This window comes from Juglans regia, chromosome 8 (genome assembly GCF_001411555.2).
Source record: "Juglans regia cultivar Chandler chromosome 8, Walnut 2.0, whole genome shotgun sequence".
NCBI lineage: Eukaryota > Viridiplantae > Streptophyta > Magnoliopsida > Fagales > Juglandaceae > Juglans > Juglans regia.
The window spans coordinates 10689502-10809421 of record NC_049908.1 but is presented as its reverse complement, the minus strand read 5'-3'; the positions used below and the strand labels follow the sequence as shown (position 1 = coordinate 10809421).

Here is a 119920-nt window from a genome sequence, read left to right as displayed (position 1 = left end):
ATTTGTCGGTAGGATTTTATGAGCAATTTTATAGCAATTTTTAAAATTTTTTTTTGAAATTGAATGAATTTATAAAATTAAATTTATTTTTAATTAAATTATATAATTATATTGATTGATTGAATTAATTTAATTTCATATTTTGCAATAAGAATAAATTTTGAAGTTTTTAATTCAAATATAAATAGTAAAAGGAAAACAAATTGTTTAGTAGTAAAATAATAGCAGAAGAGGTATGATTAAAAAATTATAATTTGAAAATATTTCAATTTTATAATAATTTTTATTCAACCGTTATATTTCATTTTTTAAAATCTAATAATTATTTAATCGGAAAGTACATCTCTATTATTTACAAACTTTATTATTAATATTCATAAAATTTTAATTTCATTTTGTTCTTGAAGCATATTTTAAAATACAAGTTTATGCACAATATTAATTTTATTGAATGTATACTCTATTTTATCAAATTATTTAATTAAATTTTTTATTTTTAAAAATTTTAATATTTTACTAATTGATTATGTATAATTATATGGGTAAAACTGTAAATATTGATGTAAGTATTTACATATAGAACTAAATTTGTCGGTAGAATTTTATGAGTAATTTTATAACATTTTTAAAATTTTTTTTTTCTATAAACATGCATATGTAACTAATAAGATATAACATTTAAATATGTTGGAATAACATTTAATTTGAAATTATAATTTAATACAGCTCAAAGTTCAAACAGAATAAATATTGAATAAATGATATTAAATAATTAATTTAAAAGATTCTAAAATCAGAGAAGCAAAATAAACTATTTCAGTTATTAGTTCACAGTATGAAACTAAAAAGTTAAAAGATCCATACTTTTGATATTTTTATAAGCAGCTAGTTGTTGAAATATTTTGTTTCCACTTTCAATTTCACGGAGCTCAACCTATATAAAAAATTCAACAATATAAAATTCTAGTAAGAATAAAAGTAGAGTTGTAAAGAAAAAAAAAATTTACTATTATTTAATATTTTCAGATGGAAAATTGTAAATAATACAACATATAAATAGTTAATATTTCATTTTATTCGGAAAACATTTTATTTCTAAACACTTTCTCTCTCTCCTACGCGATTTCGGAACTCAGCTCCTCTCCTCCAGCGCAGCCCGTTGCCGCCGAGCGCCGGCCATCATCACCGCCAACACCGGCTTGTTCCCCTCACGCCGATGAGCATCTCTGGCACTACCAATGTTCCCCACGCGCAGCCATGGATCTCCTCCGTGGAAAGAGAACCGAAATGGGTTTCTCCCATTTATGTGGTTTTCCGCCGCCGTACGCGGCCACCGAAGGGCACGACCACCACCGAGGAGTCCCCCTCAAGGTGGCGATCATCCCACCCACCTTCGAAGGCCGCCACGCGCAGCCCTCCGTCTCCCCCATGGAAACCGAACGAAAATGGGTTTCACCCATTTGTTTCATGTCGCGCCGCCGTACGTCGCCACCGAAGCTCACGGCCACCACCGAGGAGTCCCCCTCAAGGCGGCGACCATCGCACCCACCTTCGGAGTCCCCCACGCGCAGCCCTCCGTCTCCCTCCGTCTCCCCCACTCAAAGACACACGGACAAACAGAAACATATATGCGAGAACCAGAAAAGAGAAAAACAAAGTTAGAGGTAAAATTAGAAGTGAACGGCGTACCAACGGCGAGAAGAAATCTCAGGAGCACGGGAAATTTTTTTCTTCCTCGAGTTGAGTTTGAGAATTGTTCTGTAAATGTGAATTGTGTGTAGATAAGATATTTCATCTCTTATATGTGAAGATCAGATATTTTATATGTATGTAAGGATTATATATTTTTAATGTGTAAATGATGCTAACCGAACGAAGAGGAAGACTGAAATTCGAACTGAATTTCAGAAGGTAACGAGAAAAGCCAACGGGAAAAAGAAAACGATGTCACTGTTCACTACTGTTCATCTTTATACGTGCTTTTAAGTATTAGGAAGATATAGCAGCGCGCATTAATATCGTAGACATCGAAGATCTTCCATTGTACTTTTTGTGTATAATTAATATTGTTTTAACTTCCCACTTGATTTTATTTTTCCTTGAGAGGCTAGCGCGCGCTAGGCGTGGCATGCGCACGTGCTTGGCCTATTCATTGTTCGTGAGATAAATACGGAATTAAAATACGACAACAAGCGATAAAGTCAAATATATATATATATATATATATATATATATATATATAAACCAAAATAAAAAGAAAGGCGGAAAATTAATAAAATTCAAACGTGAAAACCCAATCCAACCCAGATTTTAACTTGCTTGGAGCCACGTTTGGCATTTGGAAAATAGCCAAATCAACTGAGCTGGAAGCCAAAGTTGACAAATTTATAACACTCTATATATATTATAAGGCCACCTTTTAACTTGCTGCATGCATAGATCCCATATATTTTAAAGTAATTTCGTATAGTACTTTAAATCAATCTGCATGCAGTAGCAGGCCGCTGGCCAATAGGTTATGGCAACACATGATCACCACGCTTCTTATTTCTTTGCTTGGTTAAAACAATATTTTAATAACAAAAAACGAACGTACGTCGATCATATTAAGCCATCGGTGTAAGGCACTCCTGTTTGAGGCAGCCAAACATCAGCCTGTAAGAAGGTAGACACAGTAAAGCTAGCAGCATCATTGGCGTCGATGACATGGTAACCATCCCATGTCACTCTATTCGTAGTGTCTGATCCAGGTCCCGTATTATTATACTCCGCATAATACAACGTGCTCAGTGCAAAAGTTCCACTCCATTCATGCCAGCCAGCAGGATTTATCAAACTGTCCATGAAAGATTGCATGAAAACCGTCGTAGAGTACTGCTTCCATGGCCTCCCTAGGTAAGTTTGAGTAGAAGTACCACCACTTGCAGCCAAATCATCGGCTGCTTTAATTGTAGCATTCTGGATTGAAGTGCCTGTGTTTTGATTTGGGTCTGTTCTACCTTGAGCAGTGATGGAATTAAATTGTCCTGACAATGGAAGGCGAGGATATATGTTGCAGTTTTGGAGAACAACTGCAGCGTTTCCAAATATGAAGTCAACCGTCCCGTAGATATCACATTCCCTGTAGAATTGTCTAAAAGAATGCGTGTACAATGTGTCCTGGTACCCTTCAAAGCTGCAGCTATAAAATGTTGACATATCTGCTCCACTTCGTAGTGCAACCGCCTGGTGCTTGATTGCCCCAGCAGTGTTGCGGAAAGTTATATTCACGGCCACGAACCCTGGTGCAACCACAGCTGCAATATTGATGTGAAACTGGGTCAGTTCATGCTCAAAATAGTTAATATATATGTTAAATATTTAAACTCGTTACAGAGTGGCATGCGATCGAATTATGTAATTTAGCATGCATTTCCCTAAAGTGTGGGAGATGTTATTCCTTACCAAATGTTGCGGAATTGAATGTCGTGTACCCATCGTCAACGCTTCGGCTTCCTGTGATAATAGTCTGGTTGATGCCATCTCCAATCATCAACAAATACCTCTTGCCCTTCGGAATGGACACATTCTCTTCGTAAACATCGGCCGTGACATAGATCAAAAAGTATCCATCAGAGGCGTTAAGGTTGTTTGGAGCAGCAGTAATGGCAGAGGTAATGTCGGTGAAATGTCCGCTTCCATCCTTGCTCACCACCACAATGTCATAAACCGTAACAGCTTCCTCATCACTTGTCTGAAGAAGCTTTCTCCGTCTCGCTGATTCATAAATTGCTCGTTTCTGGCTGGACATCTTTAAGGGTAAGCGCCCATTTCTGAACTTAGGATGTTTCCTCTTCGGCTGCGAGCTTATCTTCTTGATAGGAACCCAACCCTTGCTGAACAAGGCCAGACAGACGCCATGGAGCTTAGTGTCATTCAGGAGTTGCCCTGGAAGACCATTCTTTATGCTTGAATCTGAAGCCGTGGTTTCTACGCCATCCAAACAAGTTTGCTGGTTTGTTAAAACTGCACTAAGCATGGTTTGAACATCATCCACTTCGGAGCTAGGGAGGGCAACACTGGTTTTATTGACAGTTTCATAGGAAGCTTGAAGGCAATCCACGTTTAATCCAGCGAGCAGCTGGCAATCTTCAAGGGCACGTACTGTGGTTACGGACAAAGAGGATCTACGTTGAAGATACGTATCCACAGTATTTGAAAATTTACGTGCTTGCAATAATGATTTTAAAATCACAGATCGACCATAGTCGAAGACACTAGCATTGCGGTTAGGGAGCACGGATTTGCAATAAGAAGGATCCTGGGTGGACTTGCAAATGGTTTCAGGTGAGGCGGTAACAGTCGGATCAGAGCTATCTGCAAAAGATAGCTGCAGGGTGGAAATTAACAAGGGAAGGAGAATTAAAAGTATTGAAAATCTTTTGGGAGAGAAAAGCTTGGAAGCCATAGTTGTATTGGGGACAGTTCGAAGAATGTGTATTGGTGAAGAAGTTCATTAATGGACTTTAATTTATAGGAGTGGAGGGAGACTATAAAACAAGCAGCTTGATGATATGGTCGTCGGATGGGGAATGTCTTAATTAGGGGATTGTTTTTGTGAAAGTCAACTTGTTGGGTGGCAGATCAGGAATTTGTTTTCGTTTTTTTTTTTTCCGGGCTCTATGCTGAGTACTTTATATATATATATATATATATATATATATATATCCATTATGTTGCTTAATGTTGATGTAATGGCGGCATGGGAAACGATTAGCTAGGTACATCCTTCTCAAGTAGGAATAAAATCGTCCCAAACAAAACGTCTCTGTATTATATATATATATATATATATATATATATATCTTAATTAGTTTGGGATATAATTCATGATTGTCTTAAAATCAACAGTAATTAATTCCTCTTTCGTTAAGTTTTGGTGGAAATTCTTGATTCACCATTTTGATCATGTGCTAAATTAGTTCCATCCATCCTCGCAATGCTTTTCTTTTCTTTTTTTGATGAGTGACCAAGATCGATACTTGATGATCATGTCTTGTTGCAGTAATGCATGCATGCATGCAGTGCGTTCTAATGCATGTCCATTCATATATATATATATATATATATATATATATATATATACACACATTTTAACCAAGCTATCCTCAAAAAGTCCTTGTGCAATCACTATAAGAAAATTACTTATTTGCAACTAGTTAATTCCAACGAAATGATTATTTACAATTAAAATGACTATGTTTTGATCACATATAATTTTTTTGTCGCAAATAAATGGTCACAATTATCTATTTGTCTTGTAGTGCATAAACTTTCTGCAAACAAATTCATACAATTAACTTTATAAGAACGACCCGGCCTGAATGGATAAAAAAAAACATGGCTGATATTACAATTAATAGATGGATCAGATGGTTTAATACTAGGGCACTCAAGTTGAAGCCAAAGGTTTAATGAAAGATCAATTAATTAATGATCATGTCCGCTGCTTAAGACAAAATGCTTTGAGTTGATGTTTTTAATTTGTGCCAAAATAGAAGAAATGGTTAGAACTGATCTCATGGTTGTGAATACTACGTCAGATGTTTGAGAATTAGAGACCATTAAAATAAATAATTACTAAAACATTGGAGGACAAATATAAAACTTTGCCAGTAGTGTTGATTGGCAGTATTGCATCAGCAACGAAATTTCAGACACCGCTGGGCTCGTTAGAATAGTAAAATGAGATGAGATGATTTTATATAAGTTGAATAAAATATTATTAGAATATTATTTTTTAATATTATTATTATTTTGAGATTTAAAAAAGTTAAATTATTTATTATATTTTATATAGAAATTTAAGAAAATTGTAATGATAATATGAGATGGGTCGAGAGTGTTTCTGTATCTAAACGGGGCAAATAAGATCACAAGGGCATATGTTTAATTGCTAATCTAAAACAATATTGGACTTAGCAAGTATTATATGTTTTTTAATTTTCATGATCTACATGATCTAGCTCTTGTTTATTCACTACCATGCATCTTTCTTCCAATCAGGAGAGATAGCATTGACCTGTTTATCAAGTTGGGTAATTACTTTAATTTCTTTTGAGGCTTTACCTAAATATTAAACTTTTTTTCATATACATCACTTGCCACTTTGGTAAGTACAAAAAACAAACAAATTCTTCTTAAAACATCGGAGTTTTGACTTTAGAAAAATATATTACTGCAAATTAAAGGAATGAAGCTTCCGCAAGCTATTCCTTTGACTCTTTATATATAATATACGTCGTAGTACGTGTTTCCACTAGTTTTGAAAATCTTAAATAAACAGTCACGGCAAGAAAAATATTTATATGTAATTACTAGTAATTATTTGTGATGAAAATTAATTTTTTTTATTAAAATGAATCTATTTTCATCACAAATAACTAATAATAAATAATCATTTAATTTCTTGTAGTGAGTTATCGGGTGACAAGATTATACATGTGTGTGTATAATTATATATATTTATGGATATTGTAAAAGAAATGGTACTGCTTATTTATTATTAATAGATATCAATTAAATGGGGTTAATTGGTTGTTACGAGTAATTAAAATTTGCACTACGACTAAGTCAAAAACTTATACTTTGAATTGAGTCCTTTAATTAACAGGCTGGTGGATGTGTTTGATTAATTTCTCAGTACTTATCTATGGACATGATGATCATCAGTACGCATTTTAGATATATATATATATATTATTAATTAATTAAGAGGATTGAGAATTTGGGATATATAATATATATGAAGCTCAATCCTATAAATATATAAATATATATATATATATATATATATATATATATCATGCATGCACGATGGCACAAAACCATTGACGGTACTATATATATATATATATATATATATATATATATATGCATGCATCATAATCGGTCAAACTAAGGAGCAAAATAAATAAAATGTTACTTTTCATTTTTTTTTTAAAGGGAAAATTATATCCCTGTCTAGACAGGTACGTAATAAATAATTAATATAAATAATGAAAACGTTAGTCCATCCACGTACGCCCGGCCTGAATTTTAAGAGTTTGGAGCATCAACGTCCCCTTTCCTACAAATGTTTTTAAGTTTCGGCTTAAAAACATCATTTTTCAAATTTTTTCTTAAATTTTACTATTTTTTAAAAATTTTATATATTTCATTCTCTATTCGTTCTCTATTCTATTAAAATATTCTTTTACTATTATTTCTTAATCTCACTTCCATTTACAATCTTAATTAATTGCTCACTCTGTTCTCGATCTTTTTCCTTATATTTTGAACTATCACCTTCTAGCTAATATTTTAAACATAGAGCCGATTTTGTTTGTGGGTACGATAATAATTTTCAAATTATTGTGGTTTTAAAAATATTAATTCTTTTTCTAAAAAATTCAAATTTTCCAACGGTTTTTTATTTGTAATGGATAAACAAAAATAAAGATTATGGTTTTATCCGAGATCTAATGGAAATATTTTTTATCATTTGTCTAACGTTAACATTTTTTGTTTATTATCTATCGGTAATATTTTTATTTGTCCAGTGGCAACACATATTTTCCGAGTTGTAACGGTAATGTTTTTGTCATTTTCCTACCGGACGTATTTTCAAGCAATAACATTATTGTGTATAAATAAGAGCACTTCTGAGTCCATTCACATCTAGAACAGCGCCCTAAGTTTCATTTCATCTTAAACTCATTCTGGCCTCATTTTCCACTCGCATCTTAATAGCTCGTTATTTCTTTTGCAAATTGCTGCTTCACTTAGACTTTGAAGATGAGTTCGAACTTGTTTTTAACGATGGAGGATTACCATCTACTCATCGTGGTCCTCGCCACATTGTAAGTACATAAGCCGTGATCATATTGAAGGGCACGAATGGCTATTTCGTAACTATTTTGCAGAAACAGCAATATATCCTTATAATCTATTTCAAAAGAGATTTTGTATGGGTCATTCTCTATTTCTTTCATATTCAATATGAGATAGAGGCTTACGAGCCCTATTTCATCCAAAGAAGAGATAATGCTGGAAGACTCGGTCTATTTATCCTGAAAAAGAAAACCGCTGCACTTAGAATGCTTGTATATGGAGTAACTTGATTTTATGGATGAATACATACAGATTGGAGAAAGCACCACAATGGAGAGTTTGAAAAAATTTATAACCGCAGTCGTAAATATTTTTTTATTAGAAGTCCAAATGCTAATGATATTGCTCAATTGCTCGCTGTTGATGAACAACATGGATCCCTAAGGATGCAATAAAACATTGATTGCATGCATTGGAAGTGAAAAAATTATGTGTCTGCATGGAAGATATGTACTCCGGGCATAATCATGAACCTATTATATTAGAAGTAGTTTTTTTATATGATCTTTGGATATGATACGCCTTTTTTGGATTATGCGGTTCTCATAAAGATATCAATGTACTAAAGAGATCTTTTATTCTCATTGAACTTGCCCAAAGGCGTGCTCTTCCAGTGAATTACTAAATTAATGGTAATGACCATATTTTGGTGTACTACATTGCTGATGGTACCTATCCAAAGTGGTCAAAATTTATAAAAACGATCTCAACTCCACAAGGGATCAAGAAAAAATATTTTGTTACAGCACATGAATCAGCAAAAAATGATGTAGAGCATGCATTTGGGGTCCTTTAACAACGCTTTGCAATTGTTCGTGAGTTTGCTCAAATGTTCAAAATCAGTGATCTAACAAATATAATGAAAGCATGTGTAATTCTATATAACATGGTCATCGAAAACAAGCGTGATGATTCCTGAGTTCAAGTATCAACAACTTGATAAGGGTCTGCCTGAATTATCTCTCAATCCTACAACAGAACTTATGAAGTTCATTCAGCGTCATCATGAAATTAGAGACACCTCGGCTCATCATCGCCTCCAATCAGACATAATTGAGCATCAATGAAAATTATATTCTCAAAATTAAAAAAGCTGCAATCCACTATAATTTATGTTGTCATAGTGATTAAATATTCCTAATTGTATGATTTCCTTTCCGTTGGCAAAACAACATTGGCCAAAATACCTGACCATCCGAGTTATCTGTAATATTTGAAATATTTGTTTACCATCTTTCCATCCATGCACAAGTCTGCCATATATCCATTCCCAAATTTCCTCCATAACCACATACATGTGAAAAATAATAATGTGTTACAAATTAACCAATTGACATCCCTTATAAAAAAAACAATGTAGCATAGATGGGCCCTCGGGCAGTTTTTTTAGGGCGTTGGGATCACTAATTTAACATTGGAAAATGTAGTTAGAAATATACAAAAGGAAAGCAAACAAATATTACAACTGTCACTGCTTTTTTGCATTACGTTTCACCACAATTTCCCTTTGACGTTGCTCAAAATATGTGCGTTATATTTCAGGTAAGTCACTGACATCCATCAACATGATTCACTCCTCTCTCTCTAAATGCTCAATCTATGCTTTCTCTTTAGCTTTAAACTGGACAAGTTCAAGCCTCTCGGCTTCCAATTTGAACCTCTCGTCCTCCTATCCTATTTTATGCCCCTCCATTTCTCGATCATATTGCTTCTTCTCCTCCTTAAAATGAAGTGTTAAACATTTTCCTAGGCCCCCCCCCGCCCTCTCTCTCTCTCTCTCTCTCTCTCTCTCTCTCTCTCTCTCTCTCTCTCTCTCTCTCTCTCTCTCTCTCTCTCTCTCTCTCTCTCTCTCCAGTTCATCTCCCGTTGCTCTCTGTTACACTGCCACTATCCTCCTCATCGTCCAACCCTAAGGCCAGACCAGCAAGCCTACCTTTTGCACTCTCATCTCAGCTTCGCTCTCCTCTATTTTTTTTCTATCTTGTCGCTCCGTTCTGCCGTAGCACACCCCTCAACTTCTCTCTCATATTCTTGTTTATTTGCAGTCGTTGCGCACTAGCATACGTTACCAAGCTGGCAAGTATTCCTCTCCGATTAATCCCTTTGTTTACCCTCACTCTCCCTCAATGCCTCTCTCACTCTCTGTGTTGGAATATAGAAAACCATATCAAGGAATTGGAAAGGAAATCCCGAGAAGCCAAACAAGAGACTTTATTAATTCCTAATCCAGTTTGACAGTTAAGTTAGTTAGTCTCAGAATAACCTACTTGATTGTATCTCAAGTTGTATAAATAGGTTACTTTGTATAGTTTAATATCATCAAGTCATTTTTCATTCATCTAATGAGAAGAAGCAAAGTTCTCTCTTCCATATCTTCTAGTTTCCAATTCTTTTTTCGTCTTTCAATTCACAATTCTTAGCAATTTTACATGGTATCATCATGTAAAAAGTTTTCGCTACAACTTTGATTCCTCTGTCTGCTTTTGTGGCAGAACCTAATTCTAATTCTGATCCTCCTATCCAAAATTCTTCACGTTCTTCTACTCCAAGAATGAATCCTTCTGATGATTCTTCAAGCTTTTATTTCTTGCATCCATCTAATAATCCAGCTGCTTTGTTGGTCTCTGAAATCTTCACTGGAGAGAATTATGTAGCATGGAGTCGCTCTGTTTCCATCGCACTTACAGTGAAGAACAAGATTGCATTTATTGATGGCAGCTTATCTCAACCATCTTCTGAGAATCAAACAATTCGAGTTGCCTGGCTTAGGGCAAACAACTTGGTTTTGTCCTAGCTAATGAATTCGATCTCCAAAGAAATTCGTGGAAGCCTTCTTTACTTCACAAGTACCTACGAGATTTGAGAGGAACTCAAGATTCAATATCTTCGTAGTGATGGTCCTAGAGTTTTCACATTGGAAAAATCACTTAGCTCTATTTCTCAAGCATCAAAGTCTGTCACTGAATATTTCAGTGAGTTCAAAACCAAATGGGATGAATACATTAGCTACCGCCCAATTCCAGTTTGCCGTTGTGGAAATCTTGAAAGATGTTCTTGTGAAATTTTGAAGAATCTATCTGAGCGCCAACAAGCTGATTATGTAATGAAATTCTTAGTTAGTCTGCATGATTCTTATTCAACATAGCGCAGTCAACTACTGCTTCAATCTCCATTACCTTCAATGAGCAAGATCTTTTCTCTGTTACTGTAAGAAGAAAGCCAAAGGTCACTATCAAATACTGTTGGTATTTCTCTTGACTCACATGCCATGTTTGCTACACAACCTCAAAGACAAAATTCAACAAATGTTACCAAGTTTCAGAAACTAAGAGGCAAAACAGATGCAATATGTTCCCACTGTGGATATTCTGGTCACTTAGTAGATAAGTGCTTCCAACTCATTGGCTATCCCCCTGGCTGGAAGGGTCCTCGAGGCAAAAGATCCATTTATGCTCAATCTGGAAATGAAACTTCACAATTACCTAATGCAAACAATGTTTCATATTTGGAGCAAGATGCAAGTAATCCTAATACTATTTTCTCTCAAGAGCAAATTCAAAATTTAATTACTCTTGTCAATAGCTTGTCCAATTCAAACATCAACTCCACTCCGGTTGCTAATATTAGAGTGTTACAAATGGTATCAGAATCTATCCCAATAAGAAATCAATAAAGCAACATCTTATATTACCTTATATGCTTTTTATCCTTTTTCAAGAGATCAAATAGATCATAGAATAACAGGAGGTGCTTTTCTTGGAGAATTTTATTTGTTTGATGTTAAAATAATATTTCTTATATAGAAATATGAGAAATACTATATCAATCGAAGTAATTTAAAGATCAAATCAATATATTTATACACTGACTTATATACAACATTGAAGAAAGAGTAGGTAGCTACTCTTTTTGGATATTAGTTTATTAGAATGAAAATAAAAAGTACTGAATTTTAATTATTTTAGTTTATTAGTTTACTATTCTACAATTTATATTACTAACTTGTTCTGTTGGGTCATGTGGTTTTGATTTTTGAAGCTGTTCATTTCTTACACATTTTATCAAACACATTGCACGCATACTGGTTTGCACAATCCAATGCATCAACCATATTTAATTCTATCACATTTCCTTACTACAACACAACTTCACAACAATTAGACCCAAAACAACTAATTCTAGGCAGCCCAACAACATGGAAAAAAAGAAAACATAAAATTAAATTTCTTTGATTTAGGGCTCGGAGTCAAACAACTTACCAGAGGCTAAACGGAGGCTGGCCTAAGAAGTGAAGAGGGAACGGAGTCAATGGACTACGGAGGTGCAAAGAGGCAATGACAGCAACAGAGAGGGAACAGAGGTGGCGATTGGCGGAGGAGATCTGAGAGGTTTAGAGAAGAAGGAAGAAGGAAGAAGGGAATGGGGGTCCTACGTTTTGGACCCTTCGTGTGATGAAACGATGTCGTTTTACATGCGAGAGGTTCCAAATGTAAAACGATGTCATTTTTCATCTGGATTTAAAAAATAAATAAAAAAATCAAAGTTCGGAGTTCGGAGCTCCTTAAAGCTCCGAACTCTGACTTTGACTCTGACTCCGTCTACTTATTCGGAGCCACTCCGATTTCTGACCACTTCGACTTCTGACCACTCCGACTCCGTCAGAGCGAAAGTCGGGTGGAGTCATAATTTTTGGAGGTTTGCACAGCCTTATTGAGAAGTCTAAAGTTGTACACTTAGAATATAATTAATGTATATATTTGCTTTTATAGATTGTAATATAATACAATTGTTTAGAATATAAAGTAAGTACTTTGTGTGATTGTTTTATAGATTGTAATATAATATAAGATGTGTTCTGTTTTTATGTATTTTTCTCAACACTATTTTTTTATTTGGTAACGTACTATTTTTGGTGATATATGTCGATTGGAAATAAGTTTTTTTGCCACAAATACTTATTTACATCAATCTTAATTGATGCAAATAAGTATTTGCAACCAAAAAAAATTTGTGCGACCTTCGTGACAAAACATATTTTTTGTGGTGATATAATCGTCACATAAAATTATTTGTGACCAGAATTCATATTATAAATGATGTTTTCTGATGAGAAAAATCGTCGGAAAAAATTTTACCCGCTATAATTAAGCATGGTTAGTGTTTTTTGCAACGATATTTGAGACTATAGATCACCGTAAATAGGATTTTTCTTACCGTTTGGAATGTCTTTTGCGTTGCTCATATCCTCCATTAGCGGCAACCAATTTCGCTACAAATGTGCACATTTTTGTGATGATATTTTATTTTGATGCGAAAAGCTTTTTGAGATGTAGTATTACTAACCATCTAGTGTCGATTCTCAGCACTGCTAAAAAGTAATTGTGACGTTGATAATGTTTTTTGCGACGGTTTTAAGCGACGCAAAAAGTTATTTTTCTTGTAGTTAAATAACATCTGCTGCGAAGCAGTCATTATAATACTGCATATGGCTAGATAATGCCCACTACACCAGCAATAAAATGCATGGTATGATTTGATTTGTAGAAAAAATTTAAAGTGACATGCCAAAACTTGAAATTCCACTAAATATAAAACATGAGATAACAGAGTTACGAAGAATGTCGAGCTCGAAGCGGGAGGACAAAAATTTAGGGGGGAGGGAAACCAAATGTGGGATCAAAGTGGCTTGAACATTTTGACTCTTTAGTCTTTAAAAAGAATCAAACTTCTTTGCTTTTGTACGCCTGTATGCCTAACATTTTCAAAACAGTAACGAGGAAGGCTTATAATCACAAAGGAGGGTATTATTTGCACTAAAAGAAAGCTAAAGTGTCGGAGTAGCCACCTCCAGAAAGCTTTGGTGCTAAGTCTGTTCACTTTTGCAGCTCTTGCGTGGCAGAAAAAAATTGGTGCCAACATCTTCAATGATTTCCTCCACCGTTAATGCATTTAATCCCAACCCGATTCATGGATGTATCCCTATCAAACTTGCGAACAATAGATCTAGCAAAAATAAAAAGAAAAAGAAAAAAGAAGAAGATAATTAAAAAATCATTTGCCATAGCAAGTTTAATTAATTAGCACAAATATATCATGTACTTCCTACTATAATTATAAGCACAAATGTACCGCAAGTGTGCCTTGAGCAATACAGCAGTCCGTTTCCAATTTTCTAAGCTCTAATGCCAATTCATCCTTTTCCCATGGGGGTGAGGTTAGGTTTCTTCCAAAAGAAGATCTTTATGAGAAATTGTGTTCTCTTACCTAGTGAGGTAAATAAAACAAAGTAGGCCAGAAGACTTGGCTACCAAGAAAGATACAACATTTTTCCATAAAAAGTTTTCAATTTAATTTTAACAAGCATTAAATTTAAAAGAAAATTATTATCCCAAGAAACAGTTCATCTAATCATTTACATAGGTTTTAGTGAAGAATACAAAAAGAAAAAAAAAATACACAAATCTAAAAGAGAACCCTAAAATAAAATGTATATTCAAATCATTTTTTAAATCTGTCTATCTATTTTCACAAATATCATTACAATTTTTATTGAAGTTTCTCAAAAGGTTCACAAAACTCAATTGAATTTGCAACTAAAAACTTTTCTAAAGAATGATAATCATTAGGGGTGTAATCGGTCCGGTTTGGTCCGGTTTTGGACAAAATCTAGGATCGAACCGGTATGTACCGGTTTTGTATTTTTCAAAACCAATTACGCACCAGTTATCCTCCTAAACTGGTACTTTCGGTTTTACCGGTTTTCGGTCCGATCCGGTCCGGTTTTTCGATTTTTTTAAATGTAAGTTTCACAATTTGTCATTAAAAATTTATTTATAAAAAAAAAATTGATTTAAAAAAAACTGTTTTATACTTTTATTAATATATTAGACTATATAATAGTATTAATATTAGACTATTGGTATAGTTATAAGTTATATATTAGTATTAGTTATAAACTATATATTTAATATTAGTATTAGTTATAAACTTTTAGTAAAAACTTGTAGTATTAATTATAAGTATAACTATAGTCATTAGTCTATATTAGACTATTAATATTAGTTATAAACTTTTAGTGATTTAGCATTGACATTTTATGTAATAATTTATAAATTATAATAAGAAATTATTTCATTTATGAATATATATAATTATATATATTATATTTAAAAAATTTCACATAAAAATTTATAATTATACATAATATATAAAACTTATATATACAATAATACAAATATTATTTTTTATATATATTTTTTATCAACCGGTCCGGTTCGGTCCGGTCCGGTCCGGTCCGAAAAAACCTAAAACCGGAACATGACCGAAACCGGCCGGTTTTCACATTCTAAGAACCGGTTCCGGACCAAACCGATTCAAAATTGATAAAACCGGTCCGGTCCGGTCCGATCCAGACCGGTTTTTCAGTTTGAATTTACACTCCTAATAATCATTCATAACATTTTCTTTATCATAAAATTGCACTCTAAGTGTTGATGTTAATTTCATGACGCCCACCACCTTCGCGCTACCTTCAGATAAAATGAGCGTCGATGGCTTGGTTTGGGGGCGCCTCCAATGTATAAGTAAGTTGATATCTATATTGGTAGATGCTTGTGTGTGTTTTTTTTTTCAAAGAAATGATATCTCTTTGCCCTTTCCCCCCCGTCCTATATACAGACCGAGGGTAGCCTAATAGCAGCACTTCCTCTAAGGAGGGACATCAAGACATTGAATGCAGTAACCTCTCTTGGGTGTCTGACCATCATGTCTTGACATAGGTATGTCCTTTGAGAGGGCACTTCAATGCATTTAATGTTGTAACCTTTCCTAGGTCTGGGGTCTGGGAGACCGTTCCAACTTGAAGAATCTCTAACCAAGTTATCAGGGATGCAACAACCCATCTTGATGGTGCTGGTTCTCATGAACTATATCCCGCTGGGGCATAGCCGGATGGCCATGTCGGCCCATAGGGTTCTCCTTTAGGGGCCATTATTAACTTTGGGAGGAATGGATCATTTCTTCTTTCTCGCATTCCCTTTATGCCTCTTTCCCAAAGTTGTCTTAGCCTTTTTGTACTTGTAGGCAGACGTTTTTGTTCCCATGGCTCCCAATAACTCTATTAGGCCTTTTCAAGCAAGCGAACCTTCCACTGAAGCCTTTGGTAGTAGTTCTTTGTGGCTGGAGCTTTTCGAAGGCTGCAGTGGCTTCGCGACCTTTACTCTAGTGGAGTAGGATTTTGTAAGGGATCTTTACGGGGTCCCTAAATCTATGGAGTTGGTGCTACTGCTGCCCGACCCATTTGATCGGATTCTTGACCTTCAAGGGGCCACCAAGCTGGTCAGATTGTACGTCAGTATGTTCTGGCTCCCATTCCATTGACTAGTTTGCGACATCCTGCATTTCTTGAAGGACGGTCTGGCTCAATTTTTGCCCAACGCCTGGAGATTCATGTTGTCTTGCCGCAACATTTGGTGGGGGTCTTAGAAGCCGTGAGGGAATAGGATCCAGATCTTACCCCCTGTGACTTCTTTTAAACCCACGGTATTAGGCGGCACGATGGGAGTCAATGCCGCTTCTGCTAGCGGAAGGGCTTTAGAGTTGCCCAGTTGGAGCCGAGCTTCTGCCATGTTAAGAACTTGGATTTAAAGTTCTTCTTATTCTCTAAAATCAAGTGGGAGTTGCCATTGGAGAGCTTAACGATCGGGAGTTTCTCGTAAGGTCTTCTTGGAGCCATGTTCCCAATGGTCGTGCCTTCACCGTGTCTCCTACCTCAAGGGAGATAAAGTGTGTGGATTTGGTCTGGGCTCATGATAATCAGGTTGTTTTGAGCTCCAAGGTAATCCTTACCAGGGAGAATACTGACTCAAAGGGTTCAACTTCCATTTGGGGCCAAAAAAGGCCTACCCACATCACGTCGAGCACAAAGGGGAAGAGGCCGCTTATGGAGGGTGCCAGTCTCTGAGGCTCCTCCATGATCCAGGGCTGAGCAAGGATTTTTTTGTGACCCTTCCAGCCTTAGGGGGAGCCCCATGCACTCACCGTTTTGCTCTGATCCCCCATACCATATCCATCAATCTGTCTTGCCGTCGCACCCTACGCATCTGGTGGACATTCTAAACCAGATGATGGAGGAGATGGACATGGAACTCAATGCCTTTCTCTTTGGTGATGCCCAAGCATTCGTTCCAGCCTCTCCTAAGGTCTCCTTTGAGAGATTCGAAGCTTCACTCTTTTCATCGTCAACAGGTGAGTCTGAATGTTATGTCTAGGGGGTTGTGGCCAAGGTTGGATTGTCGTCGCCAGTTTGGCGTAGTATCTCAGAGCTTACTGCAAGAGCCCAACTTTTCCTTGCTAGTGAGACTTCATGTGGAGCCACTTACGAGGAATGAGGAAGAGGTTTTTGCTACACCTATGCATGTTGATGTTCCTTCAACAATGATTCATTCTGATAAGGCGCCCTTGTCCCCACCTTTGAGGGCGGATGTTCACCATCTTTGTCCAAGGACGTGCTCCCATCGAGGACTTTCCATGCAAGGGGAAATATCGCGCTCCCCACTTGAAAGCGGTCCCAGTTGTTTACTTGCCACTGGGAGGCGCCACCTAAAAGTACTGCTCATGTTGGCAGAGGTTTGGCATTCTATGCCTTGGTTGTGTCCATCGGGATGTTGGCCTCCCCCTACTCACCTGGGCGTCCCTCTATTGCAGAGGAGGCTACAGAGGCTACTTTTCTAATCCGAGTTCGTTTGCTCCTTCTCCTGTAGGCCCTCCCACTGAGTCACTTGTTCGAGACCTTGAGCACTTTCTTGCTTCAATATGTAATCTCCTTCCTTCCTATGGGGCTCCCTTTCCCTTCATGCTTTTCTTTAACTAGGTGTTTACCATTGCAAGGGCTTTATTCTTGGGTCAGTTGGATTACACACCATCACTCTTCCTTGGAGGAGTAAGCACAATCCTCTCATTTGTTCATGGCGAAGGTTTGTCGGGCCATCTTGGAAGAGAGGAGAAAGTGGGAGGATGCATATTCTCAGCTAAGCTCTCATTGCCAGGCTTAGAAGGCCGATGTTGCTGCCTTGAAGGCGGAGGTTTTCACCCTCCGGCATGACTTAGACGAGGAAAGTCCCTCGCTCAGGGAGGTCCTGGACGAATTGGCTCTATCTTAGCTATGCGATGAAGAAGATATAAATGTTCTCACTCTATCGGAGGAAGAGATCTCTATAGGGAGTGACCGTGCTGACCAACTAGAATGAACTGGAAGGGGTGGGGCAAAGTAGCCTTGAGTATGCGAGAAGGTTTGCAGAGAACGAGTGGTCCAGGCCCACCTCAGAGATACCTCGACGCCACTCGCGAGGAGCAAGCACGGGCGATAGTCGATTACAAGACTATTCAAGATGCCTTGGGCGCGCATGATAGGGAGTTCCTCCAACTCAACCAAGTAGCCGACAGGGTGATGGAAAGGTTGGCCAAGTCCCAGCAGCAGGTTGCCGAACAAGAGTCCAAAGTTAAGTCCTTGTGGGAAGAGATCGTTAGACTTTCTCTTGGACTCTTTCCACTTCCCATTTCGCCCCAATCCTGGTCTTTGCTTTTGGTTTATTTTCTAGATGAAGGACCCATTTTCCTGCTACTTGCTCAAGAAGACGCCCTCAACCGACTTTAGGGGAGCGTTCTCGACTGTTGGCTTGGCTCGGAGGCCAGATTGGGCAAGTGTCTACAACGAGCACTCAACCAGCTTCAGTGGGAGCGTTCTCGACCGCTGGCTTGGCCCAAAGGCTGTATCGGGTTAGTGTTAGTAACGAGCACTCCGCCAACTTCAGCGGGGACATTTTTTATCGTTGGTTTGGCCTAGGTCATATCAAGCGATGGTTAGCAATGAGCAGTCGCCCAACTTCATCAAGAGCATCCTCAACTGTTAACTTGGACCGTAAGTAAAGCTGCATGAAATATAGGGGTGCTACCCTCACCCTTTCACCCCATGGGTGGTGTGCCCTGTCCGCATGCTAGCGGAGAATAAGCCCCCTGGTTCGTCCATCCCTCGCCGTCCACCCTCCACCCATAGCAGAAAACAAACGGGAAAAACTAAAAAATATCCAAAAGAAATCTAAAACAACTGAAAAACAACAACAAATCTATAGATCCGTCCCTAAAAACTGCAAATCTATCATCCAACAAATTACAAAGTACAAATAGTGACACATGGAAAAAAGAATTAAAATCACCACCACGACAAGACCACAGTCTGAGCAAAGGAACTATAGCCACGAATGGTTATGGGTTTGCAAAAAAACTCATGGCCATTATGGTCGTGGTTCCATGGCCACACTTCAAGAACGGTAAAAATAGGGCATGAATCATTGATGTTTTGGGGTGGAGAGGAAAATGAGGAGGAGAGAACGGCGGACTTGCGGAGGGAAAGAAAGAAGATAGGAGAGGAGAGAGAGAGAGAGAGAGAGAGAGAGGAGAAATGGGCTGGGAGCTAGGGTTTTTTTTTATATATACTAATTCTTAAGTATAAAATAATTTCTTTTAGGGATTTGCTTCAAAACAACGTCGTTTTATACAAACAGTATGGGAGAGGATCGGGATCCAATCCTTACAATAGAAATTCTACATAAAAGACTTACACCACACACATTCATCTAATCAATATGTGATTTGTCATTTTACCTTAATACTTAAATATGAGTTAAAATAATAAATCGTATATTAATTAGATATAAGTGTATAGTGTAAGACTTATTTCTAGTATTTCTCATCCTTACAAATACCCCTAAACAATTGCAGTATTGCAATACAATAAAAAATAAAATAAAATAAAATGTAATTAAACGAAGTACGGGCCTCTCTTCCCACGTTGCTGGTAGATGAGTTATGGAGCACCAATAAATACTACAGTAGAAATGCTTTTATTGGATTAGATCTCCAATCAAGACATTTATTGGCCCACCCATCTATGATTGCATATATGGGCTGAAATCAGGGATCGGCAGGCGTTGAAGACATCCATGGAATGTATGTGTGTTTTTGGACGACCGGACGTGGTATATTTTGGAGTGGAACTCCTCACTCTGATGTTGGAGGATTTTTGAAACCGAGTCGGTATATCTCAGTTTTGAAAATTTAAAAATCGATCCATGTCAATTTATCATAAAAATTGAATCTTTCGATTTTTTCAATTTTGATTTGGTCCGATCCGATTTTTTAGTTTACCTATTTATACATGTGATACTATATATATTTAATATTATAATTTTTTAATACTAAACTTAATTGTGAGAATTTAATATTTATTATTAACAATTACTAATTCTTTAATGTTCAATTATAATAGTATAATATAAATAATGTCTAACTTATTAGTAAGATTAATAAACTTGAATAATAAGATTTGAGTTTTATGTTATATAATAATAATATAAAAATTATATATAATATAAAAAAATTAAAAATATATATGTACCAGTCAAGTTTGGTTTAAACTAATTTTTAAAATATGAAAACTGGTACCATACCGATTTTCGTTTTTAAAGCCGTTAAAGAACCAGACTGGTTACAAACTGAATCAAATTCACCGATTCAGTCTAATCCGATTCGATTCAACCGTTTCCAGTTTTTTCTTACGCTCCTAATCAAAATAGACAATGAAATGAAGAATAAAAAGAGAGGAGAGCATCCGCGACTAGATCGATTAGCACAGCGAGCGAGAAGTGAGGCGGCTCCCTCCGATGAGTCTCTGATTCCAAACTAAACTAGTTTTTTACCTCTCAATATGTGCTTCTAGATATGCAATTTTCATTTCGAAGTCATGTTATAGTCACAAAACGATATTACAAAAATAAACATAAAAACTTAGATAACTTTATATGATATGTTATATATATTTTAAAATTAAAGTAATTTTATAATATAACATACTACATGCAGTATATCAAGTCACTTAAGTTTATAAAAAATCATGTTTTAAATTAAACACATTTGTAAAAGACTGTTTTTACAAATTTAACGTCAAAACTAATTATCATTTATTACTTATTATCCAATTATTTCATGTCACATAATGATATGATAAGATGATGATGATTTAGAGGATGCTGAATACAATTTCTCTACAAATGTATAAAATATAAACTATTGCATAAGTGCTTTTGGGTTTAAAAAGCATTTTTTATCCTTTGAATGTGAAAAAATTGTTCGATGTTGAAAAAAAAAAATCTAGTTAGAAATTTTATAAAGAATGTTATATATATTAGGTCTTGATGATTTACAATTTATAAAAATATATTTATTATCATTTTTATTATTATTTTTTTAATATTTTTTAATGTGATATTAAATTATTAATATATAAATAAAATATAATAAATAATTTTTAATTATTTAATATCACGTCACGAAATGAAATAATGATAATAAAAAAGATTATGAATATATTACTCTTTATAAAATAATATTAATTACACAAAAACAGGTACTTTTGGATGTGAAAAGCGCTTTTCAGCCTGATCTCAATTAATACAAAGGAAACATTCGATCGGTTTTAAAAGATTTACATAACATTGTTGTGACCGTAGAGTTTTCTGTACAAACAAAAAGTTATTAACCATTACAGCATGTAACCAAACAGATAGAGAACTCTATCTCTCTGTTCTTCCTCTGCCCATGGCGATCTGAAGAACAGGGGAGATAGAGATTGAAAAAAATAATAATAATAAATATAACTAAAGAAAAATATTTTAATTATAAAGAGATTTCATAAAGTAAATCTATAAATTAATATAATTTGATGTGGTCCATTATACCGTAAAATTACTCTTATTATAAAGTAGATCTAACGTATCATATAAAATTATGTCTGTTTATAGATTTACTTTTATGAAATTTATTTGTGGTTGTAACACTTTTATTCTCCAATGCATGCTCCATCACTTCCTTTACAACCATATGCATTAAAAGATCATTTCCATGGTGCCCTCGTGAGATATTGACAATCTTATTATCCTTACGCTTTAGATTATATTTCTTCCAATTTCTTGACGTTAGTGTTTCCTTCACGTTCTTATTTAAATTTAAATATTAACAAAAAACACATCATCTCATCTCATATAATCATTATAACTTTTCCACATTTTTACAAATAAACAATTCAATTTTTTAAATTTTAAAATAATAATAATATTAAAAAAATAATATTCTAACAATATTTTATTTAACTTTCAACTTTCATCTCAACCTATCTTATATCAACTAACTATCCAAACATCCACTCTGTAAATATTAAATACTTGATAAACAAAAACTCATTGATGTTGAACCTATTACCACATTTAAGGAGCATTGACACCTATATATTTAGTAGGTACTATATCCTTCCCCCGGGCCTCACTTCTGTCCCTCGATCATCTGTGTCTCTCAACACACCCACCATGAATAATCTCAGAAAACGAACTAGATTCTTGGCCACTTTCTTGCCCATTTCAGCCATTGTCTTGGTGTTACTCTCCCAAATAACCCATTTGAAAAAGAGCCCCAAAACCATAGACAATCAACACATACTCATCCACAAACACTTCCAAGTAGCCCACTCAACATGCCAAGGCACACTCTACCCTGACCTCTGCGTCTCAACCCTCTCTTCTTTCCCAGATCTCATCGCCAAAACACCCCGACAGATAATCTCGGCCACCGTAAACTACACCATATCCGAGGTACGAACCTCCTCCTCAAACTGCACCGGCATTCGACAGAAGCTCAAGAATCTCGACCCTCTTGGAAAGAGAGCTCTCGACGATTGCCTTGAGCTCTTTGACGACACCCTTGCCGAGCTTCATGCAACCATCTGCGATCTCTTCCCTAAGAAATCAGCCCCCCAGAATAATTTCCATAACTTGCAAACATTTTTAAGCGCGGCAATGACTAACCAGTACACGTGCCTTGATGGATTTGCTTATAGCAACGGAAGTCATGTGAGAAAAGTGATCAAGAACAGCTTGTATAGTATCTCTCACCATCTAAGTAATGCTCTCGCCATACTCAAGAAAATCCCCAGCGTTAACAAATCCGAGTCCGAGGTATACCCTGAGTATGGAGAAATGAAAGATGGGTTTCCTTCGTGGGTTTCGGGGAAGGGCAGAAAACTGTTACAATCTTCATCAGTGAATGGGACAAAATATGACTTGGTGGTGGCCAAGGATGGAACTGGGAATTTCACCACTATCGGTGAGGCTGTAGCTGCTGCTCCAAACTCCAGCACAACCAGGTTTGTTATACAATACGTTATCTCCTCTTTATATATATATATATATACACACACACACACAGTCTCAGATGCTACTGAATTTGTGCTCTATACGAAAGAACTATGTAAGTAATATATTTTCCTTTCCAATTTAAGGACATAGAGTACAATTATTGTAAGATTAAGGGTTAATTACAAAACTAGTACTTGGCTTATTAAGTTTTTTGTATTTTGTGACCTTAGTTTTTAACTTTTACAAAATTAATACTCCAAACTTTAAGAATTTGTAATTAGGTATCCCGAAAATCTATCGTTAGAAAACTAATGAAGATTGTCACGTAACATTAATATGTCACTTTCAACCTTTAATTAGTTAACGTGGATATTAATGTCACGAGTCAGACAATTAAAGACTGACATGTGATATCCCGTTAACTAATTTTTTATTGGAATACTAGTACTGGAGTTATCTAATTGTTAGTTACTAATTGTATTAATTTTGCAAAATTTGAAAATGAGGTGTCGAACATAAAAATGTCAAAATAATATACTAATTTTGCAATTAGTCCTAAAATAAATAAATAAAAAAAACTTTTCCTTCTTATTCTTAATTTAGAACGTTACAAGTTAACTTTATATTATATTAATTGCCAGTATTATTATTACAAGTAGTACTGATAGAACATTAATTTGTGGCCGTGTAGGTTTGTGATATACATAAAGGCCGGTGCATATTTTGAGAATGTAGAGGTTGAGAGGAACAAGACCAATTTGATGTTCATTGGAGATGGAATTGGAAAGACGATTGTGAAAGCAAGTAGAAATGTGGTGGATGGGTGGACTACATTCCGTTCAGCCACCGTAGGTGAGTGAGTTCCGAAACTTCAAGTACTTTCTCCCTCTTTTCTTTCTGTCATGACATGTTTAGTTTTATTATTGAGCATGCTTGGCTAAGACCATGCCAGACACAGCTAGCATATGAACCTCACTGTCTGTTTTAATGTCGAAGTCTTTAATTAATGTAAGTCAATTCGATTATAACGTGGAATACTCACATTAATCCAGATGATCAGTTAAAAAAATATATCATTAATTTCGAACAACTCCATTGAATGGGTGATTGATTTATATATGGGATTCTACATGACCATATAATTACACGATGAATCTAATTAAACTCCCACAAAAATGTTCTTATAATGTTGATATTTCAAGTGGGCAATAGGGACCTATATATAATAAGAGAAGTGTTACAGACACAAACGAATCTTATAAAAATAAATTTACAAACTGACATGATTAATTCATATGGTATGTTAGATCTATTTTATAATAAAAATAATTTTATAATCTAATGTGACATATTGAATCATATTAATTTATAAATTTAATCTTGTGAAATTTCTTTATAGCTAAATCATTTATCATATATAGTTCTTATATATGTATTTAATTTGACTTGAAGATAACCCGACACTAGATGGGGACCCAACACGTGAAGACTTTTAAGGTCACGTAGAACCACCGCAATATATAAAGCTGCATGCACATGCATGCGCACCCAAAAATAACTTGGTAGGTGGGGATATGGACCATGCAATATTGTGAATTAATCTCCCACACATTGAGTTAACCAGTTTGATACAATCTTTAGTTGGAAACGATTCATACAGACTCTCATATAATTATATTTAAAAAAATTTAAAATTATAATAATATTTTTTATAAAATAATATTTTTTATAAAATAATATTTTTTTATTCTTATTTATCAATAAAACTATATACATAATCCCCTGCTCAAAACTACGAATAAAAGTAAAACCCCTCTTATATTAATGTGCACGGATGTCGGTGGCTTAGGAAGGCTCGCTTCGGATGACTGTGTCCCGCGCGTGCATCCTTTAACAGCGCGAGTTGCTCATGTTGTCGGTAAAGTAGTTGTTCTTTTGTCAGTCAACCATCTACCATGGATTTTGTCAGAGAATAATATCTTTACGTCTCGTTTACGTTTAAAACTTATTTCAATTGTTATAAAAAAAAAACTTATTTCAATTAATCTTAATTAATTTTATCTTATTATTATAATTTTTTAAAATTTTTATACAAAATATAATAAACAATTCAATTTTTTTAAATCTTAAAATAAATTTTTTAAATTTTCACACAAAATATAATAAATAATTCAACTTTTATTCTATTATTTAAAAACTATCTCAACTCATCTCTAAATCTAAACGATTACATTTATAAATGAGTAGTGATATCCCAACAATATATTTTACAATATATTTCATTAAAATAAAAATATTTTTGTAAAATAATGTTAATTTTATAAGATATTTGATAAAAATATCTATTTTTTTAAAATATTGTTGTGTAAAGTATTGTGTATTTGTAAATTATTATTGTTTCCGTAAAATATAAACAAAAATGCTGATCCAATGTTGGGTTCCGATTGGGTCTAACAATTCCGATTAGGTTAGAAAAGTATTTTTTGGTAATGTTATGAATTTTTTTTTTATTTAGTAATTAAGAATATAAAAAAATGAATCAAAAAATAAAATTAAAAATTAAAAAATATTTTTATTCTTATCGTCTCATAATAAATCTTAGGACATTTATTATTGTTTTTGTATGTTTTTAAGAATTTAAATCTGATATTTTTTATAATTTTAAAAAGAAGCATATTAATCTCATTATATTTAAACTTAGAATCTATATATATATATATATATATATTATCTAAAGACAACGTTTAACATATAGTTGGACATTATGAAAATTCTCAAAATTTTCAAAAAATATATTTTCATATTGTAAAATTTGTAAATTGTGTCCACTTCATTAAACAAATATAAAAAAACAACCGAGTCTAAGAAAAGTATAAAGAATATTGGGGGTGGGTACACTCTTGACTCTTTAAAGGCCAATGAATTCGAAGTTCATGCCCAAGTAGGAATTTGTACTTAATTAATTAGTGGCTTGTTTTGTCTGTTATAGGTCCTTATCTTAACCTTCGATTTAAGACTTGAACAGACTTTTGTACTATGTCTATGAGACAAATCTGGTTGGCTGCATCCTTTATATTGGATAAATTTAATACCTCGATGCAATAATCTCTTTGAAATTTGAACAAAAATCTCGTGCTCTCAATTCCTTCACCAATAATTCCAAATCAGTTATTCTAATTATCAAACACGACGTTAAGTGTAACACTTTATATTAAATGATAAATTATGAGAATATATATAGTATGAAATCTTAAATTATTTTAGAATGATAAGTTCATACTCTTTATAAAGATTTTAACGAATTTTAATTGTATCATTAACTAGTCATTTTATAGTACAGATTCACATGTGTCTTAAGTCTCCTTTAGACATTATAAATTGTATCAAAACTTCGGATATAAAAGAAGTGAGACCATTGATAACATGTTTCGAAAGTAAATCAGTTTGTTATGTGTTTTTTTTTTTTTTTTTAATACTTTCTTTTCATTTTTTTTTTTTTTTTTTGGTTTTATGCTTTCTTTTGTCAAAGACATCTGAGTTGTTTTTTTTTTTTTTTCTAAGAAAAGAGATTTAATTATCGGATTAAGTGAATTTTTTGAGGAATAAAAAAAAGGCATGTTTGCAAAGTTTGTTTAGTCTATTTTCTGCAATCAGACGGAAAATAATGTAATCATATTTTGTCACCGTCTAATCCTTGTATCTATTGCTGTGGTTTCTTTCAGCTGTGGTGGGCAACGGATTCATAGCCAAAGGTATCACCTTTGAGAACTCTGCAGGGCCTAGTAAACACCAAGCCGTGGCCTTAAGGAGCGGCGCAGATTTATCTGCCTTCTACAAATGCAGCTTTGTAGCCTACCAAGACACTCTCTATGTCCATTCCCTCAGACAATTCTACCGCGACTGTGACATCTATGGCACAATCGACTTCATCTTCGGAAACGCTGCAGTTGTTCTCCAAAACTGCAACTTGTACGCCCGGAAACCTAATGAAAACCAGAGAAACATTTTCACTGCCCAAGGGAGAGAGGATCCCAACCAAAACACTGGCATCTCAATCTTGAACTGCAAAGTTACTGCTGCTTCTGATTTGATTCCAGTGAAGGCATCCTTTAAAACTTACCTAGGTCGTCCTTGGAAGGAGTATTCTAGAACTGTTTTTCTCACGTCAAGCATTGATGATTTGGTTGACCCAGCTGGGTGGTTGGAATGGAATGGAACGTTTGCATTGAGCACCCTTTATTATGGGGAGTATATGAACAGAGGTCCGGGTTCAAACACAAGTGCAAGAGTCACATGGCCTGGTTACAGGGTCATCAACAGCTCGGCCGAGGCAAGCCAGTTCACAGTAGGGGCATTGATACAAGGAAATGAGTGGCTGAATTCTACTAGTGTTCCTTACTATCTCAATTTGAGTTAAATCCAGAAAATTATAATATAGCCTCCTGATCATTTGCTTTATTTGTAATGTTAAGAAGCTATATGATTGAATTACAACAATCATTTATATGGGTTTGTGTGAAAGTACTGAAACTTCTCTGAGACAGATTCCGATGTTGAGCAGTGATCAAGGAAGGAGTAAAGTTTCGATTATTCAGTAGTTGCAATTTTGAACACTGCATTATGTATGTCTCTATTGTTTACTTTCACTGCAGTTTGTTGATTGAACTGGACCAAGGGGCAGTGGGGCTTGCCAATGCATGATGGCAGAAACTTGTACAAATATTTGGACCATATGAAGCGCTGCATATATAGGAGTGGAAGATGAAACTGGAGGCCATGCTTCTGGGACTTTTTAGCTTTCTACAAATTGTACCAGGCCAACCCAGTATAGTAGTTTATCTGTGCTTGGTTTGGAGGACCATGTTAAAACCTTGAAGAATAGTCAACTGCTTATGTTCGTTTTTGGTGGGTCTTGGATTAACGTGAAATCACCACTTATTCTAAAAGTTTAAATTGATGAAAAAATATAGATTTTATTATTTATTTTATATTTTAACACTCTCACTCACGTGCGGGTCAAACTCTTCCTTAATGGGTGGCCCAACACGTGAAATATTTAATTAAATAGAATAGAATTTAGAGTCAGGATTCAAATTCAGGATCTCTACTCTGATATCATGTGAAATCATCACTTGTTCTAAAAATTTAAGCGATTGGAAAGAGATAAATTTTATTATTTATTTTATATCTTAATAAAGACCGAATTCTCCCCTGCTTTCAAATCCCCACAGGGCCTAGAATTAAAGCAACAAGCTGTGGCCTTAAGGCCTCCATATTTTGCATTCAACCAGTGCAGCTTCGGCCTTGCGAACCCAATAGAACATCTAAAAAATTTAGGCCCCACTAGGTCATCTTTGGACCTCGTTGCTTTCTTGCCCTTTCAGATCGTGCTAAAACAGAATGGCTAGAGATAACACCCAGGCCCTCTCGATCTTACAAAGTGATGAATGTGGAAGCCGAGCTTATAGGGTAGGTAACTCCGGCCGGATCAGGTTGTGATGATTAGATGATTCCCACATACAAAAACTGGAGCTACTTTCAGATCTAAATGGAAAGTCTAGAATCTATACATGAAATATCATTTAATCATAATAACAATAAGAAGCAGAAAATATGTCATGCAACTATAATATCTCATACTGAGTACTCATAATAAGTGGTGTATGATCAGTTCCACATTGATTGGAAAGAAAAGTTCGAGAGTATCGGTAATGTGCCATAAGCCAATGCAGGGAGTTTCCTTTGCCCGAATGAGGGGTCGCCTATTTTGGTACCTGAGGCGATTTCGTGCTTACCTAAGAAGACCAGAATGGGTCTTTTACGCATTAGTGTATTCTTTCTTCGATAACTTTCTGGTTAATATATGCCTAGCTTTTTAGCAAGTTTTACTCTTTATAATGGTTATAATGAAATTTTAATTGAATCATTGATTAGTTCTTTTAGAATATAGCTTAGATGTGCCTAGAGACATCCGTGCATATTTGATGCCGGATAGGATAGAGATTAATTTTGACGGTTAGTTCCAACAGATAATCAACACAAAGAAGAAAAGAGATTCGTCGAAAAAACAGAGAAAACAATTCTGAATAATATTGATTAATAGTAAAATTCAAAACTATTTTAGGAAGCTCACAAGCCAGACTTAAATAGCTGCAAAATTCGAAATTATGATATTTTTTCCAAAAATAGAAAAATCTAAATTATTGTATAAGAAATAAACGCAGAAATAAACTAGAATCCTACCAAAGATTTAGCCAAAATAGAAATCAGAATCACTTCCAAAACTTGAAACCAAATATTTATTACTAAGACAAAAATGAGCATAAAAATATGATTTGATGGAAAATAACTAATATTGCCATTAGTCTAAGGAATATATTAACTTTTTCCTTCCATATTTATACAGATTCATATTCTTAAGGATGGTACTTCAATGCAATCAATGTAGAATCTAGATCTAGATAGCCCATATCAATTTGGGTATGCATTAGGGGTGTAACCGGTCCGGTCTGGTCCAGTTTTAGACAAAATCTAAGACCGAACCGGTATGTACCGGTTTTGTATTTTCCAAAACCGATTACGCACCGGTTACCTTCCTAAACCGGTACTTCCGGTTTTACTGATTTTCGGTCCGATCCGGTCCAGTTTTCCGATTTTTTTAAGACTATTGGTATAGTTATAAGTTATATATTAGTATTAGTTATAAATTATATATTTAATATTAGTATTAGTTATAAACTTTTAGTATTAATTATAAGTATAACTATAGTCTAGTCTATATTAGACTATTAGTATTATTTATAAACTTATATATTGTATTAACATTTAATGTAATAATTTATAAATTATAATATGAAACTATTTCATATATGAATATATATATATATATATGAAATTATAAATTAACATTTAATGTATAAATTTATAATTATACATTATATATAAAACTTATATATATTAATATTTAATATATATATATATAATATTTTGTATAAAACTTATATATAAAAATATTTTTTTTATCAACCGGTCCGGTCCAAAAAATCTCAAAACGGGAACCAGACCAGAATTGGCCGGTTTTCACATTCTAAGAACCGGTCCCGGACCGGACCGGTTCAAAACCTGTAAAACCGGTCTGAACCGTTTTACCGGTTTGAATTTACACCCTTAGTATGCATCAATATCCCAACTAAAATTGTATTGAAGCAAAATTATTATCTAGGCTAAGATGGCGATGCATTTTTTATAAAGAGGTGGAAACTGATGGCATTTCATAATTGGAAATGAAGAAAGAGGTCAAATTCTAGCAAAAGTTTGCTCAAACATGTTAGTCCAAAACCCAACAATATGCAGAGGAATTCATGGGCCGGGGATGCTCCCAGTGATGAAAAGTACAACCAGAAAACATCACGAAATAGAAACTCTACAATAGAGACATATATGATCTCCTCTGCCCATAATTAACACCTTGGCGCAGTAAAAATGTGTGCACGTTCCGACAGAGAAGAGAAGAGAGATGAAGAGAAGAGAACATAGAACTTGGCGTTCCATGTGTTATAAAATAAAAACGATAATAAAGTAAAGGCAAACACAATAAAATAAGCAATCACACACGTCATAGTATTTACGTGATTCAGCAAATTGCCAACGTCCATGGGAGCTGTAGAGGATTTTTCTTTCTTGAGGAATCACACTACAATGTATTGGGGCGGCTACTGTTCACTCCGATACATCACAAGTAAAAAACAAAATCAACTTAAATACTTCATGTGGCGGAAGCCTTAAAAATTCAAAAATAGTCAAGTTCGCTCGAGCGGCATGTCGAGTCTGCATTGAACCTGTTTCCCGCAATCGCTCGAGCCAAGTGTCGAGCTGCTCTTCAAGCGAACTCTCTGACTTGCATTTGCTCGAGCGGTCTGTCAAGCTGTCTTGAGAGAACTCTCTGATTTGTCTTCGCTCGAGCGGTGTGGACCAGACTCCACAATACTCAACAATTCTCCCACTTGGAGACTGGTACACCCACAGTATCGCCCTCTATTTCAAACATGATCTCCTCCACCTCTGCAACTCACTGCCCTTGTCTTCATGTTAGAAGACCAACTAAAGTTGCGCACAACTTCAATTTCTCAAGTGTAACACCATTTGTCAACATATCAGCAGGGTTCTTACTTCCACAAATTTTCTCAAGCAACAATTGTCCATCATCTAACAATGATTGTATAAAGTGATACCTGATCTGAATGTGTTTAGTCCTGGAATGAAATGCTGGGTTCTTGGCAAGGAATATAGCACTCTGACTATCACTATAGAGAGTGCCCTTCTAATTCTTTTTACCCAATTCCTCCAAGAAGCCCTGTATCCAAACCATCTCATTTGCAGCTTCTGAAACTGCAATATACTTAGCTTCTATAGTAGACAAAGAAATTCTCTTCTGTAGATTGGAAACCCATGAAATTGCAGTACCACCCAGAGTGTAAACAAACCCTGTAGTACTCTTTCTGCTATCAGTATCTCTAGTTAAATCAGCATCAACATAACCTTGCACCTCTAAACCTTCTCCTGAGAAACACAAGCACATTTCTGAGGAGCCTTTTAGGTACCTCAAAATCCACTTCACTGCTTCCCAATGTTATTTTCCAGGATTATTCATGTAACTACTCATAACTCACACTGCATGGGTAATATCTGGTCTAGTGCAGACCATAGCATACATAAGTGAACCAATAGCTGAGGCATAAGGAACCATACTCATGTAGTCTTGTTCCTCTTCTGACTTTGGTATCTGATCCTTGTTGAGTCTGAAGTGATTACCCAAGGGTGTGCCAACTGACTTGGCCTTGTCCATATTGAACCTGTTGAGTACCTTTTTCACATATTCGGCCTGTGAGAGTCTCAACGTGCCTCTAACTCTGTCTCTGACAATTCTCATGCCAAGGATTTGCTTTGCAGTTCCCAAATCCTTCATTACAAAATGCTCTGACATCTGCTTCTTTAGATTATTGATCTCATCAATACTAGCCCCTGCAATAAGCATGTCATCCACATATAGCAACAGAATGATGTAAGAATTGTCAAACTGCCTGATATAGCAACAATGATCTACCTGACATCTGACGTACCCTGCACTGCACATGAAGCTGTACCACTGTCTATGAGCTTGTTTCAGGCCATACAAGCTCTTCTTCAGTTTGCAAACTGAACCTTATTTTCCTTGTACCACAAACCTCTCAGGTTTGTGCATGTAGATGTCTTCTTCAAGATCTCCATGAAGAAAAGCTGTCTCCACATCTAACTACTCAAGAAATAGATCTTCAGTAGCAACCATAGCCAAAACTAACCTGATGGTTGTGATCTTTACCACAGGCGAAAAGATCTCAGAGTAGTCAATACTCTGTTTCTGCTGAAAGCCTTTTACAATAAGTCTAACCTTGTATCTCTTAATGCCATCATGCTCAGCTTTCACTCGGTACACCCACTTGTTGTGTAATGCCTTCTTCCATGATGGAAGTTTTGTCAACTCTTATGTCTGATTCCCTAGCAAGGAATCCATCTCATCTTTCATGGCCAGCTCCCACTTACTAGAATTTTCATCTTACAATGTTTCTTGGTAACTTTGCAGTTCTTCACCATCTGTCAACATAATGAAATTCAAAGTAGGTGAGAAACGTTGTGGAGGGCGAATAGTCCTAACTGACCTGCGAACTGCAACTGTAGGAGTGGACGACTCTGGATCTGACTGCGGAATAATAGGAATGGGTGTACTGGACCCACTCTCCCCGTCACTCATTTCATTACATTGCATTGTGACCTCTGATAAGTCATCCAAACTCACAAAGTCAGACTCCTGAGGAGCTGCTTAAGCAATTGTACTAGACTTGTCCTTGTACACAATCTTCTCATTGAATATCACATTCCTGCTTCTTATAATCTTCCGACCCTGATCATCCCAGAAACGATAGCCAAATGCCTCGTCTCCATAGCCAATGAAATAACATTTCCTTAACTTAGCTTCAAGTTTACTACGAGCATCTGAATCAATAAGAACATAAGTAAGACGGCCAAAGATTTTAAGATGAGAAAATTTGACTTATTTCCCGCTCCAAACCTCTTCAGGCAATCCACAATCCATTAGAACTGATGGCCCTCTATTTATCAAGTATACTGTAGTGCTAACTACATCTGCCCAGAAAGTAGGCAGTATCCCAGTGTGCAGTCTCATGCTTCTAGCACGCTCATTTATGATTCTGTTCATGCGTTCAACAAGTCCATTTTGTTGTGGTGTCCCAGGAATGGTCTTCTCCATTCTGATACCCTGAGTTGCACAATACTCCTTGAACCCACAATCAATATACCTACCACCATTGTCAGACCTCAAGCATTTCAGCTTCAAGTTTGTCTCTGTCTCAACTATGGCCTTCCAGATTTTGAACACATTAAATACATCATATTTGTGCTTCAAAAAATAGACTCATACATTCCTGCTGTAGTCATCAATGAATGTGACATAGTAACGAGAACCTCCAAGAGATGCAACTGGGGAAGGTCCAATGTGCACAAGATCCAGTCTCCTTGACTTCAGTGTTCTACCACTATTCAAGAAACTGACCTTCTTCTGTTTTCCGTAATGCAACTCTCACACATAGTGAGATCAGCTAACTTTAGTTCTGGTAGCTTGCCTCTAGACAGAAGTTCTTTCATGCCCTTCTGACTCATATGGCCAAGCCTACAATGCCATAAATTATCTGTTGTGCTCTTTGCAATGGTAGTAGCAATAGTGTTATTCAAACCAGTAGTCATATAAAGTATACAAGTTTTCTTACCCCGAGATAGTACCAATGCCCATTTGGTGATCTTCTAGGTATTATCTGAAAACACAACTGAATGGCCACAATCATCTAGTTGCCCAACAAAAATGAAATTCTTCTTTAACTCAGGAATGTTTCTAACTTTCTGCAATGTCCATTTGTTCTTCTTAGGGAGTGCAATGTCAATGTCTCTCATCCCTATTACATTCAAAGCCTCTCCATCAGCTAAATACATCTTCCCAAAATCACCTGCAGCGTAGTTCTACATTATCTCCCGATGGGAAGATGTGTGGAAGGAAGCCCCTGAATCAAGTATCCAGTCATCAACTAGACTATGAACTACAAGCAATAGTGCATCATGTACTTCTTCAGTTACCACATTAGCATTATCATTCTCGGTCTTCTTGGGATTTCTACAATTCTTCTTTATGTGGCCAGTTTTGCCACAATTCCAGCAAGTTGCCTTTTTCCCCCAGAGTCAACATTCAGTGCCGAACTCGAACATGAGGTTTCACCTGAATCTTTCATGTGCACCTCCTCAACCAAAATCAAATCACGGTTATCATCATATTTCAACTTTGACTTACCGGCAGAATTACTAACAGCCATTCTCATGGCTTCCCAACAATTTGGCAGTGATGCCAATAGTATCAATGCACGTATCTCATCATCAAGTTCAATTTCAACAGAAGACAATTGATTTGTGATAGTATTAAAATTATTCAGATGTTGTGCAACAGACGTACCATCTACCATCTTTAAGTTAAATAACTTTTCATCAAATGTACCTTGTTATTTGCTTACGGCTTTTCATACATACCTGACAAAGCCGTTATGAGATCCGCAGTCTTCTCCTTGATGACATTGTGTGCAACGGATCTCGACAGGGTTAATCGAATAACCCCTAGGACCTGTCAGTCCAATAGGGTCCAATCAGCAATTGACATGCTGTCCGGTTAAATCCCCAACAATGGAAGATGAAGTCTCTTCCCATAGAAATAATCATCAATCTGCATCCTCCAGTATCCATAATCCGTGCCATCAAACTTCTCGATTCCCGATACCTTCACTTCCTCTCCAGCCATCATTTTTTCTCAGAACCGAACCTTGGCTCTTGATACCAATTGTTGTAAAATAAAAATGATAATAAAGAAAATGCAAACACAAGAAAACAAGCAATCACACACCACAGTATTTACGTGGTTCGGCAAATTGCCTACGTCCACGAAAGCTGCATAGGATTTTTATTTCTTGAGGATTCACACTACAATGTATTGGGTGGCTACTGTTCACTTAAATACATCACAAGTCAAAAACAAAATCATCTTAAATACTTCATGCGGCGGAAGCCCTAAAACTTCATAAATAGTCAAGTTCACTCGAGCAGTGTGTCGAGCCCGCATCGAGCGAACCTGTTTCCCGCAATCGCTCAAGCCAAGTGTCGAGCGGCTCTTCAAGCGAACTCTCTAACTTCCCTCAGCTCGAGCGGTGTGTCGACTAGTGTCGAGTGAACTCTCTAACTTGCATTTGCTCGAGCAGTCTGTCAAGCTATCTTGAGCGAACTCCCTGACTTGTTTTCGCTCGAGCGGCTATATTTTTCGCTCGAGCGGTGTGGACCAGACTCCACAATACTCAACACCATGCAACATGCCAATCTCTACATATATCTGATCATTTGAAATCAAGTACTCCAGCACATAATCATCAATCAACCCCTATAACTATCCAAAGTTCTTAAACCAAAAACAGCAAAATAATACCAAATATATAAGATTAAACTCACAGTACTATGAGTAATTCTACATACAACCGTGAAGTGCGTAACCGCCGCGTAATCGCTTTGAAAAAGAGTGGGATCCACTATTAAAAAATTAATTTTTTTCATGTGGGTCCCATATTTTATTTATTTTTTTCAAAGCGATTACGCGGCGATTACGCAATTCACGGTTGTAAGTATATTTTCTCCAGTAGTATATATGCAGCTGTTAAAGTAGCTCCAAATAATATATATAGGTTCAGTCCACTGTCTTGACTTGATCAAGAAAGCCTTTTGATAGTATTTTTTGTGAGAAACTTTCGGGGTAGACTTCTGGTTCTCAATTTGGTGGCTAAAATGACGTACGTTTGCATATTAATTAGGTCGTGGAAGGTTCTTTAATTTCGGTTAAAGATCAGAATTAAATACTAATAATGGGAAAGCTACGCACTGTCATGCATGCATTAAGAAACAAATATTTCTTGTGAAGGATATCCACATTCAGATTTCTGTTTGGAAACTGCTAAAGATAGCTGAGGAGTAACGGACAGATAGTCATTAATACTAAAACAAGGCATATATTTGTTTAAATTAAAAAGCCGTAAGCCTGGAGCTTTTGCAATTAAACGTATTGATCAAACCGAGTACGTAAGACCAGCCCTTAAGGCTACCATGGCCATTGCAGAAAGATTTGAAGCAAAAATAGCCATTGTTGTCCTAGGGACGGCCTTAGCACTGCTCTCTTGCGTGGCCGCCGAATCTACGGATCACCGTCGTGGCCTTAGTGGCGCTGGTTCCAACGTTTTCGATGTTACTTCTTATGGTGCTAAGGCAGATGGCCATAAAGATAATGTACAGGTGAGTTCCAAAGACGATAACATTTATTTTCCTTCGCATTCGAACGACAGTACTACTCCTTCCTGATATGATATAAAAATCTCACGGCCTAGCTAGCCCATATATATATATATATATACACACACATTAATCTCCACCTCCTTTGTCTTTCCAACCACACTTGAATTAATTCAAATATATTGAAAGTTGCAGTACTCAATCTTAGAAAACTCTTATTTTGTTTTTTTAACGTTATTAGTGTCTATTGCATTAACTAACTAACCAATATTTACGGCCAGTGGCCATGACTTTTTTTATTTAAGAAATATCTACGAAGTGATCATCTTGAATGTTGAGAGGACAAAAATCCCCAAAGTGTGAAAAATATTTGAATTTCATAACCCTATAAGGAACATGAAAAACAACCCAAAAATGTGCTTGTGTATGGAAATGTGGTCAATATGATCTCACGTTTCTTGGGAGAGAGAAGTTAGCCCTTTTTTAAAGGGCACAATTATATATAATCTTGCATGGATTAGCCTTTTTGGATTATAAATCCATAAGTGATTTAGACCTTTCTAGCATTGTTACAAATAAGTAGTACTAACTGTGTGATTGTGTATGTGGGAAGATGGTGATCATTGGAATCTCACGGCACAAATAATTAGAATACCCCAATAATTAAAATAACCCCAAATTGTGTTAAGTGAGTGGGAAGGTGGTGAATAAGATTCCATATTTTTTGCAAGGAAGAAGCTCAAATCCTTTATCATGACAGCTCCAAAAGGGTTACATTAGAACATTGACTAGTCCTTTAATTGAAGTGTAGCTCTAGACATATATAGTTTGGACTTTCCTTGGATTATCATAAATGGTATTAGAACCAATTACAATCACAAATGTATCATTTGAGTTTTCATTGGGTCGTTACAATGGTATTAGAGTCAATTCTAACTAGAAATGTACGATTTGAGCCAATATAATCTTATATTGGTTTGCGCCTTCTTTGGGTCGTCACAAACGGTATTAGAGTCTATTCAAATAAAATAAAAAAAAAATGTATAATTTGAGTTACGTCATCTACACATCTACGATGGATTTGATCTGGTGAGGACTTTGGAATTTAAGATCAAGTTGATTGTAATCTGAAGCTTTCTTAGGACGTTACATAAGAACTCGCTAAAAGCTATATATATATAGGACCTTGGCCTTGAAAGTAACATCAGTACTTTCAATTGAAGATTTATGTTATTCCATTACGATCCATAAATTAAGAGACATACTTAAAAGGTACAATATATTAAAGGATTTAGCGTAATTATCCTTTAAAAAAAAACCATGCATATATCTAATTAAACAAGTAACCTATATTATAATGTTGAATATTTCATTCAGGCATTCATGAAGGCATGGGTTGCAGCTTGTAAATCTGGTGGTCCTGCTAAGCTTCTTATTCCCAAAGGAACATTTGTGACAGGGCCAGTCGTGTTTGCAGGGCCATGCAAGGGCTCTATGACTGTTGAAGTTCAAGGAACTATTCAAGCAACCTCAGATGTTTCTGAATATAGTTCTCCCGAATGGTTTTCCTTCGAAAACCTCAATGGTTTGCTGCTTAATGGCGGAGGAACTTTCGATGGCCAAGGTGCCACTGTCTGGAAGTACAATGACTGCAAACAAAACTCCAACTGCCAAATTCTCCCCGCTGTAAGCCCTTGCAGTACACTTTATACTTAAACAAATTATCCGCTCACGAATATATATATATATATGATTGCAGTAGTACTGGAATGATGTGGCATATGTTTTATGCAGTCAATCAAATTCTACATTGTGAACAACGCCGAGATTCGTGGCATCACTTCCCTCAATAGCAAAGCGTTCCACACGCACGTCGTTAACTGCCAAAACTTCACCGCCCATGACCTCAATATAATTGCTCCATTTAATAGCCCCAATACCGACGGTATGCATATCAGCAGGTCTAGTCTTGTCACTGTATCCAACACCAAAATTGGAACAGGTGATGATTGCATTTCCATTGGACAAGGGGCAACCCATGTCACCATCTCTAATGTCACTTGTGGCCCCGGACATGGCATAAGGTAATTTATTTAGAAGGAATAATATTGCTAAACGCATGTCCAAAGCGTGTAAACCGATGTGATTTAATGTGGTACTGCATCATATTATAGAAGTACTCTTTGTTATAACGAATATTTAACATATCATGTCTAATCTAGCTAGCCATATCAATTTGTGAACATTACTTTTGTTGGGATCTCCCGTGAACCTAACACTACTCATACCATCCACACATAAATTTAAATGCCAATTCCCTATAGATATTCAGGCTGGTGTTGACATTGCAACTTTGGGTTCTACGTATAATCTTGCAGTGTTGGCAGCCTTGGCAAGTACAATAACGAGAAGGATGTGAGCGGGATTCGTGTGACTCATTGCACATTAAAAAGCACAACGAACGGTGTTAGGATCAAAACCTGGCCTGGCTCACCTCCAAGCCAAGCTTCCGACATCTCTTTCGAAGATATAACTATGGATTCAGTTAAAAATCCTATTGTTATAGATCAGAAATATGGTTCGCATACGAGTGCGGTAATACATCTTAGTTTCTATCTCTACAGCTATGATCTCCATCGATTGATCCCTTACCATAATATATAGAAATATTATTCTTTATACTGATCAATTATGTCCCCCTCAGGCATACTTGTTATCAGACATGTTTTAAATGGCTATCATTTAATTGGTTGACATCGTGTGAAGCCACTGAAAACGCACTATAATCAAGGGTGGTTGAGAATAACAAGATTTACGATGAAGAGTAGCATTAATCTGATTATATATATACTCGCTTAAAAACAACATTAATTTCTTTGAATCTGTTTCATGATCATGATGTTGCAGCCATCCAAAGTAAAGATTAGCAACGTTCGTTTCAAGAACATCAGGGGCACCTCAACTTCACCTGTCGCAGTGTCTTTAGGCTGCAGCTCACTGGTGCCTTGCACGGGTGTTCAGTTGACAGACATCGATTTGCAATACAAGGACATTGATGGGAAAGGCAAATCCATTTCATCCTCATGCTTGAACGCAAAGATTACTTGTGGGGGCAAACAGAATCCAGCAGCTTGTGATACTAATTAGGTTCGTCAACATCTCTAGCACCATGCATATATTTTTCCCCTTAATTCTCTTCATATTTTTTTTTTTCCCTTTCTTTCTTTCTTTCGTTGTTTTTCTAAATGTTGTAGCTTACTGAATGTGTTGTACAAGTGCCTTTCATGTCAACGCAGGGGCACTCCGATCCGGGAGACACATTCCTTCCAAGTTCCTTCAAAGTGCATGCATTAATGATCGATTAAGTTTCTCGAAGGAAAAATATTCTATGTAACTGCGGTAACATACCCTGACACATTATACAATAAATTATAGAACCTTTAACAGATCAGTCGATACTAGTATTTTGGTCGAGCAACTTGATCATCTTCTATCGCTTGCTTTTCTTTGTTTCCATGTTGGTGATGATCATGATGAGTCTTGAGGAATAATCATACATTGTGTGTACAAGGTCTTGAGCATGTTTATAAGGAATAAACAATCCTCTCTTGTAGAACTGGTTTTAATGAGATGAGTTAGATCTATGAATTTCTCATGGTATCAGAGTCTGCCATAGGACGAATGTAGGCTCACACTACTTATCTCATAACAAGGACTAGAAAAAAATCATACATTGTGTGTACAAGGTCTTGAGCATGTTTATAAAGAATAAACAATCATCTCTTGTAGAACTGGTTTTAATAAGATGAGTTAGGTCTATGAATTTCTCATGGTATCAGAGTCTGTCATAGGACGAATGTAGGCTCACACTACTTATCTCATAACAAGGACTAAAAAAAAAAATATTAGCCTACATATGAGGGAGGGTGTTGAGGAATAATCATACATTATCTATGGACAAAGTCTTGAGCATGTTTATAAGGAATGAGCAATCATCTCTTATAAAAGTGGTTTTAATGAGATGAGTTAAGCTCTTAAATTTATTCAATGAGAAAATTCTCTAACTTCAATTCAAATCTTGTTCAGGGCTGTTTATATTTACTTTCCAATTTATTTTTCTTCTCAAAATATCAAATATTATTACCACTTTGTCCCTTAATTTCTTCCCCCTCCTATGCAAGATAGTACGCTATTTTCTTTATTTTTAATCCTCTTTTATTTTATTTTCAATTTATTTCCTTTTTAAAATTAATTATATAGTGAAACGATTGAATTCCAACCAAGTAATGTTATATATATTCGTGGAGTACGCAAACGTCGTGCAATCACTTTAAAAAAATATAAAGTCTACTATTAAATTTTTTTTTTTTTATGTGGATCATGTATTTATTTACTTTTTTCTAAATTATTGCGAGACATTTGTACACTCACAACTATAACTATCATTTCTCATTCCTTCCATCGTAAGGGTTACTATTTTGTCAATCTCTCTATTGTTATTTAGGAGTTTGCTTAATGTATATCCCACTTTACAAAAATTCACCATGGTTAATCTGCATTTTCAGATAAACTTAATAATAGACGTAATATAATGAACATTAATACAAAAATATTTTTGTCACAATTTGTTTTTTAAAGATATTATTAGTTACAGAAAGTGTTTCAAATTTTCTTAAGTTTTAAGTAATCCATTAATTATTAAACATTTTTTAATGCAGAATTAATGACATGGCTCAATACTTTATAATGTGCATCTCATCATCTATATCAAATGGAAGATAAGGAAACTGATCAGCATGCTTAAGTAATCCCTTAACTTATTAATTCAAAAAATCTCATTACAAACCTCTCAAATGGCAGAGGCATTATCCTCTGATCACCAAAAATAAAAGCAATAATACACAAGAGTTCAATAGAATGATCACATTCCCAGACCACAAACCAAATCAATACAGAAACAAAAGCAAAACAAAAAACGAATCAAGAATGTCGTGCTCTAATAACCATTAGGGAGTGACTGAGTTTCAGAGGTGTAGAAGAAAGGACCCACAGAGTATAACTTCATATGATTGTCGTTGAGAATGCGGTAAGACGAAAGGAGAGCACCAGTGATTCCATGGTTAACATCAATAGGAACATTACATGTTTTCAGGGGAGAATGTTCTAGGAATGCCTTGCATTCTTTTATCTTCCAGTTTTCCTTAAGAAAGGAAGAAGATAATGTTGCCAGGAAGTAACCCTTTGCATCGCATTCATTGCTCAATATGGATAAGGGAACTTTCTCGTACCCTCTCTCATCAACAGCTTTGCATGTTATCCTTGCCACGGCTCCTGCATTTATAAAACAATAATGGGAAAATGAATAACTAAAACGAATGCAATCTTCCGTACAATTTATGACACTGAAATCTCACCAAAAGAAAACAGAGAGAGAGAGAGAGAGAGAGAGATGTTTACCTTCGAGTGGAACATACTTGGAGCCTAATTTACATAACACAAGCCCTTGAATACCAATGAGCGATGAAAGTAGCTCATCCTTTCCATCAAGATCTGGTTTCTCATATTCTGGTTTTGTGGGGAGGGGTTTATCATTTCCTTCCGGTTTTGGTTTCTCGAAGTACTCTCGTTTTGTAGGAAGAGGCTTATAATCATTCTCTTCGGGTTTTGGTTTCTCAAAGTCTGGCTTTGTGGGAAGTGGCTTGTAATCCTTTCCTTCGGGTTCTGGTTTCTCAAAGTCAGGTTTTGAGGGGAGGGGCTTATTATCTTCGGGTTTGGGATTCCCGTAGTCTGGTTTTGGGACATATCCATAATCGGTAGCAGAGGCAATAACTAGTAGGGACAAGAGAATGATAGAGGTAGAACACAAGAAGCGTGCGGAAGCCATTTCTAGAGTTGCGTATAGACGAAGAGAACAGAGGATGTGGGTGCGATGAATCGGAGACAAATGCATGGCCTTTTTATAAACAGGTGAAATTCAAGTCTATTTTTTAGTATTTACTTGTTTGCACGACACCAAGAGGGGATCGTCAACAACGTGCATTAGATTCCAGAATTAGCAGTCCTGGCATACAGCTAGCTCTATTTTCTAATTTCTTTTCGAACTACTATTCAATATATAGTTAGCCAAAGTTCAAAATATCAAGCATTTTTTTTTAACTATTAATTAATTCTTGGATGCTCAGATGAAGAAAAAGGAAAATTTTATACATCATACTACCATCCCACTAAGTATGATGTGGCACATTTATCACCATTAAATGATCATTTATTACGTGCTTCTTGATCATTTAATGGTTACGAATGTACCACATAACACTTAGTATGATTAAAATAAGATGAGAGTGTGGTGTATAACATTACTCAAAGAAAAATATAGACCCATTGATCCATATAATTTGTTTGAAGTGTTTTGCTATGCATTAACTACTATTCACCTACACATCTCACAATTTTTTCTTTATTTTTGTATAAGATGTGGGATATATATAGTGAATAATAACTAATAAAAAAATTTTTTATTGTTTGAAACCCCCTCACCCCAAGCTTATAAAAGCAGCCAGGAAAAGTTTCGCTGAAGATTTTGTATAGCTTGAACTCATACTGAGGATATTGGAAGTAGGAAATTATGTGCTCTTGCCAAAAAGAAATTATAAACTTGTGTTACTCTGACACGTCCATGTTCGGAGGACAACATTTTTGCAAGACGAATGTGACAAATTGATGGGAGATTCTTTGTGGTACTGACGTGGACATGGACAATCCACGTTTGTGTCGAGCGCTATGCCAACTTTTAAAAATAGGATCGTGGGCTATGTGCATAGATTGACGTGGCATGCATGTGTAAAACCCAGGCCCAATCTTGACTCAGGCCGTAGAGAAGCCCAATAGTTGAGAAAAAGGGCGCCGTTTCTAATAAGTGGGTTTTTTTTTTCCTATCTTTTCTCCCCCTCTCCTAAGAGTTTCCTCTCCCTCTTCTTTTCTCCAATGCTTTCTCCCCTTCTCACAAGATTTCAGATCTGCATTCCAAGAGTTCCTCAACAATTTTTCCCTTTCATTACCCACTTCCTCATTTCTCTCAACAAATGCTTTCCCTCATTTTTATCTCTCTGTGTTCTCAAATTAGTCTTGTTGTCCCTCAAGTTTCCATAACCAACCGCCACCCACAAAGGTAGCAAGCCTTATCGGCTCCAGCAACAAACTGACCGCCATTACCCACTACTCCTTTAGCCACGACCAGATAGACATCTCCAGCCACATCATAGTGAAGCTCATGAGCAACGTCTCCAGCCATGGCAACAAGGCTAGCAACCTTTCCTGTTGTGACCCAAGTTACCCATAGCCGCAATACAGGCCACCATTCCTACACCACACACGACGTCAACCACCAGAATGGACCTTGTGAGACACTGTTAAGGGTGTAACCGGTTCGGTCTGGTTTTGGACATATATTATAACCAAACCAATATATATCAGTTTTGAGATTTGAAGAACCGATACTGCACCGATTATACCCCTAAACCAATACTTCCGATTTTATCGGTTTCAATCCGATATTTTCGGTATATTATATAGTATATGATAATATAGTGATAGTATATATTATAAATGTATTATAGATTACAGTGATATATTATAATATCAATATTAACTATTAATAGTATATATAATATACTATTAATACAATAGACTATAGTGATATATGATTTTAAAATTTAATATTATATTAATTAGTAATTTATCATATAATACAAAATTATTTTTTAGATATTATATATAAAAATTATATATAATATAAAAAATCATATAAAAAATATATTATACAATATAAAAAATAAAAATATATAAATATAAACCAGTCCGGTCCGATGTTAGAAAAATAAAATCGAAACCGGACTCATTTATCCGATTTTGAAAAAAATGAAACCAGTACCGGACTGAACCAAACCCATCATCAGTGCAGTCCGGTTTACCAATTCAACGATTTCTTCTTTACACTAAACATTGTCCTGTTTGGTCTCTATTGCACCGTACATGAACCACCATGAAAACAGCCCAGGCGCACGACAACCTCCACAGCTAATACCACAACCCAGACCCATGGAAGAATACCACAATGCCGTAAGACATTCTCCACCACGTCCTCTGTTTTAGGAAGTGAAAACAGACCAACCTGTTTTCTTGCTCCTCAGCCCAACTCCACTCTTGCACCACCCACCATGGTTGCACCGCTGCTAAGCTATACTCAGCCGTAAGCCACCCACTGTCCAACACTGGTCTGCAAGCCTCCCCACAAACAAAGCAACCACGACTCCTCCATGCACATCGGAAACAGCCCTTGCCAACCTCAAGCAACCACCCAGCCACCGTGAGCCCCACCTCGAACCACCAATCGTTGTTCCAGGAGTCCCCACACACGGCGTTGTTCCTTTCTCAGTATACCACTATAGCCAACATCTTTTTTCTTTTCCCTCTTGTTATGTATTGCTCTCAAATTAAAAGGGAACATATATATATATATATATATATAATAGCAGTGGAGTTACGTGCGAGGCACGTTTGCCCTGTACTACTATAAAATAAATTGTTCAAAAATATAAACATCTAGTGTACAAGAAAAAAAAAACTCAGGTAAATGAGGATAATATAGCTCATTCAAGTTGCAACCTACAATTACATGGTGTACTACATGTATTTTTAATGAAAAATGTTAGTATGCCGCCTATGTTTGCCCCCTCATTTTGACTGCTAATGTATTTAAATTTATTTTACTATGATTGAGAAAGTGGCTTTTAATAATGTATTGATGTATTTTTTTCTATTTTTTAAAAGTATTTAAATATATATATTAAAAAATATGAAAAGAAAAGGAAGAAAAAAATACAAATACAAATTTGTATTAGGTGGCACGCTCAACAATCATTGTTGGGCAGCAACCTAATATGACTCATTTTTAATATGCCAAAGACACATTTTCATTGCAAAACCAACATGCTTATTGTTGTTTCATTCACATTTCTTCACTCCCACAGTCTCCCAGTACTTGAATTAAATGAAAATTTTTTCTCCATTTTTATGTTGTGTAATAAAATAATTCATTCTCATTTGCATAGTCAAGCACTAATTTGCTTTCTTTGGTTGTTTGTGTATATGATATGCTAATTGAAAGCAATAACACACTCTTCTTTCTATCTAAAACCCAATTATGCAAAAATATTTATTTATTCAAAGTCCATCTAAAATGTCATATTGAACTCAAACCAGGGTCAACAATTATGTGTCTGATTTAGGCTTCATAATATGTATGATTAAATATTTTTGTTTTTGTTTTAATTAATTTTGGATTTCAATGATTCACATTTGTCTGGTTAGCCCAATCCATTTTCCTTTCAGCCCTTAGCCGTGCGCAGCCCAGCCCCCATTTCCCTTTCCCTCTCCCTCTCTCTCTCTCTCTCTTTCCATTTCCCTATCTCTCTCTTTTCCCCTTCTTAGTCGTGCGCAACCCCCCCTTTAGCCAATTATTCCTTTCCAAGCAACCCAGACCGTCGGCCACCGGTAGCTCCCTCTCACACCAGTGACTACTCCCATGGACTCAAGTCACCGTCAAAGCCCCCACGGCCCCGCAACCCCCTTTGTCGAATGGGTCTCACACGTTTTCTCCACCATAGCGCCATCGTACGCCATCCCCACACCACCGCACCACCACCATCAAGCTCCTCTTCCTCCAGCGGCCACCCCCATGGACCCAAGCCACCGTTGAAACCCCCACAACAACCCTCGTCTCCCCGCAGCTTCCTCTCCCGAATGGGTCTCATATAGTTTCTCCATCATACGGCATTCGTACGTTGTCCCACGCCACCGCACCACCACCATCGAATTCCCCTTCCTCCAAGGACTACCCCATGCTCTATTACGGTGATTTTGTGATATTTTGTGTGGTGATTTGTGATCTGTTATGGTATTTTATGGTGATTTTGTGATCTGTTGAGGTGATTTTGTGGTGATTTTATAAAGAGTATTGCTGTGAAGATGTAGAGAGGGACGAAGAAGGAAAGCGTAAAATAATAATACTATTCATTACTGTTCATTGGGGGATAGACGCCTTTAAGTATAAGGAGATATATTGCATTCCATAACCTTATTTTATTTACAAATGGTAAGCTTTAATGTTTTAATTACCTTACTCACCTTAATGTGTTAGCGAATTTTTCTTTTTTTTCACTAGGTTGTTCACATGGATTTTTGGTTTTGGGTTAGATATATATTGGACTTGTGTTTGAGTTGAGTTTTATGTTAAGAGATTATTAAGTTAGGCATGTATTTTTAAATTGGCCTTGGTTTTGTATTATTTTAATATATATATATATATATATATATTTTAAGTGGGCCGATTATCTAATGGGTTAGATTTTAAGTTAGATTGATTTTAATTTTGGTAGAACACCACTATAATATTTGGTAGTGGGTCAGGCTGAAAAGAGAATTTAAGTGAGAATGCCTTAAATAGGAGACGTTCGGAAGGTCACTTTGTGGTTTAGTAGTAACTGGGTTAGAAGAATTGGAAATATGGAAATTATTGACGAAGAATAGTTTAGTTGTGATTTTTATTTTAGATGCTTCAACTTATTTTGTGTTAATTTATAGTATGTATGAATTATGTTTAGGTGACAAACAAATTTTATTGACACCATTTGAGGATATTCAGAAAAGCTGAAAAGTCAGGTAAGCAGCGTTCATATACTAGACTTTGTATAAAACTATTGCTCTGAGGTTGATTTTAAGAAAAACATGCATATTTTGTTTTGGAAAGAAATTTGAAAATAACCTCAATTGTATTTTGTATTACTCATGAAATTTATATAAAAGAGAAAGTGTTTTCTATCATGACTGGTGTAGACATGAGCCTTTTGGCATTATGTTTCTGAACTGTGTAAAAAGAGCGATTACTAAATTTGATATTTGTGCATATTTATATAAAAATGCTCTGAGATCGTTTTATTTTGGATATGTGAAAATGATTTTAAACTGCCTTGCATTTTTCTTTTGATATGATAAATCATCTGAAAACCTTTGACATGACATTCTAATACTATATATGATTCTGTTTATGCTATGCTCTGCTCCGACCTCACGACAGATGTAAAATTGTGGCCTTTGTTTGAGTCGGTACCAACTTCTATGTCTCTGAGTGCACCAACTTTGAAAAAAATTAGTTTTTGTGTGGTCTTTTTATGTGTATACTCAGAGTTCCGAGAATGGTAAGGGAAAGATTTACTTCTGTCTCTACCCTTTTTGGCCACCGGGGATGGCACAACTCTACCACAGGGATTAAACATGCCTCTATTCTGATATGATGCTCGGATATGATCTGATGATGATGCTTGGTTTATGCTATGACAAAAGACTTTGGAATATAAATATTTTGAACCATCGCTCTATTAATTTTGATAACTTGTTTTGTTAGGCATGCTGGCACTAAAAATATCGTGTTCTGCATCTTATACTCTGTAAATGTTAATGTTTACATATTGGTATATGTTATCTACTTACTGAATTGTTGATAACTCACATCGTTATCTTCATAATATTTTCAGATGATTTTGATAACATAGCTAAGAACAAAGATTAAGAAGCATAGGCGAGGCTAGCTGTGGATTATTTATTGAGTGCCTAAGTGTACTTTGGTTATGAGGGAAATTTATTTAGTGTAGATGTTGTTATTATTATGTTGATCTAATTTGCTAGGATATTTATTATTATTATGGAGAATTTGTGGAATTGTTAATTTATCTTGTTGGATTATTTCATTGAAAATTTTGTGAGGATTGTATATATGTTTGGTGGGAATAGGTGACTTCATATTTATGGAATATGTGGGAATGTTATTCATATTTTGAAGAGATGATTTTAGGTGTCAAATAGTAACTCTCTGACCCTTTCCAAGTACGGGGCGTTACAGTTATCGTAGGTGGCACAATTCAAGTCTAACATTTCTGGTTAGAATAGGCTCTGATATCATTTATAATGTTCCAATGGAAGGCCCAAACCACATGGTCTATTCTCTAAATGGACTAGTCAATAATATAATTAGAGCTCCATTAGAACCTTATAAAGAGCAAGGATTTCTCATTCCCAAACAATATGAGATCTCATACACCATTTACCCTTATCTTTATCATATAAGATATCACAACACATCCATACGCTAGTTCAAGATTAATGTTTGATTGTTGACCCTTTCATTATAGCAATGATGCGTCAATCCATGCATATATAGACTTTCGTGTAAATGGTATTTATGTTAGAAATAACTAAAAAAAATTAAGCATGCATGTGAAATCCTTGTGTAATGTTTATAAACTTCATACGAAAAATACTTTAGTCTTCTACGTTGGAGCATGTAACGTACATCACCTTTCTCTAAAGAGAAATGATATTTATAATCTTAGACTACGTTTAGATATTGAGGTGGTCTCAGATGATCAGTGAATATGGGCCCACCGTAGATTCACCGAGAGATAGGTCTAGCAACCGAAAGATTAGACCCACATGTTCTCAATGTGAAGTTAGTGCGGTTGGGCAGTTGAGAGACTGGACCAACAGTGACTTCGCTATGAGGGAGTTAAATTAGTTAATAATTCTCCAATTAGTTAAATTCACATAGATTTATTGAGTTATTAGTTGGAGATATTTTTGGTATTGTTCGAAATAAAATATTGAATGGTTAAGGGATTTTTATCATCAACTTGGGATAATTGGAATTCTATAACAAGGAAGAATAAGTTATATGAGATTTGTTAGGTGAAGTCAAATGCTCTAGATCTATTCTTATTATTTTTAAAATCTTAATTTTAATGTTCTTTTTTTTCAGTTTAATAAATAAACCATTATTCAAATTTCTGTTTTCCCAATAGTAATTAATTTAGTCAATTTCAGTACTCAATAACATAATTATTAATTGTGGGTTCCATATCCGTTTTCTTTAAAACACTTTACTACTTATTACGATTTTGTGCACTTGCAGATACATTTTTATGCGAACAGGGGTAAAGGATTCCCTCCTCATCTTCATCTCCGCAAGAGATGAAGGTGCGTCGGTGTTCCTTCTTTGCTTGGGCGGGCAGTGATCGGACAGGTACACTTCCTTGTACCACACCCTTCTAGCATGTGCTTTCATGTCGAAAGAAGTCAAGCAGTCGTCGATGAACCCCCCCAGTGATGGTTCTGATCTCGTCCTGAGGCTGTTTACATGGACTGGTGTCCAAGGGTGATTCTAGGGAGGCTCTAGCTCCACCTGCCGTCTTCTAAGGCTTTCTCTTCTTCTCGGCCTATCGAACCTTCCTCAACTACATTCTCGTTCCCTTCTCCCGTTGGTAAGGCTCTGGGCGGCAACAGGGTGCCCCACCTCTTCCCTTCTCATATTGTGGGAGATGAAGTCCTCAATATTGTGAGTATTGGTTTGGTGATAGGTGCATTAAAGGCAAACTTTGTATTGGTTGTTTGCTTCCTGGGTACTCGGTTTGTCTTCTTCCTATATGGACAATGTGACTCGGTCATATCAGGATCTCAGGCCTTTAGGGGGGTTCTTCGTTCTGCCTTCTGTCTTGTTGTCCCCCCTTAGTCTTCTCAAGAGCCTTAGGTTTACCTGACGCCTTGGTCTTTCTGTCACCCTGTTCCAGTTCGATTTTCCTGGGCGTCATCAAGGCCAGGAGCACGTCTTCAGCATTGATGAAACCATCTCCTGGTCCATGAACTCCTGCATTGTGTTGCTTTTTGACTTTCGTCTTCCTTTTGTTTGACGGTCAAGAATTTGATGGGCGTCTCCACCTTTTGTTCGCCATTAACAGCATGAGGAATAGGCAGGCCAATTCCCCAAAGCTGTCGATCGACTCGGGCAGCCATGACCCAAACCATCCCCTTGCAGCCCCCTTCAAGATTAGTGAGAAGGCTCTGCAAACAATCTTCCCAGAAAACCGTACAGTATCATATGAGCCTTAAAGGTTTTTAAGTGCTTAAAGGGGTCCCTAAACCTATCATACATGTCTATCTGGGAGACCCTGGGTTTCAGTAGCAGCGACGCAACCATCACCTATGCATTGTAAGCTAGGTCTGTGCCAATAAGTAACTAGTCCACCGACGATGAGGCGCCCAACTTCTTCTCCATTTCCTCATACTTGTCCATAAGGCTATGCAACTCATGTTGCATATTTTTTCTTTATTCTTTCGATTCTTTGCAACTCAGCTTGCTCATTGTGGCTCAGTTCAATGTCTTTGACTCATCTGCTGGCATCCATCCTCACGATATCATTTTCCTTTAGAAGTGTCTCCACCTTCGTGGTCAACTTCCTCATAGCCTACTCCATTTCTACGAACCTTGCTTCCATATTCTTTTATGATGCTTCTTGTCCTCGAATTGTCTGAGAACATGTTGTCACCAGCATATGAAAGACACATTGCATTTATAGAATTTTCATAGATGATGTCATTGTTGATGATGTGTTTTGTATACCTAGGCTAAGTTCTAGCAACCCGAGTCGGGATCCAGCTACCTGCAACACAAAGACAAAGGAGGACTCGATGATAGTAAAGAGAGCCTCCGATGCCAATTTACAAGTCTATATATTGTCACACTTAACATACGTTGATCTAATTATACAATTCTTTTGTTTTAAAAAAATATATAGAAAAGGCAAATGTTCCAAAGAATTAATTAATAAGAGAACCATAAAATTGAAAATTCCACCGAATTTAGTATTTACAGTACTTTATGCCTGGGAAATTAAAAAAGAAAAATAAGAAGGATCGATCCCAATGGACGCCATTACAGAGCCTAAGTTCTCGTCATCGAAGCTCCGGAAAGAACTTCATGAAGTTCTCTTACTCCATTAACCCATCATACGTCTTCTGCACTTCTCTCTCTTCCTCCTCGACTTTGTTACCACTTTGTCCTCCTCTTTTCGGACTTCAGCTCTCTTCGATGGCTCCTCTGGCTCTGCTTCTCCATGCACATCACCTGTATATAAAGAGTTCAGGCTCAGAACCTCATTTCTCTTGTTTGGAAAAATTATGGAAAAAAAATATGATAATCCCACTGTACAGTAAAGGCTTTGTAATTGAAGGGAGCTGGGTTGCTGTGAGTGGGGCTGAGTCATCGTGGACTCGGAATTGACTCGAAGGAGTTGAGTCAAATCGCGGATATCTCCACGATTAGGGATGAAATCTGCGATGATAGCATTGCTTCTCATTCTTAAAGTGTAACAATTAGTTTGATTCGTGTAAGGGAGTGAGATTTTTGAACGGCTTTAGAGAAGATAACTGAGGGAATTCTCTAGCAAAGAAAGGATCGTTGCAAGGAGGATGATGTCTGGACTCTTGTTAAAGAAAAGATGAAGGCAGTGGGGGGCCGGGGGCTTTTGTAGGGGCGTTGAAGTGCTGTGACGTAAAAATGCTGTTTGCACCCTCACTTTACCTCATTGTTTATATATTTAATTTGTTTTTAAATTATTTTTATTTAATAATTAAAAGTAATAATTTTTAATATATTAATATATTTTTTATTTTTTTAAAAATATTAAAAAATATTAAAAAAATATAAAAAAAAACATACATTCGACCTATTGATAAAATTGAGTGGATTATTCTGGCCAGTATAGTGATCCGACTCAAAAGGAATATGTTTGGTTATTGGATACACTTAACTCATCTCAAATTAATTATTAGTATATTATTTTTGTAATTTTTTATAAAAAAATTAAACTCATCTCAATCTAGTTTATATATTTGAACTTAAAAAGTTAAATTCATCACAATTTAAAAAAGTTAAATCCATCTTAATAGGATCTATAAAATATTATTATTCACGACTTAACTTAATTCAATTGATATTAACATCAATCGCAGCCATATAAAGTAAAATAAATTTATTTTCACAACTCATCTAATTTAATTATTATAATTTTTATAAATTCTCATATAAAATATAATACATAATTTAACTTTTTCAAATTTTAAAATAAAAATAATATTAAAAAAATATATTTTAAAATAAAATATTAAAATAAAAAAAATATATTCAACTTTCAACTTTAATCTCAACTTATCTCACATTATACTCAAAAACAATCTAAGAATGGCTGGTTGGGACGACTGAATTTCATAATTTCGTGATCGACAATGTCAGGGTAGAACATTGTACCGATAATAAGGAAAGGTTTGGATTCAAAATCCATATCAACTCATCTCATCTCATCATTACAACTTTCTCAAATTTCTACACAAAATATAATAAACAATTCAACTTTTTCAAATCTCAAAATAACTTTTCTAAATTTCCACACTAAATATAATAAATAATTCAACTTTTATTCTACTATTTACAAATCATGTCAATCCATCTCAACTTATCTCTAATCCAAACTTCTTCTAAATAAAAAAAATTCGATAGATGATTTCGGTACGTAGAAATCTCTGTGGATCTATTTTCCTTTCAAAAAGTTACCTTTTTCGATAGTCCAAACTGACGAATGCGTGTTTTTATGGTCAAAAGTACAATTATACCGACAAACAAATATATTAAAAAGAAAAAGAAAAAGAAAAAGAAAAAGATAGGGACAAACCGGTTGGGAATTCCACGAGCGCTATGCGGCGCTGCTGTTTTCTTTCACATGGTTTCTTTGGGTACACTTGCACCTGATTCTATTTTTCAAATTTTTAACGACTACATCAAATTTAAAATAAATATGAGAATAACTATATTTTCCAAAATAATAATATAATAGGATAGTCACCACGATGCCGGCAACACGAAATGAGGAGCGGCTGTTGTACCGTTGCAAGTGTTGGTTGGACTTTGGATATGGTTGTACGTATTTTAAATATAAGAAATTATATTTATAAAAAGAATTAATTTTTATTTTATAATAAACTCACTCATTTTCAAAAAAAAATAGGGCGACAGTTGCATTTTGGACCATTGTATCTAACATTACTATGAGACCACAAAATCCGTCAATGTCGTACGTATAGTGGTTGAAGTACGGGAGCAACGATGGTGTATGGGGGCCCACGCGTTGGCAAGACGATGACGTTTCTTGATCTATCTTATAGATCGGTACCTATGGAGTATAGTAGTACGGCGAGTATACGAAATTGAGGTTCAGAAGGCGAGAGATCAAACATGATTTCCCCGACTTAATAGAGAAAAAGTTCAGAGTGAAGGTCTCTTGATCTCTAAAGAGAAGAAGAGATCAACAAGTTTTTTTAGAGGAAGTTTATTTATTCATTCTATTACTTCTATTTCCTATTACATATGTCTTGCATGCTTGGTACTAACGCTGCACTTACAATTATAGGTAGTAAAGTTGTATTTTGATGTTAAGCTGTTGAGTTTAAGTTCAATTAAACTTAATTTTTTATGAATAATAATGAGTTGAGTAATAGAAGTAGTTATGTGAGATTCATCTAAATTAAATTTAAAATGTATTTAGATGTTAAGACGGGTTTAATATTTTTTTATGAAAAGTTAAAAAAAGTTATAGATTTCACGTATAAAGATGCGTTAAGTTGAAAAAAATTATGAGTTTCACGTGTAAGAAGATTTTGAATTTAGAAAATTTTAATAATTTAAAAAATATTTAAACGGTAGATTCAACTAAAAATTTGATCAAATTGAACTAAATCTTACAATCAAACGCATCTTAAATGAATTCAAGTTTAGTGATGCAAACACAGGAATCATTTGCCACATGTGAGGACTTTTTAATAAACTTGGGACGGATTGTTACGTGGGTAGCTACCGGCTCTTCATAAAAAAAAATTAAAAGAAAAAAAAAAAACAGGGATCATCTACACAAATACTGAAAAATGGAGGACAGGAGTAGTAAATTTATTGCACTGTTTACATCTCCATTTTGTATGTTATTGTGCATTCGTACGTGTATTTAGCATTTTTCATTATAAAATCAGTATATGTTTTTTTAGGATTTTACGAATCAGGCCACAGTTCTCAACTTTTACAACGTTGATACTAAATTTCAAAAAGGAAAATTCTTTTGACAATAATGTATGATCATGATCAAGATTCCTTAGGCTTAAATAAAAATATATATATCTAAAAAGGGAAGTGTTATAAATATAAAAATATTTTATAAAAATAAATTTATAAAATAATATGATTTAATATAATTCGTTAGATATATTTTATAATAAAAATAATTTAGAATTCAATCAATTATATCTTTTTTGTATTATTTTTTATGTAATTTTTTGTGGATAATGTATAGATGAGAAAAATGATAAACTGTTTTAATAGTTATCCGTAATAAATAAATAAATAAATAAATAAAAAAGGTGATCAGAAGTTTCCATCACATCCACACAGTACTGTAACGCACTTCTAACCCCTACAAAAGCCCCCATCCTCCTGCTTCGCTCTTTCTTCAATCCTTTTTGAGTATTGACATCACCTTTCTTCCTAATAGAAATCCTTTAATTATCGTCTGAAAGAGAACCCCCTTGTATTATCTTCCCTAAAACCCTTCATAAATCTCACGATTCAAACTTATTTTTACGATTTAAGAATGTGTGGCGGGGCTATGCTATCCAATCTCATCCCCGCCTCTGATCTCTTGCCCAACGCCGAGCTCAACCCCTTCGAGTCAAATATGAGTCCAGTCGTCCAGGATGTCTCATCCCCACTCAAACGAGCGCAGCTTCCTTCAGGTACATACCCTTCATTTACTGTACAGAGGGATTAGCAAATGTAATTTATCCCTAATTTTTTCAAAACAAGAGAAGTGAAGCGAGGTTCTGAGCTTGAGCTTTATATAAACAGGTGATGTTCGTGGAGAAGCTGAGAAGCCGTCGAAGAGGCAGAGGAAGAACCTCTACAGAGGGATTCGGCAACGCCCATGGGGTAAATGGGCCGCCGAGATACGCGATCCGGGGAAAGGAGTTCGCGTCTGGCTCGGCACCTTCAACACCGCCGAGGAAGCGGCCCGAGCCTACGATCGAGAGGCCCGGAAGATCCGTGGAAAAAAAGCTAAAGTTAATTTCCCCAACGAAGACGAGAACGAGGTCTCCTACTTCACTACCACCTCCCAAATCCAAAACCAAAATCACTATAACCCGCCCTTTGTTCGAAGCGTCCCCAGTTTCCCTGATCATCATCTCCGGGACAATGCTGACTTGAACAATAAATATTCAAGAGGTTCGGATTTTGGGTTCGGTCATGATCTGAACCAAATTGGAGGATTCAGTTACAGTGGGTTTGAGTCTGTTGGGGAATCGAACACTGAGCCAACCATTGTTTCTGGAAATTACAATACTTATCCATCGACAGCGTTGGTTTGCGCTAATGACCAGGAAGCGAAAGCTGAAGAGGAGGAGAAAGAGGTTAACAAAACCGAGGAGGAAGAGAGAGAGGTACAGAAGCTGTCTGAAGAGCTAACAGAGTACGAGAATTTCATGAAATTCTATCAGACTCCGTACTACGATGGCCAATCGGCACCACCAGCCCCCCAGTACTGCTCAGGAAAGCGTTGCGGCTGATCTCTGGAGAGCTTCAATGAAGAGGAGGTCGTTCCTGAACCTGCCTCTAGGACCTCTTCGACTCTGTAATGGCGTCCATTGGGATCGATCCTTACTTCTGTTCATTATATTCTAGAAGTTGATCTTCTTGTGAAATTGTCTTGTATTTGTCTACTTTCCCCCAATGAAATCCCATCGTTGCATGTGCGAGGTTGAGATGGCAGGCACACCCGGTTAAGCATCATTAAACCACGTGATTTAAGAAGAAAGAAGAGCCAAAATAAACAAAATAATATTGAGTTTCTCATTTTCCAATTGATAAACAAAAACTCGTACACGCCAGGGAATCCCGCAAACCCGTCTATCCATGTGTACAAATGAAACGGTGTGTTTCATATACACTAAATGATTGCGTATTTGCTTTCTCACTCTCTTCCCTTCGTCTATCCACAGAGTAATACAATGCCTTCGAAGCCTTCCTCCCAAATAGAGTCCTTTGTTTCCGTAGTTTCGAGTTCGCAGCTTCTTCTTTGCATCTTCCAAACAGAGTCATTCGTCTTCACAGTGTCGTATACCATGTATACCATGTGAGCAAGCTCTGGTTTTCTACTTCGTATTCTTCCTCGTGTTCTACATCTGCGATTTCATCTCCCTTCGTGATCTCCTTCTCAACCTTCCCTTCCTCACCTTCCTATCTCAGACACCTCCACGAACTCACAAACGCCTCCTACCCCCTTCGTCTTTTCCATGAACCCACAACCACTCTTCCCTTCCTTGTTCTATAGTGAACCCACAACCACTCCCCCCTTTCTTGTTCTATAGTGAAGTCAGACGTCGGTCTTCTACTTTCTAATATTGTCTTTCTCATTGTCTAAAAAGTACACACTAACCACTAAGACACATCTCTTAACATCTCATAAGTAGCATATTGATATGTAAACATATATCAAGAAAGAAATGGAAGTCTAGTTCACATAAATTTGAGGTCAAGCTCTTGTCTGTAAATTTATTTTAAAAAATTATTAATAGCTTCTTAGACTACATTTTCCTTTCTAAAAATCTTTCTTGGTACAAAATGATGGTTAATTCACAAACTATAAATTGATGTACTATGAATTCTATCACTTGTTCAGTACTCACAATTCGCTCCCCTGTGAAAAATGAAAGAACATTTACTCATTTAGTGGAAAAAAAAAAAAACTAAGCTCAAAGAATGATATTTTACTGGTAAAACCACCACTGCAGATTCATACTAATTGAATTAATAATAATTTATTTGGAGACTCCCAAATCAAATCCCAGAAAATCCCAAGTTGAATCCAACTAATATAAGACATTTCCTCGAGTGACGACACTCTCTCTCAAAAAGTTTTTCTTCGGCTGGATTTCTTGAGAGATGCTAGATGTTTTTCTTCTTGGACGCAGATTCGGTTGGATTTTCGTCTGATTTTGTTCTTGTTTTTGTTCTTTTTAATATATTTGTTACGTGGCAGCCGATTCCCCGAAAGTTCCCAACCCCAAGTACCTGTAGCAGTTTTGTATGTTAAGCACCATTTCGTATGAACAGGCTGAAAATAAATATTCGAGTATACAGCACCATTTATACTGAATTTAAGCACCATTTCGTATGCAATTTAAGCACCCTTCTGTTGCACCATGTATACTGAATTTTAAAAAAAAAAAAAAAATCACATTTTTATCGTGGGTTCTAATTTTTTGAAGATTTGTACGTTTGTATCCAGCATTAGTCAAAAAGAAAATTGACTATTTAGATCCCTGGAATTTAAGAATTTTTCAAACTGACTAGTGGTTTAAAAGTTCTAAATTGATCCATGGTTTAGGTGCCTATTAATTAAGATCTCGATGGCAGAAATCATGTGGAAAATATTGCAATTAAGGAAGGATACATGTCCTCTACAAACATTGTAATCTCTTTAATAAATATGCACAGTCAACAAGTTATCTTAGCAAAAACTATTAAAAACTAAAAATACAATAAAATAAAATAAAAACTATAAGATTTAAAATCGCATAAAATTTCATAAAAAAGAAAAAGAAAAATAGTTTATAAAATAATGTGTTTTAAAAATAGAATATATTTAATTGTTAGAAAAAAAATATGAAATAAACAAAAAATTAAAGTTAGATACAATAAAAAATAACAGAAGTTGAAAAACAAACTTACATATATATATATATATATATATATAAGTAGAAGTTGAAAAACAAAATAAGTAATGGAATGATGCCGGGTAGGTCAAATCCATTTGAGGAAAAAAAAAAAATTATTGACACCGGGTGTCTCGAAACAGTATACCAATTAATTTTGGAAATGCATAAGCCCTCGACAATAAATTTTCACAAGTACAACTTAAATAATTTAAGAGAAAAATCATCCAATCCAATACTCCTAAAGATTATTTACACACACTAGATATTCAAACCCTAGATCTTACTGGAAATGGAGCATAGCACCAAGATGGAGACTTTTACAACCAATATTTGAGGAAAGAATGCGAAAATGATATCATCCCATTTTAGTTTTTTGCTTTTAAATAAAAAAAGTAGAAAGAGCCATTGCTCGTTACCATCCATCATCCACTTTGTTTTTTGTTTTTTCGAAAAGATAGATGGTTGCTCACCGTCGGCTACCTTTCTTTATATTAGGGTTGAAAACCGAGATATTCGGTGCAGTTTCGGTCCAAAACCAATGCAGTATCGATGGCATCTAGACTGCTTCAGAACTAGCCGATTGGGGGGGGGGGGGGAACTACCGTTTAAGCCAAACGGCGCCGTCACCTTTTTCTTCTTCTTTTTTCTTTTTTCTTCTTTTTTTTTTTAATTTTTTTATAAAACTCATAACTAAAACAATGCATTCTCGTCGATTTCTATACAGCCCTACTACATATGATTCGAATTAACATATATTTTTAATTATTTTTATATAGTATTTTATATAATAGTTATATAACTTAACTATATAATTTTCACATAACATATGATCATTGACCATATAAAATATTAAATATACTATTAAATATTAACTAATATATTATATGAAATTATGAATACATGATAAATCATAACATTATATATTTATATGCAATAGTACATAGTCTAGTATCTACTCTTAAATAAAATAGTTAGGTACATTTTTTGTAAGATACCTAAGTTACATTGATGAAATATCCATTATACAATTATTTGTTAGCCATATATGAAATATTAAAATTTTAATATAGGTCATTACGTATAAACTATCATAATTTCATACACATACTATTAAGTATTGACTATGGAGTACTAAGTTAGTAACATCATCAATATAATTGTAATTAATGATTTTATTAATATTAGATAATCCACGTTAAAAATGTCACTTAATTTTAATTTATTCTTTTATATAATTTTTATCATTTAATTAATTTGTTAAGAAAAGAAAATAGAATAAAAAAGAAAATATGGACTGGATGGACCAACCAAACCGATAGCTAACAGTCTGGTCCTTGGAATAATCGGTCCAGCCCAATCTGGAAAAAGGGTTTACTAAAACTTTCAATCCGGTAAAAATATCCCCTACAGACGAATCGGACTGATTATACTCCTACTCGTGCTGTGGATTTACAACATGTATCCTTAACTCGTGCGAGAAAATTCTTATAGCCTTAATAGTCTTGAGGTTGCGAGTGAACTCTGATCTTTAAATGACGTTTGTAGCAAAGTTTTAAATACTGTACCAGATACCATACCGGTCAAGGTACTAGAACGAAATATTTCGATATAAGTACCGTTTCGAGATAATCGATATATGAATAAATTATATATATAAATATATATAAATTATATTCCAAAATAACAGTCTATATATGAATAAATTATATATAAATACATATATATAAATTATAAATAGCCTAGTCTAAATTAGGGGGTCAAACAATGAGCTTGTAGTTTGAAAAAGTAAAACAAATTTAAAAATTAAAAATTAAAGGCCGAAATATCGACCAGTACAGATAGAAATACAGGCCGGTACAGGCCAAAATATAGGCCGGTACGAAATATATGTAATACCTGTACCAGACCAGTGGTCGGTATGGCATATACCAGTCGTACCAGCTGGTACGATACAATATTTAAAACAATGACTCCCCTGCATTGAAGTTGATTAGCTTTATGCTTAGCTACATTTTATCTTCTCGATAGCCAGATAGTGAAGAAAGAAGGGCGGTCTCCATCCTTTTCCTCATAAGTAAGTAAGTGCCGAGAGCTTGCTTGCTATTAAGCAACGAAGATTCGTGTAGGCCTCTCCTTCAAAAGGGTTTCTTGACAAATCCTAAATAAGTAGATACTCATATTTTTGTAATAAGGTAAAGCTAGGCACCCCACTTGGGTAACTTGGATGGGTGCCCAAATTGCATTATGAACCTAAATGTGGATCCAATTTAGAGATTCTACACATAAGTCTCGCCGCCCCCACCCCACATTGGGTTGGGGGGTTGTGGCCCTAGGCCTCAACCTCACCCCACGTGGTCAGGTGCCCTCGTCCGGATGTGGGGGGTTGGGAGACGAGTGAAAATTTGAGGACGTCATCCTCGATTGTTGTGCAAATGGGTGTAGTGCCCACTCCCCGAACCAAACCCACGTATAGCCGAGTACCCAAATTTGCATCCAGGTTTATACCTCTAGTTTGCTTTGGGCTAGACTTACCTCAATATGTATATATTATCTTTGAAGTTGAGGACATTTCTTGATAGGGTTGGTGACAATGTATATGTACCCAACCCATTCGTCAACCTTGCCAAGAAGCTTTGGACGGGTGGGTGTAGAGTTGGGCATTGCACCGAATTATATATATACTCAAAACTATATATTAGATATATTCTAAAGAGATTTAGCAAAATGATGCCGTTCTGGAACCACATTTAGGTTCAAGAGCCCCTTTTTCCCCACATGACTCTCTCTCCCCGTCTCTAGTCTCGACTCTCAATTTCTATCTCTCTTCTCTTACAACTCAATCGTCATTGCCATCTTAGTCACTGTCACCGTCTATCTGAAGTGTCGTCCTCTCCATATAAAAAAAAACATCGGTGAACCAGTAAATTGGACCGGACCGAACCAATGGGTAGGGTTGTAAGTCCGCTAGTCCGGACCGAAAAAACTGATCGGACCGACCGGTTCGGTCCGGATAGGATAGGACCAAAAATAGACACTCTCGATTTCGGTCCTCACAAAATAGGGTTTTCGGCCTTCGGTTCGGTCCCAGGTTAAGGGGTTTTCAGATCGGACCATACCGACCGAAAAAAATAAAATAAAAATAATTTTCATCTAACCTACGGTCTACCCCATGTACAATGTAAAAGTTTAAACATGTAATTACAAATTTAAAAATTAATATTCTATTAATTATATATTACCAATGGTCCAATTAACCTATCATCAATTCACCACTAACTAATTACTAAACATCTACAAGACTACATCTATCTAAGTTATTAGATAACATTTTTTAATATATCTAAGTTGTAAGTAAATATAAAACAATTAAAAGTAACTAATGTAAATTGTAATTATCTAATGTATCATGATTCATGTATGACATGAATATCAATTAACTCACTTATCACTAATTCACCATTAACTAATTACTTCTATGACCTAAGTTGCAAGTAAATATAAAGCATGTATGGATGTATCATGTATGGATAATTAAATTATCTATGATTATTGCTTCATATCCAAAATGTAAAAAGTTGTATATAACTCATTATGCATTTTAACTTATAAGTTAGAACTATCATAAATTATAATACATTGACATGCTCTAAATTAGTAATAAAGTAACAATTAACATCATCAATATAATTATAACTAAACTAAATTTATAACTAAATCAATTTAAGTCTATAAGTTATTATAACTACAACTCTACAAGCAGTGGGTTTGGTCCTGTACCAGGTTCAGTCCGATCTAGTACCAGTTCCATTTTATTCAAAACCGATCGAAATTGGTTTAGTTTCAATTTTCCTTTCTCTAACATCGGACCAGATCGGATTAGGCAAAATGATGCTGTTCTAGAACCACATTTAGCTTCAAGAGCCTCCTTTTCCCCACATGACTCTCTCTCCCTGTCTCTCGTCTCGATCTCTCAATTTCTATCTCTCTTATCTTACAACTCAATCATCGTTGCCATCTTAGTTACTGTCGTCGTCTATCTAAAGTGTTGTCCTCTCCATGTAAATAGCTTGAAACTGTAATAACAAGGGGTAAAAAAAAAAAATACTGGTGAACTAATAAACTGGTGGGTTTGGTCTTATACCGGGTTCGGTCCGTTCCAGTACCAGTTCCATTTTTTTCAAAATCGATCGAAATCGGTCTAGTTTTTATTTTCCTTTCTCTAACACCAGACCGAACCGGTTCATATATATATATATTAATTTTTTTTTATGTTTTATATTGTATAAAATATTATTTATATGATTTTTTTATTTTATGTAATTTTTATTATAATATATATAATTATATATAAAATAATTTTGTACTATATGATAAATTATTAATTAATATAATATTAAACTTTAAAATCCTATATAAATAAGTATATATTATCACTATAGTCTATTGTATTTTTTTTTTTTTAAGAGAAACTGATCTCATTAATCATAATCACCAATTACATCAAAACCTGAATGAATTAAGCTAGATAGTTACATCATTTCCTTGGCAACAATAGAAAAAATACAGGGTGGACATATTTCAATGTCATATAAGTCTTCTAAGTATCCAAGAGCATCTTTTGCTAGGCTGTGAACTGCCAAGTTTGCCTCTCAATATGCATGTGAAACTGTCTAGAAAGCATAAGAATCCAGCACTTGTCTTGCATCTCCTATAAGGCATCCACCTAGACTTTAGGTCGTAGTGTGGTTTTTTAGCAAGTTCACTACTTGTTTTGAGTCACCCTCAAGACAGAGCTACTGCAGGCCAAGCTCTCTGCAGAAGACAGCTGTTATGAGTAGTCTATAGGCTTCAGCATCAAAAGGGATTCCTTTCAGAGGCCTGTTGGCATGAATGGCTCCAATGACTAGGCCATGGTGATCTCTGATGAGCACTCACATTCCTATTCTCCCCTCCCTAGAGTCTACAGCCGCATCCCAATTAACCTTAAAACACTCTTCCTCAAGTTTTGACCAATTGTGAGCCTCTATTGGAGCCTTGACACTTACTTCTTGTGATACTTTGAGTGCCTCCCTGTGAGATAAAATTTATGTTTTAGCCTGTTGATATAAGTGTAGGATGCTTGAAACATTTGCCATGAATGACATCATTCCTCCTAGACCATATTCTCTTTATGGTGATTGCCACCTCATTAAGTTCAGTTGGATCAAGAGTGTCTACAAGGATTGACCAAATATTTTAATTTTTATATTGTATTATATATTTTTTATATGATTTTTTATATTATATATAATTTATATATATAATATATAATTATATATAAAATAATTTTGTATTATATGATAAATTACTAATTAATATATTATTAAATTTTAAAATCCTATATCACTATAGTCTATTGTATTAGTAGTTATACTAATACTATATCACTATATTATATATTATTACTATATTATTATATACTATAATATATATGCTATAATATATATTATATTATATATACTATATAATATACCAAAAAAACAGATCGGAACCAGTACCGTTTTAGGGGTATAATCGATGCAATACCAATTCTTCAAATCTCAAACTTGATATATACCAATTCGGTTCTAAAATATGTTCAAAAGAAGACCGAACTGAACCAGTTACACCCCTAATAATAATCTATCTTAAAATTTGTCAATCCGTTTAGATGTGCTAGAATCGAAGGAGGTTGGGATGATGTTCAATGGAGGATGAGATTATTCTAAATGGATTATTGATGTTGTGAAGTTAATTGTGATTTTTCCCCTTAGATGTTTATGTTATGTACACATTTTAGGGTTTTGGATTGAAATCTTAATCGAATTTTTGGAATGAAATCTGAAATGCTATTGAGGATTCCTTCCATAAATAGATTAGGAAACAATTGAAACCGTAATCTCATTTAAAGTTTCAAATTCCATCTTGTTAGGAATGATAAAAGAAAATGTGAAAAAAAATGGAATCAATCACATACAACACAAAGTTTACGAGGTTCAAAAACATGCTTATGTCCGTAGAGTTGTAGAGAATTTTATTTCAAATGATAATCAAATGCAGAGAGATGACAATACAAGAGAATAATACAATATACAGTAAACCATAGACGGCGGATCGATTGAAAATCCATTAAAAACCACAATGGATCCTTGTCGGGTTGGGTCATCAAATTGAGTTGCTAGAAACACAATCAAGCTCCACACATAGAAAACCAACTGAGTTCCCACCACAACATCCACAAATATCAATCACCTAACTCCAAAACTAAAATCTCCATCCCTGCAGCTCATAGCTCATGTCCTCAGGCAAAAAGACCAACTGAAGTTGCACCCAACTTTTGTTTCTCAAGTGTACACCCTTAGTCAACATATCTGCAGGGTTCTTGCTTCGACTAATTTTCTCAAGTATCAATCAGTCATCATTAAGAAAAAATCAAATAAAATGAAATTTAATCTGAATATTTGTGGTCCTATAATGAAATGTTAAATTCTTGGTAAGGAATATGGCACACTCTGATTGTCACTATAGAGTATTATATCCTTCTTACTCTTCTTACCCAACTCCTCCAAGAAACTGTAACTAAACCATCTCCTTCGAGGCTTCAGATACAGCAACATACTTGACTTCTATGGTAGACATATCTTTTGCAAGTTTGAATCCCAAGACATAGCAGTACCACCCAGAGTGTATACAAAACCCTATAGTACTCTTCCTGCTATCAGTATCACTAGCTAAATCAGCATCAACATAACACTACAGTTTCATACCAACTTCAGTAAAGCAAGAAACCTCTAAAAAACCCCTCAAGCACCTTAGAATCCACTTTACTATGTTCCAATAATTCTTTCTTGGATTACTCATGTAACCACTCACAACTCCCGCTTTATGGACAATGTTTGGTCTCATATAGACCATAGCACATAGAGGGCCAATAGTTGAGGCATAGGATACCTTAATTATATGATCATACTACTCTTCTTTCTTCGGTGACTTATTATTGTTAAGTTTGAAATGATGTTCATATTGAACCTGCTGAGGATTGTTTTAACATAATGTGCATGTGAAAGTCTCAATTTTCTTTTCAACTCTGTCTCTGATAACTCTCATGCCAATGATATGCATTTCAACTCTCAAATGCATCATTGCAATTTTTTTTAACAACTATTTATTTAAATTATTGATCTCCTCAATACTGGATTTTGCAATAAGCATATCATTCGCATAGAACGATAAAATAATATAGTGGTTGTCAAAATGCCTAACCTAACAACAATGATCTGCCTCACAATTGATGTAATAGGAATTGCACATTAATTTGTAAAACTTTCAATACCACACTACCTTAGAGCTTGTTTTAGGGCATATAAGTTTTTCTTCAGTTTGCAAATGAGACTCTCGTTCCTTTTACTGTGAACCCATCTAGCTAAGTCATCTTCTAAATCACCATGAAGAAATGGTATTTTCACATCTGACTGATCAAGATGTAAATTCTCTGTAGCCACCATTCATAGTACTAACCTGATTGTTTTAATTTTCACAAGTGGAGAGAAAAATTCATGCCTCTCTTCTATTGAGACCCATTTACAACAAGTCTAGTTTTATATATCTTGCTACCATCATGCTCACTCTTTAACTGACATACCCACTTGTTGCTCACTCTTTAGCCTAACTACTGACTTCCACTTGCTCAAATTTTCATATCGCAAGGTTTTATCATAACTTTGTGGCACACAACTTTGCGTCTAACTATGGACCAAGTCTCACTCTCCATGTTACTCAGACATTTACTCTACACTGTGATTTATGAAACACTTTCTAGATTTGGTATCAAATTTGCTGCGAGCATCATAATCAATATGAACATATGAAACATGACCAAAACTCTTAAGTGAGAAAGTTTCACCTCTTTTCTGCTCCAAACCTCCACAAGTAATATGCACTCTAAAGGAAATTATGACACATGGTTAATCATATAAACATCAGTGTTAACTCTATATGGCCAAAATGTTGGTGATAACCCAGCATGCAACCTCATGCTCCTAGCTTGCTCTTTGATGGTCCTATTTATACACTCAGCTACACCATTATGTTGTGGGGTGTTGTGAATAGTCATTTCCATTCTAATACTATAAGCTGCAAAGTCCTCCTCAAACCCTCCAAGAATGTCCTTTCAACCATAATCAAATCTCAAGCATTTCAATTTCAAGTTTGCTTCAGTCTCAACCATTGATTTCCATTTCTTGAATGTCTCAAACACATTAGATTTATTTTTCATGAAATGGACCCATACATATATGCTATAGTCATCAATGAAGGTGACGTAGTGTCGAGAGCCTTCAAGACCTCAGTGCTCTCCCAGAACTCTCAGACATATCCAGATCAATTGATTTCAATTCTAGTAGCTTCTGCTTTGACAGAAGTACCTTCATCCCTTTTTGACTCATTTGACTTTCTAACTCATATGAGAATAACTCTACATTATTCTTAGCTTTAATGATAGCAGTGTTGATCATAATATCATATACAGAGTATCAATTTTCTAATGACAAACCAACACTTTTGTAACCTTCCTTATACCACAAAGAAAACTATTGAATGATAGCCATCGTTAAACTGTTTCATAGAGATAAGGTTTTCTCCAACTCAAAAACAAGTATGCTTTTTCTACAAAGTCCACACATTTCTCTATGGGAATATAATGCATACATCTCTCATTCTCACAACATCTAATGCTTCTCCATCAGGCAAACACATCTTACCAAAGTCACCAGCAACATAATTATACATGATTTCTTGATGTGAAATGAAGCTCTTGAGTCCAATGCTCAACCATCAATCGAACTGTGAACCACAAGAAGTAGAGCATCCTATACTTCCTCAGTCATCTCATTCTCGGTATTTTTTGGTATTTGTAATTTCTTTTGAAGTCACCCCATCTTGCCGCAATTCTAGCAAGTATTTTGTTGCCCAACCTTGATATTTTGGACGTGTTTCACCGCCAACTAATCTTGACCGCTAACCTGTGACAAGAAAAGATGGTCTTGGATGTTTTTGGTGCACCTCTGATGCCTAAGTTAGAAATATATGAATACTGCCTTGTAGTAAGGGATAGAAAAGAAGCTACCTTGGACTGCTAATACTAGCTCATTGCTGATAATGATAGTTCATCCTTTTTCCAAATCTTGAGAATTCGATTATCGCATTCCCAGGATAATGGAAGAAGGAAGGGATTACCATATCGTGAGCGAATATCTCGTTTGTTTCCTTAGGAGGGAATATCTTTAATTGAAGATGATATCGTATTGATCCCTTTAGATGATGCAATTTCATGGTGGCATGCGTACGGTATGCCCATGGTCTATCAATCCATTAGGCTTCCCGAATGGGCCTTATTCGATATCGTTGGGCTTAAAGAGCCTCTCCAGTTACCTAGAAAATTTCTGTCACTTTGGCATGGAAGGAATTTAATAATTATGAACAGTTTTTGTCCAATGCATCATTTGTTTTGATTGGCTGTTCGTGCTTTCGTGGTCGAGGGGTTGTAATAGTTCTGCATCTACACCTAGTCATGTCACCAGATCGTGGGATCTATCCATAGCGATCACACTTTTAGACCGCTCGTATTCTCCCTGGGGTACTTCAACCGTCGCGTCTCCTTTTATAAATAACTTTCTCCTCCCTCATGTTGCCTCTTTCACTTCCACTATCTCATCTTCTTCATTGTTTGTGGTTTCTATTGAAACCCTAGCTTTTCCTCCTTCATATCACTTGTTTTGTGTCAATGGCTTACTTGAACGTTTCTCGACTTCCTTCTCAAGGATCTCCTCCTCCCCCTCCAACAGGATCCTCCACGACACCAGAGTCCTCCTCTGCCCGCGACGTGCCTTATTATGAAGGTTACGATTGGTCGTTTGTCTTCACCACAACCAACCTCAGGAAGTTTAGGGATTCATATGGAATCCCGATTCAATGGTTCTTGAGGTTCCTCCCCACAGGATCGTTGACTCCGAGGGTTTTGCTGAAAAGGTGGCCCTCACTACCTGTGCCCTTTCTCATGTGTTAAAGCTCCCTTTTTGTCAGCAGGTGCATGACGTTCTCAACTATTTGAACTTAGCACCGGCTTAGCTTCACTTAAATGCTTGGAGAATTTTGATGTGTTGTTGTGTTGCCTGGAGAATTATTTTGGAACCCGCTTAAAAGGAGTATCCCCGATTTGATTGCTTGAAGGTGTTGGAAGGCACCATTTGTAGCTTTCATTTTCATCCCCGATATCGTCTAGCGTGATTTGAAGGCTGTCATTCTAATGCCAAATAATGATAGAAAAAATTTAAGGGGAAGAGGGAGCGTGTGGGAGAATTAAATTCCCTCCACGCCCACATGATAGAAATTTGCAAGGTAATTGGAAAGGGAGATTATCATACTCATCCGGGCTAGGTCCAGATCTCTCACGCCAAGGCCCACGACCCTTGACAGGGAAACCAGGGAATGGCAAGGGGAGGCCCAAGTGAACCAAGGGCCCAAGAAAGAGGAAAGGCAGTTGGCATTCCTCCAATCACAAAAAATCAATGGGGAGCAGATAGGCCATGATCCTTTCCCCTGCAAGATCGACCAAACTGAATGAAGCTTGGAGTGGGCAGCCTTAAGGTCGGGCTCCTGTAGATGACAAGAGTGGCTGCATTAAATGTGATGTCATATCATCTGGGATAAATGCGATCATTACAGCGATAGAAGGATCACACAAGAAATCGGGTATAAATAGAGGAAGGCTGACAATTGGAAAAGGGTTACACACGTTTGGTATCTCTCTCTAATTTTCCATAGCTTCTTGCTTTCCTAGTTCTTGGAGCAAATATTTGACTTTGGCGTACTTATATTTTATTTATTTTCTATTTTTAATAGTTTTTCCTAACATATTCACCGTGAATATTTATTAAAAAATCTAGTATGTTTGTATAGGACATGTATGCTTCCTTAATTAATTATGATGTTTGGCATGTCATTATTGAGAAAACCTAGGGACCGGTTGGGCTTATAACCTACAAATAACAGCCCTCTAATAGTTGGTTGCCACGTAGGCTTCACAACTTAGTGATGGTGTGACTGCGCTTCACCCGATTCCTTGCCATCCTCTTCGCCCCTCTTGCACGAAAACAAAAGCTCTTTGTCACTTACAATCCCGCTTAGAATTTATAAACTTGTTGGTCTGTGTAAAATTGAAGACTTGTATAATCATTTGTCTTGAGAAATATTTTGAATAGATAGAACTATTTAAAGAACAAAAGAGCACTGCACAAGTTGGGCACACCAACAAACAAGTGGTGTGCATTAGTGCTTCTAGACCCAACGTAAGATCGTCACAACAGAAAATACTCCTTTATACAATTCACAACAAAATGAAAATAGAATTAAAGAGAATATATTCTAGAGGATTCTGTTGACAATGATAATTGGAGATCTTGTTGTGATGCTGAGTTGGAGTCTTGCGCAGAGGAGGCCTTGCATGGAGCTGACTTGGAGGCAATGGTAATTGTAGTGCTTTCACTCTGGATTGACGGTGTCGATCGAATATTGCCATGCTAACATATAAGATGAAGTTGTGCTGTAGAGGGAGTTCAATATTTGGAAGAAAAAGTAAACAAAAAGGCACAAAGAAAATGTAGTGAGTAATATATTGCCCAAAAAAAGAGAGAAAGGAGTCATTGTATGCACGATTGTTTTAGTCAATTTTGAAGAAACATTGGATTTGAGATCTCTCGATGTGTTTGTATGTAAGATGTAAATTGGAGAGCCAGTTCAATATTTGAAAGAAGTCATAAGAAATCCCATAGCACTCGATGGATTGTTCCTGGAACGAAAAAAAACTTGAGAGAATCGCACGATTTTCCGACGAAAGAGTTCCAAGTCTTGCACCGAGCAGTGATTGTGAAAGGTGGATTTCGGTTGAAACCTATTGACGTTGGATTGGGAGGTGGCGGTGAAACGAGAACAACTATTGGGTAGCGAAGCAAAAAGATGGAAGAGATGAGCTTCGAATTGCAATGGTGAGGGCTGCTTCGATGAAAGCGATGGTGAGTTTGATATTGAATCAAGACAGAAGGGAGGGGCTCTGGTGACCTAGGTTTGTGAATAGCTGTGGGTGCATCTATTCTCTATTTGGCGTGATATCTGATGTGGCAACTCATAATAGGAGGGCTGCTTCTCTAATAAAACCAGCCGGACCGCTCCAAAGCGGCCCTCGTCATTATTTTCCATCTAAAATGACATTCTCACATAAATATCGTTTTTTATAGGTATCGAAAAACATGCATCAGTTAAAACTTTTTGAACCGGAAATATCACTTTGAAAAGGGACTCCTCTACTCGGTTTTTATCATTTAGATTGACCGCTTGACTTGGCAGTGCCACGGTATATTAAAAAACAAAAACTGGATATAAAATTCTTTCTTTTATTATTATTACCAATATTAATTTGTTATCATAATTACAAGTATCTACAGATTGACTCACCGACTACAAAAGATTATCAAATCTTTTAATAAATATCTAAAATGTATCATTCAGTTCATTATCAAACAATAATGTTGCATGTAGGGATGTGATCAATCCGGTCCGTTTGGTCTTGGAGGGAAAATCCAGACCAGACCAATTTTTTTCAATCCACCAAAAGTCCAACCGAATCGCTTTGGTTTAGTCTGGTCAGTCTTATTGAGGTTAGGGGTGTAAAAGAAATCAGTAAAACGATAAAATCGACCAAACGAGATCGAACTGGTCTGGTCGGTCTGGTTCATAACAGGTCCAGTTCTAGTTCCAATTCGTAACCTATCTGGTCTAGTTCTAGTTCATAATAATCAAAACCGGATAGAAACCGATCCGGTTCCAACTTTGATATTTACAAAACCGGATTGGACCGGTAGATTTATATATAAATTATTTTTTATATGCTTTTTATATTATATATAATTTTTTGTTATATTATATATATTATATGTTAAATTACTAATTAATATAACATGAAATTTTAATCTTATCATTTATGTCTATTAGTGTTATAACATAAAATTTATATAACATTTATTCAACATAAAATTAATCTTATAAGTTTTAATATAATATCTGATTATGCTATAACATAAAGTAATTTTATAATTTTTAATATAACATTTAAATTATAATATAACATATAAATTTTAATTTTATAACATAAAATTAATATAATATAAAATTTTAATTTTAAACATAAACATAAATATTAAGTTATTAATTTGAGAACCAGAAAAATATAACCGAATCTTTTTTATAATGAATCATGCGATATCGATTTTTAATTTTTTAAAATCAATATATACCGATTTGATTTTAAAATTTATCCAAAATCGTTTTGAACGGGACTAGGTACACCAAATCATTACTTGACATAGTTCTTGTTGCATAGACGCATCGCCATACGTACCGTAACATCCTAAATATTATACCATAACATGATTCAGTACCAACCACACTTGAATCAACCTAAACCTACAAGTAGCTTCCGCTAAATCTATGACGAGCCCGAAACGACCGTTAAAGCCCTAAAACCTTCTACTTTCTCGAATAGTACACATAGGAGGATCAGATTTGACCATTTAAGAACCAACCTTGCTACTTTCTCGAATAATTTTTTCATTTTTTATTAGCACTTTCGAATAATCTAAGGAAAATCCTAGTAGAAAACCCAACTCCAAGATATCTGCACCGGTTATTTATGTACAGCCCCTCTAGCCAGTTGATGATCTCGACTTCAACAACTAAATTCGATCGATGCACACGTCAAACTACATCCCTGACAAAACTATTTCCCCATTACGGAAATTCAAATTTGTTGAACATTTGTACCGTGTACTTGGAGAAGAGAAATGGCTTAACCGTGAATGATTTAAGATTTGAACATGCATGAAGAAGTCAGATTTGGTGTTCTGCTCCGTGCATGTAGCAGGGCTCATTCGGTAGACCCCAAAAAAAAAAAAAAAAATATATATATATATATATATATAAAGACACTTCAAACTAAGTCAGATTCAAACTGGAAGAATCAATAATATAACAAAAGAAAACATTAATTGAACAAAGCACCAAAACATTAGGACTCCTTTTATCCAGGATATAAACTAATAACAAGTTCCAAAACCATCGAATAACACATAATCGTCAAAATTACTCTAGCACGACAACCGAGGATGCATGGACTATCAAAAGTCATGCATCCTTCAGTGCTCTTCAATGAGGTCTCACTTCTTGGATTTTTTAGCTGCCCTGTCAGTGATAGAAATTTACTTATTTAGATGACAATGACAGACATGCTGAATTCAAATAGGTGCAGAACATAACTATGTTACTTACTGAGTAGGTTGAGAAGCAGCAACGGGTGGAGCTGCCACTGGTTTTTCTCCCGGTCCCTACAATTTTTGCCAAAAAGAAGTCGCAATAAATTCACAATCTAAACACAGTAACCAATTCTATAATCATCCGTTAACACAATCTAATATCTACGTATCCCTACAAGCACTTGCAGGATAACATACAAAAGAATACAGAAACTTACCTGGGCCAATCGCTCCTCCCTTCTTGCAAATTTCCTCTCCCTGCTGGCCTTGTTCTTCGCCCGCTTCGCCTCAAATTGATCAGACAAAGTCTTCTCTCTTGCCTTCTCAGCCTTGGACTTGTGGATGCTCTCCATCAGGACTCGCTTGTTCTTGAAAACGTTACCCTTCACCTTCATGTACATGTCGTGATACATGTGCTTGTCAATCTTCTTTGATTCCCTATACTTTCGGAGCAAACGCCTGAGTACGCGCATTCTCCTCATCCATAACACTTTGGTGGGCAACCTTGCTTCCCTTGTACCCCTACGCTTACCTGAAAGCAATTCATAAATCAGTTTTACAAAATGTCCCCTAACTTCAGCTCTTACATCAGCAACCAAACCCCAAATATATATTGCGTGTTTCATTTAAATGAAAGCCTGCTTGGCAAGTTGTAATAAATCATAGTGTTCTACCCAAGATGCATCACTTCTAGTTCTTCAGTTTTCTAAATATGGTATAAAGATTTTTTACAGATGCATCTCAATAAATGATTAGAAACTAGACAACTCCTTGACTAACTAGCAGTACAAATAGGCCTGTTCAGCAAGGGCATGCAAATTTTCTGGTGTCAATGTCTTCATCAAATAACAAGAGGACATTTTAGTCATCATGGGTGATGATTGATCTAAGTTCTGAACTCAAAATTCATTTAATTTGAAACAAAATTTAAACATTTCTCAGGGGTGAAAGAATACCATATCCAGAATGGCGTCCCTTTCTCTTGGCCTCCTTCATGCGGCGTGCACGAGAACGCGAGTGAATCTTGGTTGGCTTCCTGATGATGAAACCATCCTTAACCAGCTTTCTTATGTTTTGGCCTGCACTTAGCAATCAACAATCATCATCTACCAAATAAAAAGTCCATACAGCAAAACAAGCTAAAAAATATAAATTAAACAGTCCCAAATCACCCTAACAGCACAGAACCAAAAGCCCAGCTCATACCAGTTTAACGACAGCAGAAAACCTAACACACAAATTCAGATTTTAATGCCTCGTTTCGCAGCTGAGAAAGACGATACGACAATAAAGAGAAAAAAAAATTTAGAATTTTCATTAGCTACTACTGCAGCTGTAGGCCACAGTACTCTACAACGCTTTCCATTTCTTTTCTTTTGCGTACGACTTATCAGCGAACAAATAACCTACCAGAAAAATTGGCAAACAAACAAAGTTCGAAGATTTAAACCTAATCACATCGATCCAACAGCAAACGTATCTCAACCATCAAGAACTAAATTATAAAAGTAAAAAGGGACTTTTCTTCTTGATTGATTTTCCGGTATGAGAAATTAAAGAAAGAGAGAGAGCCTACGAGAGTTGGCCATGGAGATTTCGTTGACTTCATTTGGGTCAATCCAGACCTTTCCTCGACCGCACTTGAGAACGCTGGCAGCAAGCCGCTTCTGGAGTTTTAGCGAAACCATCTCTCTCTTTCTGTGGTAGCTGCTATGGCAGAGAGGATGAGGGTTTGTGAAAGGTGAGGTTTATATATGGCCACAGAAATGCGATTACCCTAGGGTTTGGGACAGGGTTCGGCATTATTGGGCCTCTTAGGTCTGGATGTAAATGGTGCAGATGCTTACACGTGTCATACTTTCTTAGACATGTGCCTCTGATAATCGACTTGGGCTTTTTTAATATTGAACCCAAAAAATATAGAAATAGAAACTGGGCTAATCTTTCAAACTAAAAGCTTGTAATAATTATGTTTTTAGACTTCTATATTACAGATTATTTATGAATCGTAATTTAATTTAAAAAATAAATTTTAAAATTTTAATTTTATAAATTATGTCACGTGAATGATATGTTATGTAAAGTCTTTAGAATAACACTTCTCTTGCCAATAATTTTTTTTTTTGTCAAGTTTATAACTTTCAATTCATATGCTTTTAAACTCCAAAATAATTTCTCAATTTTTCTAACATAATTTTCAAATGCTATGATAAGTTCCAAATGCACAAGTTTTATACAAGTTTTTTATAAAAAAATTAGACCTCATAAAAAAAAGTGAGTTTTCACACTTTTTCATATTGTGATCCAATTTTTTATAAAAGAGTGCGCGATACTTATATATTTGGAGATTGTATATATCATTATTCTTTCATCAAACCATCAGAGGATTTCACTACTTTTATTGAAACTAAAAGAACACTATAACAATTTTTTTTAAATGAATTTCACTACTTTTACAAACACAAAAATACAAAAATTTCCAAAGTTTTTCTTTCTAAACATTTTTTAATACTCTCACTTCAATAACAAATACAATATATCTTACGAGTAATGATAAACGCATTAATTTCTACAACTCTTTATACAGTCATATTTTAAAATAAAGTAACATTACTTTATAAAAATATTACTAATTTAAAATATAGTTGTATAAAAGATTGTAAAACAGGTAGTATATTTATCATTTTCTATAACTCAAAGCCTTTTCTCAATATTTTCAAAACTTTTGTTACCCAAAGATGCTTACTATGCGTGGTTCAAGTTGACCGTTGAACCAATAAATCATCTTTATTAAAATATTTAGAATGATACAAACACGATTATTTTATAAAAAAATTAGGAAAATGTTATTCTTTTTAAAATCAAACCTAGCAAAACGAAATAAAATTAAAAAAAATTACTAATATTTGTTGAAGAGTTGTGTAAAAATTTATAAAATGGTTGTCTATAGGCTCTCTACCAATTATTTAAAAGTTTCCTTAAAATGATATTGTTCGTCTCGAATAGATTCTTCACAACTTATGTTCCTATTTTAACTTTTTATTTTTTGAAAAACTGCGTTAGTTATATTTTTTAAGATTGTTATTGTTAGGATCACTTGGCACTTTGGACAAGTCGTCTGACTATAGTGGCGTTGTAGCTTACTAGTAAATGTCATATATAATGGCAGATTAGTTTCAATAAAAAGTGCAATAAAGTTTGAAATACATTTAGCTTTTCTTTATCAAATGCCACATATAATGGTAGATTATGATTTGAATCTTGCATTAAAATTCTAGGGCTTCAAGTAAAAGATACTGATAAATTCATAAAGTAGACATCACAATATTTATTGAAAATTCACTCCAACGTCTATAAATATTGTAAAATCCACTTTAGATATATATCTCGCAATATTTTTTTTTATAAGTAAGAAGTTATATTAATCCACGTAAAAAGGCAATACCCAAGTACACGGAAAGTGTACAAGAAAAAACCTAATTACAAACTACGCGCTACGAAAAGTAGCGTAAAAGTCATTAAAATTCCTCTCATTCAATACAATAGAAGAAGCCCAAAGCAACCAAGTGTGATAGAAAAAGACCCTAAAACTATCCGGAGAGCGTTCCCTATTTTCAAAACATCGGTCATTTCTTTCATTCCATGTGCACCACATTAAACATAGAGGTACCATCTTCCAAACAGCTGCAATGTGATAGTTGCCCCTAATCTCTCTCCAACATGACAATAAATCTAACACACTCCTGGGCATCACCCATGCAATACCAAGCCTAGTGAAAATGTTGTCCCATAAAGCCTTGACTACTTCGTATTGAAGAAGTAGATAGTCTGCTGATTTGCTGCTGTGTTTGCACATAAAGCACCAATCAGTCAAATAAAGGTCTCGTTTTTTCAGTTTATCTATAGTCAATATCTTCCCATGGGATGCCAACCAGCCAAAAAAGGTAATTCTTATTGCAAAATTCACTTTATATGCTTATTTCACTCATTCTAAACCGTAAATTTCAATTATCTCATTGACTCTAAGCCGTAACTTAAGAGAAAGTCTCACTTCTCTCTAGAAGAAAAAGTCCCTCATCATCCCCGTTCTATTATTCCACTGGAGTGGCTCTCATCCTTCTCTTCGTTCCATTTTCGACAATACTCTGTTTATAGGCTTTTTTCCTAGTTTTGTTTTTATTTTGGCTCAATATACTACATTCCGGCAACTAATTGTCTACACGTGCTCCACACAACTCCCTAGCTGCCGATCTACTGGTATAGTGCAAAACCACAGCGAAAATATCGGCGTGTGACCTCAAGCAAGCATGACCACCATGCATCGTCGCGTCGAAACACATCCAACAGCTGCACGCTCTATGCTAGTAGTTTCGTTACCCCAAGATCTATTAAATCTTACCCACCCCATCTCATTATCACCAGTGTGTGGACTCCACATGTTGTCACAGGCGGGTGTGAAGAAATTTGGCCACCAGTAGTTCGGGCTAATCAATGATGGTCATCCTACTATGTTTTCGTTGCCCCTAACCGATAATCTTGAGGCTGGGGATATTAGTCTCTTTTGTGAACATCTTAGACCAAATTGCAATGCACCACCAACAACCACCACCTCCAATAGTGGTTTCACATAGCGAACTATAAAAAACCATCATCTAAGACGACACCCTCTTACCCTCTTTAAGGGGAATGGGTGGAAATCAAATTTTTTGACTCAAAATCCGATTTATTTTTCACTTTTGCACTGTATTTGAGGTGTTTGTTAGGTAATCCTATCCCTCTTTATGTATCTTGATTTATTAATGTTAATGAAACGCTTGCTTGATTAGGAGAAAAAAGAAAAGCAAGCGACACGTGACTCAACTGAATCTATACTTCAATCCTTCCAATACTCTAACGTACAAGACAGTATAAATGCATTTCCAAAAAGCGAACATTTGTTTTACTTATGGTGCTTAGATTTCTCTATGCCAACCACTACAAAATGGGAGAGGCTTCCCCCTTGTTTACCAAATCAACCGGCATCATCAATACCCTAATGAGTCAATGACCAAGACCAGCCACGGAGACAACCTCAAGAATATTGCTTCAGAGTAATTCTTACTAATAAAATCACTGGCGAAATATCCACATAACACAACTAATGTCACAGGCATGTATTGAATAAGCCTGGTTTGATTTTTGAGTTCTAATTTTGCAAATGCATACCTGCTATATCAGTAGTGTTAATTGGGTGTTAAAGTTCGTGGTATTACAAGAAGCAATACTCTTGTGTTTGTAACTCAGAACTGTATCTGTTGCATATTAGATTCCTAATACATATGTTTGAAAGATATAATGTGAAAATGAAACATCGGGCACTTACTGCCGAAATCAATTATCAGAAGCTTCAAAATCTTGATATGCTTGTCAGTCAGATGGGCCAATCATTTTTTCAGGCACGACAAGATTATCAAATTCATCGCCACTTAGCACTCCCAGTTTCAATGCAGCTTCCTGCAGAGTTAAATATTGGTTAGATATCGTATTTCACCCTTCCAAAGGGCACCAAAAACACCATTACTAGATACCAACATAAAACACTCCACAGTAGACATTATATTGCACCCAAAGACAAACCCATCCTTCCCTTCCTAAGAGTTAAATAAAACACTACGGTTACTAGCATGTTGCACCGATCGACCAAACAAGAAGCACTGGAAGAAAATAATGCCAAAGAAGAATGGGATATTTTTACAAGCGAAATACAATATCACAAGCAATTGATTTTTGCATACTAGGCTAACTACTCAAGAACGAGCATTGCGTCATTCAAAAATTCAAATGTGTCACAAGAGAGCATACTGAATATTGCATGGACAAGAGAAGGAATTATACCTTCAGAGTAGTTCCCTCCTTGTGTGCTTTCTTGGCAACGGCGGCAGCATTGTCATAACCAACATTCTGTAACTGAATCAGCGACAAAAGTTGAAACACCAAGCAGTGGGATGCAGAAGCATAGACATGAACACTAGATGACTATAGGTGGAAACTTACAGGGTTCAAGGATGTCACAAGCATTAATGACTGCAATGCCGAGCAGCAGCAACAACAAATGTCCATTAGCACTGAAATCTAGAGCATAGAATAGTATTTACAGGTTTTATATTCCGTACCCAGCATCAACTGACCTCATGCAGCAATTTTGAAATCCTTTCCCTATTAGCTTGAATTCCTCTGACAGTTCTTTTCAAAGGAGGCAGATGCATCTGCAAGCAATCTCAGCAACTGTCGGTAGGGAGACAAAAACACTAGCTAAGTAAGAGAACATAATCACTGGTTGGGTAAGCTCGTAACAGTGCATGCATTAGGAATATAGCAAGGCACGAGATTTTGCTTGAAGACATCAAGAGATTAAGAACATAGATTCAAATGGCGTTCCGTAAAGCTATTCTACGCAGGTCCACCAACTAACACTTTAATATACATAAGAGCAATCGAATCAGTTTTTGGCACGACGTGTGGTGTGGAGATCATGCATTGGAAAGGGTTTTTTCCGGCCCTATATCGTATTGCAGTTAATAGGGAGGCTTCAGTGGCGGATGTGCGGTTATTTTCTCATGGCTCACATCAATGGAATATTATTTTTAATAGGGATTTTCATGACTGGGAATTATCTATTGTTTCAGACTTTTTCAGCTTACTATATTCCAAGGGGACTACTATAGCACAATGAGATAGATTGAAGTGGAGGTCTAATAATCACAAGATATGCACAGTTAAGGCGTATTATAACATCTTGACAACACAAGTTCATACCCCGTTCCCTTGGAAGAAGATTTGGAGGTCTCGCGTGCCTTCCAAAGTAGCTTTTTTTGTTTGGAATGCTGCTCTTGGGAAGATCTTGACCATGGACAACTTGAGGAAGAGAGGATGTGTAGTGATGGATTGGTGTTACTTGTGTAAAAAGAATGGAGAATCTGTGGACCATCTCTTACTTCACTGTGAGGTAACAAGGGTGTTGTGGGATGAGATCTTCCAAAGGGTTGATGTTGCTTGAGTTATGCCCATGAGGGTGGTGGATTTGTTGTGTTGTTGGAAAAAGATACATGGAAGTTATCAAGTGGCAGCGGTATGGAAGATGTTTCCATTGTACATCATGTGGTGTATTTGGACGGAAATGAATGCGCATTGCTTTGAAGATAAGGAACGCAGTTGGCCGAGTTGAAGACTTTTGTGTTACACACCTTAATGTGTTGGTTTTCTGCTATTGTATTGCATGGGGATAATATTCATGATTTATTGTCTTTAATTTATCGCACTTAGAATGTATTTAGGTGTCTTTCTATATATTTCATGTGTATATGGGCTAAGCCAATTTCATTCATATATATAATATTTATCTCTTACTTATAAAAAAAAATATATATATACACATAACTTTCAAAATTCCCAACTTTTTTGACCTAAGCTTGAAAATTTTTAAAGAACTGCCAGGCTGACTGACTTCTACACCAAAGCACTGATGATACAAAATGATTTTTCCTATACCATCGTGGTCAGTTGACGTTGAGCAATGGATGCACTTAGCACCTCCAATAAGGAACTAATTCTGAGATTACATCCAGCAGAACACATTAATAAGTAAAACCATAATAATACAGGGATAAAACATACATGTAGAAGACCATTTGCAATCATTGGCTTGAATACATTTAGTTCAAAATGACCATTCGATCCACCAACTGTAACAGCTACATGGTTACCCATAACCTGAAAGATATTTAGGGGAAAAAACAAATTAAGAAAAGGTTATAAAATGACAATTAAATTAATTGAAAACTAATTATTATACAAATAGCACTGTATGACTGAACCCTATAGAAAAATTTCTATATAGGACTGTAAATGAACCAGTCTGTTCGATATCTTGCTCAGTACATGCCTGGTTAAACTTGAATCGAACTTGACTCGTGAAAAAAAAAACTCGTCCGTGAAAGCAAATACCCGCTTGATTAGTAAATGACACATACCTGACAAAACTCGACTCGGCTCGACTTGGTTAAGGCTCGTTAAGGCCGACTCGTTTATGCTCGAGTCAACTCGTTAGCTCGACTCGATTAAAACTCATTCATATATTGATAAGTATATACATACACCTATGTATATATACACATATATATATTAGCTAATAATATAAGCATAGCACTTTTATAATTAAATATATAATAAGTAACCTAATTACTCAAGTCTATCTATTGAATATACTTCATAGCTATATTTTATAATTTGTACAATAATTAGTCGATAAGATTTAATAATTTCATGTGGGAACCACGTGAAATAGATATATGCTATCATATATGTGTATGTATTAATAATATATGGAGCAATATTACACATCCTCCCCAACCTCCACACACTACATTTTTTAAAATTTTAATATTTTTTAATATTTTTTTAAAATTTTTTTTGAGTTTATTCTTTTTAAAATAATTTAATTTTTTTTATTCATTATTCATATATTAAATATTTAATAAAAGAAAAAAATAATAAAAATTAAAAAATATGTGGTGTGTGGAGGTTGTGTGAATAGTAGGAGGTTGTGTAGATTTTTTCTAATATATGTAGACATATAATATATTGTTATTATGGATAAATATCAACTAGTTAGATATTAATTATTTATAAATTTTTAAAATCTTATAATTCAATAGAGGTTCTACTTGTTAGTTGTACATATTCAATATTAGATTTTTTATTTTTTTATTTATCTAATTTATTAATTATTAAATCTTATTCAAAAAATTAAAAAAAATAAACAATTCAAGCTCGAGCTCATTTGTGAGACGAGCTCGGGTCGATAGTTTAACTTACCAAGTCGAGCTCCAACAAAGAATAAATAAAAATCTTGAGCTCAAGCCCGAGCTCGAGTATTTTGAGTCGAGCTGAGCTCGGCCAGCCAAAGACAAGCTCGGCTCGGCTCGATTCGATTACAGTCCTATTTCTATACGTCTTACTACTTGCTTGCTGATGAGTCCCCCAGTGCTAATTTTTTTCCTCATTGCTCAATTAATTTAATTAACCAAAATACGGCACACATAAACTTACCTGAGCACAGACAATAGTGAGAGCTTCACACTGAGTAGGATTGACTTTTCCCTGAAAGAAAATAGGCTTAGTCAACTGAAAGGAATTTGAGGTTTTTAGTAAAAAATGAAAATAAGGAACAAGGAGATTTTACAGGCATAATACTGCTGCCTGGCTCGTTTTCAGGAAGAATGAGTTCACCAAGGCCACATCGTGGACCACTGTACAGACAAAACACTGAAAATCTTTCAAAATATATGATAACACAAATATGCCAGGGTGAAACTAGGCATACAGACCTTCCTAATAATCGTATGTCATTCCAATCTTCATCAAAGAAACAGCAACTGTGTTAAGGGCTCCGCTGGTTTCAACAAAAGCATCATGTGCAGCCTGCCAAAAAGTAAATATATGAGCACACAACATTATTCTATCCTATGTGGGACTATATGAGAAGAACCAATTGCTCAAAAAAGTGAAATAACCAATTCTTACACCATAAAAATAACAAAAATGAAAGATGAAAAACAGAATGAGGGAACTAGAAGCTAACCAAAGCTTCAAACTTGTTTTCTGCAGTAACAAATGGTAAGTTTGTTTCTTCAGCTACAGCTGCAACTATCTTTACATCAAACCTAAAATACACTCAATGGAAACTATTGTCAAGCAAAACATTAAAAAAAAAAAAAAAAAAACTTGCAAGCATCTTTCAAAACAATGTTTAAAGGAAACAATACAGGAAACAATAAAGCAGTTATATGGAAATACTTTTTAGATGAGAAGTGCTACAGCTACAAAGAGATCCCACAAAAATAAATCCACAAGCTGATATGGCTTCATATGATACGTTAAATCTACTTTACAATAAAAATAACTTTATAATCTAACGTATCATATTAAGACACACCAGTTTGTAAATTTATTTTTGTTCGATAGATTAATTGCAAAATCGGTACTTGAGTTTTCACATTTTTGAAATTCGAGGCCTCAGTTTTCAATTTGTGCAAAATTGATACCTGAACTTTAGGAAATTCGCAATTAGATACCTCCGTCAATTTTCCGCTAGAAAACTAATGGGAGGCCATGTGTCATTTTTTTATTGGTTGACACGTGGCATCAATATCCACGCCAGCCAATCAAATCCGCATGAATGTCTCAAATTTATAAGGGATTTCCAAAGATGAAACATCCGACATGACACATAAAACCTAGAACAGCTATATTAAGTATAATTTGACCATCATGTTTCACTCTGCTTGAGAACGACAAAATAACTTTCAAACCTTTGAATTAAGTGAAATATGCAACTGTTTCAAATTCGGAAGTAATCTTGAATTGATTTCCATTGCAGCTGCAATATGCATTGCCTGGAAAACAAGAAAACCACATTACTTAACAAAAAGACAGCAAGAAACAAGGTTGATCAGAACAGACATGGATTAAAAGCCATGGGGAGGATTTGCTAGTGATTGATCTCAAGCAATAAAAATGAATCAGTTAAAACTAAAATCAACTACACATCAGCTTAAATATAAGCCAGTCCATAAAAAATTTTCAAAAAGCTTACAGTAGGGAAAGTGTCATTAGAAGATTGTGATCTGTTCACGTGATCATTAGGGTGCACAAACTTTTCACCATGCTTATGACCAAGGATCTCAACTGCTCTGTTTGCAATGACCTAGAAATAGTACATAACTAAACTAGAAGTTAGAAACAAAAATTATATTCATGATCAATCACAAAAAGTCAGAATTATGACTCAATACCAAGGAAAAGACAAATAACCATACGCTACATCAGCAGAAGACACCACATCTCGTCACCTCCCTGAGCTTATGAGCACTTGGTTGGATGCTTTAAACTCAGACACATAATTTTCTTCATTGTTGTGACGTGTCTCTTAAACAGAATATCTAATGGACTATCAAAAGCACTATCACAATGATTGTTGACTTAGGCCATCCATCTGAAATTTTGTTACCAGTACTCAGTTCCCGATGAACCCTTAGACAATCAAACTCAACCACACTTTTTTTTCACTCAATGAAAGTACTTAAACAAATTAAACAAGCCATGTAAATAGGGTGCGTACGGCAACCATAGAGAACCAATAACAGATCAAAAAGCCCATAAGCACACACATAAACCAGCACTAACCTCATTAGCATTCATGTTAGTCTGAATACCGCTGCCAGTTTGCCACACAACAAGGGGAAAATGATCGTTTAGCTTTCCTTCTGCTACTTCTTGGGCTGCTTGCATTATCGCCTTCTCTATTGATGGGTCAAGTCCGTACTCCATGTTCACCTGCAACGCAACACGGTAACTACATCTCAAAAAGCATGCTAGAGACCAATGACTGTAGCACTGCAACTATAAGTATATTTAACATACTTGTTCGATATAATTTTTTATTTTTTCGAAAGAAGAACACGATGTACTATAATTGCTGTAATGGTAAAGGGAAAATTATATATATCCAGACATAAGTTTAATTTCAAATAATTTAGGAAGAAATGGCCCTAAGTCCGAAGGATCAAAACAGTAAAGCTGAAAATAACCAACCTTAGCTGCGCATTTCTTTAGGATGCCAAACGCACGAATGATTGGTTCAGGCATTCGTTCACGCTCGCCGCCAATCTCAAAGTTCTGCAACGATCTTTGAGTCTGTGCCCCCCACAACCTTTCATAAATATATATATATATATATATATCTATATATAAAGAAAACGGAATAAGCGTTGCTTTCAAAAAATAGTTTAAAGTGCTTCCGGAAAGCAAAGAATTTTGAAGAATCGAAAGGGGATGAAAAAGAGAGACGAAATTGTCTGCGGGGGCGAGTATTGGCCCGAAAGTGTCTCTCTCCTCTCTGAAAGACGTCGAATAGGGTCTCCATAGCGTAGCATAACGCCACGCCCCGACCGCAGACCCGCCGAGTAATCGCCGCGACACAATATACACCGCCATTTCTCGGTCTACCTGACCTACCAAATCATCAACAACACATACGTGCATATATGTATATATAATAGAGAGAGAGAGAGAAGAAGAGAGAGAGAAAAGGGAACCTAAGGAGCGTAGGAGCTGAGACAAAGATGGGGAAGGTGGTGATGGTGTCGAAGATTACAGAGAACTGAAAGGAAGTTAGACCGACATTGAAAAAAGATATTGCGGCGAAAGGTGGGGTACACGGGACGCCTGCGTAGCGTCGCGACTCGTGAGACTCCGCTAAATAACTTTCGAACAAAACTGGCGAGAAAAGATATTCGCCTTAATAAATCTCAACACAATTTTGAAAAATAGTAAAGTTTATCATAAAAAAAAATTTAATTTTTTTATATAAATCTCATATTTACTCATTTTTTTAAAAAGAATGTGCGATATTTATACACTCTATAATTATAAATATCATTTCTCATCTTCTAATAGTATCCTAATCTTAAGAGTTTCTTTAGAAAATGGCCTATAACACTTGAATATAATTTAGAAAAATGCTATTAAGAAGTCGAGAAATACTACAAGGAAGTTTTATATCACACATATCCACCTAACCAAAATGTGATTTTTCAATTTTTTCCTTCTATTTAAGCACACACATATTTAAGTATTAAGATAGAAGAGTAAAAATGACAAATTATATATTGATTAGATGAAAGTGTGTAGTGTAAGATTTTTATATAGAATTTGTCTAAGGCTCCATTTAGATGCTAACTCAGATAATTTGATTTTATCTGTAAATAGTAGGGGTGGGCAGCGGGGTCCCGACCCGCTTCCGCCCCGCACCCGTGTGGCGGGGCGGACCACCCCATCCGCCAAATGACACTCGCCCCGCCCCGCATCTGTATATTATAATATATATATATAACTACGCATGAAACGACGTCGTTTCATGCGTAGGTTTTTTTTTTTAACCCAGGCATGAAACGACGTCATTTCATGCCTAGGTTTATAACGAAATGAAATCCCCCCCCCTCCCCGATTCCCTCCCTCGCTCACTCTCAGACTCTCACTTCTCTCTGTCGCTGCCTCCCAGTGACCCAGACCGCAGCTTTGCTCGTCTCTCCCTCTCTCTGAGTTCCCGGCGCCGCATCCAGCTACCAGCGTCTCCTTCAACGTCGTCGTGCGCATCCGGTCCCTCTCTCTACATCTCCGTCATCGAAGATCCGAATGTAAGAAACCCTATCCCATTTTATTTTTTTGTGATTTATATTTTTAATGGAGATTGGAGGAAGGATAGGATTTATCAGAGATGGAGGATGAGATTTTTTTGAATTGTGTGCTGTGAAGCTTAGATTGTGCATGTGTTTTGGTTTGAAATTTGAATGAGTCCGTGACATAATGCATGTGAATTGTGTTTGTTTTCTCATTTCTGTAATTATTTTAGATTGGATTGGATTTGATTGTGTCTAAGACTCTAATTAATTCGGATTGGAACCCCTAAATTAATTTAGGGCTCAAATCCGAAACCATAAATTAATTTAGGGGTTTCAATCTTTGAAACCCCTAAATTAATTTAGGATTTCGAAATACCCTAAATTAATTTTGGGGATTCAAAGATTGAAACCCCTAAATTAATTTAGGGCTTAAATCCGAAACCCTAAATTAATTTAGGGGTTTCAAAGAAATTAATCTAAAATATATATCATACAACTTAGTGGTGACACGATAACTCATAACCCCACTAGTAATTTGCAAACAAAATATTTTAGATTTTGTAATATATACATATATAAAATTTATAGTAATGTCACAACTACTACTTTCTTACTTAAGTTATAGGTTATAAAATTTATTTTAACTAGCCAGAATCTTTAGGACAAGTGTTTTAGATATTGAATTATGTGAGATGATTCCTATATATCTTTCTTTATTTATTCCCTAGCCATATATGATGCATAAAAATAAAATATTAAAAATAAAGGTAATATTTGATTTTAGATGTTATTTTATGAAAGTTTCTGAACAAGGAAATTAAAAAGCTTATTTTTGCTCTACATGATTTAACTAATTTATACTTTAGGTCGGATAAAGAATATTGGGGACTTTCTAGCTTGTTTCAAAAGATATGTTTATAAAAAGCATACATATAGATATTGCCTATATATAATTAAGCATACATCTCAATATCCCAAAAGATATGTTTATAAAAAGAAAAAGAAGAAAAGAAGAAGATAAGAGTCCAAAAATTCAATATTATTTTTTTATTTCTCATTTCTTTGTTAATATTTTTTAATTTGTTGGATGTGGACTTTTTCACCTTACTTAAATAAAGGAAACATCTATATTTTCTTGTCTCATGTAGTGTATTTGTTAATATACTTTATTAACAACATATAGTGTATTTGTTGTTAATATACTTTATTACATTTTATAACCAAAGTACACAATATATATATATATGAATGTAAAGTGATAGTGTGATACTTTTTGTTATTCTACTTTTCTTTTATGTTCATTATATAGTTGTTATGTTTTCTATTATTTCAGATTTCTTGTTTGCTTGACTTTATGGATATGCGAACGGATTCTAGTGCAAGCTCTCATTTCCAGGCCGAGGGCACCCCTACCCCTACCCCTACTCCTACACCTACCCCTCATACTCATACCCCTACCCATAGCCCTACGGCACCTTGCCCCGCCCCCAAACCCAGCAAGAAACCTGCTTCAATAGTTTGGAGTCATTTCACCAAACTAGAGGGTGGTGACTCAAGTAACCCCCAAGCCAAGTGTAACCATTGTGGAAAAATTTATGGATGTCACTATAGGAAACATGGCACCTCACAATTAAAGGTGCCCTTAGAAAAGTAATGCAAAACAAGTCCAATATTAAGATCATTACAAGAGAAAAGCCAATCTAGGCTAGAAGTTGGACTTCAAAAAATGGCGAATGGGACCAGTGGGGGTGCAACTTTGAGGGGGTATACTAAGTATGATCCCGATGAGTGTAGAAGACATCTAGCTCGTATGGTCATAATGGACGAGCTACCTTTTCAAATTGTTGACGGGAAAGGGTTCCAAGCGTATTCTCACTACTTGAAACCAAGGTTTAATATTCTCTCTCGCCACACGGTGGCAAAGGATGTAAAAAAGTATTTTTACATTGAAAATAAGAAGTTGAGGGCTCAATTGGCGAATCAATTTGTTTGTCTCACCACTGACACTTGGACATCGATCCAAAATTTTAATTATATGTCTTTGACTGTGCATTTTATTGATTACCATTGGACATTACAAAAGAAAATTATAAAATTTTGTAAAATCACTGATCATAAGGGTGAGACAGTTGGGAAGGCCTTGGAGGCTTCAATAAAATAATGGGGTTTGACTCGAGTTTTTATAGTCACAGTCGATAATGCCTCGTCTAACGATGTTGCATTAGAACATTTGAAAACTTATCTTAGAGAGGTAAATAAGACACTTATGGGTGGTGAGTGTCTGCATGTGAGATGTGTGGCACATATTCTGAATCTGATTGTCAGTGATGGTTTGAGAGATCTTCATGACTCGATTGCTTGGATTAGGACTGTTGTGAGATGGGTGAAATCTTCTCCTTCAAGGTTGGAGAAATTCAAGATTGCTACGAGATTTGCGGGTCTAACATCTAAGAAGGGCCTTTGTATTGATATGCCTACACGTTGGAACTCAACATTTCTGATGTTGGAGGTGGCCCAAGAATATAGGCTGGCATTTGCATTATTGGGTGACGAAGACATCCACCCCAAAATCAATTTTGTTAATTTACAATTAATGTAATGTTGCTACAATAGTTAATTATACAATTTGTAATATTTCTTTTTTTTAGAGGAGTTTGTAATAGTGTAATAGTTTATTAGTTCTCTTAATTTGTATAATTGTAAACTATTTATTTTAGTATAGTGTCTTACTGCCTTAGTGATGAATATTACTTAATTATTTAATAGTTGAAACTTAATATCTACTTATCAAAAAAAAAATTAGTTATTTTATGTTTTTAAATTTATTTATTTTTTCTAAATAATGGGTTCAAAGTGGCCCAAAAACCGATTCTGGGCCATTTAGGGCCCAGAAAAATGTACTGGACCGAAGGTACAGTAAGGGATGCAGGGGTGCGGAAGGGTGGGGGTCCACCCCCGCACTCCGGGCAGCGGACGGGGGACCTCGCTCCCGCCCATACGGGGGCGGGGTCTGGGGAAAATAATCCCACCCCCGCATATGCGGGAGCGGGGGGCGGGAGAGGGGTGACCCCGTCCCGTAGGGGGCAGGTATCACCCCTAGTAAATAGTAGTGATTGTGAATTAAGATGTTTGAGTGAGTTTTGTGTAAGAATGTGTGTCACATTGAGATATGTTTGAATGTAGAAATTAAGTTGAAATATGCTTAACCTTTTATGTGAAATTGAAAAAGTAATGTGTCTATCAATTATTGATTTATTGTTATGGTGATGAAATAATTATTTTAATTATATGTTTTAGTAATAAAACACAAATATTATGAGGAAATTCCTCCGATGTATTAAAATTTAATTTCACACATTCTTTGCTCCCAAATATATTTAAGTTGATTTTTACAAAAATATCAAATTGCCTAAGTTTATTTTTTTTTCAAAATTATTTAATTGAAAATTTTATTATCAATATTTTTAAATTATTGATAATTTGGCAGTTTGGATACAAGAACCGTTTCATCTCATCATATCTCATTACATCATTACAATTTTTTTAAATTCTCACATAAAATATAATAAATAATATAATTTTTTAAATTTAAAAATAATAATAATATTAAAAAATATTTTAATAAAATTTTATTTTAATTCATTACCCAAATCGCACCAAGTGTTTTGGGCGTTTTGGATGCCGAGCAGAGCCTAAAAATATTTGGAGATAGGCTCAGATCACTTCGACATCTCAGTGCACCTCTATGAAGCCTTGTTCAGCAGTACCAAACACACACCCTCCACGTCAGCAGTCTGAAATGTTGATTTTACCCTCGTATAAAACAAAACTTTTCGTTTTCTAGAGACCCACCCACGGGAGGAAGGAAAGGACAAATAAAAAAATTTTAATTTTTTTAAATTTTAAAATAAAAATAATATTTTAATATTATTATTTAATTTTTTTCTCTTATTTTTTAAAACTTAATAAATATTTAATTAAATCATTTCAATACTATTTATAAATTATTTTATTATTATTTATAAAATTTTCATCTCATTTCCAAACATTTTCTATTATCCAAATACAACGTGACCCTGAAACGATCATGAAAGTAACTGGTATTTTATCATTCCAAGTCATCTGAAATCCGATCATCTTGCTATTTTTTGAATGAACAATAAATAATAGTGTAGTATATAGCATTATTAAATCTTAATAAGTAATATTCAAAGGAAGTATTTTCTTTAAGCTCGATGTCACAGCTTTGTGTGATAATGGCTAGTCATCTTGTTGAAGCTTCGAACTTAACTTGTAAGAAATTGACTCAAGCTTGTCACCCAACGCATCTCCTTCAGTTGTGAAAATTAGGAAGAACGTACAAGCTTGCTATATATTTATAGAAAAATGGGTTTTGGGAGAGTAATATATCTGCTAGTATGATTATAATTGATAGATTTGACCCATTACAATTAGAGGGGGCAGACCAGTACTTTTTTGGAGGCGTTTCAACTTTAATGAGAAAAAAATAACACTTCACATTCTGTTTGGATATTAAAAATATCTCATGTAAATATTAATGAAATAGTTTATAAATAATAAACATTTATATTGCCAAGTCATTATACTAGTAGGATTGGAGTTAAGACGAGAGTGGATATGACATTTTTTGATTTTGTGAGTCGAGAATCAAGGCCTTGAACAACTTGGCTGGGGCGATTGAAGTGGTGAACCCCTGGGTAAATGTGGTGACACCCATGTTGTCCTAGAAATAGGGTTTACACAAGAAGAAGATATTAATTGGGTTTAGAATTGAAAGCTGTGGATATGTGTTACAATCTCACATCGATTAAGTATGAGATTAGTTGATGGTTTATAAACTCCTAATTACCATTTTCTTGTAAGCTAGTTTTTAAGGGTGAGTTCTACCTAGTGGGTTCATAACAAATAGTATCAGAGCCACCTCATGTCTAAGGTCATTGTACAACGGTTGCAATCGTGCGGCATATGGGTGATGCCAGCATGATATTGTTCTCCCGGAGCTAGGAAAAGACCTAGCACACAGCCAGCCCATATAAGGGCTGAGACCACCGTAGACGTTGGCTGTGGAGCATGGTGGTTGTTACGATCCCACATTGACTAAGTATGTAATCGGTTGATAGTTTATAAACTCTAGGCATCCTTCCCTTATAAGCTAATTTTCAAGAGTGAATTCTACTTAGTGGGTTCATAACAATATGTGAAAACAAATAAGAGTGGTGAGCACTTCTACTCACTTGCCTCCTTCCCTTGTACACTACATAAAAAACGTGATGACTTTTATTTTATTTTTTTATTTTTGAGTTAAACGTGCGTTTAGATAAAATATCTAAATCATCTGTGGGCTTCGATTTTTTTTCTTATGCCTTGTAATCTCACAGCTCACAGCCATTTCCGTTCAACCTCATGGCTCGCAGCCATTTTCGTTTTTTTTTATGACAAGTGTGTTGATCTGAGTTGGCTTCTCGTAACAAAGCATATTGTTTTCGTGCTTTCAACGGTTGCAATTCCCTTGGGATCAAGATGGGACAATTTGTGCTTCATCTGGGGTGTCTGCTTTTGTGTTTGCTTTTGATTTTCATTGATCTGGTTAAGCTTCTCTTTGATTTTTACTTGGTTTGGCCATGAGAGAGGGATTTCTGGTGATAGGTTTCGGGGGGAGGGATTTCTTCAGGGAGGGAGAGGCTTCACGAGAGAGGGACTTGGAGGTTTCAAATTTTCAGATTCAGGGAGCTAGTTGGACCGGACTTCAAGTAGCTCCGACTTGCCATGTAAGATTTGTGTGGCGTGTGATGAGTTAAACCGGACTATGAATATATTTTCTCAAAAAGGAAATTCCAACTTGTATGAACGGGTCTCATTTTCTTTAAAAACTTCTATGTCCAACACCCTTATGTTTTTTTCATTAATTTAAAATTAAGAAATGCTTTAGCTAAAAAAAAATCACAAAAAAAAAAAAAAATCTACAAACTTACGTAGCTTAATGTGATACATCAGATTGTAAAATTATTTGTATTATAAAATAGATTTGACATGTCATATGAAGTCATATAAATTTATTAGTTTATTTTTACGAAATCATTTTAATTTACCGTGGCAATCTCGTTAAAATTTATGGTAAATAATGTATTACATTGGCAGATCATTCGTGGGGTTAGATTCCAGAATAGTTTTTGTAGTTGTTTGATGTGCAGATTAATTCCGGATCCAGAGCGTTTTAATTGAAATCTTTTGCTCCATAAATAGAAGTCAGTGCAGAAAGATCACCTTGATGAACCTCAAAACTTGACTAGCAGAAAATTGGAGCCATATTTTTGTGTTGTTTCAATTAGCCAATGGTTTTTGGGTTTATGTTCAATTAATTACAAATAATATTCTAGGAAGTATATACAAAAACATCAGTGATTAATAAACTCGTCTGTGAAGAATTACAAACATCTGGAATTATTGCTGCATTTAACTATTTACGATTATAACAAAATAAAAATTAAAAATTAAGACTATATAGTAAGACCTCTCTCTCTCTCTCTCTCTCTCTCCACACAACAAATTCAAAGAAATGGAAAAAAATGAAGGAAGAAAGAAAGAAAGAAAGAAAAGCATCGGAAATAACCAGTGTCAAGTTTCTATTTTCTGTTCCCAGCTTTGCGTTTCGTCTCCATTGAAGATTGCAGCCTCCCACTCCACTGCAGATGAGCCCCCGCCCCATTTGATAGTTTCCCTAAAGGTGAAGGGCCTAGAGAAGCCTTGGTATTCTTGCTGCAGAAGTTGACAACTTGTCAGAAAAATGTTAATTTTACCTGGCGGACAGTATTAAAAAAGGACTATATAGTATATGCTAACGAAAGATCAATCGTGGTTACCTTAGTTCTGGGCTATTTTCTGGCTTTGGGTTGGATTTCTTGGGTTTTGCCCCAATTCCATGCGTCATGCTGGTAAGTTTTGTATGATTGAATTGCCAAAGCAAGTCTGGGTCTGAAGAATCACTGGTGGTGGCATCATGTTCATCCATTTCATCATTACTAGTGACATTGAACTGGTTGCCTCCCATAAACATATTATTGGATTGATGTGGGTAACTTTGGGAAGAATCTGGGAGATATTTCTGGTAAAATACATCAGTCAAGTCCCCATTATCTTCTGCCCAACTTCCAAAAGGGTTTTCAACTTTGCCTACATCATGCTTATTTACCATGACTTTATCAACCCACTCACCCGATCCCATTTCTCTGTCATCTTCTCCATAGTTCCGGCCATTACTACCCACCGGAAGCCAGGGAGGAGAATTCACTAATAGCTCATCAAGATCAAAACTTTGCGTCTTTTGCCTCGAGGCAGATTTCCTAAGGACCTGCAGAGTCATTTCGTGTGGTTTCAAGTTTAGGTTCGCGATACTAACTGGACAACTTTATATAGGTAAAAGGAAAAGATGCAAATCAGCCAGTCTATATAAATGGTGATAAATCCTTCTATCCTAATCTATTGGGATCACTTCAATCGTTAATATAATTTACATAACTTTGAAAAAGTCAATTAAAAAATTCAGTGTGCATACTAGAAATTACTTTCATGGAAATGACAAGAGACAAGAATCTATCAAGTCATGATCAGAGAAAATTACTCACCTCAATATTGTTGCCAACATCACCCATTGGTTGCCGACAGCTATTTTGATCTCCCAAAAAACCTGCATCCTTCTTTTTAGATTGAAATGGAGATAACCCACTAGGTTTCATCCTGTATTTTTCAGAGCTTCGAGAAACCGAAGTTTGCATGTGCTCCGGCTCCCCTTTCCTGGCCAGCGCTGCCTTAAGACTGGCAATCTGAAGAAGAATTCAAAATATTTATTGAAAATTAATACAAATGGACAAGGCCCTTTTACATGCTATTATGAGAAATACACAGGTGACGGAAAATATTAGAACCTGTTCTTTGAGCTCCTTGACATCTGCATTATCTTTGTTTACTCTGGCAGCACCAAGCTCGACTGTGGCAACTCTCTCTGCAAATTTAAGTGTACTGATAGTTTCTCCAATAGCATCAGGCTCAGGGCTTATGTGAACAAACATCAGTGTCTTGGCCTGCCCTCCTAAAAATGTAGTTACAACACCAAAATCATACCTCCTATCTTTCCAAAAAAAAAAGGGGGGGGAGTACATTTCCACACTAACTCTTTGGAAAAATGTGTTAGCTTAACCTTACCAAGTGAATCTTGGAGCAGTTGTGTGAGTTTGCTATTTCTATAAGGAACATGCGGATTCTTTTGGGCAAGAGAAGATATTACATCACCCAAAGCTGACAGAGATCTGTTTATATGCTGTGCTTCTTTGAGCCTATCTCCTGTCACTTCAGATTTGTTTACCCTCTCACTTCCTGCCAGATCAACCAGATGCATACAACCCCGGAGAAGAGTTCCGGATGTCAAGTCTCTTCCTTGGACATGAACAGTCAAACAACTGCAAATTGAAAATTCAAATGAACAAAAGAAATCAGCCAGTAAGAAGCATTGTCATAGAACCATCCATAGATTTAAGTACGCAAAGAATTGTGTTCTTACCTATGAGAGCGACTACTACGATCATTTAGGGCCGTTGCACCCACTGCACGATTCCTTTGTCCAAGGTTCATCAGATCAATAACATCAGACGTTGATGACACTGGCATAAGGTTTGCATCTGGTACATTAAGTCCGTTATGAGAATTATTACGAATTTCTAATGTATCAACCATTAAGGAAAGCCTTTTGATGGGAGGGGTGGGAGGAAAAGTGCCAGAGAATCAAAGTCTATAAATTTGAATGAGATTTGGAAAACCGTTTGAAAGATCAAGGCAGGTTGATTGCATAACCTTGTCAGTAACAGACACAAATAAATTATAAAGGATATCTTTTGTTTGTTCCATCAGTAATGAGGAGATCCCTGACTTGCTCATTATAAATCTCAATCATCTGAACAGAAACATCATAGCAGAAAGTTTCCTCTCTTTGCTTTGCTAAATGAAACAAATCACTCAAAGCCCTATAATTTACTCCTTGGCTTTTCTCTGTAAGCTCTCTGGGTCCAGTCTGGACATGTAAACAACGAAAGTTACCCACATTTGCATAGTTTGTCAAACAGACATCATTGCACATATGTTTCATATCTCCAGAGTTAAATCTAACTGTGTCCTACCATGGTGTAAGTTTTTCCAGATCCCGTTTGGCCATATGCAAATATGCAAACATTAAAACCATCAAGAACAGACCGAATCAAAGGCTGCATATCAGAGAAGACCTCCGCTGCAATATATCAGGAAAAACAAGTGTAAAAGTAATGCTAAGATCATAGAATCTCAAAAGCATACAAATGAAAATTCTATCAACCTTGGGTTGCAGATGGCCCAAAGACCTTATTGAAGCTGAAAGACCGGCCTTTCCCATGCTTCAATGGAGTACTGATGGTGATAATTTCATCTTCTGTATAATCTACGATGCTGAAATGATTGGATTGTCCTGACAAGAAGGGTCTCACTCGACAGTAAACCCTAATACTTCCTGATCAAACAAAAAAAGTAACTATAAATCCATTTTGAGTACTCAAGCTTTAGGCATTTAGTGGTTTTCCTTCTTTCCTTTACCCCAAGCAGGCTACCATTGATCTTCTTACCCTTGAGATCCTGCACTTGATTGTATAGCTTGCGATTTTCCTCAAGAACTCTATGGAACCCAGAAGCAGCATGAGCTAGACCATGAATGTGCATACCTACAAAGAAATGTACAAGCTCAAATAAAACAAAGTTCCTTTTTATTCTCAAACACCCATCCAGAATGAACAGAAAAGAACAATTCATTTGCTGAATCGTACCAAGATTGTTCAGCTCTTCATGAAACTTCATCTGCATAAACTGCATACCAGCTTTTGTAGTGTGAAGAGTATGCTTTAGTTCCTATGAAAAAATAAAATTAGCATTAATGCACTATGCAGTTAAACAAAGAGGAAAAGCAAAAATGATGGAGGAAACATCGGCATTGCTCATACTTGAAGGTCTCTTTGCTGTTGATCAAAGGCCATTTGTTGTTTCAAGAGTCGCCCTTTTGATTTCTCATCAGAAACATATGTTTTTTGGATGAATTCCTCTTTCTCACTCACCTTTTCATTTTTGTCTTCAGTCTGAAATATCACAGCAACACAAAATAAAATGTCAGAAATCCAAGTAATATTCTCATCATGGGCTCTGTCATCAAATTTGTGCCTATTTTATTGATTCTTTAACCTTTAGCTACCTGTTCAGAGGGTAAGAAACAACAGAATACCTTCTTATCACCTGAAGCAAATTTCAATCTGTTGCCATGAGAAAGGGCCATATCTTTTGGAGTTGTTTTCATCTAGGGATTGCCAAGAAATCAATAAAAAATAACTAGTCAAACACATACACTGGTAGAAACGATCAAGTTATAATGGAAAATAGGAAAAGACAAAAATTCAGTGACGACCCAAGAGACCAAGTTTTAGTGATTTAGAATGCGCATAAATTCTTAACATTAAATGGAATTTTAAAGCACATTCGAATGCATAATTGGTCCTTAATCCACTTTAACATACCAGCTCCAATTGGCTTGCAATACGATGCTCAAACTCCTCCACAACTTTACTTAGCACAGATTCCACCAACTGTTTCACACAGATGAGCAATACAATTCACAAATAAGTAGTAGAGCAGGATAAGTAGCAATTATAGCACTCCCAAAGTTGTGATGGTAGCAGTTGTAATGGTATTTTTATTCATTCCTCTCACAGGTTGAAAAGGGCAGTTGGCTTGATTAAGTTCAGTCCATTCATGAAGCTATCCATTTTTCATGGTAGTGGAATCGAATGGAATAAACATGAAGGGCGAAAATCGCCTAAAATCTATCCATGCTAGGCTTCTAGTATCGCATACTTGCACACTGGTACGGATACAGATCCTACTAGCCCAGCTTGATCAGCAAAATTTTCTTAGCTAATTTCAAAAAGTTTTAACAGCAGTGAGTACATTAATCCTTACCATTGGAACTTCTTCAGGCTTCTTATCTAGCAGAACCGCACGAACAAGCATACTCAATGAACAATTAGTAGGCTGCAAGAAAGAACATGAATTAGTAAAAAAATTATGCCTTTTGGATTAATTCGACAAATCAAATAATAAATAAAAGAAGAGTTAAGCTTACCGACCATTTTATTAGACTCAATGTCGAAGGACAGCGCATTCAAAGATTTCTCACCCATTGAGAAGTTCCTTGACAAGGAATTTGTGAAAGGCTCCGAATTTTTCCTAATAAAAGATTTGGCTGACACGGTGGGTTTCACACTTCCACCAAATTTCCATACCCCATTTCCCCCAGTCTGTTTCCATTCGCTGTATGATTTAAGCGCCAGAACACAATTCACTACTCTTGCAGATTTTCCACCCTGAAATTTAACAAGTTTATTTAAAAATTTCATTTAGATACTCTGTTCTACAAAGTTCTACTCTAGCACCATAGTCATTCAATCCTAAGCATCTGGTGCATGTGAAAACTAGATTGAAAGTAACATAATTTCCAAATTCATGAAAAACAATGGTACTTATAAATTTCTTAAATACACCTTATGTTACGGAATTGTAGAATTATATAGGAAAATCTAAATCGGTTAAGTTAAAACAATAGAAAACATTTTAAAAATTCCACGTTGAATATTCTAGGAAATCAAGATGATCGTAATTCCTGAATACATACTTGTTCCAGATCAGATGCCTCGAAGGTAGGAATTCCCATTTCCTGCACAGCCACGAGGAAATTTCTCACATTCTCAAAGTACTGAAAAGCCGACAATGCCGCTCCATCAGGAACCAGAGCAGAATCACATGGACTCTCCACCACCTGAAACCAATTACATCCATAAGTTTTCCATATTCAGAAAAAAAAAAAACTAAGGGACCCGAAATTGAGACGAGTATGAGGATGAAGTTGACACCTTGGGTACAGCTCCAGGGTGAACCTTATTGAGAGCATTGCACAGAATAATCCCACTTCTCAATCCAAGCCTGAACTCTTCCTCCGAAGGCTCCGCTGGCAAATCCTTCGCCGCGACTACTCCTACCATCTTTCTCAGCCACCCCGCCGCTTCTTTTCTTCTCGACGCTGCCAATTCCCAAACAAAACAACTAAACAATCTCACTGAAATCATCTTATAGAACACCGCATCGAAACTCAAGTTTCAAAATGAACGATCTTTCTTTCACCGTTTGTACGTCGAGACAAAAAAATGAAAGATGAAGAAGCAAAAAGAGAGAAAAAAAAAAGAATTACCTGCTTCCTTAGCTTTTCTAGACTCGAGATCAAGACCACTGTTGTGGCGGTTCCCGTGCTGCTGGAGTACATCCTCGACCACATCCGCCACCGAAAATGACAATGCACCCTCCATCGTCGTCGTCTTCGCCGCCATCACATCAAAATCCAAGAGAAAAACCAGCAGCTAGCATTAACTATATACGATGAAAAGATCTTCTGGAGGCTCGTTTGAAGATGTAGAAGATTAATGGAGGATTGGGTTTTTCACAGTCTCAGATATGCTATTTGTAGGTGGGTGGGTGGTGTTTGCCTTTGAAGGCTTCTTTTATCACCAACACAATACGCAGAACATACAGTTACACGCACACACAGAGAGTTACAGAGTCACATTCTCCATTAGTCTTCTCTATCTTTCCATTTCGCTTTCAGTCTTTAGTCTTTGCCTTTATATTCGCTTATTACCCAAAGCTACTCTCCGAACCTGTTTCTTCTTTTGTTTTTTCTTTTCTTTTTTGGGTTCTGAAAAGGAATCGAGATATACGCGTGAAGCTACGCGCAGTCATGGGAGTGATAGAGGTGTTACGTTAACAGCCATCAGAAGAGTGGGCAGGAGTTGGATTTTCAGCTTGAGATTTGTACGTAGGTGGGATGTGGATAATCCTACTCTCTAATTTTTATCATAAATACATCATATATTATACTTTTTTTTTATTATTCTTTTACTAAATATGTAGCATATAAATAATGAATAAAATAATTTAATAAATTTTAAAAAAATTAAATAAAGAAATTTTAAAAAAAAAAAAAAAAAATATGATGTGTGATGTGTGAAGATAATGAATAACAAAACTCTTTTTATAATTTAAAGTGAGAAAGATATACATGCGAATCTCGCGATATTAAATAGTTTGTAAAAACATTGTAAATCACAATATTAAATAATGAGATTCTCTATATGTTATGCATAAATGCATATTACTTGCGTTGAAAACTAACTTTTTCTAGCTTATTCAAAAATAACATCTTAAAAGTTCAAGTATAAAAAAAGAACTTGGAATATTTGTTAAGTTTTTGTATGAAAGAATGATATAATAATTATTAAGTAGTTTTGGAATATAGATAGGTGATATTCTTAATCTATCATGGAATGTCATATAATTAAAAATTGAAAAAATCTAATTGTAAGCTATTCTGCGCACTAATACGCACACTCATTCAATATAATTAGTCAGAAAGTAGATTTTATTGAAAATAATGCTAATTTGAATTTAGAATATGAAGACAATAATATTAATACGCATTTAGTACGCAAACTTTCTTGTACATGGTATAACTATTAAAAATTAATATTTGTAAAAATAATTTTAATATTATACTATATTGTAATACATTTGGAGGACCATGCAGTTACCACGTCATTGGATTCTTTACAAGAGAATTATTTCAAATATAAAAGTCTATAAATGATGACATTGTAAAGCATGTACATTTCTTATTCAAAGTTTGTGATTTATAAACTCAAATCAATGTTGTGATTATCATATTGCTAATCATGATTACTTTTCAAGTCATGCTCACTGTTGTTGTCATCATTGTTATTAACATTATTGTTATTGTATCCACAGCCATTGACATTATGATATTAGCATACCACCGACATTATATACTAAGTCATGGTTATTATTACGATTATCATCACCAACTCTTAATTTTTAAAAATATTTGAGAAAATAAAATTAATTATATTCAAATGATAGATCAAAGTTATATGGATTAATTAACTTCTAACCTAAATAAAATTTACCCATTGTTCTTTATTAACTGTCGCGAGGCATATGCAATAACCTTCTCAATGTTCCATCAAAATGCACTTTAATACTTTGTGAGAAGCATCTCTACAAGAAACAAATTAACCCACTTTTGTCTAAGAGTAAGATTGCGTTTGGATGTTGAATTGAATTGAGTTGAGATGATAAATATTGTTAGAATATTATTATTATTTTAAAATTTGAAAATTTTAAATTGTTTATTATATTTTATATTAAAATTTAAAAAAATTATAATGATGAGTTAAGATGAATTTAAGAATCAAATGAAGACGAGTAGTTAGTATATACGTATTGATGCACAATCACTAGCTTCTTATTCAATTTCTAATAATATTATTTTTTAATATTATTATTATTATTTTAAAATTTAAAAAAGTTAAATTATTTATTATATTTTATATAAAAATTAAAAAAAATTATAATAATAAGATAAAATAAGATGAAATAATTTGTGTAACCAAAAGTCAAACTTGGTCATGATGAGCCCATCGCGATGATTTACCCCACGAGAATCTAATTCAATTACACTAACGACAAAATAGAGTCTCTAATTAGTAGGGTTTATTATAAGTAGCGGCCTAAAGCCAAATATGCATCTACTTACTAATAATTAGATTGTAGGGTACGTAGCTCTTCGATGTCTAATCAAACCTTAATCCTATATTTTAGTACTACATTCATGAATAGCATGGGCATATATAGGATTGGAAGAATATTTTAATCTCTCCTAATGTCTCTGCATTAGCACTAAGAATCATTAGGCGTAAACTACTCACCTAAACTCCATATATAGAGCTATATATATATATATATATATATATGATTACCATTAAAGAACTAAAAAAGAAAAGAAAAGAAAACATAATGCCCCAAAATATTATTAGCTAGCAATTAACCAGCTTTTTTTGTAGCATCATATTTGAATTTAGTAATACTTTGAATGGTGACGGATATATATTTAAAGGAAAATTCTATACACTATACTACCATCTCATTTTCATTCCATTAAGTATGATGTAGAATATTTATCACAGTTAAATAATTATTTATTATATTTTTTTTATCATCTAATAGTGATTAATGTGCTACATACTATTTAATATAATTAAAATATAATGAGAGTATGGTGTATAACATTATTCATATTTAGATGCTCGAGTAGTAAACTTGTACACACATACACATATATACATAAATGAAAGAATCTATTTGTAAACTTTATTATTTTTTTTTATACACCCAACACATTGTTCATGTTATGGAAATATATCGAGGCAGCATATAAATGCATCATTTATATATAGTAGGACGCATTACAACTTTAAAAAAATCAAAACACTTAACAATTTTTTAACATATATAGTTGACGTTTAATTTTTCTATATTAATTAGCAATCATGTGTATATATATAGGGTGTAAAAAATCACGAGCTAGGTTATTTATGCAAGAAAATTATTATTGTTTTTCCTTTTTTAAAACTGTAATAAAGTACTCCCGCAAAAAGTGGTATGTTAACGCACCGATTTCATGATAAATTTTCTTTGCATCAGCAGAAAAAGACTTTGGGTAAAAGTTTCAAAGCCACACGAAAGTTTGAAAGCAATTAGCTGCTTGTTTTAATCATCTAATACATCCAATTGTTATTAGAGATTAATGTCCCACCAGGTCATGTTAGGCAATATGTCCATCTCAGCTAATGGGTATGTGGTTGTTGGAATTAATAGTTACCCTCTTTCGAACTTATTTAGAGGGTAAAACTATATCCTTTCAGATGACTAAAGTTATCCATCAGATCATGACCATACCATATTACTAGGGACCAACCAGAAATATTGCTAATTAGATGTGAAGAACAATGATCGGTGGAAGAACTTGCCCTAGAAATTATAGAGTCATCCTAATTAATGACATATATATATATATATGTATAAGAAAAACGAACATTTATGACGGATTATTTGCGATGAAAATGATTATTTGTGACGAAAACAGACTTATTTTAGTAGAAAATAGTCATTTTTGCAAAAAATAACTGATCACAAATAAACAGTTTTTTTGTAATATAGACAAGTGACAATTAGAATCACATTTTTTTTTATATAAACTTGGGATGAATATATATAGTGTAATTGATACTTAATTATAAGGACAAGTCGAGGCTTATATATACTTAATTATTGATGTTTGAATGAGGTTTTGTATGAATTTTAAAGAAATGAAGTTGAGATGGAAGTTGTATAGGCTTGCACTAGGTTTTTGTGAAAATTGTGGATTTTTCAAGTTATATTCTCAAGTCTGAGAATACCTCATTATTATTCAGTATTTTATTATTATATTTTATCTATTTTTTACTACTATTTAATATTTTATCAATATTTTTTTACTATTATTTATAAAATATCTAAGAATACCTCACTACTCAAACGTAACCTGAACTTAAGAATATTATATTTTTAATGAAAAAGTAAAATATGTTAAGAATGTTGAAAGTTCTGTGTATTTGAAAGAAAGTTGGAGAAAAACTTTTATTATAGACCAATTCCCAGTTTAGGTTGTAAACTCATATCATCTCATCATTATAATTTTTTCAAATTCTCACACAAAATATAATAAACAATTCAATTTTTTCAAATCTCAAAACAATAATAATATTAAAAATTAATATTCTAACAATATTTTATTCAACTCATTTAAAACCATCTCAACTCATCTCTGAATTCAAATGGAAATCCAAACATATTGGGAATTAAGATACTTTGCAAATGATATTTGTTTTTTTACACACACACACACATATATATATATATATATATATATATAGTAAATGGAGAATGAGATTTTTATTTTTTATTTTTAATTATCTATCTGAATTGGATAGTCAAAATTGAATATATCAGATGCTGCGGAGTTTTACACTGTGGCGAAAATCTTATATGAAAAATATTAAAGGCCTACAAAGTGAATTTATCTGTCTTCAAATTACATAATTAGAATTTGAGAGACTTTCTATTCAAGATTAATTGGATACAACTTAAAAGAGTTTCATATATATTTTGTTTTTCCTATTATAAAATTGATTCCGTAGTTATTATCCGATTGATTCTCTTTATCAACCTTCCTCATAAAAAGATACTATTTTTATTAGAAACGCGTACTTTTTTATTATTAAAAATAAATTTTTTTATGTGAGTCTTTAAATTATTTATTTTTTAAAATAAAGGTTACGCAACTTAGAACTCTACAAATCATTTTTATTTTTGACGGATTTCTTTCCAAAAAATAATTGATGAATAAAATCATCATATCCTTTTTTTTTAAAAAAAAAAAAAAAAAAAAAAAAAAAAAACATAATTGAAACCTAACAAAAGATGGGGGGCCACGATAAGAGAATGGTGTGGATTCTGTGGAATCTGGAGAAGGCTAGAAGCCACTTGAACGGTCACAGATATGAGGGCAAGTCCGTCGATTCGAATGTTGGGTGGCTTCAACGTTCAAAAAATTCAAATCCCTGGTTAGGAACCAGAGCTACGAGGTTTGGAATCTTTGGATACTAACTGAAGGCCCACGTAGAGCGTCTTTACTGGCCCCCCACGTCACGGGCACTTTTGGTAGGCATATTACGACACCACTCCTGGCACTGAATGCCAGTGACCACCAATAACAAATTCCCACGTAGCGTACAGGGATCGAATCTTTCCACGTGGTTTATTTTCGTTGGATATTCGTATAGTTGTTTACAAACTCGAAAGGCTTGTGAAGAGCAGCTCAATTAGTCTTGTACAGAACCACTGGCACCTGAAGCGCGTGCCATAACCTATAGCCGTGGGGAATATCGTACATTGTAAGAGTATTTAGACGTTTTCGCAGATGAGAATAGATTAGTTATGATAAAAGTTAAAAATTAAATAAAATATTATTAGAATATATTTTTTTGATATTATTATTATTTTAGAATTTGAAAAAATTAAATTATTTATTTTATTTTCTTTGAAAATTTAGAAAAATTGTAATGATTAAATGAAATAAGTTGAGAAGTATTGTGAAAACAAATGAGGCTAGTGGCCTAGCTATTCTTTGGCCAAATTTTGAGTAGAAAATTTAATTTTTTAAATTGAACTAGTCACTTTTTAACAACATTGTAAGAGGATTTTCCCTCTCCTTAGAACTTAGCAAGCCTGTGAAAAACAGCTAAGGGAATTAAGACCAAAGACCCAGTCCAGAACAAACAAAGTCTCCAACTCGGCCCATGGATAGGGTCCTCTGAACGCAACCTGCAGGAGGGAGTGTGCTTTAGGGAATGTGACTCGTTGATCTAGAGGCCCTTCAAGTAGTGTCTAGTTCTTGAGTGCTCGTTTGCATAGTTGGCGTAATGTGCAGGGACTTCTCTATCTTCTGACAGGAAGGATATCGACTGACTACCAAGGATATTATCTGGGAGAAGGAAATTGAAAAACTATGTCACATTAATGACACCACTATCTGAGCTACACGCCACATTAATAATGTTATCGCAGAACCACGCTACATTAAAGGACCTTGACACAGGAAACAGTACGAAGGACACAAACTCCATAAGGGCAAACCCAACCTGTCCCCCCAGGTTTATGATATAAATAGCAAGTCTCAGGTATGATAAAATGCTCTCTTATCCCTAGATTCTCTCACTTATTTACAAACTTCTAAGAATATTTACTAACTTTGACATTGAAGACTTCCCAGCCCCACGGTCGCCCTCTCATAGTTGTCTTCCCACATATCTTTTGTAGGCCAATTTCTGAAGACTTGAGTTGTCGGAACCTGGCCCAAGGTGTGCGAAACATGATGTTAACAGTGGCACCGTCTATGGGATCTTTGTAGATTTTACGTGTATTTCTCATGCCTACGACAACTCGTTCTGGACAACTCAGGAGAGGCATGAGAGAAGCCATGGAAGTAAGGTTGAAAAAATGGAGGAGTGGGTGACAAAGTTAACTAACAAGGTGCAAACGTTTCGTAAAGAAAACAAGGAACTCAGAAAACCTCAGCAGGAACGAGATGGGGGAGTAGGGTCCAGCGATAGTGAGCATGTGGGGTCTCGGAACACACAAGTTGGACCAAATAAGGAGGAGGAGTAGAAGAACATATAGGATGGGCTACATAATCTTAAAGGAAAATATGAGGAGATAGCAAGGAAGATGGGTACGTTGTCGATGGTGGACCAACTGCTCACGAGCACTGGTCTACCCTACATGAGGAAGGTAATGATTGTGCCTTTACTACCAAAGTTCAGGGTCCCAACCATGAAAATATATGACGAAGGAAGGGACCCTCTTGAGCACTTGGAAACTTTCAGTACTCATATGACGCTGCATGGCTTCCCAAGCGAGGTAGCATGCAGAGCATTCTCGTTGATCCATCAACTGCCCAGGCACAGTTAAGCCTGTGTGGCCATGACAATTCTTTCCAGTGTTGTCTGTCGCAAGCGAAGTGCTTCCCCCTGGTGGTAAGCACTTTGCTGCCCATTAGTTAGTGGTGCGGCAGGCAGACGATTTGTGCACAATACACATTGCGGGCAACGCCACCCATTGACAATTAGATAGTCAGCAAGGCCACGGCTCACCAATGGCCTCTGTCACCAATACAGTGGTCCTTTACCCCCATAGCTCTGTTTGCCAAGGCACTTCCCACTTGCGACGTGCACAGGACCAGCCCAACCGTGAGCTCGTGGAGCCACCATGGCCATGCCGTGAATCTTCGGTGTGCTCTCTATCATTGTCACGGTGATCCTTGCCCACTAACCGAGTCTGTCGTAAAGCTCCTCACAACCATCACCGCAGCACGCCACCAAATGTAGCCGCGTCTGGCGGCATTTTCTGTCACCACCGTCGCTCACCTCACCACCGTGGTACATCTCGCCAGCTTCAATCGAGGCAACATCTCGCCACCCCAATGGCAACCAACATATTGCTAGCCTCACATCGGTGCATGCAACATCTCCTGGCTGTAAGCCACATGGCAGGCAACACTTCTTGGCGTGCAATGAAAGTAGTCTCACCACTACCAAACCAAGCCGTCGCCGTGTGTCTCGTACAGTCCAAGCGAGCTCTCCCCTATGACTCACCTGTTTATTGCAAGTATGGTCATCGCTAAGAAGCCACACTCCGCCTTTGAGAAATGCCACAATGTTGAGAAACTAACAACATTAGCACTGTTAATGCGATCTTGCAACATGTAAAGTCACTACTTCACTGCTTTAGGTCATCAACATGCCAACAATGGTGAAATTTGAGTCACTACTTCACTGCTAGGTTGCTGCTTCAGGTTGAACTCCTGTTGAGTTTGCTCGCCACAATTCATGTTGCTCTCCCACAAAAACTTTTCTCGCCACGTAGGGGGTCGACGTAATCGCCTTTGCTCACCCACTATAAGTTTCTCTCCCTTTCACCCACAATAAGTCTCTCTCACCACACTTAGCGGCTCACGTAGATTCAATAGTAAAAAGAAAAGAAATCATTTCGAGATGGACAATCGTCATTGCTACAAAAGAGTTCAAAGACAAGCAAATTTCGTGTGCAAAAATCATTCAAGGGAGAATTGAAAGTATCGACTAAATCGCTTTGGTTTGTCTCTCTCAAATTTGCTATTTTAATATTATTTTTACTAACAAATTTGATTTTTGAAAATTTTTCCCACCGAAACTCCTCGAGGTTCCATGAGAGCCCGAGTGGCCACACGCTCCGAAAATATACTATGGAACACCGGTTACGAAGCCCCTCTCAAGCGTTGCGTGGGCTTCTTAATCTATTTGTATCAAAATAGATTGCTCGATATGGCGGGCAACTCGGGCGTTCATCACACTCTAGTGAAATGGCACAAGTTTACAAATCTCAAATTGGTAATTTGTATTAGCTTAACCTATTTGGTTTTTGGTCAAAACCTCTTAAGACAGTCGAACTCAACCTCTCGCTACAATAGTGTAGTCGAGCATCTCCTTCACTATTGTCGAGTCCTTAAACTCGCTGTGAGGAATAGGGCGCGCAAGTCTTCAGACTATGCGACCCTGGCCCACTAATGTCGAGTTCTTAAAATCGATGTGAGGAATAGGGCGCGCAAGTCCTCAGACTGCGTGACCTCACCCACTAATGTAGAGTCCTTAGACTACGCGACACTCGAGCTACAACTACCGCCAGTGGGTTACCCATGGGAACGAGCCTCCGAGCTCCACAACCGCCGCATGCGGTTTTCCTTTGAGAACGAGTCGACGGGCGCGACAACTGTCTTAAACGGACCCTGGGGGTTGACGAGCTTCTTGATCACTTAAGCATGGGTTACTGCAAATAAACTCTAACATCAACCCCAAAATGGGAACATCAAACGATAATTTTCACCAAGGGGAAAAAAGTCCACTACTACAAAAAAATAGATAAAAAATAATCATAGAAATATGCACTCTTCGCTGATAATAAACAGTCTTATGCAAGCAATCAGACAAACTTTCACACAAACAAACTCAAAGCCAAGTCCCGCACTTGCACCTAGTGCGATCGAGCACATCCCCCACCCAAGCCGAGCTCCTTAGTCAACCACATCTCATGGCTATCTCTCCAAGCTGAGCTCTTCACTACTTAGCACAAAACAAATAGAAAATCAGGAACTAATTTTCGAAATTTATTTTTTCTTTAGATTATTGACTTGAAGATTCTCAAGGTCTTCTTGTTGAACAAATCGACCTTAAGAATTGTGGGTAATTGTTGGGATAAAGTTGACTGGGTCTAACCCATCGAAAATCTATCATCAATAATAAAACAAGAAGAGATAAGACAAGTTGACTCAAATTCCTAAAATGAAGAGTTTCATAAGACAAGTAGGACTTAATCACTCTAAGGAAGGAAAGAAAGCTCTAAATAAGGAGTCTCCAAATCTACAGGGGCTCTCTACATACAGACTCCATCACGCACAATGACTGGAAATGATCTTCTCTCAAAGGAGGCATCGTCTTCAACCTCTCTAAATCTTAAATTCCTTTATTGTATTATGAGATATGTGAGACCATATGAGATTGTAAAATTGCTCATTACAGTAGATTTTACCTCCAAACAATTCATGAACGTAGACATTACGTCGAACCACGTAAAGTTCTGTCTCTCTTTATTTATTTTTATTTATTTATTTATTATTTATTTTTATGGACAAACGTCAAGAGCACCGAATCGAAGTCTAAAACACCATTATGAGACTGAGATGACTCTTTCATTTATTCTGGCTCGTTGTGCAATTTTTTTACTTTAACGTGGTGTTTGTAAAAATCATTTTTCTAATGAAAAAAAATGTGCAAATGAAGACGGTTGACTGTTGGAATATGACTGCCCATACCAATTCACGCAAACTTATGTTTCGTGGTAATTAATTGTTTTCGATGCCTAAAGTTGTAAGTTGGTAAATGCATTGTTTATCCAAATTAAGTCCAGGAGGTGACGCTGCCCATAAAATGGAGATTCTTTAGAAGTATTTATCTAAAACCTTTTCATGTCTAATGTTATGAGGTCTATATATTATGACTAGGACAGTGCTACTGGAGTCTGGACCGATATTTAATTGAAGGAAGTGTACCAATGATTACAAATGCATTTCTTTTTAAATAATTTTTTACACAGTCTTAAATATTTTTAAAAAATAAAAAAATATCAATTCACTAATAATCACTTCCTTAATTATTAAATAAAAAAATTAAAAATTCAATCGATATTTTTATGGGTCACTTTTATCGATTTAACTAATATTTTTATTATGAATATATCTTAGTTTAATGTATCATTTTAGCTATCATACCGGTGAAAAACACAATCCTCCTCCTCATACCATTCAATGCAATTGTTTCCATATGCAGTTATATAGCACTCATGATTTTCAAACATCTGAGTTTAGACACACCTAATCAGCGAATTTTCTACAGGTAAGATCATGCTATCATCACGTTCAAGCGAAGAACGTCAATTTTTGATTTTTACTTTTTATCATTTTTCTTGTAAGCTCGCTACACACAATCTACGTGGTATAATTTGATTTATAATATTTAAATTTTAAAATTTATTTTTTAAATTAAATTATATTATATAGATAGTATGTGGTTAATACTATTAGTAAAGAGAGCAGATGATCCCGCAATACGGTATTGATAGCTGCAATTTAGATTAATCGAGTATTTCAATCATTGTTAATATGTTATAGCTTAAGGTTGCGTTTGGATGTTGAAGTGAGTTGAGTTGAGTTGAGTTGAGATAATAAAATATTGTTAGAATATTATTTTTTAATATTATTATTATTTTGAAATTTGAAAAAATTGAATTGTTTATTATAATTTATATTAAAATTTAAAAAAATTATAATAATGAGTTGAGATGAATTGAGAAATATTTAGTAACCAAACGAAGCCTAAATCGTCAAATAATGACGGGAGTAGCCCAAATAACAATTTGCAACTAGTAATCTACTGCATTGTGGCGACACGTGAGCCTCACGCGCAGTCAAAAGTAGGCCTAAAAATTGGAGTGCGAGAATTACGGTGGGGGCAAGGCATATTTTTTTTTTTGGTCGGTAGAAGTCCCGATTATGTTAACAAAGTTAAAGTTCATCATTGTAATCATTATTATTCTGGCAATAAGAGAGAAGAAAAGGTAATTATTTTGGAGGTCCATATCAATGGAACTAAACTCTCACCAGCACATTCAGATCATGAGAGCCCCTCCCCACCTCACCACCCAGCTCTAATCACACATACAAAGTTATATATGTTCCGAGTATTGTTACATAATAATTATTTTAGTCATGCACACATTACACATACTACGTGATTGCTTTTTATTTATTTTTTTTTTCGAGTACAAAACGCACATATGTGTCTCTCTCTCATCAACTCTCTCACACCAGCTCTTTCTCTTTCTTCCACTCTCTCTCATCACTCATCGTCTCTCTCTCTCTCATCACTCATGCTCTTTCTCTCATCATCTCTCTCTCTCATCTCCGCTCTCTCTCTCATCTCTGTCTCTCTCTCATCCCTCATAGAGTCTCTCTCATCTCGAACTCTCTCTCATCATCTCTCTCTTTGATCGTCTCTATCTCTCTCATCTCCGCTCTCTCTCTCATCATGGTAGTAATTTTGAATTTGAGAGATGTGTGATTTGGATGATGCCACATAAGGTGTGCAAAAGTGGCTGCTACCAACAGTGACTGCTCCTAATATTTAACTATATGTTCCAAGGCAAATCCAACAAAATTTGGTACATAAAAAATAAGAATAATGTTATTATGCCGTCTCATTTTGACTGCTTATGTATTTAATTTTTTTTTTACTTATTTATTAAAGAAGTGACCATTAGTATATTGGTGTATTTTTTTATATTTTTTTTATATTTCAAATAAATTTAAATATGTTAAAAAAATGTAAACAAAAAAAGAAAAAATAAAATTTATACTAGTAGACATGCCTAACAGTCAAAGCTGGGCGGTACAATAACACTACCCAAAAAATCTGGAGAGAAGAAATAACATCATAGGTTTGTTGTTGTTTATTTATGGGTGGGGCAAAAAATTAGAATTAAATCATGAAAGCATTCCACTCCTGCATGTTTTGGTGGGTTCTATACTTTTTGAGCCGACACAAGTCTATGACTATCATGAGGGTTCTTCTGCTCCTCACATTCCCCTCCCACGCATGCTTTCAGATTATATACCCTGTGGCCTGTACTTGTTTGCAATGTTTTGTTTGTAATCTTTCAATCACCCGCGAGAAAAGAAAATCCATTATACTTTAGAGTTGCTCCTCCCCTAGTTTGTCAAAGTTGCTTGAACCGAAATAAAGAGAAAAAAGAAAGAAAGAAAGAAGGAAAAGTGAAATTAAAGGTTTCAGAACATCATAAATTGAGGTTTACACTGCTTTATTCAGTCCTATATATGTGTCTGAGTGATGTCATAGAGATATTGGATTGGAACAAACTTGGAAGAAAAAATCTGTTCATCATCTATTTTCTCATAATCCTCTCATTATTTCATGACATGACATTAAATGATAGGTTCACAAGTGAAATCTTCAATCATCTAATGCCACATCATAGGATAATGAGAAAATGATAAAAATTGTAATGATGAGTAGCATTACAACCATGGAATACTGTTTCTAAAATAATTTCAAACGTCGTTGTCCAACCGGAGAAAAAGGAAAAAATTGCTCTTAAAAAAAGGCTATGCTGATCCAAAGACACTGCCTTTCAAAACAGAGCATAAAGCTCAGGAAACCCTTTTTCTACACCAATACGATGTCAACTAACGGGCACCATCACCTTTATTAGCATATACTTGAGGCTGGCATTGGGATGGAAAGAGTGAAGATTTTTGTATTCAAAGCCAATTGAGAGTGGGGTAAGTTCTTCAAAAGAATCATGCATAATTCAGTTCTATAATGGGATAAGAAAATTCTATCCTAAAATGAATTATTTAGCATTAATTTGCAAAGGGACAGTCCTCTGGATGGGCTTATCTTATCAATGTTTACACCTCTAAGAAAAGGGCTACCTCATCAAGAAGAAAAGGCTTATGAGTGACACAAAAACAATAAAGAGGCTTACGAGTGATTAGACAATTTTTAACCAATTCGGTGGCATTTTAACTTTCACAACTTGCTAAAGTAATTAGGGATATACAGAAATCGATGGGACAAACCGTCGTCCATTAGAACCGATCAAAAAAATCGATAGAGAACTGATCGGTTGGTTTGGTTCTGATTTGAATTTGGTTCAAACCACTTAATCGACCGATATAATGTATATATAAATTTTATTTTATTCTTATATAAAACGATGCGGATTTGATTTAGGGTTTAATAACTCCCATACCCTCCCTCTTCTTATTTCTCTTTCAATCTTTATCTCTCCTCTCTCCTGCACTAGTCGGCAACTTCTATCCTCTCTCACACTGCGCAGCCTATCCTGTAAGGTGGTGGAAGAAAACAGGAGAAAGAGATGGGTTGCAGAGAGAGGTCTAGAAGAATCCTTTTCATTGTATTCCGCATATTGCTTACTGTTCAATGCAAAATAATACAACTAATATAGGCATTGTACACTAACAAACTAACAAAATCAGTTGCTCAAAAATATTACAATCTGCTAATTACAAACATATCTACCAAGAATAAAAGAATAATATAAAATGTAAATAATTGGAAACAAAACCAATTTACCATCCTTTATCCAAACGACGTGTAGCTGCTGTAGAACGACATGTAGCATCTTCTTTATTATGTAATAGCCCCTGTAAGATGGAGAATAGAGGTTTGCTATTCCCATCTTGGACATATGAGACTTGAGAAGGAAAGAAGGTAGAGCTTTAGTAAACATATCTGCTAGCTAGCTGCGAGAAGGAACATGATAAGTAGTGATGCTGCCTTCTTGAATCTTATCCCGAACTAGGTGACAATCCATCTCAATGTGTTTAGTTCTCTCGTGAAAAATCGGATTTGCAGCTATGTGTAAGGTCGCCTAATTTTCATAGTAAAGTAAAGCGGATTGAGAATGAAAAATCTGAAGGTCAGCAAGCAAATATCTCAACCAAGTGAGTTCACAACAAGGAAAGGCCATGGAACGGTACTAGGCTTCAACCGACGAGCGAGAAAAAACTGATTGCTTCTTTGTTTTCCAAGAAACCAATGAGTTACCGAGGAAGATGCAATAACCAGTGATTGAACAACAAGTGTTGGGACAAGAGGCCCAATCGGAGTCACAAAAAGCCTTGAGTTGGAGCTGAGAAGTAGAGGACAACAAAATACCTTGATCGGGGGCAGCTTTGATGTATCTCAATACCTTGTGTATGGTAGCCATGTGTGTAGATGTAGGATGATCCATAAACTGACTCAAAAGCTGGACAACGTAACATATGTCAAGCTTAGTGAGTGTTAAGTACAATAAACGTCCAATGAGTCGACGGTAGGGACTTGGATAAGCAAGAGGAACACCAGTTGTTTTGATGATCTTAAAATTCTGGTCAAGGGAAATTTTGGGAGGCTTGCTCCCAAGTGTACCCAAGTAAGCTAAGATATCCAACGCATATTTTCTTTGACATATATGGATGCCTTTGGATGAACGGGCAACCTCCAAGCCAATAAAATAACGCAAGGATCCAAGGTCTTTAATTTTAAAGTGACTATTGAGCAATGCTTTGAGAGAAGCAATAGAAGAAGAGCAATTTCTAGCCACAATAATATCGTCAACTTTTACAAGCAATGCAGTAAATGAAGTGCCTTCAGATTTAGTGAAAAGGCTATAATCAGCCTTAGATTGGTTAAAACTAAAAGTAATAAGAGAGGAAGAGAACTTGGAGTACCATTGTCTTGAAGCTTACTTAAGGCCATATAGACTCTTAAGCAATTTGCACACTTGGTGAGGTCCTCCTTTTGTATATCCCGGAAGTTTACACATGTAGATCTCCTCTTCCAAATCACAGTAGAGAAATGCATTGTTGACATCAAATTGATGGATGAACCAGCCTTTAATAGCTGCTACTGAAAGTAAGACCTGAACAATGACTAACTTAACAACGGGAGAGAAAGTTTCTGTGTAGTTAATACCCTCTTGTTGGGTGAAACCTTTGGTAACAAGCCTAGCTTTCAGCCTCTCAACAATCCCATCAGAATTAAACTTTGTCATGTACACGTATTTATAGTCAATTGCTACTTTTGCAGGAGGAAGATCAGTGATGAGCCAAGTGTTGCTCTAAAGCTTGTAGTTCAGAAGTCATAACTTCAAACTAGCCAAGGTCCTTAAGTGCTTGCTTGTATGTTTGTGGGTTAGAAATGGAAGAAACTGAAGTGGAAAAGTCAGTAAATGAGGGAGAAAATTTCTGGTATGTGAGATAGTTTGATAAAGAATAATTGTTACCTGAAACAGTGTCTTCCAGCTTGGACATCAATGGTGGGGAAGCAGGGAGTATGGCCTGTTGACAATGAAAGTCTTGAAGATATTAAGCAGCTTTCCTTACCCTTGTTGTCCTTCGAAGGGGGGGTGTGGGGGAGGAAGAGGTAGTGGTATTTGTGGAAGGAAGGGAGGGAGAAATGTGAGATGTGGTTACTATATTTTCGGGAGAGAAGGTGGGCTGCCCAAAATTATTTTGTGATGGCATGGGATGGGGTTGTGTAACTGTTTGTGAAAAATCAATCAGGTCTAGAAGTGGTTTGGTAAAAAAAAAATCATTATGAGGGTGAGGAAATGTTGGGAGTAAGTGAGTGAAAATGGAATATTGTCTCATAGAAGACAACATCCCGAGAGATGAATGTTGATTTGGTGTTAAGGTCAAGAAGTTTATATCCATTGATGCCAAAGGGATAGCTAAGAAAGATACACATGTGACCTCGGGATTCAAACTTATTCCTCCCATGAGGGAGTGTTGTTGCAAAACAAAGTGAACCAAAAATTTTCATGTGTGCATACACTGGTTTTGAGTTAAAGAAAAGTTCGTAGGGAGTTTTGTTTTGAAGAAGAGGAGTGGGGGTTCGATTAATTGAGTATGCGGCGGTCAAAACACAATCATTCCAATATTTAAGTGGAAGGTCAGCTTGTATTTTTAGTGCTCGAGCTACATTAAGTAAGTGTTAGTGTTTTCTTTCCACAATGTCATTTTGTTGTGGGGTGGCAACACAACTTCTTTGATGTATTATGCCTTTATTGTTAACAAAATCTGTCATTTGAAATTCACTTCCATTGTCACTTTGTAAAATTTTGATTTTGTGGTCAGATTGATTTTCAACCAAGTTAGAAAAAGAAGTGATACATTTTCAGGTTTCTAATTTATTGTGGAGAAGGTACAACCAAATACTTATTTTGTAGTCATCAATTATTGTTAGAAAAAATCTTGAACCATCATATGCAACAGTTGAGCAAGGCCCCCATAGGTCACAGTGTATTATCTTAAAAGGTCTAGAGGTCTTATGTTGGCTATGAGGAAAAGGCAATCGATGGAGCTTGACCAATGGACAAATGTAACAAGATTTTGTATTAATAGATTAAACATATTTCTTTACAATGGGATCTGTAATCATATTAATACAAGGAAAAGAATGATGACCTAGGCGACAATGCCATAGGTTAGTAAAATCCGTATGATGGAAAATAGAGGCTAAACTAATAAAAACAGCAGTGGAGAAGGTTGAAAGTTTGGTGACTAAAGTGGAAGAAAAGACCTCAGTTCTCAAGAAATGATAGAGGCCACTCCATTCTTCACCCTTCCCAATCGTTGTCCAAGATAAAATGTCCTAAATAAGGCAACAATTAGACAAGAAAACTAAACAACAAGTGAGAGCAGCCAGAAATTAAATTAAATTGGAAAGAAGGTATGCATAAAACTTCATGTAGACAAATGGATGGAGTGAGTTGGATAGAACCAACGTGAGTGATAGGGGCCTCAGTGCCATTTGGCATTTTAACAGAATAATTAACATGAGCAGTGATGGTTGTGAGTAGTGAGGTGCAGCAGACCATGTGGTCCGTTGCATCAGTGTCAATGATCCAAGGAATATTTGTGGAGTGAAGTGGAATGTGTGTGCATGTAAAGAGGCAAAGAGAAATACCAGAAAGGTTGGGTTGTGGGTTAGGCATATTGGCAGAGGTGAGATTGGACTGAATTGAATGGGAGGGAGGCTGAGCAGCAACAAAAAGTTCATGTGGCTGAAGCAGAGCTAGTAGTTGCTGATACTGAGCTCGAGTTAAACCCACTCTTCCTTCACTAACCGTATCAAGGTCAGAAGCAAGAAACAATATAGTTTGTGTGGCAAGAACATCGGAATTGGTGTTGTTGAAAAATTTATGGCCCAGTAGATTGCCATGCAGTTTGTAGCACCTCTCCATGGTGTGACAAGATAAATTGCAGTGAAAACAGACAAGAAGTTCCGCATTTCCAACTTTAAAACATGTTTCAAATGTGTGACAAAAAATTTTGCAATGTGTGCAATAAGCACGATCTTTCTTAGTGGTATTTTTGGTTTGATTTATGGTTCTAGCAAGTTGGGTAAAAGGCATGTTGATGGCTAAAGCCATGGAATCAGGGGATGGATTATGGGAAAGAAGTTTGTGTTGTCGCTCCTGTTGTTGAATGAGGGAGAAAATTTTGCTCACGGGTGGAAGGGGATCTAACAACATAATTTGGTCACAGACATTGGAATAGGTATCATGCAGACCCATAAGAAATTGAAATACACAATCACGTGGATATCTATCCAAGAGGGTTTTCGTAGTTCCACAAGTACACACAGGAATCAGATCATAAATTGAAAGCTTATCCTAAAGAGTTTTGAGCTTATCATAGTAAATACTTACAGAGTCTGTCTTGATTAAGACTGGCTAGAGTTTTCTTTAACTGAAAAATCCGTGGACCATTCTAATGGGAGAATCGGGATTGAAGAACTTATGGAGTTCTGGATTCACGACACCACCATGTCATTGCAACGCTCCCAGAGCTCAAGAAGAGGATCCATGGGTTCGATTGGTTTGGGAATATCTCCAAAAATAAACCCCAGTTTGTTTTTGACACAAAGGGCCCATCGCATAGCACGCGACCAAGTGATGTAATTGTCGGTTGTGAGCAAATCAGTGATGAGAATAACGGCGGGATTGTCGCTGTTATCTAGCCGAAAAGGATTTCCGAGATCGCTCAGGTTGAGGTATTGGGCCATATCGACAGGACGAGGGGTGTTTGGGTTGGGGTTAGAATGGCCAGATGTGTGAATAGAAGAAGAATCCATAGAGCTTTCAAGTTGGTCTTCCATGGAGGTGGCGCTTAGGCTCGTGATACCATGTAAGGTGGCGGAAGAAAACAGGAGAAATAGATGGGTTGCAGAGAGAGGTCTGGAAGAATCATTTTCACTGTATTCCGTATATTGCTTATTGCTCAATGCAGAATAATACAACTAATATAGGCACTATACACTAACAAACTAACAAAATCAGTTGCCCAAAAATATTACGATCTGCTAATTACAAACATATCTACCAAGAATAAAAGAATAATATAAAATGTAAATAATTGGAAACAAAACCAATTTACTATTCTTTATCCAAACGACGTGTAGTTGCTGTAGAACGACATGTAGCATCCTCTTTATTATGTAATATATCCCTCCGCCATCCGGCTGCACTCGTTCTAACAGGACAAAACCAAACTCCCTCCACTCTCTCTCTCTCTCTCTCTCTCTCACACACACACACACAGACGTCACACAGTTGGTACGATTTTGATTTGTTGCTTCGGTTACTAATCGGCAATCATACTATTGTTTTGGTCATTTTTTGGATTTGTGTTTGTGTTTGCAAAACCAATCTGAAAACCGCCGAACTGATCAGAACCAATTGGAACCATTCTGGCTGGTTTTCTCCCACTTCATCGGTCAGTTCGGCTGGTTTTATACACGACAGAATATGGTCAGGTTTCAGTTTTGGGCCCTAAAAGCAATTATATCTCTCTCTGGATAAAACAATTTGCTTCAGTCTGGAAGATTGAGAAAATGTAGGAACACTCCCCAACTCATACACAACGGTATAACTTATATAGCACAGCTCAATTGATTCATTCTTCTTTGAAAGAATATCCACTCAAGGGGCCTCGGACCAGAAAAACCTGCCCAGGAATCCTTTATACTGGACCTACTGCATGCATTTCTGAGAAGATTGCTGCATGAGCAAGGAAAGGTCCCTAAACTTGCACGTATGTCACAGCATCTTTTCGCCTGGGCTCCTTACTCCAAACATAGCAATATTTCTCTTATTCAACTTGAGTAAGATTGTGCAAGAGTAATACTATTCCATTCCCACATAGCACACGTTAAGAGACAACCACTTAGGGATGGTTTGTTTTCGATGAGATGAATTGAGATTAAAGTTAAAAGTTGAATAAAATATCGTTAGAATATATTTTTTTAATTTTATTTTTATTTTAAAATTTGAAAAAAATAAAAATAAAATTTATTTTATATAATAATTAAATTAAATTAAATAAATTGAGAACAGTTATTAAAAAAACGAGACCATAATATATGTTGTTATCAACGGATGTAATTTAGAAAGACGAAATTTAAGATAAACATCATTTCGGCTAAGGTTTGAAAGTCAAGACTGTTCGCATTGGGCCTGATGCTTTCAACGGGATACAGTTGATGACAAGTCAAAGTCAGTGGTATGTCACACATTATAAGTTTCAATAGCATCAAATTAACCGGCATTTCGATGGGTACTGGGACAATTTCTAATACCATTAGCATTGGTATACAAAATCATCTCTTTTGTATAATCATTTTGTTATTTAAACAAAATTTTTATATTAGCTTATGTATATTTGAGACAAAATAATAATAAAATATTATTTTATTATTATTAATTTTTTACTAAAATCAATTTTTTTATATATATTTTACAATATTTTAGAATAAGCATCCATTACATATATTTAACATTAATAATACAAATGAAATAATAAAAAATATAATCTTTTTATATATTATATTAAAAATATAATAAAATAAATGCACAGGTAAAGATTTGTTATGTTGTTGAAGGAGGAAGAAAAAGAAAAGATTGTGAGAGAGAGTGGGAGAAGAGAGAAATAATGATTAAAATATATTTTGTAAAGTAAATAGTAATTATCCAAATTTAGATAAGCACTATTTATATAACTAGCTAAATATTTAGATATGCATAAATCAATGTAAAAGATTTTAGGATCATATTATGCACATATGACTTTACATATATATATATGCATAAACCAATGTGAATGCTCATACCATTCAACAGTGCCCAGGAAAAAAATTGTATTGATTGAACTGCATTGTAACATTTTTCATCATTATCACTGAAGATCATCTATAAATTTAATTTGGGAACGTGCACAGCAACATCTTTTTAAAATGTTGCTCAGAACTACCAAAATCAATTACAATAAAAAAATCAGAAACTGCATCAACAATGAGTCGGACAATTACAGTTGGCTGTTGAGAAGTCCCTGTAGAAATGCAAGTTTCTTCTCTATATCCTTCACTCGGCCTGAACCATCTTTAGAATCTGTGGGGGCTGTGGATCAGAAGGGAAAAGAGTGACAAGAAAACGGTGTATCATCTCAAAGCTGGTGAATGTGATTACAGCAGCGGGGGTCGTCCTCAGCAGGTTGGTAGCACACCCACGGTAAAAACCAGGGAGGCCTTCTTGTTGAAATACTTTCTTAATGCAATCAATTACACCAGAGTACCGCTTCTCAGAGTGGTGGCCCTGCTCTTGAAGCCTAGAGCGTACGACCTTCAAAATACACATGAGCATATATTATGTTCTTCTACTGCCACGATCATTTAGTCTGAATATTTCTGTAAACTGTAAATTTATAATGGAACAACAAAGAAGTATTGTATCCTACGCAAGTCAGTTTGAGTAAAGACTATTTGAGGTGATAGCATGAGATAGGGTTTTATATTATTAGATAATGCTACTAATTTGAAAAGCATGAAAAATGTTAACCCATCCATGATCAGGTCAAAGGACTCTAACCTATAGTGGGATAAATTTGGTAAAAGAAAAAAATCCTTCTCAATGTTTTTCATGATGATATGGAATATAAAAAACTCACTCTATTCAGCGTCTGCATAGATTTACAGCAAGGTAAAGGGAAAAAAAAAAAAAAAAGGCAATGATGACAACAAACACAGAAGAGTGAGCCATCATTTTTACCAACATCACCAAACATCACGGTTCTCCTTTTCGGGATATACCTGGGGAAAAAGTTGCATAATTGGGCAAATAACTCCTGAAGAAATCAAGAAAGGTGACATTTCACCCCACTTGTAAAAGCCATTTTTGTATTTGCTTTGTGTGATAACTGGTATATATTCAAGGAAATAGAATTTCAACATATTTGCCACAC

The 119920-nt window shown here is 35.6% G+C and overlaps 8 protein-coding genes and 1 pseudogene across 9 annotated transcripts in view; 3 read left to right on the top strand and 6 right to left on the bottom strand.

The window, feature by feature from the left end:
- Positions 1–2601: 2601 nt before the first annotated feature.
- LOC108989014 (probable pectinesterase/pectinesterase inhibitor 7) lies at positions 2602–4447 on the bottom strand. Of its 2 annotated transcripts, XM_018962458.1 has the most exons (3): positions 3819–4447; positions 3445–3752; positions 2602–3296 (listed from the first exon to the last, which is right to left on the bottom strand). In XM_018962458.1, exons 1-3 carry the CDS (start codon positions 4445–4447, stop codon positions 2602–2604), a joined length of 1632 nt encoding a protein of 543 aa, XP_018818003.1. The 2 variants fall into 2 exon arrangements, with proteins under 2 accessions (XP_018818003.1, XP_018818002.1); XM_018962457.1 differs by having other exon boundaries at positions 3445–4447.
- A 17836-nt stretch (positions 4448–22283) lies between these two features.
- On the top strand, positions 22284–28021 carry LOC108989002 (pectinesterase-like). Its single transcript, XM_018962444.2, has 3 exons — positions 22284–23161; positions 23845–24005; positions 26876–28021. The coding sequence occupies exons 1-3, from the start codon at positions 22329–22331 to the stop codon at positions 27568–27570; spliced, it is 1689 nt and encodes a 562-aa protein (XP_018817989.1). The 5' UTR covers positions 22284–22328; the 3' UTR covers positions 27571–28021.
- An 8120-nt stretch (positions 28022–36141) lies between these two features.
- On the top strand, positions 36142–40645 carry LOC108989004 (exopolygalacturonase-like). The gene is made up of 6 exons (XM_018962447.2): positions 36142–36572; positions 37947–38255; positions 38364–38653; positions 38948–39164; positions 39477–39716; positions 39866–40645. The coding sequence occupies exons 1-5, from the start codon at positions 36387–36389 to the stop codon at positions 39714–39716; spliced, it is 1242 nt and encodes a 413-aa protein (XP_018817992.1). The 5' UTR covers positions 36142–36386; the 3' UTR covers positions 39866–40645.
- A 920-nt stretch (positions 40646–41565) lies between these two features.
- On the bottom strand, positions 41566–42453 carry LOC108989011 (proline-rich protein 3-like). The gene is made up of 2 exons (XM_018962453.1): positions 42027–42453; positions 41566–41900 (listed from the first exon to the last, which is right to left on the bottom strand). Exons 1-2 carry the CDS (start codon positions 42451–42453, stop codon positions 41566–41568), a joined length of 762 nt encoding a protein of 253 aa, XP_018817998.1.
- A 12513-nt stretch (positions 42454–54966) lies between these two features.
- On the top strand, positions 54967–56303 carry LOC108989001 (ethylene-responsive transcription factor ERF113-like). Its single transcript, XM_018962443.1, has 2 exons — positions 54967–55286; positions 55399–56303. The coding sequence occupies exons 1-2, from the start codon at positions 55145–55147 to the stop codon at positions 56112–56114; spliced, it is 858 nt and encodes a 285-aa protein (XP_018817988.1). The 5' UTR covers positions 54967–55144; the 3' UTR covers positions 56115–56303.
- Positions 56304–72327: 16024 nt separating this feature from the next.
- Positions 72328–74432, bottom strand: LOC108989019 (60S ribosomal protein L19-1). The gene is made up of 5 exons (XM_018962461.2): positions 74220–74432; positions 73600–73722; positions 72862–73175; positions 72660–72715; positions 72328–72572 (listed from the first exon to the last, which is right to left on the bottom strand). The coding sequence occupies exons 1-5, from the start codon at positions 74329–74331 to the stop codon at positions 72548–72550; spliced, it is 630 nt and encodes a 209-aa protein (XP_018818006.1). The 5' UTR covers positions 74332–74432; the 3' UTR covers positions 72328–72547.
- A 3210-nt stretch (positions 74433–77642) lies between these two features.
- LOC108989021 lies at positions 77643–84676 on the bottom strand (annotated as a pseudogene).
- A 7596-nt stretch (positions 84677–92272) lies between these two features.
- LOC108989022 (kinesin-like protein KIN-14I) lies at positions 92273–98569 on the bottom strand. Its single transcript, XM_018962463.2, has 19 exons — positions 98189–98569; positions 97854–98020; positions 97616–97759; positions 97071–97307; positions 96904–96975; positions 96462–96530; positions 96173–96244; positions 95898–96029; positions 95724–95805; positions 95526–95621; positions 95243–95413; positions 95052–95158; positions 94767–94945; positions 94439–94600; positions 94084–94337; positions 93807–93970; positions 93507–93704; positions 92745–93232; positions 92273–92640 (listed from the first exon to the last, which is right to left on the bottom strand). The coding sequence occupies exons 1-19, from the start codon at positions 98322–98324 to the stop codon at positions 92508–92510; spliced, it is 3063 nt and encodes a 1020-aa protein (XP_018818008.1). The 5' UTR covers positions 98325–98569; the 3' UTR covers positions 92273–92507.
- A 20226-nt stretch (positions 98570–118795) lies between these two features.
- The window catches only part of LOC108989024 (nicotinamide adenine dinucleotide transporter 1, chloroplastic-like), a 5369-nt gene continuing 4244 nt past the window's right edge, over positions 118796–119920 (bottom strand). Inside the window, exon 9 of the mRNA XM_018962466.2 lies at positions 118796–119301. Coding sequence (XP_018818011.1) covers positions 119044–119301 — 258 coding nt within the window. The 3' untranslated portion in view covers positions 118796–119043. The remainder of the gene's footprint in view (positions 119302–119920) is intronic.

Bases quoted from the DNA above. Each gene is read 5' to 3' on its own strand.
- LOC108989014 (XM_018962457.1), bottom strand. From the start codon at position 4,447: ATGGCTTCCAAGCTTTTCTCTCCCAAAAGATTTTCAATACTTTTAATT. The intron at 3,297-3,444 runs GTAAGGAATAAC...TCAATATTGCAG, and splicing joins ATTCAATTCCGCAACATTTG to CTGTGGTTGCACCAGGGTTC.
- LOC108989002 (XM_018962444.2), top strand. From the start codon at position 22,329: ATGAATAATCTCAGAAAACGAACTAGATTCTTGGCCACTTTCTTGCCC. The intron at 23,162-23,844 runs GTTTGTTATACA...GTGGCCGTGTAG, and splicing joins CCAAACTCCAGCACAACCAG to GTTTGTGATATACATAAAGG. The intron at 24,006-26,875 runs GTGAGTGAGTTC...GGTTTCTTTCAG, and splicing joins ATTCCGTTCAGCCACCGTAG to CTGTGGTGGGCAACGGATTC.
- LOC108989004 (XM_018962447.2), top strand. From the start codon at position 36,387: ATGGCCATTGCAGAAAGATTTGAAGCAAAAATAGCCATTGTTGTCCTA. The intron at 38,256-38,363 runs GTAAGCCCTTGC...TGTTTTATGCAG, and splicing joins ACTGCCAAATTCTCCCCGCT to TCAATCAAATTCTACATTGT. The intron at 39,165-39,476 runs GTAATACATCTT...ATGATGTTGCAG, and splicing joins ATGGTTCGCATACGAGTGCG to CCATCCAAAGTAAAGATTAG.
- LOC108989011 (XM_018962453.1), bottom strand. From the start codon at position 42,453: ATGGCTTCCGCACGCTTCTTGTGTTCTACCTCTATCATTCTCTTGTCC. The intron at 41,901-42,026 runs GTAAACATCTCT...TTATAAATGCAG, and splicing joins CAAGTATGTTCCACTCGAAG to GAGCCGTGGCAAGGATAACA.
- LOC108989001 (XM_018962443.1), top strand. From the start codon at position 55,145: ATGTGTGGCGGGGCTATGCTATCCAATCTCATCCCCGCCTCTGATCTC. The intron at 55,287-55,398 runs GTACATACCCTT...TTATATAAACAG, and splicing joins ACGAGCGCAGCTTCCTTCAG to GTGATGTTCGTGGAGAAGCT.
- LOC108989019 (XM_018962461.2), bottom strand. From the start codon at position 74,331: ATGGTTTCGCTAAAACTCCAGAAGCGGCTTGCTGCCAGCGTTCTCAAG. The intron at 72,716-72,861 runs GTAAGTTTCTGT...CAAAAATTGTAG, and splicing joins GGGAGGAGCGATTGGCCCAG to GGACCGGGAGAAAAACCAGT. The intron at 72,573-72,659 runs GTAAGTAACATA...TATCACTGACAG, and splicing joins GCTGCTTCTCAACCTACTCA to GGCAGCTAAAAAATCCAAGA.
- LOC108989022 (XM_018962463.2), bottom strand. From the start codon at position 98,324: ATGGCGGCGAAGACGACGACGATGGAGGGTGCATTGTCATTTTCGGTG. The intron at 94,338-94,438 runs GTAAGAACACAA...TTCAATTTGCAG, and splicing joins CGTAGTAGTCGCTCTCATAG to TTGTTTGACTGTTCATGTCC. The intron at 93,233-93,506 runs GTGAGTAATTTT...ATGACTCTGCAG, and splicing joins ATGTTGGCAACAATATTGAG to GTCCTTAGGAAATCTGCCTC.